The sequence below is a fragment of the Eurosta solidaginis genome, chromosome 5, assembly GCF_040869045.1.
Source record: "Eurosta solidaginis isolate ZX-2024a chromosome 5, ASM4086904v1, whole genome shotgun sequence".
Lineage (NCBI taxonomy): Eukaryota > Metazoa > Arthropoda > Insecta > Diptera > Tephritidae > Eurosta > Eurosta solidaginis.
The window spans coordinates 79405999-79523561 of record NC_090323.1 but is presented as its reverse complement, the minus strand read 5'-3'; the positions used below and the strand labels follow the sequence as shown (position 1 = coordinate 79523561).

The window sequence follows — 117563 nt, the reverse complement described above, 5'->3', positions numbered from 1 at the left end:
AGGCATTTATCACCAATCAGTTTATCACGACAGTCATCGCCACTGTCGAGATAACCATCTATGACATCAACTGTATTGTTGTATGTCAAGTCCTTTTTGATGGTTACTTCATCCCACATGATTTGACATATGCGATGGGTGCTTGGCATTGAGGTAATCATGGCCTTCAAATTTTCGATTACCTTTTCGTCAATGCCTGCACGAACATATCTGATTGGCCGATCTCTTAAAGGGGTACTTTGACTAGGTAAGTGGAAGCCGAGATCATTCTTCATAAATTTATATGCTCTAGTCGACATATGTAGTGGCGCTTGTAGCCAAATGATCATTCCTAGCTCATAAGGAACAGTTTAGTTTCATTGCTAATTTATTTCTACAAAACCTAAGCCACACAAGCTTGCTATTAATACATTTTTTTGGACGTTTAGTATACCTTTATCTACACATTTTTCTATCTACTATTGCTATGTTATTTTACCAATTATTACTATATTACTTATATATATTTACTACAAATAGGTTATTCTATCATATTAATAATTGTTTACTTATACATATATGCTAATATATATAAAATTAATGTATCTAATTATTACGAAATTCTAATAAGAAGTACCGAATTTGGATTTCATTTATATCGAAAAGTTCGAACTTCTGGTTTTTTTCTCGGCTAAGTCAGTACATTTTTATTTTATTTATCCAATATTATTGTTTGCACAATACTATTGCTTATCCTGACATTTATCTTTACGTGTTTTTGAATTTCCATGAAAATCACGCCACTCGCGATGATTAATCATAAGAATTAAGACATTGGAAAATTTCCGCAAATAGCGGCTTAGCTGAGGCTATCATGGCGGCAGTTCGATCTCTTTGGTTTTGGACAAGCAGACAGTGAACATCATTTTTCTAACATTTCGAAAAGTTATAGAGTCTAAAGTGCGACTCACGTGTTCAATATTTTATTAAAAATTTAAAGTCGTTTGAATTCGCTGAAAATGTATGCGATAATCGCGATTCAAAAATTTAGTGAACGCGCATATTTAATAAAATAAACCTACGAAATCCATTTTACATCTCTAATGGGAAAAGTTTCCCGAAACCAGGATGCAATCATCATCACTATCATCACTTCAGAGGACGAGCTTTGTCAGCGTTTTCTACCTACCGTGAAGCATTTGGATGCCGGAAATTTTTTTGTTGTGCATAAGACTGTGAAGTTAAATGTCAGAATTTCATATAGTGTTGGACTTTTTCTTAAATTTTTCTAAGATACAAGTTATCTAAAATTTACTTCAGTTTTCTGAAATTCCTTTGTTTCTGATAAAATTGAGAAATTTGCATAAAATAAATTCTTCTTAAAAATTTGTATAAAGAAGAAAATGTTAAAAATATCATAAAACGTGTACATATATTTAATCATATTCATGTATATGTACATGCAGAGTGAGTGCCTATAGCTTTTCTAGCTTGAAGAAGAAGAAGCAGAAGTAGTAGATGTATACCTACTTAAAATATGTATACCTAACTTGTAAATTAGTATACGCATACCTGCATATACATATTTTAGTGTTTTTGTTTTGCTCTAATAGAGAAAGAATTAAAATAATTTTTGAAGCTTTGCTAAAAAGACGTAAAATAGCAGTTTAAAAATTAGTGGTTTTCCTTTTAATTAGTGTGGAAGTTGAAAATTTAAATATTTAATGTGTTAGTGTACCAAACTGGAAGCTTTGCATTATTATAAATGCGATAGAGTTCAAATTGCGAAATTTATCGCATGCGATTTTTCGGATGCTATAAAAATTGCATGTGTCTGTTAAAATCTCACTTCAATGTTGAGTAACATATAACATTTTGAACCTGCGAAAGGAAAGGGAAATAAATAAGTGCTAATGAAGAAATTTTTTTAATCGAAAACAACAACAATAACCATGTATTTCGATTTCAGTCGTCATTTTAGTTCCAGGTTCTCTGCTGAAAGATCTTTCAACGTTGGAGCGTAAGCGGTGAGTTTGTATTGTTTTTGTTATTTCTCCCAATTTTTTTGTTGGTGAGCGACTGGATATTAAAATATTCATTTCTCTTTCGGTGAGGTTTCTAACTATGATAAAAGTGGTGTTGCCACATTCGTGCATTAAAATTAGCACCAAAATTTATTTAACTTTTATTCGGGATTTTTAATGATGCAAAGTAAGACCTAATTAAAGCGTTAGAAAAAAAAATCAAAACTCTTTATTTTCTTCAATTTAAAATTTAATGTTAAAATAACCTAAAACATTTAAAAATTATTGTTGATTGTCCATATCATAAATATTTACCTTTTCATGTACTCGAAATTATAAAATTACCTAAATGAAATCTTTTGGAAAAACAAACCGAAATGTATAAATTTAAGCAAATCAAGCTTCGTTCTGTTTAAATGTTAAATGCTAATGTAGCAACGGAATATATTTAATATTACGACTAGTGGTTAGTTAAATACTTTTCTTAAACGGAAAATTCTGATTTTTATAACACGCCCTTAAATATTTGTAAATTAAAATTTTTTGAGATAACATTAATTATTCTGACTATTTGCAAAAGCATGTTGGATAATTTTCGTATTAAGAAAAGTCAGTTTCGGTGAAGGGTTTGGTTCATGAATAAGTTTAAGCTTATGGTTTATCTAATAAATTTTGTAACATTTAACATGATTATTTAAACTTTTTATTTTTGATTCCCTAGCCTGACAGCGGTCGAGTGTGGTAAGTTTTAGGGATTTCCAGGTTAGTTTTGTTTTAGTTGGAGACTACGGAAATCATGGTAGGGAGGGCGATTGTTGCAACAACACCATGCAACAGGCCCCGTACTGAAACCAGTGCGACATCAAGACTTGTAAGCCACTTTAGGTATCCGCTTTCCTTTAGGTATCTCTTTTTCTTGGCACGTTAAATAAAATAATTGTGCTGTAGTGTGAGCTGACAGCGAAAGGTAGGAGCAAGAACTCCACCCCGTTAGCCGACGAGCAAGAGCCGGATTTAAGGACGTGCACCCGCTCCTTACTTTTTGCATAAACTATGCTTACTACAAAACGTTGCATGCTACAGATAATAAATTATTTTTGGCGCCCAACGTGGGGCCTGAGATGTACAGATCCCACATATGTTTTGTTTTGATTTCGATTTTATTTTATCTCTTACCGAAGTGAATCTATCATACTTTCCGGTTATAAACTTTCCTATCATTCATTTTTTGAATTATACCAAGATGACGTTGTGATGTTCGCTGGAATCGTAACAGCTTCGACATTCGCTCAGCTGTTAACCAGAACAGAACTAGTGATTTAGGTAGTTATTTTTTTTTGGTTTATTTGTGTGTTAATTGGAATTGCAATTTTTGGAAAATTTTCAATATCAGACCATAGCAGACATATAAGACTTGAAATAATTTAAAGATTAAATTTTAACTTTCATTTGATTTTGGTATGTGCTTTTTTCAATTTTTGGGATTCATTTGGAAATGTAGATTATTATATTGATGTAATATCTAATCAATGCATACCAAAAGAGTGAATATAATCACACTATCTTTCACATGTTCGGAATAGTAGATTTTAGTTTTGGAAATCTAACCGACGGAATTACCATTGGGGTTGGATGGATTTTCACTTAATTTTTTTTTGATTGATCGCAGAGGTGAATGGATGGGTTTACCACTACTTACTTCTATCAGGCAAATTAAGGAGGAATCAGCAGTTTATCTATATTTTTTTTGTATATATCCTGTATATCTTATGTATCTTTCGTACTACTTGGTTTTCGCATTTTAAATTTTTTTGTTTTGAGAAAACATAACTCTTAACTTTAGTAGAGTTTATACCTTTTAATTTCTTTTTGGCGTTTTCCTTGAGACGTTGCAACATGCCGCTAAAGCATATTAACGAAGACTTAACCATGTCAGAACCACCAGGGTCGCGTTGTGGCATATGCAATAACCTTAGTAGTAGTATCGCAAATTTGGTTAAGACTAGGTGTGAACATGCTTTCCACAAAACTTGTCTAACAAAATATTTAAGGAACAACTCCAACTGTCCAATTTGTGATACGCGGGTAGTGTCAGAATCGAGAACTCCCAAACCTGCCACTCCGAAATCCAACACTCCACTCTTACGAAACTCGGCTCCAAACAGGTTCACTAGAAGAGTCTAAGTCTAATCAGACTGTTACTAAACCTGTACAGAGTGCGCAACAATCTGCCACCACCCCTGTGAAGGCAGATAATGTTCAGACTATAGTTACAGCAGCAGTAGGGGCGCAGCAAGCAGAAATGTTGCAAAGTCTTGACCATTCAATTGATAGTAGAATTGAAACACAAATGGAAGAAAGGTTTAGACGTTTAAGCCTTCAATTTCCACCGATTCAAAACCAAAAACAACCACTCTTATGTAATTTTAATACTTTACCCAATGTACATCAACAAAGCTTAGAGCAGTTACTTGGACTTCCTTCCGCGGGCGTGCCAAATCCCGGGTCGTCAGCTTTTAGCCATGTTCCTAACAGAAGTGCCATAAGACAGGGTTTGAATGAATTAGCGTCTAGGCCTGATAAGGTTGGTCACATTATTGCCAATTGGAAGTTGCGCTTCACCGGTGCGATTGATGGTATGCCAATTGAAAATTTTATATATCGTGTTGAGGCCTTGACTAATCAGACATTAGGCGGGTGCTTTGATATAGTTTGCAGACATGCAAGTTTGCTTTTTGACTCCAAAGCTAGTGACTGGTTCTGGAGATATCACAAATCTGTATCGGAAATTCGCTGGCCTAGTTTATGTGAGGCCTTAAGACGTCAATACAAGGACACCAGAACAGATGTAGATTTTAGAGAGAAAATACGTGATAGAAAGCAAAAAGTAAATGAAAGTTTTGATTCGTTTTACGACTCGATAGTCCAGTTGACTGATCGGCTAAGTCAACCACTTCCGGAAAATACACTTGTAGAGATTATTAGGAGAAATTTCTTACCTGAAATACAGTATGAAATTTTAAATATTGATGTTTTTTCCATTGCTCATTTGCGTGATATTTGTCGGAAACGTGAATTTTTCCTGCAAGACATGCAAACCCGGCAAAACTATAGCAAATTGTTACCAATTCGCAAACGTGTTTCTGAAGTTCAAACCAATTTTGACTTTGCCAGCGACGGAGATGTAAGCGAATATGACGAAATTGAGGAGGTAACCTTGGTTTGCTGGAATTGCAAAAGGAATGGACACAGATATCAAGATTGTGTTAGTGAGCGTAGGGTTTTCTGCTACGGATGCGGAACCGCTGATGTATATAAACCCAATTGTCCGCGTTGCAATGTTTCAAAAAACGGCCAACCGAGTGCGCTGAAAAGTGCACGAAGACAGACACGTTTGAAAAGCCCGAAACATCAAGCAACAAACACAGAATAATTCCTATTGATATCTCGAAACCCACCACAAACAAAATACTTGATTTACCTAACCCAACTAAACCTTTTCATGTTCGTGTGAAGGAATACGACCTTGCACGTGAACGAATTTTTCATGATTTTAATCAAAATAGTATCGATCTTAAATCAAAAAGTAGGTCCAGTAATCGGATAGCCACTTTTTGGAATAATGTTCGCAATAACAGGAAACTACTATTAAGTTCAATTTTTGATAAAACGAATGACATTCGACCATATGCGGAAGTGCAGTTATTCGGCAAAACTGTTTCCGGGTTGCTAGATACTGGTGCTTCTGTCAGTTGTGTTGGAAACAAACTTGCAACACAAATTTTGGAAGAGGATATACCTATTAAAACTTTTACCTCATTTGTTAAAACCGCTGACGGAAAGTCACAAAGAGTTCTAGGGTGTATAAAAACCCAAATTACTTTTCGAAGCGTGTCGAAATTAATAAATATTTTTTTTTATTCCCACCTTAGCACAAAATCTGTACTTGGGAATAGATTTTTGGAAATTATTTGATTTTTACCTATCCATTTAAGTGAAATAAATCAGGCTTCTGACGAAGAGCTATTGTCAAAACATACTTTAACAGAAAATCAAAAACATGATTTAGAAAAAGTAATTCAATCATTTCCTTCTTTCGCTAAAATTGGTCTTGGAAAAACGCATGTGATATCACATGTCATAGACGTTGGTGATGCTAGACCAATTAAACAGCGGCACTTTCCAATCTCACCAGCGATAGAAAAGCTAATTTATGCTGAGTTGGACAGGATGATTGAACTGGACATAATAGAAGAATCTGATAGCGCTTGGTCTTCACCGATTGTACTGGTACGTAAGCCTGGTAAAGTTCGATTGTGTCTGGATAGTAGGAAGGTCAATAGCGTCACAGTAAAGGACGCATATCCGTTGCCAAATATTGAGGGTATTTTAGGCAGGTTACCTAAGGCTGAGTTTATAACGAGCATAGATTTAAAGGATGCCTTTTGGCAGATCCCTTTGGATCCGAAGTCTAGGGATAAAACGGCCTTTACAGTGCCAGGTAGGCCTTTATATCACTATAAAGTAATGCCGTTCGGCCTCTGCAATGCTCCTCAAACAATGTCCCGTTTGATGGACAAGGTTATACCATGCCATCTACGCAGCGAGGTATTCGTATACCTGGATGGCCTCCTAATTGTCTCGGAAAGTTTTGAAAAACATATGGAAGTGCTTCGTATAGTTGCTCGGCATATAAAGGAGGCAGGGCTAACTATCAATATAGAGAAAAGTCATTTTTGTCTTAGTGAAGTGCGATATCTAGGTCACATTTTGGGGAAAGGGATTATAAGAACAGATCCCGAAAAAGTAGCTGCCATCACAGATTTTCCGACTCCAAGATCTGTTAAGCAAGTTAGACGATTCTTGGGTATGTCTGGGTGGTATCGTTAATTCATTAAAAATTACGCAGCGGTCACATCTCCGCTTACCGATTTGCTAAAGAGCAATAGAAAATTTACTTGGTCCGTTGAGGCTCAAAAGTCTTTTGAAGAGTTGAATCCATACTGAGTACAGCTCCCGTTCTGCATAGTCCAGATTTCAATAAACCTTTTTATATTCATTGCGACGCTAGCTTAACAGGAGTAGGAAGCGTGTTAGTCCAAAAAAAGAGGAAAGTGAAGAATACCCTGTTGCGTTCATGTCCAAGAAGTTGAATAACGTTCAAAGAAAATATTCAGTAACAGAGCAGGAATGTCTGGCAGCAATGCTCAGTGTGAAAAAGTTTCGTCCTTATATTGAAGGTCACACATTTACTATTATAACAGACCATGCATCTTTAAAATGGCTAATGTCTCAAGCGGATTTGAGTACGCGACTAGCGCGTTGGGCTCTCAAGCTCCAAGGGTTTTCTTTTAGCATTGAGCACCGACGTGGTAGCCAAAATGTTGTACCGGATGCCCTATCCAGGGTTAATACTGAGGATGTTTCATCTCTGGAGGTTGGTATGTTTGTTGATTTGAATTCATCCCAATTTAAAGCGGACGACTATATCGAGCTGAGAGAAAAGATAATCAAAAACATTGAAAAATTACCTGATTTGAAAGTAATTGACGGCTTTGTGTATAGACGGACTGAACACTCAACCGGAGAGCAATTACACGACGATATGGTATGGAAACTTTGGATACCTAAAGGGTTGGTTCCTGATATTTTGTATAAAGCGCATGATGCCCATTTATCTTCTCATTGTGGTATTAACAAAACTATAGAGAAAATTCGGCGATATTATTATTGGCCTGGTCTTGCTAACGACGTTAAGGCGTACATAAATGCGTGTGAAACATGCAAGTGTACGAAACAGCCAAATTATATACTTAGACCGCCAATGGGAAAACTTGCCGATTCGCAACGAATTTTTCAAAAATTGTATGTCGATTTTTTAGGTCCCTATCCGCGTTCTCGGTCAGGAAATGTTGGAATCTTCGTGGTTTTTGATCATTTTTCCAAATACGTTTTCTTGAAGCCGGTTAAGAAGTTTTCTGCCGACGTTGTTTGTAAATACTTGGAAGAAGAGATATTTCATGCTTTCGGTGTGCCAGAGTCGATTGTGTCAGACAATGGGACACAATTCAAGTCCCATGTTTTTAATTCTTTGCTTCAAAAGTATGGCGTAAATCATGTATATACAGCAGTACACTCGCCACAAGCCAACGCTTCGGAGCGAGTAAACCGTTCCGTAATTTCAGCTATTAAGTCATACATTGAAACCGATCAGAAAAACTGGGACCAGTATCTTAGTAGCATTTGTTGTGCCTTGCGTTCCGCAGTACATTCTGCAATTGGTACTTCTCCTTACTTCATGACTTTTGGTCAGCATATGATAACAAACGGTTCTACATATAGTTTGTTACGCCATTTGAGTATGCTGGAAGATCGCAGTGTAAATTTTAACCAGCAAGACACAATTGACATTATAAGAAAGAAGGCGGTTGAATGTATGAAAAAGCAATTTAACCGAAACGAAAAGTCTTATAACTTACGTTCACGGGTCGTAATGTATGAGGTTGGTCAGGAAATCTATAGAAGAAATTTCAAACAAAGCAATTTTGAACACGGCTATAATGCCAAATTAGCACCTTCATTCGTTAAAGCACGGATACGTAAGAAACTAGGCAAATCTTATTACCAGCTAGAAGATTTACAGGGTCGTTTGCTTGGCACTTACCACGCAAAAGATTTACGGCAATAGATAGGATGCATGCATAGATGCTACAAGCGGCTATGTGCTTAGAGGCCAAAACCTGATTTTGGCGGGGGGAAATGTAGTGGCGCTTGTAGCCAAATAATCATTCCTAGCTCATAAGGAACAGTTTAGTTTCATTGCTAATTTATTTCTACAAAACCTAAGCCACACAAACTTGCTATTAATACATTTTTTTGGACGTTTAGTATACCTTTATCTAGACATTTTTCCATCTACTATTGCTATGCTATTTTTACCAATTATTACTATATTACTTGTATATATTTACTACAAATAGGTTATTCTAGCATATTAATAATTTTTATTAAAATTCAAAAAAAAAACAAAATTTCTATTTATACATATATAATTTATTTACACATACATAAATATGTAAAAAACAAAACCCTACAATACAAGTAGTCGAACGCACAAGCATGCCACAAGCACTATATGCACAGTTTTCGATGCTTCCTCCTCGTAAAACAAAAAAAAAAAAAAAACCATATTAATAATTGTTTACTTATACATATATGCTAATATATATAAAATTAATGTATCTAATTATTACGAAATTCTAATAAGAAGTACCGAATTTGGATTTCATTTATATCGAAAAGTTCGAACTTCTGGTTTTATTCTCGGCTAAGTCAGTACATTTTTATTTTATGTATCCAATATTATTGTTTCCACAATACTATTGCTTACCCTGACATTTATCTTTACGTGTTTTTGAATTCCCATGAAAATCACGCCACTCGCGATGATTAAGCATAAGAATTAAGACATTGGAAAATTTGCGCAAATAGCGGCTTAGCTGAGGCTATCATGGCGGCAGTTCGATCTCTTTGGTTTTGGACAAGCAGACAGTGAACATCATTTTTCTAACGTTTCGAAAAGTTATAGAGTCTAAAGTGCGACTCACGTGTTCAATATTTTATTAAAAATTTAAAGTCGTTTGAATTCGCTGAAAATGTATGCGATAATCGCGATTCAAAAATTTAGTGAACGCGCATATTTAATAAAATAAACCTACGAAGTCCATTTTACATCTCTAATGGGAAAAGTTTCCCGAAACCAGGATGCAATCATCATCACTATCATCACTTCAGAGGACGAACTTTGGCAGCGTTTTCTACCTACCGTGAAGCATTTGGATGCCGGAAATTTTTTTTTTGTTGTGCATAAGACTGAAGTTAAATGTCAGAATTTCATATAGTTTTTGGACTTTTTCTTAAATTTTTCTAAGATACAAGTTATCTAAAATTTACTTCAGTTTTCTGAAATTCCTTTGTTTCTGATAAAATTGAGAAATTTGCATAAAATAAATTCTTCTTAAAAATTTGTATAAAGAAGAAAATGTTAAAAATATCATAAAACGTGTACATATATTTAATCATATTCATGTATATGTACATGCAGAGTGAGTGCCTATAGCTTTTCTAGCTTGAAGAAGAAGAAGCAGAAGTAGTATGCATACCTGCATATACATATTTTTGTGTTTTTGTTTTGCTCTAATAGAGAAAGAATTAAAATAATTTTTGAAGCTTTGCTAAAAAGACGTAAAATAGTAGTTTAAAAATTAGTGGGTTTCCTTTTAATTAGTGTGGAAGTTGAAAATTTAAATATTTAATGTGTTAGTGTACCAAATTAGAAGCTTTACATTATTATAAATGCGATAGAGTTAAAATTGCGAAATTTATCGCATGCGATTTTTCGGATGCTATATAAATTGCATGTGTCTGTTAAAATCTCACTTCAATGTTGAGTAACATATAACATTTTGAACCTGGGAAAGGAAAGGGAAATAAATAAGTGCTATTGAAGAAATTTTTTTAATCGAAAACAACAACAATAACCATGTATTTCGATTTCAGTCATCATTTTAGTTCCAGGTCCTCTGCTGAAAGATCTTTCAACGTTGGAGCGTAAGCGGTGAGTTTGTATTGTTTTTGTTATTTCTCCCATTTTTTTTGTTGGTGAGCGACTGGATATTAAAATATTCATTTCTCTTTCGGTGAGGTTTCTAACTATGATAAAAGTGGTGTTGCCACATTCGTGCATTAAAATTAGAGCCAAAATTTATTTTCTTCAATTTAAAATTTAATGTTAAAATAACCTAAACCATTTAAGAATTATTGTTGATTGTCCATATCATAAATATTTACCTTTTGATGTACTCGAAATTATAAAATTACCTTAATGAAATCTTTTGGAAAAACAAACCGAAATGTATAAATTTAAGCAAATCAAGCTTCGTTCTGTTTAAATGTTAAATGCTAATGTAACAACGAAATATATTTAATATTACGACTAATGGTTAGTTAAATACTTTTCTTAAACGGAAAATTCTGATTTTTATAACACGCCCTTAAATATTTGTAAATTTAAATTTTTTGAGATAACATTAATTATTCTGACTATTTGCAAAAGCATGTTGGATAATTTTCGTATTAAGAAAAGTCAGTTTCGGTGAAGGGTTGGTTCATGAATAAGTTTAAGCTTATGGTTTATCTAATAAATTTTGTAACATTTAACATGACTTTTTATTTTTCCTTAGCCTGACAGCAGTCGAGTCTGGTAAATTTTAGGGATTTCCAGGTTAGTTTTGTTTTAGTTGGAGACTACGGAAATCATGGTAGGGAGGGCGATTGTTGCAACAACACCATGCAACAGGCCCCGTACTGAAACCAATGCGACATCAAGACTTGTAAGCCACTTTAGGTATCCGCTTTCCTTTAGGTATCTCTTTTTCTTGGCACGTTAAATAAAATAATTGTGCTGTAGTGTGAGCTGAGAGCGAAAGGTAGGAGCAAGAACTCCACCCGTTAGCCGACGAGCAAGAGCCGGATTTAAAGACGTGCACCCGCTCCTTACTTTTTGCATAAACTATGCTTACTACAAAACGTTGCATGCTACACATATAACTGATATTTTGGGCTAATTTTTTTTCGTTGGAGGAGTACCAGCTATCTTTTTTGCCAATTATCATCTTAGCAAACAATATAGCATCCTTCGTAGCTCCTGGATGTGGCACTATAGCATTATTCCTACAAATCTTTTTTTCCTCCCGCAGCTGCTGTACTTCCTCTAAGAGGTCTAAATTTCTTCTCTTTAGCTTATTAATGGCACTGTTAAGCTTGTCGATATGTTTTCTCCTTCCTTGGTCTATACGTTGATTGGCCTGATCTTTCTTTGCGAAGAACTGTCGCTCCTTATTGAACGCATCCTCCAAAGTAGTATCTAACCCCTCCTCGCTAAGAGCAACATCTAGATGCTTGCGGTTTTCAACTATATCTCCGGAGATCTGAAACTCTTCGAATGTTAGATCAAGTGTAGGTTCATTTGCGCACTTCGCTTGTGCAGCTTTCGGCATTAACGAAGGAGCACTAAAGGTTTCTATTTCTACTTCTTCTAGACTTAACTACTTTTAAACATATGGCACAACATGAACATACATATTTGAAATTAAAAAATATATCTACATATACATATCGTATGCTTAATTCACAAAGGCCCTAACCAACATATTTAAAATATTGCAGACATATTTTTTCACCTTCACTATATGTGTACTGCGGTTTTAACACTTTCAAATTTTTCCTAGAAGTGGAATTTAGTATATAATTTCAAAATTTTCGAAAAAGCCAGTTTCGAAAATTCGAATGGTTTAGGCCTTTGTGAATTAAGCTAACGATAAATTTATGTATATACAATCAATATAAACTACGCTACACAGAAAGAAACACATATGTTACCGACGAAAAAAATTAATTAATTTGGGCCGCCCTAATTTCAGTTTTTACCATCACCGCAGATTAGAAGATCGCTAGCACTGAGTATGTACAAACAAATATATATACCTACAGACACATGATGTAGATATGCAAACCACCCTCTATTGCACTAATTCAAGGACTTCAATAAACAACATGATAGTTGATATCAAGCTGCATTCGCAGTTTGAGCCAAAAATTAAAAAAAAGAAAAAAAAATGTAATGAGAATTAAAAGTACAACATATACATATCTATAGAGATATGCATATAAAGTCAAAAAACGGAAAAAATATACCTGATAAATATGTAACGTTCATCCACTGCTACTTAGAAATAGCAAAGTTCAGTGAATTGAAGATCCAGCAACTAAAGAAGGAGTTGGAGAGCCGTGGATTGAATACAAGCGGCGTTAAACTCGAACTTCAGGCACGGCTACGAGAGGCAATGGAAACAGAAGGAATTGAAGTGGACGAATATGTCTTTTATCCTGATGGGGACGAGACAACAGCAAAATTTGAAGAGAAAAATGAAACACCGCAGACAATGGCCAACACAGACCTGAACATGATGTTGGCTGCAATATCGGCACAAATGTCCGAAATGTCATCACAAATATCTACCAACATGTCGTCACAATTGGCATCCCAACTGGAATCGCAAAAGACAGAAATAACATTTCAACTGTCATCACAGATGTAATCCCAAGAGACACGTATAACATCAAAAATTGAAGCACAAGAAACGCGTATGTCAGAAATGTTGTCACAAATGTCATCTCAACTGGCTTATCAAGAGACATGCATAACATCCAAGATGGAAAAGCAACTAGAATCACAGGAGAACCGTATAAGAGCGAAGATTGAATCACAGGAGACACGTATCTCAGAAATGTCGTCAGAAATAACATCTAAAATTGAAGCACAAGAGGCACGTATATCAGAAATGTCGACACAAATTTCAGCACAGGTATCATCGCAGATCTCTGCACAACTAGAATCGCGTATGGAAGAGAAACTAACGCAGTTTCAGGAAGGGTTCAGTGGTCGACAAGATAAAATGGAGGCCGAGATAGATGCTTTGAAAGATCGGATTCAGGAGTTACAATTGAACCGTCCAATCACTTCAACGTCTACTCTGAAGGTAAAATCCCCAACGTTTGATGGTTCTGTTCGATTCCAGGTATTTAAGCTCCAATTTGAGAAGACGTCGGCAGCGAACAACTGGAATGCTGAAGATAAAGTTGCAGCTCTGTTCGTGGCATTGAAAGGGCCAGCGACCGAAATCCTACAGACGATTCCCGAAGGAGAGCGGAACAACTATGAAGTATTGATGGCCGCTGTCGAGAGACGGTATGGAAGCGAGCATAGGAAACAGATATTCCAAATTGAGTTGCAAAACCGTCACCAAAGAGCGAATGAGACTTTGCAGGAGTTTGCCTCGGATGTTGAAAGGTTGGCTCATCTCGCAAATGCGGACGCATCCGTGGAATACACCGAGAGGGTAAAAATCCATAGTTTTATAAATGGCATACGGGACGTGGAAACGAAGCGAGCTACATACGCAAACCCAAAGCTGACATTTGCTGAAACGGTATCACATGCATTGACTCAGGAAACGGCCTCACTATTGAGTAAACCAGCATACAAAGCTCATCGTGTGGAAGTGGAAATACCAGATTGGGTAGACACAATTTTGGAAGCACTGAAGGGATCACAACAGAAAAATGTCGGAGTTATTAAATGTTTCAAGTGCGGCAAGCCAGGTCATATTGCACGACATTGCAGCACCGGGGTCAATAGCTCCAACAATGTGGGTGGCCGTAAACGCAGAGCTGAAGGAGATGAGAAAATCTCCAAGTCCACTCAATCGTTAAACTAAAGCGAGTCAGCCGCAAGGGGCGACAGCTGGCTCCCTCAATTGAATGCCCCATAATCTCTATCTCACAAATTGGAAGCAGGTCAAACAATCTTACTGTCGGATGCCATGTGGATGGAAAGGGACGTTTACTGACTGTAGATATGGGTGCATCCCGTTCCATTATTCGAGCGAGTTTAGTCAACAAGAAAATAAGACCATTGCATAGAGCAAGATTGCGTACAGCCACTGGAGAAGACAGCACGGTTCTAGGAGAAGTATCATGTGAAGTCGAAATTGGGAACGTCACGGTAGTACACAATTTTATAGTGACAGAGATTGTTGATGAAATCATAATTGGAGTGGACTTCTTAATCGACCAGGGCATCAAGATCGACATGCAAAGCAAGATGATGCGATATAAGAACATGGATGTACCACTTAATTTCGGCTACAAGAGAGGCTACAGCAGTAAACGAGTGCTGGTGGAAGAGAGTCAGCAAATACCACCAAAATCCGAAGCAGTAATCTGGGCAAAGGTTGACGGAGATTATGTGGCAAACAAATTGTGGGTTGTCGAAGCAGCAAACAAATCAGCACTGGACATACTTGTCACCGTGGTGTGATGGTAGCGTGCTCCGCCTATCACACCGTATGCCCTGGGTTCAACTCCCGGGCAAAGCAACATCAAAATTTTAGAAATAAGATTTTTCAATTAGAAGAAAATTTTTCTAAGCGGGGTCGCCCCTCGGCAGTGTCTGGCAAGCGCTCCGATTGTATTTCTGCCATGAAAAGCTCTCAGTGAAAACTCATCTGCCTTGCAGATGCCGTTCGGAGTCGGCATAAAACATGTAGGTCCCGTCCGGCCAATTTGTAGGGAAAAATCAAGAGGAGCACGACGCAAATTGGAAGAGAAGCTCGGCCTTAGATCTCTTCGGAGGTTATCGCGCCTTACATTTATTTATTTATTTTTATTAAAAAAAAAAAATATAGTTACTTGTTAAATAAAATATAGACATATATAGTCATATATATCTGAACTAAGAGGAAGTCAATTACAGCAAGTAAATCAACACTCAGCAAATCTTGGGGCACTTCATAAGTAAATTTGTAAACAACTTATTGAAGTAGTAAGATTTCCAAACCTGTAATAAACATGTGAACCTACCACCGCAACTAAAAATAATCGATACAAATGAAAATACACAGAGCTTAATAATCATCACTGTGGAGGCTAGTAAACACACGACAGTGGACCCAACTGTCACTGGTTGTCCACGAATTGGAGAGCTGAAATTTAGAATTAAAAGTATCATAACCTGGCGTGTGGAGTAACTTATATACTCCGCCATAATCAGCTGGTTGGGAAACAGCATCAGAGCACAAAAAAAAAAAAAAAATAAACAACATTGAATTTGCATTCTAATATACTTAATAGACATGCATATGAAAATGAATATTGTCTTTATACTAACATGTAGGTACCTACATATGTACATTTGTTAACTTCTTTATTGTTTAGAGTTTTTTATGCTAGAAATAGTAATAACATGGACTAATATACATATACATATAAAGAAATTAGCCGATTTTACGGTAAAATCACGCCAGATTTGGTATTCCTACCTAAGTATAAAGACTAGCAATTTGCATATTTTGAGGACAGTTGTTCAAGTGAAGAAAAATAAATAAAATAGTTTTTAATCGATTCAGTCGGTACGGATTTCTAACAAAAGTTTTGTGTTTTATTTTCTATGACAATTGAGTTGCGCAGACCGCAACCTACAAATAATCACATCAGAAAAAACTGCAAAGAATATTAAAGACTACCCAGGACATTAAACTAATAAGCCACACCTCGTACAGTCACTCATCTTCACATACACATATATACATACAACTACATGGATTGAAAATCACCCCGCCGATACCTACAAATTGGGATGTTATTGGAGCTTCCCATCCCTAATACATACCCTAAAGCAAGCACACGTTTATTAACATTATAAACAGGTGTGGTATACCTTAACTTACAACACAGGTTTCCTAAACAAACACACTGTGCTATGCAAAAGACATATCATACACACACGCGTATACGCAAACATAATGTGTACCTACACACCCCTTTACACCCTTATTTGAATTTTCCTAAAAATTAAACCAAAAATGTTTTGCCGACGGGGTTTATCACATGCACACTAATTCTAAATTCATTTTAAATTTACACAAATTTCACTTAAAAAAATTTATACTTGCCCAATCTCAACGTTGGCACGGCATTGTCCTTCAGGCTATTATATCCCACTGCATTGGGAAGAAAGTGTGCGCACTGTAACTTCCCGACTTTGTGAAGTCCTGAATACTCAGGTTCTCCTTCCATTTAGAAGAGAGCTAAGGATTCGATGGAACGGAGAAAAATTATATATTTGCTTTCGAACGAGAGTTGTTACCGAACCCGATAACCCCACACTTCCGGAAAGCAGGCATTATTTTAATTGATTATTTAATTTTATTTTTATTATTTATTGAATATGGTTTTGAAAAAAACCTGTTTTTTGTTTTTATGCAAACAATTTTGTGAATTAATCGCCGAATTATTTCGCAAAATATCAAAAAGCTTCCTATCACGCCAAAATCTTTTTGATATTGAAGTTTTTGCCCCATTTTGGCGCAATTGCACGAGAAGATTAACTGTAATTTTGTCTCCTTTTGCTGTAACAGTTAAATCCCTTGCCGCCACCTTGCGCAATCTTCTCACTCAAAAACTTTTTTCTTTATGATGTAAACAAAACACATATACATTTATACATAATTGGATTGATTTTATAAACACAAATCCAATATATGTTTAACAAATATATCAGTTTTGTTAAATTCTTTATCACAAATAACACTTTTCCTTATCACAGAACACACACAATTTCTTTAACAACTTTTCCAATTGGAGCAGACAACCACACATACTTTCTTGACAACACAATGGGCAGCGATTTAGTTTAGCACCCCCCGAGTTCGGGGTTAAACTTGGTGTCAAATGAAAGAGGGAGTTCTCCCGATCACAAATATATATAACTTAAAGTGCGCAGACTTATAGTTTACGAGTTATTTGATGTTAAAGTTTGCAAATTTAGCAAATTTCTATAGCACTCTCACAATTTACACATCTTTCAAAACCTTTATGCTCATAAATATCTATATAAATTGGCAACGATACACTTAAATTTCATTTTAGTATATTTCACATATAATTCTTGCATTGTTTTTACTTAATTTAAATGTTTTTATTAAATAAATCGCACTTTTGTAGCAACATTCACATTTATTTATGTATGTATATATTTTATCGATGACATTACAAAGCTGTGCTGCCACATCAACAAAGAAAAAACAAATATAAATATTAACGTGCCACCTTTCAGTTAATAAAGAAAAAGGAAAATATATATTTTTAATACTATGCGGAAGGACATCACCGTGGCGGTAACCACGGTTATACCACACAGCCGGACTTGGCATGGCGTAGCCCAGGGTTATTTTAAATAAGCGCGGCCGAAGGCCGCCTACGCCTAAGGCCGCCTACGCCGAAAGGTGTTCTACGCAGAATTACTGTGCATGGCGCAGCCGGTGTTGGATCGGCTAACATAACAATAAACATAAGAGTTATAAGGTAATATGCGGAAGGACATCACCGTGGCGGTAGCCACGGTTATACCACACACCCGGACTTGGCATGGCGTAGCCCAGGGTTATTTTAAATAAGCACGGCCGAAGGCCGCCTACGCGGAAAGGTGTTCTACGTAGAATTACTGTGCATGGCGCAGCCGGTGTTGGATCGGCTAACATAACAATAAACATAGGAGTTATAAGGTAATATGTGGAAGAACATCACCGTGGCGGTAGCCACGGTTATACCACACACCCGGACTTGGCATGGCGTAGCCCAGGGTTATTTTAAATAAGCGCGGCCGTAGGCCGCCTACGCGGAAATGTGTTCTACGCAGAATTACTGTGCATGGCGCAGCCGGTGTTGGATCGGCTAACATAACAATAAACATAAGTGTTATAAGGTAATATCAGCTCGTTCACGAATGCAAAAGAGAGCTTTTTCAAATTTTTGGTAAATAAAAACTAGAAAAGTTAAAGATGTATATACATCAGATGAAAGATATTTTTATAAGTTATTTTTCGATTCTGCACTTGTTCCGTTTTTTAGATGTGGCAGCACAGCTTTGTAATGTCATCAATAAAATATATATATACATAAATGTGAATGTTGCTACAAAAGCGCGATTGATTTAATAAAAACTTTTATATTAAGTAAAAACAATGCAAGAATTATATGTGAAATATACTAAAATGAAATTTAAGTGTATCGTTGCCATTTATATAGATATTTATGTGCATAAAGGTTTTGAAAGATGTGTAAATTGTAAGTGAAAGTGCTATAGAAATTTGCTAAATTTGCAAACTTTAACATCAAATAACTCGTAAACTATAAGTCTGCGCACTTTAAGTTAACCCCGAACTCGGGGGGTGCTATCTATCCTCTTTGCTTTTACCTTTAAATATAGCAACTAATGCTTTCAAATGAATTCCGATGATGCTTAATACAAAATTAATGCAAATAAAAGGCCCATAACCTGTTGGGAGATATTGAATAAAACACGTGTGTATTCTTCGGCGATTTATTATTAAGGGCAGAGTACAAAATTTATTTTAATGACATTACAAGATAGAGATGAGCATGTGACAGTGTTGTGCAAACCTATCTCTAGCAGATATAGACGAGTGACAGTGTTGCGTAAACTAAACTAACTTCAACAATTACTGATACTTAGCATAGACTTGACTGGACTTCAGAAATGTCACTTACAGTTCTGTTAAATGAGCATTGCATGTTACTGATTACCCAAAACTTAGCAACACTTAACTTGGCTTAGAAGTCTGTTGAATTTTGATTTTCTATGTAAGTTATAAGTGACGCCATTTGTTTGTTTGCATTTCATTTTGATATTTTCTCATACAAATTGACATTTATTGATTATGATGCCACATTGTATGCGCTAATACTAGGTTCAAACACACACCAAATTGGCAATTTATACTCTTTGGGCAATTTATTACGCAATTTGTCATATAATAAATTGTAATAATAAATTGCCAATTTAAAAAAAATTGCGTAATAAATTGTTTCAACCTGCAAATGCAACATTGTAAAGTGTGTTTATTGAGTATATTTAAACGTCACTTACGCATGGCTGAACTATATGGTTGGCTCATTTCATCAGCTGATTTTATGTCTTTCATTTCACTGGAGTAGGGACTGTCAAAAGAAGATGGCAAAATCAAAATGAAAACAAAACACTGAACACATTTTCTTACAACACACAAAAATTTCAAAGTTTTATGTTTTCATTCCATTCTATTCACCTAATACCAAAACGCACATTTTGACAGTCTGAACAAAGATGTGTTGTTACTGTAGAGATGAGCCAACCAGCTATCAAATTACTATTGTGTAAGCTAAATAGAGTTGTATGAACACCACTCAATTTAAATCGAAATAGCCTCAATTTATTTTTCTGTTTGAACATAGTATAATTGGAGTATAATCGTGGCTAAGTTGCCAAGTTTACGCCAAGTCAAGTCAAGTCTATGCTAAGTATCAGTAATGGACCCTTAACGATCAGCGCCTCGTACAAACTTTCTATCACAAACTTAAGGCGGTGACACAATGACATTTTTCATATAGATGCGTTTAACACAAGCTTATGCATTCCAATAAAATCGCCACAATTAACCAAGATGTTGCGTTTGTAAATATGAAGGAACTTCAGACTGGGCAACTGAAGTTTATTACGCCTTGCGCATTCACATACAAAATTTCGCGAAGCACTGTTGTAAACATTCTCCCTAAATAACAAAAAGTACTTTTTTACTTTGCTAACATATTATTGGGGTTCGTATTCGATTGTTATATTGCAGTTTTTAATTGTGAAAAATGTTAGAAAATTTACCAACCAGTGGGAAAAATAATTTCACTTGGAAGGAGTGCCAACACCCTTAAGCCCCCATTACTGATACTTAGCATAGACTTGACTTGACTTGGCGTAAACTTGGCAACTTAGCCACGATTATACTCCACTTGGCGCATAAAATCTGGCATCATAATCAGCGTTGAAATTTATTTTTTAATAAATGTCAATTTGTATGACAAAATGTCAAAATGAAATGGAAACAAACAAATGGCATTTCAAAATGTAAACGTCACTTAGAACTTACATAGAAAATCAAAATTCAACAGACTTCTAAGTCAAGTTAAGTTTTGAGTAATCAGTAACATGCAATGTTCATTTAACAGAACTGTAAGTGACAGTTCGCAAGCCAAGTCAAGTCTATGCTAAGTATCAGTAATGAAGCCTTTAGCCAAAGCAAATGTCAAATTCTTCTTCTTATGGAGCTATTATAGCCCCGACACATAAGCACTTTTCCATATAGATGAGTTTAACACAAGCTTATGCATTATGACCCTACAAGACGGAGGTAACTAGTTCACCCACACATCAAAGCTTTTTTCGCTCTCCCCTAACCCATCGACGTTTCTTGCTGTCATCGAAATGACAGCGTCATCTTAATACCACCATTTATTAATTATTCCGGGAAACATTTTAAAATGATGAAAAACTATAATTGTGGTAAATAAACTAAAAAACTAAAAAAGTGCTTGTGCTACGGGCTTTTAGGTGTGACGTGTGTTAGCTGTTTAGGCACTTCTAAATTAACCTGGCGCATTAACTAGAGGCAGCCAAGTCCTCTTGCCACGAATTGGAATTGGAAGATTCGATTTCCAAAACTAAAAAAGGTAACGTTTTCAAGACAGTGCACAACCTAAATAAAGGTGGTATCAAAAGACGCGTGTCGAGATCCGTTTTTAGAATCTGAAAGTTGTATAGAATCGACGGGATGGCCTAGAAGGTTTCAGGTGGTCATACTAAATCGCTCCTGGGGAGGGTCCTTATCGCTACAACCAAAGCAACATTATTTACTCTCTGCTTTTCATTCATACGTATGTGTATTTTTAAATAATAAAAAAATGTTATATTATTCTAATATGTTCAGCTCAGGATATGCCAAAACAACAAGAAACCTACAATTAAATGCAGATTCACGTGTCATTTGTCAAGGATTTACCGGTAAACAAGGTACTTTCCACAACCAACATGCTTTGGAATACGGTACAAAATTGGTTGGATGTATTTTCCCAAAAAATGGTGGAGCTACGCATCTTGGTTTGCCAGTATTTGCTTCGGTAATTTATATTGATTTGTATTGATTAAAAATTGCAATAGTATATAATGTAATGTGAATTAAAATTGAATAGGTAGCCGAAGCAAAAAATGCAACTGATCCGCATGCAACTGTTGTTTATGTGCCGCCACCGGAAGCTGCTGCTGCTATCATAGCAGTATTACAAGCACGACATTTCTTTGATTGGTTGCATAATCGAAATTGTGCCCTAACATGATATGGTTCGCGTTAAGCACGCTATGTTAAAGCAAAATAAATCTCGTCTAGTCAGGCCCAATTGTCCAGGATCATCGCACCAGAAAGGGTAAGTAAATTGCCTACCATATTAAATATATAAACAACATGTATGAATTTGTTAGTGAAAGGGACGAAACAAATTAAATGCTGACCAAACAGTTTCTGTTGAATACCCAGAAACCGGGGCACCCCAACAGACATCTGATTGACGAACCAGCACCGCCTAGGGGCCTAAGGAGTCATCTCCGTAAGCATTTTGAGGAAATACGGCACCTGAGAACCCAGCCGTATGAAGCGAATAAACACAAGCAGGTCCTTGGTGAACTCCATAGACAGGCGTCGGACCTTTATGTCGGGAATTGCCCGGTGAATCCAGTACTTGAAGAAAAATATCCAGAACTCGCGGAAGAGGAACGCATACTCCCCAGGGAAACGCGTGTCACTCTTGCTCAACTTCGTTCTGGATACTGTAACAGGTTAAACTCTTACCTATCCAGAATCAACCCCGACATACAAAATGTATGCCCCGCTTGCAATGTGTCCCCACATAACACCAACCATCTCTTTAATTGTAATGGGGAACCAACGCCTCTAACACCCCTTTCCTTATGGTCCACCCCTGTTGAAACGGCAAGTTTCCTTGGACTCCCGTTAGAGGATACTGATGACAATTTGTGATCGGTCGCGGCTATTAGGTGGGGCGAGCATTGCTACAACAACAACAACAACATGAATTTGTTAGTGATAATTTGTCATGCTTTTGTTGATAATCAACTGAAGAGGGAAAATACCAAAGAGTTCGAAGTTAATGTAAATACCAATTGATTTCCTTAAATAGCGTTTGGAGAACAAAACCCATATGTATGTATGCATACAACTGCATAGAAAGGGAGGGATTAATTAATTATGATCAGTAGATTTATAGGATTTTTATTATTTTCCCTGCGTCGCCGTTGCCATTACATTGCGTTAAAAGAGGACATCAACACCTTAACCAGTTAAAATTTTAGTAAATTTTGCTCTTTTCATTACTGATTCAAAACGTGGGAAGTTATATATGTAGCATTCCATGGAGAATGGTAAATTTTAGCAGACTTTCGCATTGCGGTCATTATTAACATTCAATCCCTAGAAGGTTCAATGTAGTCATATCAATAGGTCCGGAGATGGTCGGGTTAGTACCTCAATGGTGCTTGTTACCGGAAAGTATATAGATAATTTATTGAGGATTGCACAGTGACTTGCACATCTCCTTCACAGCACCTCATCGTAGCCGACTTCTTTGATGAACCCTAGCAGAGTTCTTGGCTTGAGGGAATTAATGTGGGAATGCACTGGCAATGGTGAGCCCATAAACTTAGCCCTACGTTTTGAGATTGCTTCGTATTCTTGGAGGATATGGTCCGCCGTCTGCTGATCGATCACAAAATCGGCATGTGTTATTAGTATGCCCACTTTCTGCATACAGCTGCTCAGTCTATAATGCCCTGTAAGAAAGCTCTTGGGATTCTTCGGTGATCTTTCGATAGGTCAATTATTGCCCTGTAGCGACTTGTGCTTTAACTTCCTAACAGTAACTTAGATTGTCTCAAACCTGGCGTATTGCTCCAGTGTTCTTCTCTCCCCCCCCCCCCCCCCCCCCCCTTCTCCTAATAAATGCCCCTGTGAGCCAACTGACAGGAACGGCTCGGGATCGACGGGTCATGCAGTTCCTGCCTCTCTTTCCGGGTTGTCCGCCTGCTCTTGTTGTAGCAGTGCTTCGCCCCATCCAATAGGTGCGACAGATCACAAATTGTCATCAATGTCCTCTAACGGGAGTCCAAGGAAACAGAAAGTTTCAACAGGGGTGGACCATAATGAGAGGAGTGTTAGAGGCGTTGATTCCACAATACAGCTAACGAGATGGTTAGTGTCTTGTGGGGACACATTATAAGAAGGACATATGTTTTGTATGTCGGGGTTGATTCTGGATAGGTAAGAGTTTAACCTGTTACAGTATCCAGATCGAAGTTGGGCTAGAGTGACACCCGTTTCCTTAGGGAGGGTGCGTTCCTACTCTGCCAATTTTTTTTCTTTGAGTACAGGATTCACCGGGCAATTCCTGGCATAGAGGTCGGACGCATGTTTGTGGAGTTCACTCAGGACCTGCTTGTGTTTTTCAGCTTCATACGGCTGTGTTCTCAGGTGCCGTATTTTCTCATAATGTAATGAGGCGTGAACAACAAGAAGCCACAAAAGATTTGTAAAAGTTACGAGGACGTCGGGTTTTGGGATCAAGCCCAGAGCAACCTCTCCGATGCAACCATCCCTTGCACGTGACACACTGACAAGGGTATGACCGTCCTAAAAAGATCCTTTTCCGGCAAACGCAGCAAAACCATTTCTCATGACCGGGGTCAGGAGAAGGACACGGATTGGGTTCGATACCTTCCCGGAGGAGGAGAGTATGGCGCAGACCCGCTACATGGATCTGCTGGGAGGAAGATAATTTGTGGGAGGGACGCAACAAATTAAACACTAGAGTCCGCCTGCTCATTACCCTGTACTCCCCTGTGGCCTGGGACCCAGTGCAACAGTACTACGTTGTGCACCCAAGGACCAGAGCTGACTTTGTTTCGAACGCCACAATTGCCTTTAGTGGGGCCTGACTGTCTGACTGAGTATGGCAATTGTTTCATTGGAGTATCAGCGCTGAAGGTTCAGCTTAGCGCACCAACATATGGCGAATACTTCCGCTTGAAAGCTGCTCGTATGTGCTTTTAGAGGTACTGATATTTTGGCTCTGGGTCCGGAGACTCTGGCTTCAATCCCCTCTGGCGTCTTCGAACCAAAGCCGTAGAGAGAAAATCCGGGCCCGGGACTAAAAAAATTTACGGGCCCCCTATAAAAAATCCACTAATACATTTGATTAGCGTGAATTAATGGCGGTTCATTCATAAATCATTATTGATGGATTACATCAAAAAAAATTTCTGCCACATCAACTAAATGGTTTTTGGCTAAGAGCTGACAATAAAATTAACACAGAATATTTACTATTTGTTTTATTTTATTGTAATGTAGAAATAAAATTCTCTTTTAACAGCCACATATTATTTCAAATAATCTTTTCTAGTTATTTGGTAACATTTTCATACATTTCTGATAAATTTAATGATGATTATAAATTTTAATTATTCAATATAGAATGTTCGGATATCAAAGAGTGGCATACTTGCTTTTTTCGCTGCAAATTTTTTTATAATAATGTCAAAATTTAACTGTCCTAAAACTCGCTCTTTATATGAACACGATCTATGAAAGTCTTTCATTCTTGAAAGGACGCTGAAGGAACTTCTGCACTAGATACAGTGACAGGTAAAGTGCAAAAGGTACGTAAACAAATACAAAAGTTGGGGGAAAATTGTATACATATTTTGAAAATAGACGGCATTTAGCAATTCCAATGGTGACAGACCTTTATCAAAATTTGCTTCGTAAATGTGTTTCAAGTGAACTATTTCACATTCTAAGCTTTGAGAAATATCCGACTTGTATTTTTCGACAAATTTTGCTGCGCTCGCCCGAACCGTAGTTTCATCCATGTCTTAAATTGCCACAAAAAGGAAAATTTTCGTTCAAATTTCTCATTGGTTCCATTCGTTCAGTAATGCTAGTGATTACCGAATCAACGATCACCAAGAATGTATTGTTTTTGAAATCAGACTCTGAATCATCCGTAATCATCTCATTTAAATTATCTTCAGAACGCCTTTTGGGTTTTCTCTTTCGAATGTCCGGAAACTTTGGCGAGATGTTCAATTGAATAGCAACTGTTTTGCATTCGTTTAAAATTGTTTCCCATTGGTTCCTGATCAACTTCAAATCAGCTAATAAGGCATCTAGATGTCGGACCTCAACATCTGTGGTGGCGTCTCTCGCTTGGAGGACCACGCTTCTTTCATTAATGGTAGGGTTTTGAACCAAATTGAGGACAGCAAGATACATTCGAACTTGTTGATGTACTTGAGAATGCCGGTAACATCGCCGTATGCTTGCGCAGTCAAATTTGGCTTTTGGCTGAAAGACTATGAAGAGAGCTAGGTACATTTTCTTTGAGGATGTCACATCGTTGTGGAGTGCTGCCGAAGAAAATAATTGCAGCCGTACAACATTGTGCAGCATCAACACCACATAAATTGATAGCGTTTTCTTTTCTGAAATAAATTGTTGCCTAAGTAAATGGTAATACTCTACCCCATCGGGTTAGGGGGTCAGAATATACCCGCGGTAGGTATGCCTGTCGTATGCGTAAGAGGGGACTAAAATATCAGATTCCAGGGGCTGCGCAACCCTGCAGGTTGCCAGCGCAATATATAGCTTCCCCAAACCTAATTGTCAACCTCACCTATCCGCGGCGAATCCTGTTTCACTAACAGACGAGGCTCTGGCGACCCCAAGCTCCTCATGGAACTTGGGATGGGGAGGGAGGGGATGGCCTGAAGGTTTAATGTGGTCACATAAATCGTTCTCGAGATGGTCGGGCTAGCACCTTAATGGTGCTGTGGTACCGGAGTGTACCGGATCTGTATCCGGCAAAGGACCATCACATCGATAATACTCCTCAAAGCCTTCGGCGAGCAACCTTATCGCTACAACAATAACAACAACAATTGAGTTACTCCTACCCCAGAAAATGGTCAACATTTATAGTGCATACAAGGAACATTTGAACTCACCAAATTCACTCATATTAACAGAGTATATGTGGAACTTAAGAGCGAATTGAGAGTTTCACAAAGTTGCACTGCCACACCGCCATTTTATACAGGGTAAAAGTGTAACGCTTTTGCGTTGCGAGGAGGCAAGAATTTTCACAAAAGAACGAAATACCCCGTAAAGGCGTTGCCTGTTTTTTAGAATAGAACAACAACGCTTGCGTAACACTTTATCCAGAAAAGAAAACGCTATCATAGCTGCGGGTTGCACAAGGCGAGTAATCAGCATTCGAGTTTTTGTCGAGAATGTGACGTAGTGCTCCGTTGTAAGCTCCTTTCATATTGGCGCGGTTATCGTACCCTTGTGCACGACAATCTTCAATCATGTATGGCAAATTAGATCATCGATTTTCTGAGCAGTTTTTTGGTTACAATTCACGAAAGCCAAAATCTGTTCTGGAATTGTAAATTGAAATGGAGTGAGCGCAAAATGAACGTTGTCAACGTGACTAGCATCAAGCATAGCATCAACGATAATAGCAAAATACTTAGCTTTCTTGCCTTGATCTAATATAGTTTCCCTCACATGCTTTGCACAAATTTCTATAAACTCGTTCTGAATGTCTGGGGAAAGATAGTGAACTTGTAAACGTTTGTGCTGCTATTGTGAAATCCTAACTTTCTCCAAATGATCTCTAAGTATCGGATCATAATGGCTTATGAGATCTTAGATGCCCAAAAAATGTCCATCCTTTCGCTTTTTGAAAAAAAAAATAGTGTCCAAAATTCTATATAAAATTTCTTTCCACTTTTGAGTTTCAGTGATTAGCTGTTCATTGATAAGTGTATCAATTGTAGCCTCCTTTCGAATTAGGTTTTGTAAAGATCGCCATTGAATATAACATTTAATGTGATCTTCAGTATTTTCGTGTGATGGCAGTTTAGCGTATAGCTCCTTCCATACCTGGAATTTCGAATATTCGCCAGGACAACAAATTTTAGGTCGATTTAAAATATTGGTGCTTAACAGACGACATGGTAGGCAATAAAAAGCATTGCTACTGGCACTCCACACCAACCAGTGACGCTCCACTTTCTCTCCATTTGGCAAGATTCTGTTTAACAACGAGGTAGGAAATGCCTCGTCATGACAATTACGTGGAAAAATAACAGGGCACTTTTGATGACCTCGACGAATTATTTCGTTGACTTCTTCAGATCGCAAAAACTCATTATTCACGGTACCGATATCGAAGTCGTTTAAATAATCTAGACTTTGATACAGAGTTGGTGGTATTGTTGGAAGGCTTTTTGAAGATGAACCTTCATCAGTATTACCACGAAAACTTTACGATTTCGGATTCATGTAAACATATATTTTTGTTTGATGTTTTTATTGTCTCCTCTCTGTTCGAGGGACCAGGTAAAAAATCATTATCAATATTCGTTGCTTTTGAAATTGGGCTTAAAATTTCCCCATGGAACAACTAAAGACTCTTCTGAATTAAAAAAAATTTCTTAGTACCTCTAAATCGCGGGCCCCCCGAGTAATACCGGGCTCCCTAAGAAATATCGTGCCCTGCGCTTGCCAGGCTAAGGCTCCAGCTATTAGGAGTGATAAAGCTGTCCGATCTAGAAGCAGCAAGTGGCTTAAGTCCTAGGAAGCTTCTAGTATTTGTCAAGAGGACGGAGTTTTTTTATAACCTAGGTCCTGGTTCTTGATACGGTTTTCAGCTTGGTCGTTAAAACAAACTTCTGGTAACACTACGGACTCATTCAGTCTATGTGAGATCCTCATGAACCGGCCACTTCAACCTAACCTATATTTTGTGTTTTGGTTTTTACTTTAGAATCTACCGGTTAAGTAAGCGATGTCAGCTAACTAAGCGCCTTCAAATGTAGATCCATAAGGAACATGAGGTCGCCAGAGCCTCGGCTGTTAAAGAAACAGGATTCGCCACGGGTAGGTGACGTTGATAATTGGGTTGGAGAGGCTATATATTACGCTGGCAACCCATTGCGCTACAAAACCTCTTGAATCAATTTGGTATTTTAGCGTCCTCTTACGACAGGCATAGCTACCACGGGTATACTCTAAGCCCACTAACTCGCTGGAGCCATGAGAAGCGTGAGTGCACTTTGGGTGTCGCAAGCCAAGTTCCGTCGTGCCTGGTGTTGTTGGGTGAGCGGCCAGCAAGGCAGCAGGGTACACATGCACCATTCAGGAGGATACCCTGGGATTCAAGGGGTTGTGTAGCGCAATATATAGCTTCTCCAACCCAATTGTCAACCTCACCTTCGAGCGGCGAATCCCGTTTCACTAACAGACGAGGCTCTGGCGACCCCAAGCTCCTCATGGAACTTGCGGGTGGGGAGGGAGGGATGGCCTGAAGGTTTAATATGGCCATATAAATCGTTCCCGAGATGGTCGGGCCAGCAGCTTAATGGTGCTGTGTTACCGGAGCGTATCGGATCTGTATCCGACAAAGGACCATCACATCGATAACACTCCCCAAAGCCTTCGGGGAGTAACTAATCGCTACAACAACAACAACAGGAGGATACCCTCGCTGAGCCCAGAAAATCTGGGAAAATTAGATGTACTACTCAGATCCAGCAAACGAGTATGTTCTGTACTGGCATATGATAAACTTGCAGACAACCAAACGTTTACTTTCCTGTCCAAAAGGGAATTGGTGCTCGGCACTGCTGCTGAAGAAGAATAGACGTAGTCATATCAATTCGTTCCCGGGTTACTCGGGGAAAGCAGTTTTAGCAGTACTTTGCCGTTTCAATTTGCACATCCATTCAAAGAACTTCGCATAATGGATTAAACAGTCATCTGCATTTATTCGTTTTTTGTTTTTGTAGCACGCCTAATTTACTATCTATTACCCCAACATCTGTTCAATTATCCCTTGTTATAATCTTCGGGTACCCCCGCTACCGGAAGATGCCTTGGCATGGTGGAGGTTCACTTGAATTTACTTTACAGGTCCTGATTCTTGTTATCTGAAATCCCCTTGAGTACCTTGTATTTATTAAGCACTTCCGGTTATATTAAAAACTTATTATATATCCTTACTGATATTCGTTTCTTTTTCACTCTAGGTAATTCGATTTGACGATGTGGGCATAGCAATATTCCAGCTGTGGCTCTAAGAAGAACGTACATGTGCTCAAACTACAAGAAAACTGCGACAACTGTCCCTCGGCCTTTTTAGTATCACATATAGAGCCCTACCACGCATATGATGGGAAAGGGTCAAGTTCAAAGTGCTCAACATCACCTGCAAATCGACTTTGATAGCACGAAATGGGGCTGCATATATTCCGGTATTATATCTACAACACTCATATCTATGCAAACTGATACTAACAACACCACCCTCGCAGGAAAAATTGAGCACCATCAGTGTGAGCTTCGAAACTCAAAATGATTTCAGAAAGGGCACGACTATGAATGACTTTATAGTCTTTACATATGTAGTTTGTACATATATATATTGCACATATGTAAGGTTTACTAGAAAATTAAGGAAATTATTTGTAAAAAAACCATTGTATACATAATTTATTCATAATTAAATATTATTTAAACAAAAGGGACGCGTTTCATTCATATAAAAAGCGAATTGACAGAAGGTAACCGGTACGGGTAACCGATAGGCCAGCTACCCGTGTTGTTGTTGCATATGTTTTGGTTAGCGATAACGAAAACATACCTAATGAAGTAACTTAAAAATGTAAATAACATCGAGCGAGAAGGAATGTCGAAAACACAATAGGTAAGAGCGAGAAAGCGAGTCACACGTACACTATTTTTGAGAGAGCGCATGCGTTACCTTTTTCACGACAGCAATGTAAAAGTCATTAAGACGATAATTGGTGACCAAGTTATTGGTAACGATTAAGTAATCGATTAGGTAACGGGTACCTGTCTAGATTGCACGCTTTTTTATGGAGAACGGTAGAATGAGCGACACTGGCGCTATCCTGAGTACTCTCCCAAATTTTGTTACAAGCAAAGCATAGAAGAAGAGAATGTGACATGTGTTTTTGGTTTAAGGGTGTTGACACACTTTGCAAGTGAAATTATTTTTCCTACTGGTTGGTAAATTTTCTAACATTTTTTCGCAAATAAAAACTGTAATATAACAAATGAAATACGACACAAAATATGGTTAGCAAGTATCCTTGTTGTATAGAGGATAATGTTTATACCAGTTGCTTTGCGAAATTTTTTATGTGAATGGGCAAGGCGAAATAAAATTCAATTGCCAAGTCTGAAGATCTTTCACATTTACAAATGCAACATCTTGGTTGATTGTGGCGATATTATTGGAATGCATAAGCTTGTGTTAAGCGCATCAAAAATGTCATTGTGTCACGGCCGTAAGGCTCCATTACTGATACTTAGCATAGACTTGACTTGGCGTAAACTTGGCAACTTAGCCACGATTATACTCCCACTTAGCGCATACAATCTGGCATCATAATCAGGTTTGAAATTTACTTTTAAATAAATGTCAATTTGTATGACAGAATGTCAAAATGACATGGAAACAAGCAAATGGCATCTCAAAATGTAAACGTCACTTAGAACTTACATAGAAAATCAAAATTCAACAGACTTCTAAGTCAAGTGTTGCCAAGTTTTGAGTAATCAGTAACATGCACTGCTCATTTAACAGAACTGTAAGTGACAGCTCTCAAGTCAAGTCAAGTCTATGCTAAGTATCGGTAATGGAGGCTTTAGGGGGACTTGCGCAAATGTGATGTAAACAACTGTGTACGTGTGAGTATTTGTATCCTTCTTTTAACTGCTGGTACCCAATAAACATTTTTGTTGGAAATTGGTTTGAGGTCAAATGGAAATCCAACTCGTTTTCCAAATTCCAATCCAACCCATTCTCAAACAAAACGGCTCATTTTTTATACGTAAATAATCTTAGTTCTCCACTTGAGAAATTCTTTGATATAAATTTGAATTCCAACATCAATCTCCAATTGGATTCAAATGAAAAAGAAGACTTCAGGAATTAAATTTCCCATCCCAATTGAATAACAATAACAGCGTTGTATATAAATCTGGTTTCAGTTTAATAGAATAGACATAAATTAAAATAAATAGTAATTCATTTTACATATTTAATAATAAATTAAAAGTATTTAAAAATTTAAAGTAATTGTAATTCATTAATTAGATTCTTAAAAAATTTTAAAAATTCTTTGCACCAAAGCTGAGATTTTTTTTTTCAAATTTCAATGCACTTTTCACGTGTCAAATATACTGTTTCCACAACTTCGTCAAAGAACATAACTTAAAATAGCCATAACTTTTCGAAAAGATTTAATCAACATCGTAATATCTTGAATTGAAGGGTAACAGTAGTATTAAGGGATATAATGGGAGAAAGAAATCACCAAAAAATTGTGTATCCTGTAAAATACCTAAAAAGTAGGGAAAAACGCCGTTCTTCGCGTACATAACTTCAATTATCTCAGAATTTCTCAAGTTGACCCCCACTTTTTTTTACATTTTTCTATGTTTCTCGGTGCTTTGAGCACGAACAAAAATATCTCAGCTTTGGTGCAAAGAATATTTAAAATTTTGTAAGAATCGACTTCATGAATTACAATTAGTTAAAATTTTTTATGATTATCTTTGAATCATTAAATTAATGCAATAAATCAATATCTTATTTTTATTTAACTTCAGTAGCATTCTTTTTCTTGCTGTATTGAATTTTTACCACCAGTACAACTTTTCTCCAACCTTGAGAAATATGTAGTTCTCAAATGGAAATCCAACTTTTAAAACAATTGGAGATCAAATCGTTTTTCCAAAGTTTGTTTTCAAATTGAGTGCTCTTGGAGGTCAATTTGATATATTATTTAACATTTTCTCAGATGGTATCGCGTTTATTCATTTATGTGTGTGGCAATGCCGGCCAATCATCTGGAAATTTAATTCCTGAAGTCTTCTTTTTCATTTGAATTTAATTGGAGATTGATGTTGGAATTCAAATTTATATCAAAGAATTTCTCAAGTGGAGAACTAAGATTATTTACGTATAAAAAATGAGCCGTTTTGTTTGAGAATGGGTTGGTTCTCCAATGGAGGTACAATGGATATTAAACATTGGAATTTGGAAAATGAGTTGGATTTCCATTTGACCTCAAACCAATTTCCAACAAAAATGTTTATTGGGGCGTTTCTTGTAAGGTAGCTACGATTCACTCATGGCGGAACCATAAAAGGTGGCAGCATGGCGACATACCTACAATGAAACAGCGATAGTCAATTACAAATCAGGCGATCCAATCACTTTGGAATTTTGACGTCTATGCAGAAGATAGCAGACTTATTTTGATTCACAATGTTGAATTCACTCAACAGTTTGGATTTTATTTCAAACTACGGAGTAGAAATATTTTCCGGTACATTTGGTGTTTATTCGTCTACCTGTCAGTACTCTGACATTTTTAAGTATTGGTTAAGAACAAAATGTTTCCTCTTAATATTGGTGTCAAATCTAAAAAATAATTTAAGAAGTCCCTTTCCTTAAAATGTATGGGTAGTTATTTCATTTGACAGTTGGTTCAACTCATTCTGAATGAAAATAAGTGTGATATCTTATCTGTCAACTGCCTAACAGGATGTTCAATATGGCTACTTTTTAGCGTTTTGACAGGGTGTTCAATATGGCGGCGCATAGGGCCGGCTATCTTCAGCGGGTGATAGAAAGAGATACAGAATCAGACAGCGATAGTCAATTACAAATCAGGTGATCCAATCACTTTGGAATTTTGATGTCTATGCAGAAGATATCACACTTACACCCCTATTATGAATTTTCATAAGATAAACGATAAACGCTTGCTAGCGTATCGTAAAAAATCAGCTTTCATATAGCGATTTCCACACGCCCGATAGATGTACTATTGTGAATGACAGCGGAGTTTTGTTTCCAAATTATTGAGAATCTATACGAAAAAGATAGCAAAACAACACGCAAATACTAAAAATTCAATTGTCTTGTACGTAAAAGTGGCAAAAGTTTTTAAAATCTGTAATAATAACATGTTTTCTGCAACCTCCGCCTTTTATATAAACTCAAATGAACAAATTGACGAAACTTGCGTAAAGGCCATAGAGAGAAAAAAATTTAGAGATGCTTCCAATCTTCTTAAAATGAACTCTAAACTGGAACTACTTGACATACTAGATGTAAAAAAAATAGATTTCAGAGTATGTCTTACCAGAAGTCGAAAGCAGTTTGCGCGCCCGTAAAAATAAGTCATCCATCCCAAATATTTCGACGGTTTGTCCCACTTTAAGGTTTCATGCCCAGGGTGTTGCAACAGAGTGTTGGGAATGAGGCTTTAGTTAGGTTCTTTTGGATTTTTAATTTTATATTTACTTTTATTTAAACGCATCGTGCAAAAATTTATCAACGATAGCTAGCGTGGAAAATTGAACAGCTGATGCGATAGTTAGCGTATGGCAATACCACGATAAACGATAAACGCTAATAAACGCGATAAACGATCGGGTTCACGCGCTAGAATTTATTTCATAATACGGTATAACAGATTACAAGCGTTTATCGTGTATCGTATGAGTTCATAATAGGGGTGTTAGTTTCATTCACAATGGTTCAACTCACTTAAGACCGCGGCATAATGAAATTTGTCACATAGTTGCGTTTAACACAAACATGGCGGAACTATAAAATGTCGTAGCACGGGACAACTGATTTGTACTTTTTTTATTTGATTTGATACACCAACTTCCGGCGCAGTACGATTTTGACTTCGAATTTACAAAAAAAAAAGTACATGGTACTTTTATTTATGTTTGTAGGTATATCACCATGCTGCCACCTTGTATGGTTCCGCCGTGGAAAAAACAAAAATTCCCAAGCCTGAAGTTCCTTCATATTTATAAACGCAACATCTTGGTTGGATGTGGCGATGTTACTGGAATGCATAATCTTCAGTTAAACGCATATATATGAAAAATTTCATTGTGCCGCGGTCCCTATGGCTGGATTCTCTAACTGTGAGTTTTAAAGTGTACACTGGAAATTGTGTACACTTTAAAATTTTTAATCTGCACTACAAACCTGTTACCAAGGAAATTCCCATTATTGTGACATTCAAAAGTCATAAGCACTGCTGCGGATTGTGTTTTTTTATTTTCCTGGCGTTTTATATATAGATATTTTTCACTGGCATGACATTTTACATTCAGCGCTCAAAAACAATGTGCACATCACCTTACAGAATCGCATGAAGATTTAAAGTGTAAATCTTCTGTGCAAATGAGTTTTCAATCAGTGTACATATTTCAGTTTTTCATAGTTAGAGAGTTATACCCAGGGCCGTAGAGAGAAAATCAGGGCCCGGGACTAAACAGTTGGCGGGCCCTCCATAAAAAATCCACTAATACATTTCATTAATTTGAATTAATTACGTCTCATTAATGAATCATTATTGATGGATTACATCAAACAAAATTTTTGCCACATCAACTAAATGATTTTTGGACTAAGATCTGAAAATAAAATTAACACAGAATATTTACTATTCATCATATATGTAATACTCCTATATTGCTACAACATGCTAGGTACACACACAAACATTAGAGTGCCGATATATTGCTTCCCCGTATAAATTCAGAAAAACAAAATTCAAAAAACATTAGTCTGAACTCTTTTTTCATAAAGCCAAAATTCAGAAGTCGCAACCCCGAAACAAAAATTCAGAAATCAAAATTCAGAAGCCAAATATCAGAAGTCAAAATTCAGATTTCAAATTTCAGAAGTCGAAATTCAGAAGTCAAAATTCGGAAAGTAATCAGAGAGCAAAAAAAAAAACATAAAATTTTGTGCAAACTTTAATGTTTTTTTGCTGTCTGATTATTTTCTGAATTTTGACTTCTGAAATTTGACTTCCGAATATTAATTTCTAAATTTTTGTTTCTGAATTTGGCCTCAACAACTATGGTGGCGTCTCTTGCTTGGCGTACGACGTTTCTTTCATTAATGGTGGTCAGTATTTTGAACCAAACTGAGGACAGCAAGATACATTCGAACTTGTTCATGTACTTGAGAATGCCGGGAATATCTCCGTATGCTTGTGCAGTCAAATTTAGCTTAAGTAATGCGTTTAGTGCATGTGTTAATCCTGGAAAATGGTTTGCGAATGGTCTGGCTGCCTTTATTCTAGCCGACCACCTAGTGTCTGAAAAACTGTGAAGAGAGCTCGGAACATTTTTTGAGGAAGTCCCCTCGTTGTGCACTGCTGCCGAAAATAGTAAGACATTTTTGTACAACTCAGAAGAAAGTAATTGCAGCCGTACAATATTCTGCAGCATTAACACCACATAAATTCAGACTGTGGGTTGCACAAGGCGAGTAATCAGCATTCGAGTTTTTGTCGAGAATGTGACGTTGTGCTCCGTTTTAAGCTCCTTTCATATTGGCGCCGTTACCTTACCCTTGTGCACGACAATCTTTTAATGGGATTTCATGTTGACCTAGAGAATGGAAAATTAAATCAGCGATTTCCTGAACAGTTTTGCAATAAAAAGCATTGCTACTGGCACTCCACACAAACCAGTCACGCTAAACTTTCTATCCATTTGGCAAGATTCTGTTAAACAACGAGGTAGGAAATGCCTTGTCATAACGATCACGTGGAAAAATCACAGGACACCTTTGATGACCTCGACGGATTATTTCGTTGACTTCTTCAGATCGCAAAAACTTATTATTCACGGTACCGATGTCGAAGTCGCTTAAATAATCTGGAATTTGATACAAAGTTGGTGGTATTGTTGGAAGACTTTTTGAGGCTGAACCTTCATCAGTGGCACCACGCAACTTTACGATTTCGGATTCATGTAAAGATATATTTCTGGTTGATATTGTAATGTATTTATATTTAATCTGTCATGTACCCCATTTTATTATACCATGCATTTCTGACAGATGTAAATGTCACCTGCTGGCGGAAATGCAGCCAACATCGCTTTTGCTCTTGGGCTTTCTTCTTCGGACAGCGAAACGCAGAGATTGTTCAAATAAAAATATAGCAAAAGAAATAAATCAAATCGTTTTAAATTAAAAGAAGCAAATTGCATCCTCAGGTGTGGGGTGCTACCCTCTAGTCGCATAAATAAATATTAGAAGAAAAACTCGAACCATAAAAGAAAAAAGTTAAAATGCCGCTCACACGTTTTAATACATCAAGCGCATCGACAGTGGAGCAGAAATCTACAGATACACAAAGAAAACCTAAGGCTTCTGAAAATAGCACCATCGTTGTACCTCCGCCTGCTCCTGGTGCTCCTGCTGCCTCCGCCATTTCATCAACCGCTGTAACTAGTACTTTTGCCAATACATTGCCTGCTGCCACTACCTCTGCCACTATGGCGCCTGTTGTCACCGCTGCCAAATTGCCTGTCGCTGCCGCTGTTACTATAGCGCCTGTTGTCACCGCTGCTAAATTGCCTGTTGCTACCGCTGCCACCACATTTCCTCTTGTTACCGCTGCCACTACATTTCTTGCCGTTACCGCTGCCTCTGCTACTACATCACCTGCTGCCTTCGCCACTACATTGCCTGTTTTTAACGCTTTTGCTGCCATTACATTGCCTGCTCTTACTGCTACTGCTGTACATCATAATCCACCCGCTGTTATGCTGTCCGATGCCTCTGGTGGGACCGTCGTAATGTCTAGTGAGAATACTAACAACGTTGCCTGGTATGGTTCCAACTATTGCTTATGACGTATCTGTTGGCCTTGAAGCCACACCATCAAGTGGAGAAATAAACCACCTTGAAGAGCAGTTAAGATTATTGAAGTTACGTAAAGAAGTAATGGAGCTCCAGCAATTGGAGTCTGGCCCGGTCATGCGCATAGGAAAGTACATCCATTTCGACGAACTTGATGCAGCAGTCCCGAAGTTTAGTGGCGACAATCACTACGATATAAATCGGTGGTTTTTACAGTTTGAAGACTATGCTGATGTTAACAACTACAATTAAAGATATAAATGCCTAGCATTGCGCCGATGCATGACTGCGACAGCGAAAGAATTCGTTCTAAACCAAGACCTAACGGATTACTCCACATTGAAGCTTTTATTATACGCAATGTTCCGCTGTAATTGCTCTCGACAGGAGGTCTATCGCCAGCTACGGTTACGCAAACTAAAACCGTCAGAATCGTGTGTCAGTTATGTGGTGGCAATGCAATCAATCGCTGCCCAATCGGAGATAATGGAGCATGAGTTGGTAGACATTATAGTGGACGGAATCCCAGACAGCAGCAACAATATAAGCATCTTGTATGGCGCTAATACCATAAGTGAACTCATACGCCGAATGGAACGTTACGAGCAACGTCGTCACAGCGTTGGTGTGCGCAAATCATTGAGCACAGAGGTATCAAATACCGCAGTAAAGGCAAACACTACTGAAGATCTTTCCACTGTACGTTGTTTTAACCGCTCGCGATTCGGGCATTATCAGAGCCGCAACGCCCAGCCGGGTCATGATTTATTTGCCACCAACTACGACATATGCATCACAATTGCCCAAAGAAGAAAACCCAAACATCTCAAGTTGCATCCGTATCCATGGATTACTATGTTCCTTTAGAATCTCAGCAAGAGGTAAGTGTGGCCTTTTACGATAAAAATCGAAACAGATGTACAGGTTTTACAAATATCATCTCTCTTTTCGATTCCGGTAGTTCTATTAGCCTTATGCAAAGATCAATTGCTGAAAAATTTGTTAAGCTTTCATTTCGGGCAAAGCCTACACAATTCGTTGACGTTGGTAAAAGAAGGATATATTCTTTTGGCACAGAATTGTGTGCAATTTATTTTCGTAAATTAATTTGAAATATTAATGTAATAATAGTTCCAGATGAAACTTTAACTCTTCCATTAATTCTTGGTCGCGATTTTTTGCAAAAATTTAACATTCACTTAATACAATTAAATGAAATATAAAATGAATTTAATAAAAACGTAAAACAAAAGGTACCTTCTAGAAATACTGAATTAAATAAAGAAGATCCGAAAAAATATATATCTGATTCGATTATTAATAAATTTGTTGATGGTGACTTAAGTGTTAAATGAGATGGTAATAAGCCTACATTAAGCAAAGTATATGACAGATGTGATCATAATAAGCAGGACTCAAAGGAAATGGGCAATTACCCCTATGATATGACGAATCTGTTTGATTCTGCTGTGAAAGAGATAGGAGCAATAGATCAGTGTTTTTCAGTCGGAAATAGATATAGGGCCCAGTTGGGCTAAACGAGAAAGAGGGGTAGTAATGGAAGTGTTGTCTAGTGAATATTTATCTCCTACATCAATTGAAAAAAAACCGTATGACTATAAAATGACAATCCGAACAACGGATGATATACCTTTCTATTCTTTGCCAAGACTATTATCATTTAAGGATAGGAAAGAGGTACAAAAGATCACTGATGATTTAATGAAACGCTAAATTATACGACCTAGTAACTCCCCTTATGCTTCTGCGATTGTCCTGGTAAAAAAAGAGTGGTGAAACTCGTATGTGCATCGAAATCAGAGCTTTGAATAAGAAAACAGTACGCAACAATTTTCCATTGCCCCTAATAGACGATTGTATAGATTATATGTCGGGGAAAAAGTGGTTGACTCTCTTGGACTTGAAAGATGGGTTCAATCAGTTAGCAATGGATGAGGGATCTATTCCATTAACATCTTTTGTCACACCACATGGGCAATTCGAGTACCTTAGAATGACATTTGGGTTAAAGAATGCACCGGCTAATTTTCAGAGATTTGTCTATAACATCTTCCGAGACCGAATTGATGCAAAAGAAATCATTGTGTATATTTATGACATATTAATAGCGTCAAGTGATCTTGAAAGTCATATTAAGATCCTACGTAAAGTGCTTAGGAGGACTTATGAAAAAAATTTGGAACTTAAGCTTAGGAAGTGCAAGTTTTGTGACAACGTCATTGAATATTTGGGTTATCAAGTTACTCCTTCAGGAATACAGCCTTCGAGGATCCATATTAAGGCAATTGCGAATTACCCAGTCCCAAAGAATCATAAAGAGCTCCGCTCTTGTATTGGTTTTTTTTTTTCTTATTTTCGAAAATTTGTCCCTTCTTTTTCTAAAATCGCTAAGCCACTCTTAGATTTACTACGCAAGGATGCTGAATTTAGGTTTTCAAAAGAATGTTTCAAGGCATTTGAGGAATTACGTAATATTTTTATAAGTTCACCGCTGTTAGCAATATATGATCGCCAACGTGAAACACAACTTCATTGCAATGCAAGCAGTCAGGGCTTTGGTTCTGTGCTTCTACAAAAGCAGGACGATGGGAAATTGCATCCAATAGCGTATTTTTCCAAAACACCGACACCAGCTGAGTCTAGATATCATAGCTTTGAGCTAGAAACCCTATCGATCATATATGCTCTCCGCAGATTTAGAATATATTTAGAAGGTGTGCCATTTAAAATCATAACAGATTGCAACTCACTCACTATGGCCCTAAATAAGAAATAGATCAATCCAAGAATAGCTAGGTGGGAATTGGAGCTGGAAAGGTTTGATTATTCTATTCAGCATCGGGTTGGAGCTAATCTGGGCCATGTAGACGCATTAAGCCGGAGTCCGTTGTTGGAAAGAGAATACGATTCCATAAATTCCACTTCAAAATCCGATGAAAGCAGTATTAGCAATCGTCAGTATTCTCAACTTGTAGATTCGCAATCCTGGTCTGACGAAGTTGAAAGTGATTTCGTGGCCGCTGTAGCCTTAGATGATCTGAATGTTCAGATCCAAATTGTTCAGAACCGAGACGAGAAGCTTAGGAAGCTCATGACCAAACTGGAGAAAGGGGAAGTCATAGGGTATGAACAATTTGGATCTGAACATTCAGATCATCTAAGGCTACAGCGGCCACGAAATCACTTTCAACTTCGTCAGACCAGGATTGCGAATCTACAAGTTGAGAATACTGACGATTGCTAATACTGCTTTCATCGGATTTTGAACAATATGCAGCATACTGTATTTTCCATATTGGAATGGTTGATGATGGGCAACCATATTTTTGTCACGATATTTACCTGTTTATATTAAATCTTCTTTTATAGGTATCAAGAGCACACAATTTCTTGTAAGTGGATATGAAAAAACTTTTAAATAAATATTATATAGGCAACATTTGGATTTTGGTTCAACAAAAATTTATTTTTTCAAAAATATAGTTACTAGAAAGAAAGTTTTAACATATGTAAATACTTTTTGATCCACTAAATATATATAATTAAAGCAAGCAAAACAAGCCATGGGTCAACATTTGCAAAAGGCAAAACATATGTCTATTAATATAAGATAGCTGTTGTAAAGGTTTAGGAACTCTAACGCTTGCTCTTGTGGCCCAGAAATATGTAACATAAAGGCATTTCAAGCATATATGAGCGTGTGTCAATCAGTGCAAAGTACGTTGGAAAGGAAATTTTTGAAAGACATGAGGTGTATATAATTTCGTGTTCTTGCCGTTAACTATTGGGACAAATGCTTACCATAGTAAAAAGACTTATCACCATAGAAAATTGCTACCCATTCACATACTCTCTATGTATGAGATTTGAGCCTTTTAAGAATGTATTTTTATTTTACCAAATCATTCCATACACCCCTCAGGACGATGGGAAATTGCATCCAATAGCGTATTTTTCCAAAACACCGACACCAGCTGAGTCTAGATATCATAGCTTTGAGCTAGAAACCCTATCGATCATATATGCTCTCCGCAGATTTAGAATATATTTAGAAGGTGTGCCATTTAAAATCATAACAGATTGCAACTCACTCACTATGGCCCTAAATAAGAAATAGATCAATCCAAGAATAGCTAGGTGGGAATTGGAGCTGGAAAGGTTTGATTATTCTATTCAGCATCGGGTTGGAGCTAATCTGGGCCATGTAGACGCATTAAGCCGGAGTCCGTTGTTGGAAAGAGAATACGATTCCATAAATTCCACTTCAAAATCCGATGAAAGCAGTATTAGCAATCGTCAGTATTCTCAACTTGTAGATTCGCAATCCTGGTCTGACGAAGTTGAAAGTGATTTCGTGGCCGCTGTAGCCTTAGATGATCTGAATGTTCAGATCCAAATTGTTCAGAACCGAGAAGAGAAGCTTAGGAAGCTCATGACCAAACTGGAGAAAGGGGAAGTCATAGGGTATGAACTAGTGGACGGTTTAGTGTGTAGGAGAATTGGCGAGAAGATTATGCTTTGTATCCCTTCAGAGATGGAGGAAAATGTAATCCGCACAACTCACGAGAAATTTGGCCATTTAGGAACAGAGAAATGGTATAATAAAATACGCAAGACTTATTGGTTTGAAAGTATGAGGGATAAAGTTGACCGGTTCATTAAGAATTGTTTTAAGTGTATTGTGTACTCTGCCCCAGCTCGTTCCAATGAGCATAACATGTTTAGTATTCCTAAAAAACCAATACCATTTGACACCATTCACTTAGAGCACTTCGGTCCCTTGCCAGCGATTAAATCAAAACGCAAACATATTTGAATCGTGATTGACGCATTCACAAAATATGTAAAATTATATCCGGTTAATTCCACAAATACAAAAGAAGTGTGCTGCTCACTAGATAAATATTTTTCTTACTATAGCCGCCCAGACGTATCATAACTGACCGCGGAACTTGCTTTACGTCCCTCGACTTTAGTGACTACTTATCGAAAACAAATATAAGCCATGTCAAGTTCGCAGTAGCATCACCGGAGGCAAACGAACAGGTCGAGAGAGTAAATCGTGTCCTCAAGAAGATGTTGAGTAAACTTATTGAGTCCGTGGAACACTCCGACTGGACCGCCAAGTTGCCTCAAATAGAATATGCCCTAAACAGCAGTATTCATAGTACTACGAAAAACTCGCCTAGCGTTTTACTCTTTGTGGTAAATCAAAGAGGTAGTATCGTGGATGAATTTGCCGAATTTGTGGAAGACAAACTAGTGGATGAAATCACTAGAGACCATGAGGAAAATAGGCAAAAGACACTTAGGAATATAGAACGTTCCCGAGATTATAATTACCAATATTTTTCGAAATACAGTGTTCCGGCAAAAACCTATTCAGTAGGAGATAAGAAAACCGTTCAAAAATATAGGGGCCCGTATATTATACACAAAGTACTACCGAATGATCGTTATGTCATAAGGGATATAGATAACTGCCAACCAACCAATATTGATTTTCTTGCACTTCAACACGTCTTCATAGTATTTGTGCTCAATCTCAATGACTGCATTGATATATGAGGCTTTGTTTTCCTTCCTTGATTTAATAACTCTTACACATTTCATTTTAGCATCTCACAAAAACTCATTTTGGTTGGTGATCTTCCCAACTATTTGCTCTTTAGGATGCTCAGTACTAATGTTAGTCACCATGATTTTAGGAAAATATATTTTCGGTTCAGCTATGTTGTATTTACTTTTATCTAGCCTTTCTGTTAGAGTGTCCCTAATTTTATCCTTATCACTAGTTGACTTCGCACTAATAATTATTTTACCTTCGTTTCTATTTTTTACCCTACCTATATTCAAATTGGATGGATCTATTTTATTCAAGTCCGTTTTTGTTTTCTCTAATGCTTGTTTAACCTTGGGTTTAATTACTAATAGAGGAATTCCCTTAGTAATATTGGCATATGAAGTGACTTCCATAGCAGTAACAGCTTTATTTTGGTTTGCAACCTTTTTAACCTCTCTTATAATTTCCTCCTTTTGCTTATTAAACGCTTCATTTGGGGTATTGATCTTATTAAGCATTTCTTTGTTTGCCTTGCAAAGACTCTCTACATTTTTAATCAACTCAAATTTTTCCGAATAGTCCGAAAGCTGAAAAAACATATTTCAACTCGTTCAAAACATATTAACTCCTCACTACGGTATGCACCTTGTCGTTGGTGTGGGAGCTTAGCCGAACTCCGTAGCGCCCGAATAAAAGACTGGGCGGTTTAGCGCTGGCATCTACGTCATTTCGCCTCATTAGGGGACTGCGGGATGTCGGTGACCAAGAACTTCCAAACCCCTAATCCGGGATTCTATGCGGACCGTGCCTATCGGACGATTTGCAGCCAGCGGATGTACTCGGCTTTATTCCAATGGAGCCTTCCCGATACCGGGCCACCTCGGGAAGTATTGATGGCCTTACCACGGTAAGAAGCGCTGCTGTGGCGGACTGTTCTTTCCCCGTATTTAATACTGGACCGCTGAGCCTACTTTGTGGGGCTGATGGTCGTACGCCCAAAATGAATGACTCAATATCTAATTTTAATAAGAACGATGATAAGGGACTCTGCTGATTCGCAAGCCAAGGTAAACATAAACGCATCAAGCGGTGCGTCGGACTCGGGGCGCGAGATTAGTGAAGAGTCAATGAACTCCGTGTTGGAAAAGCATACAATGCAAACGGAGAAGTAGAGTGGAGAAGGGTACGGAGCAGAGGAAGTGAGAGAGCTCTGTCGTAATGACGTGCAGCACAAAGAACTGTCCAATGCTTGGGAGCAGTGGTCGACCCAACAGGAATTAGACTTAGGTTGAAAGTTTTATTCGACCCGTACGACGAGGAAGAAGCGTCGAAGCAAGCCAACTTTCAAGAGGCAGAAAGGACCCAGTTACAGGGCAGCCGCGTATACAAGACAAATAAGCCTTAATCTGTAGGACAGATGGGCCTCAATAGCGAGGTAGCAACTACCTCGAAACAACAACCTCGAAAACTGCAAGTCAGAGGGAGGACGTTAAAAGTGGTGATATGCCAACCACGGAAGTTGGAGATAAGCCAAAGGGAGGTAACGATAAGACTCCGGCTTTGTTAGAGGTGGCAAAGGGAGGTAACAATAAGAACTTAGTTGTTCCCGAGAAGATGAGTGATGCAGTCACTGACCATGGTGCTGTTTTATCCTAGCAAACTTTCGAACATATGGCTTCTGAAAAGTGGAGATTTGTAGAAAGGGAGCTTATTAGCTTAATGCTCAAGATGATGCGGGACCAACAAAGTAAGCCCCTTCCAACCTTTGATTCTGACTAGGGGTGGGGGTTATACAATGGTGTGAAGATGATAGCATGCGAAAACATCGCGAGCTTGCGGTGGCCGGAGGAAGTTGTACCAAACTTCCAAGGCACGAACGCACGGGTTGAGGTGGTGAATAAATCGCAGATACCCACGGTACCAAAAGTTAAAAGTATGGATACCATTCGTGATGAAGTCGCAGGATACGCTGCAACTCCTGCAGAGTCAGAGTTCGAATATACCAACACAGGATTGGAAGGTACTTACTAAACAAGCATAAGGAGGATTTATTGTACACGCAGCTTGACGAATTTTCCGGGGGTACTGGCTAAATTTACATGTGATTCAGGAAAAAAAGTCCCGAGAATAACAATCCTAAAACACTAGAAGCGGGCGAAGTCGAAAAGGTCCTCAATATCCTTAGAGCAAATGAGGACAAACATCCAAATGGTGCTGCGAGTCGCACAGAGGAACACACAATACAGCATTTTCGCCTCGGGAAAAGAAGAAGCAAGAGGAGGAAGACGTCACGACGAAGGTGCTGGAGGAGGACCAACAGCCCAATAGTGCTGCGAGTATTACAGAAGAGCCTCCAGCTCAGTAGAGTGGCATCTAAGGAACACCTTCTAACCCTTGAGAAGGATTCGCTTGACGTGGTGCTGATCCAGGAGTAGCGGCTCTCATCGGGACGAAGAGTTTCTGAACTCAGCGCGCGGATTCGGCGTTTACTACGCGCAAACGGAAGGAAGGGTGCCAGCTGCAATTAGTTAAAAACAGCTGCACTCATATATGTTGGCTAATAACACTATTAAGGCGCTCGAATTGGTGGCCGTCGAGCATAAGAATAAGCACGCATTTATCGTGGCATCCTGCTATATGGTTCTTACTGCGGAGGTTCCACCGGTGGAGTGAAAGGGCGCACCACAGTGCATGGGGAGGAGGAGTTACGAATCAGAGAGGCGAACGTCTATTTTGTTACATCCTGCATCCCTATATGTGTTGGTATTACACTGAACTCTGAACGTGATATATCAAGGTATGATTGGACAGTTCTTGCTAGACCATCCTTCTCCGACCATGCGTACATTAGCTTCAGCATCCCCTAAAGAGGAAATAGAAGGGGGGAACTTTTACATACCCTAGGTCAACGAACTGGACCAATTTAAAGAAACATGTAGAAACAAAACTGGGACAACCCAAAGAGGTTGGAGCGACTAGAAGAGTCCACTGATTTCCTAAGACTGCGTATAAGAGAGCTAGGCCTCTAAGAAGATTCAGAGGAAAAGCAAAGCCGCCAAGGTGGAGAAATGAGCTGAACTTTCTTAGAAGACGGGTAAAAGAATTTTTAAGCTGGAAAAGGCCGCGGAAAGCGAAGGGTTCTTGGACGGGTATACGGATCTATTGAGGTTCAACGTAGAGTGCTCCAGCGAAACAGCACGGTTGAGAAAAGTCATAGCAAGGTAAAACATAGTCCAGGGACTAATAACGAAAGAGAACGGGGAATGTTCACGTAATAGTGAGTGGTTCATTGAGGTGCTTTTCGATACACATTTCCCATCGGGAAATGATTCAGAAGAGCCAGTGGATAGCACTCACACTTTGATCAGTGAGCGCATAGTGCCGAGCTTGGTGACCGATACCGACATCGAATGGGCGGTGAAGACGTTATCTAAGTTTAATTCGCCGGGCACAGGTGGTATATTCCCATTTCAAGTAGAGCGGTTGTGGAATGGCTTAAAATAATATTCGATGGGTAAATAAGCCTGAATCATGCATCGCACTCTGGAAGACTGCTCTTGTAGCTTTCCTTCCAAAGGCGGGGATGATCATTGATATGTATCCCAAAGACTACAGGTTTCGCGCCTCAACCTAAGAACCTAAGAAATTTGCTGAATCGACCTGTTGGTTTGAGTAGGGATATCACAATGGGACCGTTTGGGCCTAAGTTCACTGGTGCTCGCACCGCTGGCCACTCTAACCTAAACTAACTAACATCACCGCAGGGAACGTCGAAACTGCATTTGGTCACATGGGGTGGCACGTCTCGGGACGTACTCAGGGTACACAATTCGAGCCAGCTGCTTTCAAGGAGCTAGCCAAACTGATGGGATGTAAACATATTCGCACCACTTCCTTTAATCCGCAGTCTAATGGGATGATCGAACGTTGGCATAGAACGTTCAAGACAGCTGTTGCGCGTAGTTTTAAGCGCGACAGTCGAACTATTTTATAAGAAAAGAAAAACACAATTTTTTTTTTAGCAGCGTGAGCGCTTTAAAACTTTTTTATTCTTTCGCTATATTTTTGCAACTGTAACTAACTGCACAAAGTGAAATGATTTTTCATGCCGGTCAGAGTGGCCTGACATTACGGTTAGTTTTTAGTAAATATTTTGTAAATAATAACATAGTAAATGAACGTTCAAATTTACATATCGCTTCCTCAGTTCAATAATGACGCCAATGTCAATTTTAAAGTTTCGAGCTAACGCGCACAAAAGCTTTAAAGAGTACTAATCTTTGCTGTGTATAAATTTTGTAATTGTATTGCAAATAGTTCCCGCGCTAGACCACTTGCGTCGTTATTGCATTCGCACATTTTTCTAGTTGATGCAGATATTGAAACTTGCTTCACCAAAACTTAATATTTTACAGTTGCGTCATTATTGAACCGGGGAAGCGATATATGCAAATGAGAAGAGAAACTACAAAATAGTAAAGACATATGTATATGTGAACTCCATACCAAGCGTAGGCATTGCTTACTGCTCGGTCGTAATTTTTGGTCGGTAACACTCCTGCACCCGTAAACGAGTTTTCTAGAATTTGTTTACTCTGCTCAGTACCGACATACAATATTGCTATTTTCACGATCGGTCGATGAAGTATGCCTGATTTGGTCGCTACCATAGCAGTTCTGACTTGACCGTCGTTTGCTCTTACAAAATCCACGATTCTTCCCATTGGCCAACTATTTCTAGGTAGGTCTTAGTCTGCAATTACTACAATATCACCAACACATGCCGGGCGTTGTTTCACAAACCATTTGGTACGTCGAGAGATGACTGGTAGATATTCCCGCACCCATCGGTGCCAAAAACGGTCGGCAAACTGCTGAGTCAATTGCCAACATTGCCGCCGACTAAGGGTGTTGCTACCTATTAGCTTGTAGCCATCCGATGACCCAATCAGCAAATGATTCGGAGTGAGAGCCTCATCGTCACTATTTTCCAAGCAAACAAATGTAAGTGGTCGTGCATTTAGTATGAATTCGCCCTCGCTCAGGGCACTCCGTAGACTTTCGTCGGTTAAACTTGTTGATGGTGGTATCTCAAATAGCACATTCTTGACTGATCGCACGAGCTTTTGCCATGCGCCTCCCATATGAGGGTACCTGGTTGATTAAATCTCCACTTTACTTCATCGAAAGGAGATACTACAGCAGCCCAATCCGTGTCTTTGAGATTTTCGCAGATGATCTTCTCTGACGCTTTAAAATTGGTGCCATTGTCCGAGAATATCTCCCTTGGATACCCGCGCCGAGATACAAAATTACGTATTGCCATGATACAAGAACTGGTATCTAAACTATGAGCGACTCGAATATGTACAGCTCTTAACGTTAAACACATGAATATAACGCCCACCTTTTTCTCGCCTTCTACCGACGGCGACGAATATGGGACCAAAATAATCAATACAAACATATGTGAAGGGCCTCTCAAATGCAGCGATCCTTGCAGCTGGCAGTGTTGCCATTTGTGGCGGTTGTGGCATGGTATTAGGTTTTTACATTTTTGACATTCCCAACGTACTTTCTTATACAACACTCTCAGTCGGTTTATAAAGTACATACCACGAATCTTGTTAATTACTGTCTCATGCATCTGGTGATGACATTTTTCGTGGGCCCACCGAACGATTAAGAAAGTTATATGATAAGAGTTCGGCAGCACTGCTACGTCTTCGTGGTTATTTAAGTGTTCTGTTCGGCTCTTGCATCGTATTATGCTGTCCGTGTCTAGATAAACATTCAGGGTAAAGAGTTTGCTTGATTTTTCAATTGTCTTACCGCTATGATAATCTATGGACTAGGTTAAAAGCAGGTGTCTGCTTTATATGCAATATGTAGTGTTTTTCTTCCGAGTCGTCACCCTCCTCGTGGGTTAATTCTTCGCACTGCGACCAAGCTTCCGCATTCGACATTAAAAATGCCGGTCCGGTATACCATAAGTGGTAGTTATGAAGTCCAGTTATTTTCGTAGCTAAATCAGCTGGATTATACTTCGAAGGAACCCATAACCATCGACTTACATTTGATGCCTCTTGAATTTCGCCTATTCTGTGCATGACGAATTGATGGAAGTTTTTAGGATCAATTCGCATCCATCTTAGCACTGTCTTCGAATCAGTCTACCAATATTTATATATTATGCCAATACGTTGTGCCTTGCTTACCATGTTCCCAAGTGTAATGCCCGCTACCGCTGCCTGTAACTCCAACCTGGGTATCGATAATGGTTTTAGTGCCGCGACTTTAGACTTGCCGGCCACGAGAGTAACCTCAACGCCGTTTCCCTTGGATACACGTAAGTAGCAAACTGCAGCGTACGAATTTTTGCCAGCATCGACAAACGTGTGAAGCTGAACGTCTTCAGCGTCTTTCAGCAATAACGAATAACATCGAGGTATTTCGGCAGCTGTTATTAATGGCATAAGGGACTTCCATTGGTTCCATTTGTTGATTTGATTACCACGCAGCGGGTCGTCCCACGCGATTCCAGAACGCCATACATCTTGCATCAAGATTTTCAACCCCACGGTGTAGCAACAAACAAATCCGAGAGGGTCGAATATCGACATTAGAACTTGGAGCGCCTCTATTTTCGTAGGTATGATCCGTTCGTTAACCACGTCTCGTCGAAGTCTTGCAAATCTGCAAATATATTTAAAATTATCGCATATGGGATCCCAAAACATACCGAGAATTTTCGTAGTTGATCAGACATTCCTTAACGGACTGAATTGAGCTCGGATCATTTTCGAGCTGCTCTACGACGAATTTTGAATTCGAAGACCAGCCACGTAAATTAAAGCCAGCGGCCTTGTCAGTACAGTCGAACTATTTTATAAGAAAAGAAGAACACAATTTTTTTAGCAGCGTGAGCGCTTTAAAACTTTTTTATTCTTTCGCTATATTTTTGCAACTGTAACTAACTGCACAAAGTGAAATGATTTTTCATGCCGGTCAGAGTGGCCTGATATTATGGTTAGTTTTTAGCAAATATTTAGTAAATAATAACATAGTAAATGAACGTTCAAGTTTACATATCGCTTCCCCAGTTCAATAATGACGCCAATGTCAATTTTAAAGTTTCGAGGTAACGCGCACAAAAGCTTTAAAGAGTACTAATCTTTGCTGTGTATAAATTTTATAATTGTATTACAAATAGTTTCCGCGCTAGACCACTTGCGTCGTTATTGCATTCGCACATTTTTCTAGTTGATGCAGATATTGAAACTTGCTTCACCAAAACTTAATATTTTACAATTGCGTCATTATTTAACCGGGGAAGCGATATAAGCAAATGAGAAGGAAACTACAAAATAGTAAAACATATGTATATGTGAACTCCATACCAAGCGTAGGCATTGCTTACTGCTCGGTCGTAATTTTTTGTCGGTAACACTCCTGCACCCGTAAACGAGTTTTCTAGAATTTGTTTACTCTGCTCAGTACCGACATCCAATATTGCTATTTTCACGATCGGTCGATGAAGTATGCCTGATTTGGTCACTACCATAGCACTTCTGACTTGACCGTCGTTTGCTCTTACAAAATCCACGATTCTTCCCATTGGCCAACTATTTCTCGGTAGGTCTTAGTCTGCAATTACTACAATATCACCAACACATGCCGGGCGTTGTTTCACAAACCATTTGGTACGTCGAGAGATGACTGGTAGATATTCCCGCACCCATCGGTGCCAAAAACGGTCGGCAAACTGCTGAGTCAATTGCCAACATTGCCGCCGACTAAGGGTGTTGCTACCTATTAGCTTGTAGCCATCCGATGACCCAATCAGCAAATGATTCGGAGTGAGAGCCTCATCGTCACTATTTTCCAAGCAAACAAATGTAAGTGGTCGTGCATTTAGTATGAATTCGCCCTCGCTCAGGGCACTCCGTAGACTTTCGTCGGTTAAACTTGTTGATGGTGGTATCTCAAATAGCACATTCTTGACTGATCGCACGAGCTTTTGCCATGCGCCTCCCATATGAGGGTACCTGGTTGATTAAATCTCCACTTTACTTCATCGAAAGGAGATACTACAGCAGCCCAATCCGTGTCTTTGAGATTTTCGCAGATGATCTTCTCTGACGCTTTAAAATTGGTGCCATTGTCCGAGAATATCTCCCTTGGATACCCGCGCCGAGATACAAAATTACGTATTGCCATGATACAAGAACTGGTATCTAAACTATGAGCGACTCGAATATGTACAGCTCTTAACGTTAAACACATGAATATAACGCCCACCTTTTTCTCGCCTTCTACCGACGGCGACGAATATGGGACCAAAATAATCAATACAAACATATGTGAAGGGCCTCTCAAATGCAGCGATCCTTGCAGCTGGCAGTGTTGCCATTTGTGGCGGTTGTGGCATGGTATTAGGTTTTTACATTTTTGACATTCCCAACGTACTTTCTTATACAACACTCTCAGTCGGTTTATAAAGTACATACCACGAATCTTGTTAATTACTGTCTCATGCATCTGGTGATGACATTTTTCGTGGGCCCACCGAACGATTAAGAAAGTTATATGATAAGAGTTCGGCAGCACTGCTACGTCTTCGTGGTTATTTAAGTGTTCTGTTCGGCTCTTGCATCGTATTATGCTGTCCGTGTCTAGATAAACATTCAGGGTAAAGAGTTTGCTTGATTTTTCAATTGTCTTACCGCTATGATAATCTATGGACTAGGTTAAAAGCAGGTGTCTGCTTTATATGCAATATGTAGTGTTTTTCTTCCGAGTCGTCACCCTCCTCGTGGGTTAATTCTTCGCACTGCGACCAAGCTTCCGCATTCGACATTAAAAATGCCGGTCCGGTATACCATAAGTGGTAGTTATGAAGTCCAGTTATTTTCGTAGCTAAATCAGCTGGATTATACTTCGAAGGAACCCATAACCATCGACTTACATTTGATGCCTCTTGAATTTCGCCTATTCTGTGCATGACGAATTGATGGAAGTTTTTAGGATCAATTCGCATCCATCTTAGCACTGTCTTCGAATCAGTCTACCAATATTTATATATTATGCCAATACGTTGTGCCTTGCTTACCATGTTCCCAAGTGTAATGCCCGCTACCGCTGCCTGTAACTCCAACCTGGGTATCGATAATGGTTTTAGTGCCGCGACTTTAGACTTGCCGGCCACGAGAGTAACCTCAACGCCGTTTCCCTTGGATACACGTAAGTAGCAAACTGCAGCGTACGAATTTTTGCCAGCATCGACAAACGTGTGAAGCTGAACGTCTTCAGCGTCTTTCAGCAATAACGAATAACATCGAGGTATTTCGGCAGCTGTTATTAATGGCATAAGGGACTTCCATTGGTTCCATTTGTTGATTTGATTACCACGCAGCGGGTCGTCCCACGCGATTCCAGAACGCCATACATCTTGCATCAAGATTTTCAACCCCACGGTGTAGCAACAAACAAATCCGAGAGGGTCGAATATCGACATTAGAACTTGGAGCGCCTCTATTTTCGTAGGTATGATCCGTTCGTTAACCACGTCTCGTCGAAGTCTTGCAAATCTGCAAATATATTTAAAATTATCGCATATGGGATCCCAAAACATACCGAGAATTTTCGTAGTTGATCAGACATTCCTTAACGGACTGAATTGAGCTCGGATCATTTTCGAGCTGCTCTACGACGAATTTTGAATTCGAAGACCAGCCACGTAAATTAAAGCCAGCGGCCTTGTCAGTACAGTCGAACTATTTTATAAGAAAAGAAGAACACAATTTTTTTAGCAGCGTGAGCGCTTTAAAACTTTTTTATTCTTTCGCTATATTTTTGCAACTGTAACTAACTGCACAAAGTGAAATGATTTTTCATGCCGGTCAGAGTGGCCTGATATTATGGTTAGTTTTTAGCAAATATTTAGTAAATAATAACATAGTAAATGAACGTTCAAGTTTACATATCGCTTCCCCAGTTCAATAATGACGCCAATGTCAATTTTAAAGTTTCGAGGTAACGCGCACAAAAGCTTTAAAGAGTACTAATCTTTGCTGTGTATAAATTTTATAATTGTATTACAAATAGTTTCCGCGCTAGACCACTTGCGTCGTTATTGCATTCGCACATTTTTCTAGTTGATGCAGATATTGAAACTTGCTTCACCAAAACTTAATATTTTACAATTGCGTCATTATTTAACCGGGGAAGCGATATAAGCAAATGAGAAGGAAACTACAAAATAGTAAAACATATGTATATGTGAACTCCATACCAAGCGTAGGCATTGCTTACTGCTCGGTCGTAATTTTTTGTCGGTAACACTCCTGCACCCGTAAACGAGTTTTCTAGAATTTGTTTACTCTGCTCAGTACCGACATCCAATATTGCTATTTTCACGATCGGTCGATGAAGTATGCCTGATTTGGTCACTACCATAGCACTTCTGACTTGACCGTCGTTTGCTCTTACAAAATCCACGATTCTTCCCATTGGCCAACTATTTCTCGGTAGGTCTTAGTCTGCAATTACTACAATATCACCAACACATGCCGGGCGTTGTTTCACAAACCATTTGGTACGTCGAGAGATGACTGGTAGATATTCCCGCACCCATCGGTGCCAAAAACGGTCGACAAACTGCTGAGTCAATTGCCAACATTGCCGCCGACTAAGGGTGTTGCTACCTATTAGCTTGTAGCCATCCGATGACCCAATCAGCAAATGATTCGGAGTGAGAGCCTCATCGTCACTATTTTCCAAGCAAACAAATGTAAGCGGTCGTGCTTTTACTATGAATTCGCCCTCGCTCAGGCCACTCCGTAGACTTTCGTCGGTTAAACTTGTTGACGGTGGTATCTCAAATAGCACATTCTTGACTGATCGCACGAGCTTTAGCCATGCGCCTCCCATATGAGGGGTACCTGGTTGATTAAATCTCCACTTTACTTCATCGAAAGGAGATACAACAGCAGCCCAATCCGTGTCTTTGAGATTTTCGCAGATGATCTTCTCTGACGCTTTAAAATTGGTGCCATTGTCCGAGAATATCTCCCTTGGATACCCGCGCCGAGATACAAAATTACGTATTGCCATGATACAAGAACTGGTATCTAAACTATGAGCGACTTGAATGTGTACAGCTCGTAACGTTAAACACGTGAATATAACGCCCACTTTTTTCTCGCCTTCTACCGACAGCGACGAATAAGGGACCAAAATAATCAATACAAACATATGTGAAGGGCCTCTCAAATGCAGCGATCCTTGCAGCTGGCAGTGTTGCCATTTGTGGCGGTTGTGGCATGGTATTCGGTTTTTACATTTTTGACATTCCCAACGTACCTTCTTATACAACACTCTCAGTCGGTTTATAAAGTACATACCACGAATCTTGATAATTACTGTCTCATGCATCTGGTGATGACATTTTTCGTGGGCCCAACGAACGATTAAGAAAGTTATATGATAAGAGTTCGGCAGCACTGCTACGTCTTCGTGGTTATTTAAGTGTTCTGTTCGGCTCTTGCATCTTTTTTGTGCTGTCCGTGTCTAGATAAACATTCAGGGTAAAGAGTTTGCTAGATTTTTCAATTATCTTACCGCTTTTGAGACAGCATATCTCTTCACGATAATCTATGGACTGAGCATACCTGATTAGGATACCTTGGGCTCGCTTAATCATATCAAAATCGATTGCTGTTTTTCGCTGTTTTGCTTGCACAACTGAGTATAAGCGGTCGATGTATAATAAGAACGTAGCCACAGCTCGATATAAACGTTTCCAGCTTGAGAAATGCTCCACGTTGAGCAGTAAGTTAAAAGCAGGTGTCTGCTTCATATGCAATATGTAGTGTTTTTCTTCCGAGTCGTCACCCTCCTGGGGGGTTAATTCTTCGCACTGCGACCAAGCTTCCGCATTCGACATTAAAAATGCCGGTCCGGTATACCATAAGTGGTAGTCATGAAGTCCAGTTATTTTCGTAGCTAAATCGGCTGGATTATACTTCGAAGGAACCCATAACCATCGACTTACGTTTGATGCCTCTTGAATGTCGCCTATTTTGTGCATGACGAATTGACGGAAGTTTTTAGGATCAATTCGCATCCATCTTAGCACCGTCTTCGAATCAGTCTACCAATATTTAGATCTTATGCCAATACGTTGTGCCTTGCTTACCATGTTCCCAAGTGTAATGCCCGCTACCGCTGCCTGTAACTCCAACCTGGGTATCGATAATGGTTTTAGTGGCGAGACTTTAGACTTGCCGGCCACGAGAGTAACCTCAACGCCGTTTCCCTTGGATACGCGTAAGTAGCAAACTGCAGCGTACGAATTTTCGCCAGCATCGACAAACGTGTGAAGCTGAACGTCTTCAGCGTCTTTCAGCAATAACGAATAACATCGAGGTATTTCGGCAGCTGTTATTAATGGCATAAGGGACTTCCATTGGTTCCATTTGTTGATTTGATTACCACGCAGCGGGTCGTCCCACGCGATTCCATAACCCCACACATCTTGCATCAAAATTTTCAACCCCACGGTGTAGTAACAAACAAATCCGAGAGGGTCGACATTAGAACTTGGAGCGCCTCTCTTTTCGTAGGTATGATCCGTTCGCTAACGACGTCTCGTCGAAGTCTTGCAAATCTGAAAATATATTTAAAATTATCGCATATGGGATCCCAAAACATACCGAGAATTTTCGTAGTTGATCCCCATTCCTTAACGGACTGAATTGAGCTCGGATCATTTTCGAGCTGCTCTACGACGAATTTAGAATTCGAAGACCAGCCACGTAAATTAAAGCCAGCGGCCTTGTAAATTCGTTTTACTTGTTGAGCTAACTCTAGCGCGGAGCGATCATCGTCTCCTAGTCGATATAATAATCTACGTAATGATTTCTCTTAACGGCTTCTGCGGCACGAGGAAGTTCGTGCTTAAAATCATCAGCGTTCCTGTCGCGTATGTAGTGAGCAATAATTGGCGCGCAATTTAGGCCGAAAGTCAGCGCCTTCATGACGTAAATGCTTGGCTGCTGAGGATCATCGCCGTCGTCGCACCACAAAAATCGCTGAGCGTGCATGTCACTGTCCTGAACGTTGATGCGGGGAAACATCTGCCCAATATCGCCACATATAGCAACTCTACCCACTCTGAAAGACAATAACATAGTAACAAGTGGGTTAAGTACGTCTGGGCCACTCAGAAGGAAATCGTTGAGTGAAGCTCCGTTCACCCTCGCTGCAGCATCCCACACCATTCGAAGCTTACCAGGCTTATTTGGATTTTTTACAACGAAGATAGGCAGGTACCATATTTTATCTTTTGCAACAGTAGTATCTGTCTGGGAAAGCTTTATTGCGTAACCGTTTGAAAGTAAGTTATTGATTTCAGCTTGGATATTTGATTTTAGCACGGAATCTTTAACGAATTTTCTTTGCAAACATAGTAATCGCTTCAAGGCATAAGCATAGATATCTGGTAGCGATACTTCTGAGTTTCGCCATGGCAACCCAACTTCGAAGTGATTGTCGACCCTTCGACAAGTATTGCTCACAATACTTACGGCTTTAGTATCCTCCTCCGATAGCAGTTGAGTAGGTTTCAATGACTCTAATGAGAAGTATTCTTTCACACTCTCGTGTAACTCGTCGTATTTTTTTTGAAAATCGCACGTGCGCAGGCTTAGTCGATATTCGCCAGTTTGTCTTGAATTACACCCTTGAAATGTCCATCCCAAACGCGTCTTTGACGCCATGGGTTGGAACTATGTTCCTTCCGTGGTTTTGAGAGGAATTGCCAATTTCCAGTTGTCGACCCCATTAAAAATGAGGGCTTCACATTCATGCATGATACAATTGGCAATCCTGCTAAATGTGGATATTGGCGCACCATCGCGGATGCATCGATTGACTGAGCTGGAAGATCCAGATCGTCGACAGTGTGTATATTTTTCAAAGTATACTTTCTTTCATTATTCACACTGGAAATTTCTACAGCAGTCCTTACAGAATTTTCTTCAACACGAATTGCGCTGCCTGTCCACCTCAGACAAATACGGTCTCGTTCACCTTCCAGACCAAGTTCATTTAAGATTCTCTTTTCCATTAGCCTCACGGATGAACCTTCGTCTAAGAATGTGAATGTTTCCACTACTTTATTTTTTTTGAATAAATTTGAACTATAATGATTCTGAAGAGTGGTTGCATTCGTTCGCGATCACTGCTGTGTGCATTTACCTGTCCGTCAGACGGTTTATTCACGTTTGTACTCACGGCACTGGGTCTATCGTGACTACATTTATGTAGTAACTGATGGTCTTTTATAGTGCAGCCACTTACTCCACAAACCTTACTTAAAGTACATTTGCGTCTATGGGGACTCAAGCATTGGCGGCATAGACTCTTTGCTTTCACTTCCTCCCACTTACGCTGAAGTGGTAGACTTCTAACAACGTCGCATTGAGTCACTTTGTGGGCAGAGCTTTTGCATATTATACATTGTTTACCCTTTGGTACATTAAGAGTTGTTATAGGATGCGACGGGTTTGCGTCAATTGTGTGCGTGTTGACCTTAGCATTGGTTTTGGTTGGTGCAAGAGAGACGACAGTACTGGCTGCTTTGGCCAGATTGTATAGCCAGTCGCTGAACTGTTGCACGGCGGGAATTGAGTCGTCTTTTGGTTGGACTGCCTAACTCAACTTTTGGCAATTGGGGAGCTTGTCAACTAACTCCTTTACTAGCAGCGGGTTATGCATATGCGCATGCATTTGGCAACCTTCCATTGTGGCGCAAATGTTTCTGACACAAAGTGCAAATTCAATAAGGCCTTCCAGCTTATCTTTGAGTGCTGGCAAAGCTCGAGCTTTACTAATTGCGCGCTCAAGGATATGCTCAGGTCTACCAAAACTCAATCTAAGGGTGTTTATGATCTCGGGAACCATGGCTGGTAAAAATAATTTACTTTTCACCATCTCTCGCGCCTTACCTTTTAGACTCGCTTGCAATGTAATTGAATTTTCAGCATCGTTGTATCCTGCAACATTGGTGCTGTTTTCGAAGCTGCTAATAAACAGCGGCCATTTTCGGGGTCGCCGTTGAAGACCGGAAGCTGTTTGGGGATAGCCTGCCTTGCTGCTAGCTGTCCAGGTGTAGGCCCGTTGATGGGCAGTAAACTCTAAGCTTTTGGAGAAGGCGACTCAGCACATTGCGAAAGAATTTTATATTTGTTATCTAAGTATAACTGCTGAATTTTCATTTCTTCTTCCAGTCCTTCAAGCTCCAGATTGCTACACATTTCGGTGTATAACGGCACCAGCAGGCATTAAGACGTTCGCATATCTACCTGCCGCTTGGATGGAAATGCTTGCTGGTTGTACGGTATACCAGTTGCAAAGATGGCGGCGCTGGTCGATGCGGATTGTAGCGCCTGCGTTAACAGCACTGCTTGATTATGCTGTGACGACAGCATCGAACTAGATGGCCAAAATTCCAGTTTGTATGACCCAAGGTGGAGAACGTCGTAGACACTGATGTTCGAGTGTAACCAGCGGTGATGGTAGAAATTACTGGGGTAGATGTTGACATTAGTGGCGGATTAGCCCTTGATTCCGGTGTACTTGCTGTTGTTGGCAACTGTGAAAAATGCACTTGCGGGTTACCTTGCTCGGTAGTTGGCGATGATGAGGAAACGGGTGGCGCGTTGGTGGCTGGTGAATGGGTCTGGCAGTTTTCACAACTCCAGCTTACGTTAACCACATTGCTATCACTCCGACACAGTGAAAATTGTACCAGGCGTCGCAGGAGTCAAACTTGGCCATACTCTCTGTTTTTTATTGCCTGTTGCTTGTTTTCCTTCATTTACCATGATAGAATTTAATAAAGAGTCGGTTCACGAATTTTATAAACGTAAAAGAAAAAAGTTTTAAAGTTAAATATTTAGTAAATAATAACATAGTAAATGAATGTTCAAGTTTACATATATGCAAATGAGAAGAGAAACTACAAAATAGTAAAGATATACTTATGTATATGTGAAACATATATACACAAGCCAGAACTCCATACCAAGCGACTTAGGCATTGCTTACTGCTCGGCCGTAGTTTTTTGTCGGTAAGAGCAGCGATTAATATAGGTGTACAACGACCGGGTGAGAATTTTAAATATTATGTTTTTGCACTACAGGGATGCATCTTCAAGAACTTACGTAGAGAATACCAGCTGTACATAAAACGAAGCGAAGATATCAGCCTTGAGGAGATAGTAAGTTTAGTCGAAAATTTGGAAAATATTTTTTTATTTAATAACAAGAAGTCCAGAAGAACGATACAGCGCCTACAGGTGGAAGAGAAAATAAAGCAGAATGGAAGAGAAGTACCACCAGCACAGAGATCAGCGTCCAACAAAGTAACATCGACCCATTGACAGCGTGTAGGCGATGTGGAAGAGGAGGGCATGTTGCATACGGTTTCCGTGGAGCCAGAGTCGAATTCCTTTGAACATGTGGTAAGTTAGTTAGGTACTTACACGTGATTGTTGTCGCAAATCACAGGAAAACGATCAGAGACCACATTGGCACGTGGGATATGGTGTTCCGGAAAGTAACTTGGACGGCGGCTCGAGGGATTGTTTGACACCATCAGATCGTATGAAAACGTGTGAACATTGCTTAAACGAAACAGGTTTTCTTTAGCTTAGTGCAATGTCGGAGTTGGTCGTATCTGTTGTATGTGTAATCGAAGAAAATTGGGAAACGTTTCGGATCCTATATCTGGTTCAACATTGTCAAAAATTCGTTGGGCAATCTTAGTGGAGCTCCATACAACATCTCGGCGGTTGATGCTTGCAGGAAATCCTTACACTTCACGCGGCAGCCGGTTCTATGTTTTCCCAACCAAGGGCTGTCATATCAGTGTAACTCCATTGAATTTGTTGCGTCCCTCCAACAAATTGTCATTCCCAGAGCAGCTCCTTGCAGCTGGACTTCTCCATACTCTCCTGCTCCCGGAAGGTATTGAACCTAACCCCGGTCCTAGGTTGTAGTTCTACCTCATATATCGTAAAAGGATTTACCTCACACGGTCATAATTCTGCCAGTGTTCACGTGTGAAAGATGGCTGCACCGTTTGGATTATTCTGGGTTAGAACCCAACTTTCGTTGTCCACTAAATTTCTACAAAACTTGTGTGGCTCCCTGCTGTTCACTTCCAAGGACGTCCCGCAGTTCATGCTCAAGCGTACACCGTCCACCTTCTAGCAGCAACGCTGCCCAATAGGCCACATCAACTGTCCGATGCTGTTCGCGCCAAACGGTGCCTCCAGCTAACGTGGCCAACGCATCGTTACAATCTACGTAGCATGTAACGGGTTAATCCATAGGGAAGATCGTACAAGGGGAAATGGTGGTGGCCTTGCCTTTAACACTCATCACACCGTGCAATATAGTTTATTTCACAACATCAAAGTCCCGTCACATAAAAAGTTTTGTATATAGATGCGTTTAACTCAATCTCATGCATTATGAATAAATTCAGCGTATTTTTATGGAGACGGGCAGCTTGAGTGACATTGGCGCCATCTGACATGAAAATGTAGCCAACTTCCAAAGAAGAATTTGAAATTTGCTTTGCCTAAGGGTACTTTCCCACTCGTTGGTAACTTTTCTAACATTTTCTACAGTTAAAAACTGCAATATAACAAATCAATAGGACACGAAATATGTTGGCAAGTAAGTTTCTTGTACAGTGAGAATGTTTAAATGAATTGGCAAGGCGAAATAAACTTCAGTTGCTAAGTCTGAAATTTCTTCATATTTCCAAACGTAACATCTTGCGTGATTATGGCGATGTTACTGGCATGCATAGGATTGCATTGATCGCATTTATATTTAATGGCAGTCGATGGCTACTTTAGCATCTGACCACTTAATCCTTTCAATACAGCGACCTTCTAGTTTTATCTGAAAAGCGGAGTAATTTCATAAAATATAGCTGGGAAGGCTACACAACCTTCACAAACCAATTGTTTGCTGCTCTCCCCGTTCCGACTGATGTCCGACAAGGCGAGCGTGCGTTCCGCGAGGTCATCGCATCAGCATTTGCAGGCTCTACTCCGGCCGGTAGAATAGCTCCAAACTTAGCAAGAGAACGTGACCTGCGATTGTATTCAGTATGTGTGAGATTTGAAATGTACTTTTTTTCATACAAATTATATGAATGGCGGGCAGCGTGATGTGATCGTCGTGCTTCGCTTGCCACACCGTATGCCCTGGGTTCGCACCCCGGGCAAAGCAACATCAAAATTTTAGAAATACTGTTTAGGCCACAGGCATAAATATAAACACTGTGAATTCCTTTTTTTTATTAATATGAAACCTTTTTGGTGTTTTTATTTTCTTCCCCTTTTTTCGCCTTAACTAATCTTTAACAAATACGTGGGTGCGCGCCGTTGCCACCACGCATTTGTCCATGGTCCTTCGAGCCGGATTCTCATTTCGTACATAATTACAGCCATGAGTTTCAAGATCACGGGAAATATCGAAATCCCTTTGTGTAGCAGATTTGTGTCACGCCGGTAAGAAGAGCCAATCACCTATAACTACAGTCCACTCCACTCCCTAGGCAACTAATAAGAAGCAGTTTCCACATAACGACCTTTTTGGCAACACCAACATCAACAACACCGACAATCCACAAAAAGTCAATCTACTAATCCGGATCAACAATTTATTGAAAGGTGCGTGGTTTAAAAATATTCCGTGCTAGGTAGGGTTTTCTTTTAATTTCATATTTAATAAAATTTCAAAATAAAAATAACAAATTACAAAGTGATTCTTTATATTAAACAGTGCGAGTGATTTTTTTTTTCTTCGAGAAGTGAGAAATCTTATTTTGTGCAAAAATAGGAAAAGGTGCTTAACGCAGTTATTTAAAGTTTGTGCAACACGCCTTGTGACTATCCGGAACAATCCCCCACCAGCGGTAAGATTTTCCGGACACAGCTCAAGGTAGCACAACACTGCTCTAAAAGGTTAACATAACCTCAAACACCGCTTTGCGCCACTTTTCTATTTTCACCTTTGCAGGATTTATCTGAAAAAATTCATTTAATCCACAGCACAAAAATTCCATTTGTTAAGGTTACTTATTCAGAAACCTGTAAATTTAATTTAGGCGCACATTTAATTAAATAAAATTTTTTCTCACTAACAAATCACTTGCACTTATTTACACGGGCAATACGTTTGCAATTTAGTTTGGTGCTATAGTACAAAGTGCACTTAGTTACGTACACATATATTGTTGTTGTTGTTTGGGTTGCCAAAAATCTTATTTCTTGTTCAATTTGTTTAAAATTGAATTATTTTTATTTTTCACTTGCGGCAATACACAAATCAGTTTTTACTGATCTATTTTTGGTGATATAAAGACACTAATCACTTTAAAGTCTCAATACAGTCTTGGTTAGGCTCTCTAAAAGTCCATAACGAGCGTTTATATATATTGTTTCACTAACACCACTTTTTCACTAGCCATTACTTATTGGCTTACACAATTCGTTAACACAGCTGCATTAGCACATTATTTAACAAATACGTGGTTGTGCACCGTTGCCACCACGCATTTGGACATTCCCTCAAACTACTAGATTTCTTGCAAGCTTCGAGGCCACTTCACCGAGAAATCTCTCTCGAATACATTCCTTCATTCCAGTTCGTTTTCAATCAGTACTCTCTGCAAAGGCAATTAATTAATTAATATTTCAATAAATTTTCATTTAATATAATGGATACCTATATACGCCAAGCAGAGGCAGTGACTGAGTTTGAAAATGACTATCATGATATGACCCCTTCAGACCATACAAAACACGCCCTCTTAGTCCAAAAAGAGGAGTTGAAATCACTATGGGAGAAGGCGAAGCAGACATATGAAGAACTCTTGAGCTCCTCAGAACTGGAGGCAAAAGAGCTGTCGGCCATCAAAAAGAAGCACAAAATTGCATACTTCAGCTTTCTCAAGTGCCAGGCAGCGATGGCTGAACTTTCGGAAAAACTTGAGAAAGCTGAAAAGAAAGAAGAAAGCTCAGGAGACAGGGAATATCGCGTGCGCCTGCCACCGTGTGATACGGACGTTTTCAAAGGAGATTATCTTTCTTGGCCTTCATTTAGAGACATGTTCACTGCTATATATACGTAACAAAAACCTCGAAGCAGTAGAAAAATTATATTATTTAAACCAAAAGACTCAAGGTGAGGCCAAAGAGATAGTTGGGCGATGTCCTTTAACGAAAGACGGTTTCGAAACAGCGTGGAAAAATCTTTGTGATAGATACGAAAATAAACGTATCTTAGTAAACGCCCAATTAAAAATTCTTTTTAGTTTTAAAGCAGTTGAGAGTGAATGCGGTAGCTCTATAAAGAAACTGCAACGTGAAATAAATAATTGCATCTCGGCGCTCCAATTTCATCATATAGACATATCAAAATGGGATGCAATTGTAACATATCTATGTTCCACAAAACTGCCAGAAACCACACTGGCACTCTGGGAACAAACAATTGAAAACAAAACGGAAATTTCAAAATGGGCTGATATGGATAGATTCTTATCCAATCGTTTCCAAACCCTAGAAACCGTGACTGATCTGAGAGGGGATACAGTTTCAAAACCTCAAAGCCACAAGTATCTCGTTCGACAACAGATAAATCTGCTAAAAAATTAGGGTCCTATCAGGCAAGTGCAAGTGTAGCCAAACCTACGTGTAAGATGTGCAAAAGTCCTGCAAATCGAATTTCAAAGTGCGAAAAGTTCTTACGTTTAACAGTCAATAAACGCTTTGAACAAATTAAGAGCGCCGTGGATGTATAAACTGCCTTTCTGCTGGCCATTCGGTAACAAAGTGCACCAGTCAAATGAACTGTGCCACATGTCATTTAAGACATCATACGCTGCTTCATATTTCAAATCAGCCAAAACCAACCAATACTTTAGACACTATCGGAGCATCTACCTCACCGGAAGCTCAAATACGACGCAATGCTGAAAGGGAAAATGCTCCGATTAATAATGTGAACTCATGTTTCGCAAATACAAATAAAGGGGTATTACTAGGGACAGCTCAGTTTAATATTCATTTTAATGGTGTTGACTATTCGGCGAGAGCCCTAATAGACTCGGGATCTGAATGTTCATTCATTACCGAGAAACTAAAGCGCAGAATTAATCTGCCATCCAAAGTCCTGCATGCCCAAGTTTCGGGCATCAACAATACAATGCCTGCACAAGTAAAAGGAGCGTGCAACATACAACTGCGGTCACCAACCGACCCATTAATCGAGATAAATTGACAGGGAATCTTCCAACTTGCCAAATAAACGCAATGACTAGGCAAGCATTCCCTGACTTAGTACTGGCTGACAAACGATTCTTTGTCAATGAGCCAGTCGATCTAATTCTGGGCGGAGACATATACCCCCAAATTATGTTAGGCGGCATTAAGAAAGATGTGCTAAACACATTAATAGCACAGGAAACGGTGTTCGGCTGGATTTTGACAGGCCGGACAGATGCGGTTGATACAAATAAGACTCTAGTTTCATATTTCAACGAGGTCACTTTAGACAAACAACTGGCGGCTTTCTGGGAGATAGAGGAAATTCCAAAGAAGAGGAGCATCAATAACGATGAAACTTACTGTGAGGAGCTATACAAATCCACAACAGTTCGGAACAATGATGGAAAATACGTAGTCTCCTTACCCTTTAGAAAAGAGTTTAACTTAGGCCCCTCATTAAGAAGTGCGTGTTCTCAATTTTATCGCAACGAGACACGACTTGCGAAAAACCCAGCCCTTCAAACGGAATACAAGAGAGTTGTATCCGAATATGAAACCTTAGGACACATGAAACAAATAGGCAATATTTCGCCAGACTCAAATGACTGGTATTTCCTACCTCACCAAGCTGTTATAAAGGAGGGAAGTACAACGACAAAAGTCAGAGGTGTATTTAATGCATCTTGTCCTACCACTAATGGCAAAAGTCTAAATGATGCCTTATATCCAGGTCCGACCTGACAATCCTTATACTACGTTGGCGGCTGTTCAAATACGTATTTAACAGCGACATAGTAAAAATGTACCGCCAAATATGGGTCAATGAAGACCAAACAAAATACCAGCGAATCATATTTCGCAAATGCCCCAAAAACCCAATTAACATTTACGAATTGAAAACGGTAAACTTTGGTGTTAATTGTCCTCCGTATCTTGCGATTCGGACGCTGCACCAACTAGCTGATGACGTGGAGACATCGCATCCAATGGCAGCAGATATCCTGCGAAATTGCATGTACGTTGATGACGTACTCGCCGGTGGACACAGCATCGAAATTGCAATAAAGGCAAGGGACGAAATATCATCGGCATTGCAATCGGCAGGTTTCCCATTGCGAAAATGGACGTCCAACTGCAAGAAAATTCTACAGGGTATACCGAAGCAACACCTATTAAGCGAGGATTTTCTTGAGTTTGAAGACACCAGCATGGTAAAAGCACTCGGTATCAGATGGAACGCTCATTTCGACTACTTCTACTTTGCAGCGAAACCCTTTGATAATAACCCTACTGTAACAAAAAGGTCAATACTGTCTGCGATAGCAAAACTTTTCGACCCTCTTGGCTGGCTGGCACCAGTCGTAATTGTAGCCAAAATTATAATGCAAAATATTTGGTTGGAAGGCACGGGTTGGGACGAAGAGGTATCACCAACTACTCTAGATCGTTGGACCGCATTTATGCAAAAATACGGAAAAATCAACGATATCCGCATACCGCGATGGGTTCATTTTACCCCAAAGGGCAGCGTCGAAATACACGGATTCAGCGATGCATCGGAAAAAGCATATTCCGCCACTGTTTTCCTGAAGGTACAAACGAAGGATCAAGTCTTCACCAACTTGCTGATGGCCAAGACGAGAGTAGCCCCGGTCAAAACTATATCATTGCCACGATTGGAACTCTGCGGCGCAGTCCTACTTGCAGAAATCATAGAGTCGGCCATAGAAAATATGCAACTTTCCAATATTAAAGGGTTACTTTCGGACAGATTCGACGATAGTACTGGCATGGATCCGAAAGCCACCATATTCGTGGTCAACGTTTGTGGCACATCGAATAACGAAAATCATCGACAAAGTTGGAGACAAAGTATGGCGGCATGTAGACTCCGCGTCAAACCCTGCAGATTTGGTGAGCAGAGGCCTCCTCGCTTCGGATCTAATCGGCAATTCTTTGTGGTGGCAGGGACCTTCTTGGTTACAAGAAGACAACGAAAATTGGCCTACACAAGAAGAAGATTACAATACGAATATCGAAGAAAAGAGGGTGAAAGTTCATGCAACATCGGTCGAAAATAACTTTGATATTCTGGATAGGTTTTCCGATCTACCAAGGGCTTTGCGGGTTATATCCTATGTTCTTCGGTTTTTCCAGAATACGCACCCATTAACTAAAGCCTCCTTTAAAAGGGATTCTCATTCGATAGCCTCTGTCGAAATAGAAGAAACCACACGAATCTTGATAACAATATGCCAAAGGCAGCACTATCAAGAAGAATACGCAAATTTGAAGCAGGAAAACCAATAAATGGCAAGAGTGAGATTTTACCCCTGAATCCATACATAGACGAAGAAGGCATCATTCGACTGGGGGCGGACTGGGGCATGCAAAGATATGTCTCATAACGAAAGTCATCCCATTATCCTTCCTTACACTTGCAGGTTATCCAGGCTTATAGTTCAATCCTCTCATGAGACCACCCTGCATGGAGGGAACCAGCTGATGCTACGTCATATCCGCTCTCAGTACTGGATCCCACGCTTTAAAGTCATGATAAGGTCGGTTATCCACAACTGTAAGGTCTGTACTATTTACAGGAAGCGGACGCAAACGCAACTTATGGGGTTCCTTCCGAAAGAGCGCACCACCTTTACTAGGGCCTTCACCAACACTGGGGTAGATTTCGCGGGACCATTCGATATAAAATAATAATGATAGCTGATCTTCTAACCATTGTACAACCGCAAAAATTGAGCTTAATTATCACTTTTGTTGAAGACTATGCCGACGAAGAGACGGAGCCACAACCCTAATGGAAGGCTATATTCTATTCAGTACTATTATTTGTTACGGCAGCTGCACAAACTGTCATTTTGGGACAACACTTTCATCGAATGTTTGTTGTTGGTTTACGTTACGTACAGCGTTAATTAATGCTATTTATCGTAAGGCTTTAGTTATTTCAAATGCTACACGTAAGGAATCAACGGTGGGTGAAATTGTCAATTTGATGGCAGTGGATGACGGTGTGCATTTATGGATTTCACAACATATTCCAATATGATTTAGTCAGCACCTTTACAAATTACATTAGCTATGTATTTCTTATGGTTACAATTGGGACCATCTGTATTAGCGGGGCTTGCTGTTATGATAATTTTAATTCCAATTAATGGTGTTATAGCCAATCGTACTAAAGTCATATCAATATTTGTTTACTTCATTTGTCGTATTTGATATGACTGTAAAAAGAATACCTTATGCGCTGCTGTTGGTACGGTTGGCTCTGGTAAATCGTCGCTGATACAAGCGCAGCTGGGTGAAATGGATAAATTATCTGGACGCGTAAATACGGTTGGTTCTATTGCCTACGTTATTTTAAGACGAAAACCTCCGTTAGCTGTACCTAGCAATAAAAAAATATATAGAGCAATTAATTAATAAAAGATAAATTACGATTTCCTAACCATACTCACCGCCGCGTGTTACAATGAATGACATTTTTTTTTTTTCATTCAGGAAATGGAAAAGCGTAGCAGATGTCAAAATCTCTACATTTAATGCTTGGCTGTCAATCATTATTGCAATACAAACGTTAGGCCTCATGCGCAAGCATCTCGCGCACTACACGTCACGTACTACATGCCGCACTACACGTCATGCACTACACGTCACGCATTACATGCCGCACGACATATCGAGCACAACACGCCACACATATCGCGTATTACATATCTCGACCAATCATTCATTTGGTCGAGATTTAAAATACTTAATTCCACGAATCTCAACATTATCGACAATACACGTCAAAAATAATGTTGAATGGTGGAAGTGCAACTCTGTAATACCTTTTTCAGCCAGGTTTCGAACCGTTCCGTGTGGTGGCAGGCCACTTGTTGTGAAAACAAAGCTCACCACAAATCAAAATAAATCTTTAGGACTACTTCGGCGACATCTACCGACATAAAATAAATTATAAAATGTACTAAAGGCGCTAAAGCACCAGCCACATCACATGGATGCGTGCTAAATCCGTTTTTTCTTCGTTTCTTTGCTCGCATAAGTATTTACTTATGGCCTTTAATTTTTTATTTCAATAAAATGTTTTTTTTTCTCTTGCGAAAATATATGAGAGATAATATTTTTTTTTGGCTTACGCCACCCAAACAACATTCCGCCAACCTCAATTTGGGCATGATCAATGATACCAATATTCTTTCTGATCATGAAGCGTTTCGAAACTCTATTGGCCAAGGCAGAGGGGAGCGCCAAGCGCTTCGACGTCGCCTGCAAGCTCTGCTGTAGAAATCATAGTATGAGGCTCTGCGCTGAGTACAGAAGCAAGTCGCCCGAAGTAAGGTTACGGGCTGTCCTACTACATAAATACTGCCCGAATTGTTTGTCGCCGTTTCATCGCGTTGAGAACTGCAAAAGTAAATATCGCTGCAAACGGTGCCAGCAAAAGCACCACACCACGCTCCATCTAGATGAGCGTCTTTCTGAACCCGATGATGCAACAACCATTGGCGACGACAACCCGTCCGATGACACGTTGTCAATCCACCTAATGGGGCCGACAAAGTCCTGGGCTCATCAGGTGGTGGAGAAAGAAATGGAGGAGGAGAGAGCAAAGGCGGAGGAAGAAAGAGGTAAAACGGAGACAACAAGACCATCAACGGCCAACCATGGGATGCGCAGTTTCCGGCCGCTGTTACAGCATGAAAGAAGCGCGGCTAAAGCAAATAAACGTCGAAACGAACGAGACAACTGGCGGAATCGCGACATCGGACTCCAAGGAGGCCCGACCAAGTCATCCAAACGCGGAAGACAGCAGCGGCGAAAGAAATCAACGCCATACACTTCTGACGCCCTAGATACAAAGGCACTATCGCGTGGTACACCGGAAGGCTTCCGAACCGGCCGGCTGCTCCCAGCCACTCCATCGCCCATCATGCGGTCTTTCGTGCCCATTGCGCCGACGGCCATCATACGCGTCGAATCGCGTGGGCACCTACATCTGGTTCGTGCCATCATTTATCCCTGCGCCGCCAGCACCATCGTCGACGCAAAGCTGGTACGCGATTTGCAGTTGGAGCGCCAAGGACCAGGGCAATGCACCCTCATTCTGCGCGGCAAGTTTGGGTCAACGACTCATGTCACTACCCAAGCCGCCGTGGTCAACGGCCACTATCGGTTGAGTCCGCCATCCAATGTGGATCCAAAGATTGCCGTTCCATTTGAATTCATGCGGCTTGCAGATCCTCAGTTCTACCGCTCATCGCCAGTTCGGCTGACACTCGGCGCTGATCTATACGCCGAACTGATGGTGAGCGGAACGCCAGCAACAACAGTTGGCGGTCTCCTGACCCAACCGACCGTATTCGGACTGGTAGTCTCAGGAGCCTGCCAAAAATAGGAGCGATCCATAAAAACTAAGTAATTACTGCACGGAATTCAAAACCAGGTACGTATATTTAATAACCTCTTTTCTTTTTCTTCACAGGACAACGAGACACGAAGTCCATCGTGCGACGTGCAGTTCTTGCAGTCCGCATCTGCACATCGACATAACGCCTTACTGGACGTGCGATCACGTGTAATTCTTCTTTTTCTTTTCATTTTTTTTCCTTTGTTGGTTACGGCAAGGGGGCCGGTATGTTTAGGCCACAGACCTAAATATATCTCCCCCCCCCCCCCCCCCTCGTAACATAACTTTCTTTGGTTATTCTCCTTCGTTACTACCACCCACATATTCTTGTGATCACTATACACACAGGCATGTGTGAGTGGTAGTACGTATGTATCTTAAATTTTTACCGCTGTGAGCCCGCGTACAGCAACTTTCTTGCCGGGAAACCCAACGAAGGGGCTGTATCGTGGGTTTATCGGCTCATGTGGCAAAGAGTCTCTTTCTCTTTAAATCCAGCAGCCAGCAAAGGTACACGCAATCGCCCGTTCACGTAAGTTATAATTTCCTAAAATATATTTAATATTTTAAACTTTCACAACATTTGTTAACATCCTCCTTAACACTTGTTGTATTTATACACATTGAATAAAAAAACACTGTGAACTACTTTTTTTATTAATACGAAACCTTTTTGGTGTTTTTATTTTCTTCCCCTTTTTTCGCCTTAACTAATCTTTAACAAATACGTGGGTGCGCGCCGTTGCCACCACGCATTTGTCCAGTCTTTTTAGTGAACTCAGTTCTTACCCTAGGCAGTCTTATATTTTTACTACTTCTAGTTTCGTAATTGTGAATCTCACGATTAAAATGTATTTTGTTGCCCTGATACCTCGGAAGTATTCCTAATTTCGCATGATGAATAAATGTCAATTTAAAGTAACTTATGGACTATTTTATACTAAGCGAATTTAACATATTTAACATTGCACTTTTAGGTGTTCTATTCGAACATTTTTAAATTAATTGCATTGCCTAGTTTTGCTGTATTTGAAGTTTTTTATCATTTGCTAATAGTAGAATTGTAGGACAGTAGATAAAATGTGGTTCAATGATGGATCTGTATACTAATATTTTATGACGTTGGTTAATATATTTAAATATTCGGTACATGAAGCCTATTTTCTTTGCAATTTTAGCTTCTAAATTACTTGTATGTTCTCCGAAGTTCAAGTACATATCAATAAAGACTCATAAATACTTCATTTTGTCAACTCTTTGAATTTCACTGTTCCTTTTCAAGACAACATTGCTTGGATAATTGATAACAGTGGTTTCTCGAAAATACCATAAACTTGGTTTTATCCACATTTACTTTCAACTTTCTTAGGCACAGCCATATGTACACGGTTTCCAAATCCTCTTGCATCTTTGACATAGCACAATCCGCATTTCTTTCACTGATGGTAATCAATGCATCATCCGCAAATAAACGAATTTTGCAATGTTTTACAAGCCAACCTAATAAAACCGCAAGCCGTTTTTTTAGCGCACGCAAACAACCGGCGTTTGTTGCCCTAACCAAAATAAGCATGCGTTGTGACAATGTAAAGCATGTGTGCAAACGTCAAATCTAAATGTCACGCAGGACAAAAATTGGAAATTGAGTTAGGTTTTCACGCAGCAAATTCAATTTGGGTTGCTCTCATACAAGATGAATGTGCATGAGACATTTTTGACAGAAAATGACTTGCGTGCATTCATATTAGGTTGGCCTGTTAAGCATGATTTATTATCGTTAGTGTATATTGTAAACAATATTTGTGCCAGTACTGACCCTTCGGTTGGCCAATGTTTACATCAACAACCGATGAAATTGAATTTCCCATTATGGTTCTAACTTCGGAACCCTTCCAACTTTTTCCCCTTATACCGATTTTAAAGTGACATCCAACAGAATATCTCTATCAAATATTTCGAAAGCTCGTTTTAAGTCTAGGAAGACCGATAACACAACTTGTTTGTCACTGATATCCTCTTTCCATTCTGCAATTACCATATTCAGTGCTGTTTCACAAGAATGACTTTTCCTAAACCCAGATTGCTCAGGTATAATTACATCGTGTTTTTCTAAGTATGCTATTAGTTGATTTTTAACCACTGTTTCCATTAATTTTTCATCTGCAGGTAACGTGTTGATTGGACGTAGTTCCTCCGGCTTTACTGCATTTTTAACTTTTTCCACAGGTATTATTGTAGATATTTTCCAAAAATTAGGAACAATGCTGTTATTTAATGAACCGTTTATGAATTCTTTGTAAAAGTGAGCAGTGTATTTCATGGCATCTTTAAATACACCTTCCGACAAAAGCTTTTTCCCGCCATATTTGTTTTTAAATTTCTTAGTGATATTTATTATATCATATAATACTATGTCTGTGAATTCAAACGAATCAATTTGGTTATTTACGCTTATTTCGGCAGCATAAGGAATTATTTCAATACTTTCATTAATTTCGACTATGCCTTAACAAATTGTTCAGGGCATTGGCTATATCACATTCCTTCTCAATGCATTCATCATTAATTATTATTTTGGTTATGTCTTTTTTGTTGTCAGTCATCTCTGCGAGATCCTTCAAACATTTCCACATCCGTTTTGCAATAAGCAAACAGAAAAAGATACAATCAAAGCGAAACAAACGTAAGCACGCACCAATTAAAAAATGCAACCGGTCGCTTTTAGCAGTTTCCAACGAATGAATCGTCTTTATTATCTCAAAATGGTGTCGTCGTGAAAAACAAACAGTTCTTAATGTTATACTTGACATATCATTTTGTACTTTTGGCAATGCCAACGTTAATCTATTACATCTTGATATTACATTAACCCTATTCGTACTACTACAACTCGGCCATCCTGCAAAATAGAATTCTCTGATTCTAGACCGAGTAAACAAAGTATTAAGTACATATGTATTTAGAACATGAAACATGAGGGGGACTCATGAAAGCATATAAACTTATAAGGTGTAAAATTATACCCATTTACACACGCTGTTATATGAACGCACCTAGTAATAGGGGGACTCATGTAACCGTATAAATGCCTTATAAAGTGTGTAAACGTATAAATTTATCTAGTGCGTAAACGAACTGTCAAATTTTGTATGAAAACTTATTTACACAATTTGTATAAATTTACGCGCACATTTCACTGTGTAAACGCGGTAAACTCAAAGGAATGCAACCTTGCAGACATTACAGCAGGCATTTTCATCAGAAATCTCCAACATCAGAAAGTCATTTATAAGAATATCTTAGTAAAGGCGTTTTAGTTTTGATTTTTCACTTAATCTTGGCATTTTTTAATTTGTATAACAATCAAAAAATTTTCGTTTGGTAATAATACAGCTGATAAAAAATCAAGTTTATCAAGAGTATTTCTAGGTGCGTTCATATAACAGCGTGTGTAAATGGATATAATTTTACACCTTATAAGTTTATATGCTTTCATGAGTCCCCCTAATATTCTTGATATACTTGATTATTTATCAGCTGTATTATTGCCAAACAAAATTTTTTTGATTGTTATACAAATTAAAAAATGCCAAGATTAAGTGAAAAATCAAAACTAAAACATCTTTACTTGCCGATGTTGGAGATTTCTGATGAAAATGCCTGCTTTGATGTCTGCAAGGTTGCATTCCTTAGAGTTTACCGCGTTTATAAAATGAAATACGAGCGTAAATTTATACAAATTGTGTAAATGATTTTCCATACAAAATTTGACAGCTCGTTTACGCACTAGATAAATTTATACGTTTACACGCTTTATAAGGCATTTATAAGGTTACATGAGTCCCCATATTGAAAACTTATGAATATAAAGAAATGCGTGCGTTTCTTGTCTCTTTTTTTTTTTAAATACATGGAATACATGTACATACATATACAACATAATGGTACATTAAAATTTTATAGACAAACATAAGCATGCGTTTATGTTATTTACAGGTTTTTTTTTTTTAATTTTTTTATTTTTTTTCTTTACAATTAAGCCATGGTTTTATATTCGATACAGCCCACACTCCTTTATAGGGAATTTGGATTTATTGAAAGCCCGCTACATCTTCTACTTCATAGCGGTCGTTCTCCAACACCCTAGTTATTTTATATGGTCCCTTGAACTTTGGTATAAGTTTGCTTGATGCTCCTACTTGTAAACTAACGTTACAAATCATTACGTAGTCTCCTGGGTCGAATTTTCGTGGCCTCTGCCGAATAGCATCTGCATACTCCTTATTGTAGGATTGGGCTTTGTTCTGACCTATTTCTGCTCTATTTCTAATATTTTCTATGTCCCTATATTCTGACGGTAGGGGGGTTTCTAACACATTTTCTCTAACCGTATCTATAACTTTACCTCTTTGCATTATCCCGAACAATAGCGCACTAGGGCATTCTTTAGTTGCCTTATGTATTGTATTATTCATTGATTGTTCCACTGACTCCAAGACCTTCTCCCAACTAAAAGTCGCAGGGGCGTTTCTTAACCCAAAGGGCATCCTTAGGAATTCGAAATGGCCCAATGGTGTTGTGAATGCCGTATATTTCACAGAGTTTCCCTCAACGAAAAACATGGAAAAACCCGTCCTTAAAATCTAGTTTCGTGAACAACTTTTTATTTACTAGCCTATCTAGTAGTAGATCGTCTATCTGCGGAATGGGGTAGCTATCCTTTCCAGTAACCTTGTTCAATTTCCTATAGTCAACGCACATTCGAAGTTCTCCCGTCTTCTTCTTGACTAGTACTATTGGTGAAACAAACTCCGATTCGCTGGGGCGAATATAACCTTTTTTTAAATATTCATCTATAATTTTTTGTAATTCTGCCTTTCCGTTATAAGAAAGTCTTCTAGGCAAACAACTAAACGGCTTATTGTCTTCTAGTACTAACCTAATTTCTTTTCTAAATTTTGGTTCGACTGGCCTACTTGTATGTAAGAATTCACTACAGAACAACGCTTGAAGGGATTTATTATCTCTGTGGCTGACGTCTTCACCTACTTTTAATTCAGTCTCATTCACTTCGTGCATATCTATGGCTAAAATTTCCTTATCTTTATTATTCGCATGACCATTGTTTTCGTCGCTAACCGTTGATGTATGGCTTTCAACACCCTCGACTTCGCTTAACTTAGAATATTCTACACCTTTTATGATAAATTTAGCTTTACTATCATTCAAAAAATGTCTGCCTAATATGGCTGAATAACAATCATTTCCGTAAATATACTTTTATTTGCAAACTTAACATGACAATTCACTTTTCCAAAAGTTTTTAGTATAGACTTATTACATCCAAAATATGTTTCTTTCACAACACTTGACGGGACGATACTCTTTTTTATTAAACTGACTGGGCTTCCCGAATCTAACAGGCACTCTATATTTAAGTTAACGTTAGGTTTTTCTACAATATCTATATTAAGTACACTTACATAGTTATTTTTCGACTGCTTTTTGTTGCAGGCCGAAGCAAATTTACCACTTTCACCGCATACGAAGCACGTTCCCGTTTCCCGCCTAGGTTTTGGGCAATCTTTTGACAAATGTCCGAAACCGTTGCAATTATAGCATTTCGTTCTTTCCTGATTTGTTGGTTTGCGCTGACGTAGTTCGACTGTGCGGAAAGATACTAGTTCATTTGCTGTTTTGCAATTTAAAATTTTTGCATGTACTTGAAGCTGCCAATCTGGTATACCATCAATTAGGTGTTCGACAAATTCTTTATCGCTAAGGCTAAATGAACTGCTCAGCAGGCGTTTTTCGTTTACGTAGCATAAAAATGTTTCACCGACTTTCCAGTGGCGTTTTTCGAACTTACGGCGTGCGTCAAGCGTACTTACTTTATTGGCGAAAACTGCTGACATCTCGTCAAGTGTCTCGTGCGTAGTTTTGGTAAACAATTTGTTGGAGTTATACCATGTTACTGCTGCGCCTTTTAATTGTAGCCGCAGGACGACACCCAACGCTTCGTTATTTACCTTCAACGCGTCTTGGGTATGTCGCAGCTGAGATAGCCACACGTCGAAACCTTCTCCGCCATCGTAGTCTGTAATCAGCTCTTTTAATGTTTGTAATGGTATTACCGGTGCCGCGCTGTACGTAGAAGTAGTTGTCATACTAGCCTTTTGTTTCTCGAAGCTCAATTGCAATTTTAGGAGTTCGATTTCTTTTTCCTATATTTTTAATTTAATTGTTTCGAATTGATTTATGTCGGACGCGCTGTCTTCAATTGTAGAGTGCTTTACTTCGGCTTCATTGGCTACCGGTATACCCAATGTCCCGTTAGGAACGCACAAGATATTTTCGCTGGGCCGATCACAGTTGCCATTTGCGGTGCATTGTATGCCGTTGTCATTGCCTGCGCCGTCTGCGCCGTTGTCAGTATGTGCGCCGTCTGCGCCGTTTTCGTTACTTGCGTTGTCGTTATTATTATCGCTGCTGCTGTTTGCGACCTCGTCGCCGTTTGTTTGATTTCTGTAAATTCCGCCGCTTGCTCCGGTCTCTACGCCATCATTTCTTTTTTCCGAAGTTCTTGGGCACAATCCTCTGGCTTCAGCCGATAAATCTCTGAGTCTGCGGCGAGTGATGCCTTTGCGCCTCTGGCGTTTATTTCTACCGCTGTGCACCACGCTTTCAGCTGCATCAGCGAGTATTTTTCCGCACTTTATTCATATTTTCCGTTTTAAATTATGTTTAAATGTGGGATGGTGGTCTCGAAGACCACTTCTGATGCAATAAGCAAGCAGAAAAAGATACAATCAAAGCGAAACAAACGTAAGCACGCACCAAGTAAAAAATGCAACCGGTCGCTTTTAGCAGTTTCCAACGAATCGTCTTTATTATCTCAAAATGGTGTCGTCGTGAAAAACAAACAGTGCTTAATGTTATACTTGACATATCATTTTGTACTGTTGGCAATGCCAACGTTAATCTATTACATCTTTATATTACATTAACCCTATTCGTAGTACTACAGTTTCATGTCTCCGTGATTATCGCGCACCCTATCTTCCATATATTTCTTCTTTTTATATTTGATGGTTTTTTTATATGTTCTTTTAGCTGTATTATAATCATCCCAGTATCCTGTGTTTTTAGCAAAATTATAGGAGTCGAGTTTTATCTTGTGCAATATTAGCAGCTCGCGGTCATACCACTTATTTCTTAGCTGTATTTTTAATCTCTTCTCATACGTCAATGCTTGCATGGCTTCAGCTAGGATACCGTTTAGTTGTATAACTCTATACTCTACTCCAGTATTATACAAAGAGCTTAAATCGCTTGCTCGCAGCAGACTTATCAGATTTTCCGCACTATAGAACTCCCAGCTAGTTACGGTGTCGAATTTCCTCATTTTGACAAATTTTGTTGTTGGTATCTTGAAATGTATTGTCTCGTGATCTGAAATTCTATGATCACTCAAATTTTCAGTTAGTATTTGGTCGTTATTACTAAACAATAAATCAATTTTTGTAGCTGAGTAGTCAGTTATTCTCGTATTGGTTGATGTGATGCATGATGTTGTACATGTTTCCGCGCACAGCACTATGCTTGGTTTATTTATTTCAATAAGATATTCTAATTCTTGTTTATTTGCTGTAATACTATTAATATTAAGATATATACATTTCAAGTTGTGTACTTTGTTATCGAAATTTGTGTGAGTTTTTGACTTAGTGTTTAAAATTGCCTTCGTTGGTTGCTAATATCCAATTTTCCTCTTCTTTGCCGTTAGCTTTTGTTGATAAACAGGACACATTCTATCCAGAGAGTCATGATTTTCATCTAGTCCCAAATTTAATTCTTTATTTGCTCTGATACAATTAATACATTTATTTATTGCTTCTTTAATGCATAAAGCATATTTGTGTTCGCCCAAGCATTTTGTGCATACTTCCTTTTCTTTGCACTCGCTTGCTTTATGATTAAAGCCTTTGCATTTGAAGCATCACAGAACTTGCACTGAATCATAGATTTTACAACGTTCTCATCCTACATTGAGCCCTTTTCCGGCCAGTAAGACATCAGGCTCGACTTCCATTACTGCGTTATAGTAAGTTTTATCTTTTTTCTTTACTTCGAATTGCTTCACGATTTTAAAATTTGCTACGGGAAGACAATTATTTTGTTGTTTGAGTCTCTGGGTAAGTTCTTCATCATCATATTTGAAGTTTATGCCAGTCACCATAATTGTTGGCTTCAATTTTGTAGGAATTCTCACCTCGTAATTATTTCCGATATTGTTTTCGATAGCATTTTTTTTTTTCTCCCTTTCTTGAATATTTGCACCCTCAACAATTACAACTCCGCTTTGTCTTGCTATTATATTTTTAATTTGTAGCTCCTAAGGGTCAACTTTCGAATTGAGATCACTTTTAGTTATTTTAACATCTTGCTTAGTATTTGGCCTAACTATTAAGGGGACTTCCTTTCGGATTTCTGGCAACGCTTCTTTTCTTGGAATTCCACCTTTTATTGCTGCTGCATATGATTACTTCGCTTCAACACTGACGTTTCTCTTTAGTTCGGTACACATTTTTTTATTCTCCTTACTAATTGTTTCTATCATTTTTTTATTGTCATCTTTACTGTTGTTCAACTCATCGCATACCTGATCGCTGCTGCCTGAACCCTTTCTCCCACGCTTAGTTGACGCACGCCTGGAATAGGGTTAGTTGATTTGTTTTCCGTGTTTGGTTTTAACGCATCCAACCGGATTCGAATTCGTCGATTGAGATAAAATTCTGCTGGACTTTTTCCGCAATTAAGTGGTGTTGCGCGGTATCTTTGCATAATTTCGTAAATTTTGTGGTGTACAGAGCCTGGCTCTGCTGACATCGCCTTCAATTTTCGTTTGAGGGTTTGGACATTGCGTTCCGCTAATCCATTTGTGCTAGGATACCCTGGTGCTATAAGTTTTTGAAAAATTCCGTTGGTACTGCAATATGTTTTGAATTGATCGCTTGTGAAGATGGTTGCATTGTCGGATACCATTATCGAAGGAAAGCTGTGAGACGCAAATATATTTGAAAGTAGATTTGTTATTGTTGTGGTCGTAGGAGCATCGCGTAACACTCGTACTTCTGCCCATCTGGATTTCGCATCCATGACAAGTAGGAAAAAGTTATCTTGAAATGGGCCTACATATTGTATGTGTATTCGGTCCCAGTTTGAATTTGGCTCCTCCCATGATGGAGTGGTGCCTTTGCGGGTTTAGACTGGACTTTCATGCAAGCTTCGCAAGCCTTGACTGTTGTATCAATGTCACGATCGATGCCTTTCCAAAGGCTATATCTTCTAACAAGCTGTATCATCCTAGTTATTCCCGGATGGGTATGGTGAAGTTCTTGTAGTATTTGCGGTTGTAGCTTTTTTGGAATCAACACTCTTTAACCTTTAAAGATAATTCCATTATTAAGTGTGTATACATCTTCATTTTCATAATTGTTAAGTAAACTTGACTTAAGTTTAGATAGGTCTCGATCTCTATCAGCTTCTGACGCTAGAATTTCCGCATTTATGAACTCACTTGAAATTTCAAAAATTGATACTGAACATAATTCATTTACTTCTTCATTGATAATTTTGTCTGTAGATGGCTTTGTTAGAGTTGGCGCTGCGCGGAATAAAAAATCGGCATTAGTGTGTTCTGAACCCTTTTTGTACATTATTTCATAGTTGAAACTTGATAGAAATTCAGCATAACATAAGCTATCATCCGGTGGCAAAATCCTGAGCCAGATAAATAATTTTGCATGTAAATGCAACAACAACGATTTGAGCCAGATAAATCCAGATAGAAGTCTGGTTCAATTTGTGAGCCAGATAATTTGTTAATTACTTATTTTTAGGTTGGCAACGCGGCCTGTAATATACCTACTTTTTCAAAAATAGATGTCGCTGTTTAGCCTTTCGCCGAATGAGTTAAATTAAAAACAGCGGCGACATCTGCCTATCACATTTCACGTGAGCGAAAATTTCACGACATCTGCTTCTCAAGTCTCTCAAATTCAGAGCATTCCCGTGAGAATTGAGCGTGAACCGGAGCTGTAAAACTAACTGAAAGACGGCAATAGTAATCGTGATGCTGTTATTGCGGGCATTTTACTGTGCTGATGTAAAATTCGCGTAAGTGGTCGATTATAGGTAATGAGTTTAAACTTCCTACCGTATAGGTACATAAAAAAGTGATTGATGGTAAATACAATGGATAAAGCTTCTCGATATAACTGGCTGTAATTCCTTTCAGCGGCAGTCAATGATCTGGATGCAAAAGCGACGGGATGCTCTAGGCCATCCTTCATGTGCGAAAGTACACCTGCGATTCCCGTAGGACTTGCGTCGCATGCTAATATTACTGGCAGTTCGGGATTGAAAGGCATTAGCACTGTTTCAGTGGCGATAATTTCTTTAAGTTTTAAAAACGCTGCCTCGCAAACGGAAGACCAAAAAAACTTTGTGTGGGTTTGTAGTAGTTGTCGTAGTGGAAACCAGTGTTGCCAGGTTAGCCTTTTCGAGGCTAGATTTAGCCTTTTTTTTTTGCCTTTAGCCTCGAAATTTTGTGTTTAGCTTCGTGACTTTTTTCTAGCCTTTTTTACTCCGAATATATTTTTAAAAATTTCTAAAATAAAATAATTTCAATAGTTCCTGTGAACACCTAATACCTAATAATATGAGTTCTCTACAAAAGATTAATTCTTTTTCTGCTGAAAATTCGTTGAAAAGTTCAAAGCCAGAGATATTTTCTTACTTTGAAAAAGAGAAGTATAGTTATTCTTCAAGTCAAATAGCATTAATAGAGCTGCAGTGGCGAAAACTTATAACTATACAATGGAAAAATGTAGACTCCACCATGGAAATTTGGTCGGAAGTCCGAGAACATAAAAATGCATTAAACGAACCTCTTTTTTTAGAACTTGCGAATTCATATTTAGTTTTTTAGTATTACCACTCAGTAACGCGGAGGTTGAAAGAGTTTTAGTGGCATGAAAATTCTGAAAACTAAATTAAGGAACAAACTAAAAATTAAAATGCTTAATGCGCTGCTTAATATTAGATGCTCGTTAAAACGCTTATCTAAATGTTGTAATGACTTTGAAATTACCTATGATCTCATATCTATGGTAAATAGCCAAACTTTATACCCAGACATAAGCTCTTCTGATTCTTCAGACGGGGATATTTTATATAAATAATTAGTTTGTAATATTCTTTTTATGTATATACACATATGCAATCATTTAAAGTAATTCCATGTGCTAGTCAAAGAAAATGTGCCTGATATGTTTTGAAACAGGAAGTTATGCTTAAGTTATGTTTATAAGTTATAAAAAAAAAATTAATGAATTAACCAAAAAATGTCTGGCCTTTTTTAGCTTCTTTTTTTCTAAATTTAGCCTTTTCTAACCTTTTTTTCTTGCCAATCTAGCTTCTCTTTTTTGCATCACCTGGCAACACTGGTGGAAACGTGATTGTAGATAAGTTTCGAATAAATCTGGAGTAGTACGTAACCATTCCTAAAAATCGTCTAACATCGTCTTGCTTAGCGTGTCGTGGCATATTTATTATCGCTTGAATTTTTGATGGTGATTTCTATTCTATTGAACAACATTATATTGAACAACATGACCCAAATATTCGCTCTTAAAAAAATATATAAATGTAAGACGCGATAGCCTCCGAAGAGATCTAAGACCGAGCTTCTCTTCCAATTTGCGTCGTGCTCCTCTTGATTTTCCCTACAAATTGGCCGGACGGGACCTACATGTTTTATGCCGACTCCGAACGGCATCTGCAAGGCAGTTTTCACTGAGAGCTTTTCATGGCAGAAATACGCCCGGAGCACTTGCCAAACACTGCCGAGGGGCGACCCCGCTTAGAAAAATTTTCTTCTAATTTAAAAACCTTATTTCTAAAATTTTGATGTTGCTTTGCCCGGAGTGAGAACCCAGGGCATACGGTGTGGTAGGCGGAGCACGCTACCATCATACCACGGTGGCCGCCTGATCGATCTTAGTTTGAAAAAACGAGCATTTATTTTTATTTAAATGTAAATAATGTTCCTTAAGGCGTTGAAGGCATTCGATTAGATTGGTTGCGCACTCTTTTTTTGTGGCTCCATGTACGATGATATCGTCGAAATACGACATTGTGTTTTTAAGTCCAGCTAATATTTGCTCAAAAATGAGATTAAATTCAGCTGGTGCCGTTTTGATACCAAATGAAAGCCTATTTACCTTATACGTGCCTCTATGCGTATATATTGTTTGGGTAATGCTAGATTCTTCACTTACTCGAAGATGTAAATACGCCTTGTATAAATCAAGCCTACAAAAATAGTTGGAACCTTTGAGATTGTTCAAAATTTCGTCAATGCGACGTGTGGGGTAGTTTGCAAACGCGATCTGTGTGTTAACTCCGACTTTTTAGTCGACGCAGAGTCGCACTCCGCCGTCTGCTTTAGGGATAATTACCAAAGGTGACCCCCAGTCACTTCTTTCAACTTTTGATATGATCCCCGATTTTTCTAAATCATTTAGCTCCGTCTCAACATGGTCGCGTAGTGTATATGGAACTTCTCGCTCCTTGATAAAACTCGGTTTAGCGTCTTTTCGAAGTTGAAGTGTGACTTCAAGGTTTGGCACACACCCTACTTTTTGTATAAAAACTCGTTGAAATTTGTGAATGATGTCTTCTATTGAACAAATATTACGCATTTGGTAGTTGGATAACTTATTTGCACATTGATTGTCTACTTGCTGTAAGTTGATTTTTAGATGTCTAATCCAAATTCGACACAAAAGAGCATCATACCCATTTGGTACTACGTACATTTCTTCTACTGATCGGTGGTTATTGTATTCTACCTCTATATTTACTTTGCCATCTGGGACTACTACGTTTTTTGTGTATGAACGAAATGCTATTGAGGATGGTTGAAATTTTTTTTTGATATTGAGCTGTTCGAACTCATTTCGAGGAAATAATGTAAAGCCTACCCCCGAAACTACTTCAAATTTTTGTGGTTGACTATTAATTTTAACAGTAATGTATTATTTACCCACGTCTTCCTTCAATTCGCCATGATGACCTTTGTAAAGATCAACTATTCCGTATACCTGGTGAATTGCCTAATCGCTATCAACTGATTTGTGACTCGACTTTTCGCTTGAATTACTCATTAACGTTTTTATACATACTTGTTGAACGTGGCCTCTTTTGCCACATGAGTTGCATTTGAGGTTATGTCGATTTGTTCGACACTCTTTCGTTTTGTGATTGTCCTTACCGCAGCAAATACACAAGTTGTCGATGCCTAATTGCTTGTAATTTAATTTTGAATTTGCGCACTTCGACTGTCTTGATGATGAACGATTTATTGACGTCTGCCTACTGCGACTTGCACCTGCGAGCCTACCGTGCACCTTGTTTACTTCCTTCACGACAGTTTGTGGTTTTGAATTTAGCTCGCGGCTATCTTTTTTGACGCTTCTAAAGCAAGTGCCCTTTGTACAAGTTTCTCGAAATCTGACTCTTCTGATTGAAGAAGCTGCTCACGAATTATGTTAGCTCTCTCTGTGAATGCGCACGAAGAAAACTGTTAGAAATGGCAGCATGGCATTGACATGCCGATATGAACGCACAATCATTTATGTCCCGCCGGAGTAATGCTACAAAATCTGCCACGGATTGTTCTTCGTTTTGATATGTTGAAAGGAAACGGTGCTGTATGTTTTTCTTGGGACACAAATGTGTTTCTAGCTTCGCCACCACCTCCTCATACTTTAGATCTGTTATGCTTTTAGGCGCGATCAACGATACTAATAACCTAAAGTATGTAGAGCCAATGGAATTGACCAGCATTTGATGATATAAGGTTTTATTTGTAAATACTCCTTTCATTTGGAGGTAATTTTCGAATCTTTGTAAATAAAGTTTGAAGTTTTCTTTCTTTTCATCGAAAGTCTCGAATGGCGGCAGCATAATGTGCGACGTTGGCTGCGGTTAAGTTTGTTGCTGTTGAAGGTTAGTATCATAGTGTACAAGTACAAGTGTGTTGACTTATCTGTCAAGCATTCTGACAGGCACTCGCTGGATTCGGAATGACAGCGAATTCAAAATGGATACCATTACCGAATGCGTCGAATGATTGAAAAATTGAAAAAGTCGAGACGATTGGTAGTCAAAAATGTTGTCGTTGAGACCAAAAATGCGACTCTAGACCTGAGATTTCCATCAGGTGAGCGAGGCTGTTTGTAGTTTTGACGTTTATCGCTTAGTGAACACACTTGTATAGGTACACTATGGTTAGTATTTGCCTTTACTTGTCGAAGTAACTCACGTTGAGTTTTGGTAAATACTTGTAATAATTGCTCAAATTGGTCCTTGTCCATGATTAAGGATTGTATTGCAACTTGTATTTTCGAATTGTATTTGCTGTATTACTTATTTTCACTCGTCGCCACTTGTTGTGATGTAATATCACTTGAAATAAATTTGCACGCGTTATTCTTCAATCTTCTTTATTATACTATATAATTAACTCTAAGGAAGGTAAAGTACCGGATGTGAAGCAATATGCAAAAATCGCTAGTACTCTGGTGTTGTTGCCAGACTGTTTGAATAATAATTAAAGTGAGACATAACAACATGTGACGGAAATTAAAAATTTTGTTGCAGAGAACACCTTTTTGCGTTGGCGGCCTTCGCCCAAAATTACATTAAGGGTAACGTTTTACAAGACGGTGCACCGCCTAATTTAAAAATTATCAAAATTATGTTTTGACAGAAATAAAAATTTATATTTTCGGATAATTCGGATTCTAAAAACGGAGCTCGAGGCGCGTCTTTTGATTCCACAACCAACGTTTGATAATTTTTGATGAAAATTAGGTGGTGCACCGTCTTTTAAATCGTTACCATATTAAGTTGTATAGAATCGACGGGATGGCCTGGAAGGTTTCATATCATACTAAATCGCTCCCGAGATGGTCGGGCTAGTACCTTAATTGTTCCCGGAACGTACCCGATCTGCATCCTGCAAAGGACCAACAAAGCCGATAACGGGGAGTGACCTTATCGCTACAACAACAACAACAACATTATTTACTTTCTGATTTTCATCCATACGTATGTGCATTTGAAAATAATAAAAAAAATGTTATATTATTCTAATAGATAGCATCTCCGCCGGGGTGCGATTCAGCTCAGAATATGCCAAAACCAGAGGAAACCTACAATTAAATGCAGATTCAAGGTTCATTTGTCAATGACTTACCGCTAAACAAGGTACTTTGCACAACCAACATGCTTTGGAATACGGTACCAAACTGGTTGGATGTATTTCCCTAAAAAAGGGTGGATCTGCGCATCTTGGTTTTCCAGTATTTGCTTCGGTAATTTATATTGATTTGTATTGATTAAAAATTCCAATAGTAGATAATGTAATGTGAATTAAAATTGAGTAGGTAGCCGGAGTAAAAAAGGCAACTGATCCGCATGCAACGGTTATTTATGTGGCGACCGGGAGCTGCTGCTGCTATCCTAGAAGCATTAGAAGCAAACATTTCTTTGATTGTTTGCATCACCAAAGGTGTGCCATAACATGATATGGTTCGCGTTAAGCACGCTCTCTTAAGGCAAAAAAATCGTATCTAGTCAGGCCCGATTGTTCAGGAATCATCGCACCAGAAAGGGTAAGTAAATTGTCTACCATATTAAATAATATAAACATCATGTATGAATTTGTTAGTGATAATTTGTCATGCTTTTGTTGATAATCAACTGAAGAATGCAAATACGAAAGAGTTCCAAGTTCATGTAAATACCAATTTATTTTTTAATTAGCGTTTGAAGAGCAAAATACATATCGCTTCCCCGGTTCAATAATTACGCAATTGTAAAATATTAAGCTTTGGTGAAGCAAGTTTCAATATTTGCATCAACTAGAAAAATGTGCGAATGCAATAACGACGCAAGTGGTTTAGCGCGGAAACTATTTGTAATACAATTATAAAATTTATACACAGCAAAAATTAGTACTTTTAAAGCTTTTGTGTGCGTTATCTCGAAACTTTAAAATTGACATCTGCGTCATTATTGAGCCGGGGAAGCGATATGTATGTATGCATAGAACTGCATAGACGGGGAGGAATTAATTAATTATTATCAGTAGGTTTACAAGATTTTTGTTATTTTGCCTGCGTCGCAGTTGTCATTACATTGCGTTAATAGAGGACATCAACACCTTATTACCCACAGCCAGTTAAAATTTTAGTAAATTTTGCTCTTTTCATCACTGTTTCAAAACGTGGAAAGTTATATATCGAGCATTCCAAGGAGAATGCTACATTTTAGCAGACTTTCGCATTGCGTTCATTATTAATTTTCAATCCCTAGAAGGTTTAATGCAGTCATATCAATAGTTCCCGAGATGGTGGGGCTAGTACCTCAATGGTGCTTGTTTCCGGAACGTATATAGATAGATAATTTATTGAGGATTGCACAGTGACTTATACATCTCCTTCACAGCACCTCATCCTAGCCGACTTCCTTGATGAACCCTAGCAGTGTTCTTGGCTTGAGCGATAAAATGTGGGAATGCTATGGCCATGATGAGCCCATAAACTTAGCCCTACGTATTGAAATTGTGTCGCATTCTAGAAGGATATGGTCCGCCGTCTGCTGATCCATCACAAAATCGGCATGTGTTGTTCGATATTATACCCAGATTTTGCATGTGACTGTTCAGTCTACAGTGCCCTGTAAGAATAGCCGTTAGAATTCTTAGGTTATATTTCGAGAGGCCTATTAATGCCCTATATCGAGTTGTGCTGTGACCCCCTAACAGTAACTTAGATTGACTCAGGCCTGGCATATTGCGCCAGTGTTCTTCTCTCTTTTCCCTCCCTTCTACTAATAAATGCCCCTGTGAGTCAACTGGTAGGAACGGCTCGGGCCCGATGGGTCATGCAGTTGCTGCCTCTCTTTCCCGGTTGTCCGCCTGCTGTTGTTGTTGTAGCAGTGCTTCGCCCCATCCAATAGGTGCGACCGATCACAAATTGTCATCAATTTCCTCTAACGGGAGTCCTAGGAAACTTTCTGTTTCAACAGGTGTGGACCATAATGAAAGGAGTGTTAGAGGCGTTGGTTCCACAATACAGTTAAAGAGATGGTTGGTGTCATGTGGGGACACATTACAAGCAAGACAATGTTTTGTATGTCGGAGTTGATTCTGGATAGGTAAGAGTTTAACCTGTTACGGTATCCAGATCGAAGTTGAGCTAGAGTGACTACTCGCGTTTCCCTAGGGAGAGAGCGTTCCTCCTCTGCTAGTCTTGTTCTTTGAGTACAGGAATCACCGGCATAAAGGTCCGACGCCTGTTTGTGGAGTTCACTGAAGTAATGTGTGTGTTTTTAGCTTCATACGGCTTGTTCTCAGGTGCCGTATTTCCACATATTGTAATGAGGGCGTGAACAAAAAGAGCCGCAAAAGATTTATAAAAGTTACGAGGACGCTGGATTTTGGGATCTAGCCCAGAGCAACCTGTCCGATGCAACCATCCCTTGCACGTGAAACACTGACAAGAGTATTTATTTTTTTAATTTAATTTAAAACTTAAACTACTAAGTACAATTCATTGTTATAATCCCTTATTTCTGTTGAATATGCTATTGGAATGCCATGTGATTCCGATCAGCATAATTTACTAGCGTGACAAACGGACTAGTCTTAGAGGCACTCATTTAAGGAAGGTTGGAAAGGACGCGTTTCCAATCCTCCAGTGCTCCCAGCTTAAGGCTACAAAATTTGGATCTTATATTTTTCAATTATATTTGTATTTTAAGCTGTCGGAATGTACTAGTCTGCGATAAACACAGCTAAACATGTCTTTGGATGTTGGAAATTGAAAATAACGTGTATCCAATCTCCTCTCAATTTTTTTAGTAAAGACGCTGTCGGAATGAATGAAGATTCCGATCAGCACAGCTCAACATATAATGGGAGGTTGAAAAGGACGTGTTTCCAATCCCCCCTGCTCCAACTTTTGTTTGGCCTTATTTTCGTTACACACTATATAATTTTATTGTTATATTACTGCTGTCGGAATGCGAGTGATTCCGATCAGCAACACTGAAAATATCGAATTCCAGCGAAGTTAGTTGTTGGAACAGTCTGGAGTTACAGGTGGCGACCGATTTTCTTTTCCTTAGGGCCGGATGCATTGTAATTTGCTGCTTCCAATATTATCATTCCCTTTTCGCGCTCCAGTATCGGATATATCATGTAAAAAATAAGAGAAAAACCTTATCTTATTGGAAGGGTTTTACAATGCTCCAATAAACTTTTTTTAAAAGTATTGAAGTTATTACTACTTTTTATGTGATTAGGAAGTTCATTGAAATATTTCAGGCCCTTGTATTGACCGTCCTAAAAAGATTCTTTTCCGGCAAACGCAGCAAACCCATTTCTCAGGACCGGGTTCAGGAGAAGGACCCGGATTGGGGTCGATACCTTCCTGAAAGAGGAGAGTCTGGCGCAGACCCACTGCAAGGATCTGCTGGGAGGATGACAATCTGTGGGAAGGACGCAACAAATTAAACACTGAGTCCGCCTGCTCATTACCCTCTACTCCCCTGTGGCCTAGGTCCCTGGGCAACAGTACTACGTTGTGTGGTCCTAATTGATTCAGCTTTTCTACGCACTGAAGGACCAGTGCTGACTTTATTTCGAACGCCGCAAATGCTTTTAGTGGGGCCTGACTGTCTGACTGAGTATGGCAATTGTTTTATAGGGGTATCAGCGCTGAAGGTTCAGCTTAGCGCACTAACTTATGGCGAATACTTCCGCTGAAAAATGCTCGGATGTGCTTTTAGAGGTACTGATATCTTGACTCTGGGTCCGAAAACTCTGGCTCCAATCCCCTCTGGCGTCTTCGAGCCATCTATGTACCATACGATCTTGAGCAGACTAGTAATACATTGCACCCGCCCATACCTATACAGCCGTACCAAGAGACGGAGCAGCCCATTACATATTGGCACAACCGGAGCACTGCTGGACATCCAATCTATATGAAACCTATGCATTCAAAAGTGTTGTACCAGTGGCTGGTGCACACCGAACTGGACCAATGTATGCTATATTGATGCCTGCACAAATACCAAGCTATGTTTATGTAAATAATGTTACTGCTAATATCAATTTGCACGGTTGAGCACATACAGTACCACACTACCTACATGGCGATGTAGCCACCGAACAGGTTGTTGTAAGAGATTAATTAAAATAGGTTATTCATAAACACTGATTCTTATATTTTCATTATCATTAAACTGTAGACTCATGACGGGTATTCTTACTGGACACTGCCTTCTGGCGTCACATGCCTTTAAATTAGGCTTGGTCAGTGATAGCAGATGTAGGAATTGCGGGTTGGAGGAGGAAACGATCGATTACGTTCTGTGCTCGTGCCCTGCGCTTTCCAGGCTAAGACTCCAGCTGACGGCTGTCGGATCTAGAAGCAGCAAGTGGCTTAAGTTCTAGGAAGCTTCTAGTATTTGTCAAGAGGACGGAGGCCGCGAGCTTAGCGAGGGAACGCGACCTTGTAAGACAGCTTGATCCAGGCGACCCCCAAATAAGGGATATAAACCAACGCATCAGATTGCTTGTGGACGAACACAAGCGGGCGAAATGGGAAGAGCACCTAAGAGGTTGTAACCTCTCTACCGGTTTAGGTAAACTTTGGTCCACCGTAAAGTCCCTATCGAATCCGACTAAGCACAAAGACAAAGTGCTGTCGGATGCGGAAAAATGCGCGAGCGCTTTCTGCCGACAATATATAATGCATCCTACGGTCGACAAAGATAGACGGAGAGCCAATAGACACGCACATAAACACAAATTCAGCGCGTCACCAATTACCATCAGCGCCAGAACATGCCATTGGTCACGCTAAACCATCCAAGCCAGTGGGCCCAGACGGCATAGCCATGCCGATGCTTAAAAGCCTAGGGAAAGAGGGTTTCAAATATTTAGCGCATGTCTTCAACCTGTCTCTCTCCACCTTTGCCATACCCGAGAAATGGAAAATGGCCAAGGTGGTCCCGCTACTAAAGCCAGGGAAACCAGCTAACGTAGGTGAGTCATATCGTCCGATATCTCTCCTATCGCCAGTGGCAAAGACGCTTGAAGCCATTTTGCTCCCTTATTTCCAAGCACATTTGCAGCTAGCCCCTCATCAGCATGGCTTCAGAAAACTCTATAGCACTACCTCCGCGCTAAATGTCATTAGCACCCAGATAAATTGCGGTTTGAATCAATACCCCCACCATAGAACAGTACTCGTAGCGCTAGACCTATCAAAAGCCTTTGATACGGTCAACCATGGCTCATTACTGCAAGACCTGGAAGGGTCTACCCTTCCCCCATGTCTTAAAAGGTGGACCGCAAATTATCTGGGTGGTCGGCAGGCATCGGTGCAATTCAGAAACGAAACATCAAAACCAAGGAGAATTAAACAAGGGGCCACAGGGTGGTGTCCTATCCCCACTTTTGTTTAATTTCTACATATCTAAGCTACCTTCACCACCGGAAGGAGTCACAATCGTTTCCTACGCCGATGACTGCACAATAATGGTCACAGGCCCAGGCCCAGAGATCGATGAGCTATGCAATAAAATAAACGGCTATCTCCCTGATCTCTCCAGTTTTTTCGCCTCGCGAAACCTGGCATTGTCACCGACTAAATCTTCCGGGACCTTATTTACAACATGGACGCCCCAAATGTCGACCATATTGAACATCCACGTCGATGGCACTACGCTACCGACTGTCCTTTGGTGCGCACGCAACCGCAATTGTTCCGAGAATTCAGAGCCGTAATAAAATCCTCAAATCCCTTGCTGGCAGTACCTGGGGAAAAGATAAAGAAACGCTCATGACCACATACAAAGCAATTAGCCAGCCGATTACGTGCTACGCGTCACCCATATGGTCGCCAAGCCTAAAAACTACCCACTGGAAGAAACTACAGGCCTGCCAAAATACTGCTCTCAGAATCGCCATGGGCTGTCTTCTTATGTCCCCAGAACACCATCTGCATAATGAGGCGAGAATACTCCCCATCAGGAAGAGAAATGAGATGCTGACCAAACAGTTTCTGTTGAATACCCAGAAACCTGGGCATCCCAACAGACATCTGATTGACGAACCAGCACCGCCTAGGGGCCTAAGGAGTCATATCCGTAAGCATTTTGAGGAAATACGGCACCTGAGAACCCAGCCGTATGAAGCGAAAAAACACAAGCAGGTCCTTGGTGAACTCCATAGACAGGCGTCGGACCTTTATGTCGGGAATTGCCCGGTGAATCCAGTACTTGAAGGAAAATATCCAGGACTCGCGGAAGAGGAACGCATACTCCCCAGGGAAACGCGTGTCACTCTTGCTCAACTTCGTTCTGGATACTGTAACAGGTTAAACTCTTACCTTTCCAGAATCAACCCCGACATACAAAATGTATGCCCCGCTTGCAAGGTGTCCCCACATGACACCAACCATCTCTTTAATTGTAATGTGGAACCAACGCCTCTAACACCCCTTTCCTTATGGTCCACCCCTGTTGAAACGGCAAGTTTCCTTGGACTCCCGTTAGAGGATATTGATGACAATTTGTGATCGGTCGCGGCTATTAGGTGGGGCGAGCATTGCTACAACAACAACAACGGAGTTATTTTATAAAATAGGTCCTCGTTGTTGATAGGGTTTTCAGCTTGGTCGTTAAAACAAGCTTCTGGTAACACTACGGACTCATTCAGTCTATATGAGGTACTCATGAACCCGCCCGTTCAACCTGACCTATATTTCTTTTGGTTTTTACTTTAGAACCAACCGTTTAAGTAAGCGATGTCAGCTAACTAAGCTCCTTCAAATGTAGATCCATAAGGAACATGGGGTCACCAGAGCCTCAGCTGTTAAAGAAACAGGATTCGCCACGGGTTGGTGAGGTTGACAATTGGGTTCGAGAAGCTATATGTGACCCGGCCTATGAAAAGCTGGCTTATGACTCAAAAAAGAAACAGCTGCTAAAGATTAACAATGCTTTTTTCAGTTTCTTAATAGTTTTTCTTTTGCATTATTTTTTTGAGTCATAAGCCACCTTTTCATAGGCCGGGTCACATATATTGCTGGCAACCCATTGGAAGGGTTGCGCTACACAACCCCTTGAACTAATTTGGTATTTTAGTCGCCTCTTACTACAGGCATACCTACCGCGGGTATACTCTAAGCCCCCTAACCCGCTGGAGCCATGACGGGCATGAGTGCACTTTGGGTGTCCCAAGACAAGTTCCGTACCTGCTCCGAATAATTGGTAGCTATCTAAGCGACAGAGTACTTCTTTTTGATACGGATCTGTTCTAGGTCCAACTCCTTGGAATGCGATGTTTGACGGGATGCTACAAATCGACCTTCCCGGAGGCACGGAAATTGTCGGCTATGCAGATGATATTGTCGTAGTAGCAGTGGCCAAGAAACTTGGTCTGCTCCAAGCATTATCTAGTGACGCCGTGGGAAGAATAAAGGAATGCTTGACGAACATGGGGTCGAGATGGCTAGCAATAAGACAGAAGTGGTTCTGATGAGCTCAAAGCGGACTGTGGTTGAGTTGGTCCTAACCATAGGAGATTATCAAATAAATTCAAAGCCCTCCTTGAAATATCTAGGAGTAATCATTGACTCAAAAATAACTTTTAGGGAGCACTTCAGAGCGGTGGGGGAGAAAGTTTCTATATTTAGTGGAGCCCTAAGGCGAATAATGCCCAACATCGGCGGCCCAAGCGAAGCTACCCGTCAGCTATTATCCAACGTAACCAGGTCTATAATATTATATGCAGCAGCAGTATGGCACGGATCTAAAATGGTCCACCAAAAAGATATACTAGCAGCCTACCGCATTACTTCTATACGAATAGCATGTACTTATTGGACGATGTCCGACGACGCGATCCATGTTTTATCCAGGAAAATCCCAGTAGATCTACACTCAGGTGAAATGGCAGATCTATATGGCATTGGAATCAGCCGACCATCTGAAGATGCTAAGAAAAGGGCAAGGTCACGAACAAGAGTTAGGTGGCAAGAACGGTGGGAAGATTCGAGAAAAGGACGCTGGACCTTCATGCTAGTCCGGAATATAGCGGAATGGTACGAACAAAAACATGGCGAACTGAAGCACCACCTCACACAGATATTGAGCGGGCACGGTGGCTTCAAGGAATATCTACATAAGCGTGGGATAGAGGAGGATCCTTTCTGTCCAAGCTGTCCGTCCGAATTGGAAAGCGCAGAACATGTAATGTTTCACTGCCCTCGTTTTCAGGGTGAAAGACTGTCTGTAAACAGAGTTTTTGGAGAGGAGCCTTCCATTACGAATTTAGTTCCACGAATGTGCGGACAAATAGATTATTGGATTGCTGTGAGCAAGATGGCCTTTATAGTAATGACGAAATTGATGCATGCCGAAAGGGAGCGCAGAGAAATGCGCATACGAAGTAATGGCGACTAAATCGCCTTTCCCCCCGTGACGTTATGCCTAACGGCGGTCCCACTGGGTGCGGACACATGAAGAGGATTAGCCTGGTTTCATTGAGGGTAGTGCGCTACCACAACGTCCAATAAAAAAAGACAAGTTCCGTCGTGCCTGGTGTTGTTGGGTGAGCGGCCATACAGCAGGGTGCAACAAATGCACCTTTCAGTAGGATACCCTTGCTGAGCCGAGAAAATCGGGGAAAATTAGATGTAGCAAACGAGTATATTCTGTATCATATGATCAACTTGGAGACAACCAAACGTTTATTTTCTTGTCCAACACAGAACTGGTGCACGGCACTGCTACTAAAGAAGGATAGGCGTAGTCATATCATTTCGTTCCCGGGCTACTCGGGGAAAGCAATTTTAGCAGTACTTTGGCCTTTTCAATTTGCACATCAATTCAAGAACTTCGCATAATGGATTAAACAGTCATCTGCATTTATTTGTTTTTGTTTTTGTAGCGAGCCTAATTTATTTCGTATCATCAATTAACCCTTGTTATAACTTTATGCTTTCTAAAAATGCAACAGCGAAGTATCTTCGGATACCCCTGCCATCGGAAGATACCTTGGTACGGTTAAGGTTCACTTGAAGTTACTTTGCAAGGGCCTGATTCTGGTTATCTGAAATCTCATTGAGTCCCCTAAGCCTTTGCCCTCTCCGAAAAGAGCTAATCGTGGTGTCCTATTTATAGAGCACTTTTCCGGTTATATTAAAAACTTTTAATCTATCCTTACTGATATTAGTTTCTTTTTCATTCTAGGTAATTTAATTTTGACGATGTGCGCATAGCAATATTCCCAATATTTCAGCTGTGGCTGTAAGAAGAATAGACATTTGCTCAAATAACAGGAAAACTGCGACAAGTATCCCTCCGCCTTTTTATTACCACATATATGGCCCTGCCAAGCATATTATGGGAACGGGTCAAGGCCAAATGCTCAACATCACCTGTGAATCAACTTTGAAAGCACGAATTGGGTCTGCTTATATTCCGGTAATTTACCTACAAAACTCATACGGCTCTGCAAGCTGATGTTGAACAACACCAGCCGGGAAAAATTGGGCAGCATCACTCTGAGCTTCGAAACAAGGTTCAGAATGGGCACGACTATGAATGGACGTTAAAGTATTTATGTAGCTTGTACATATCAATATTTTATTTATTTATTTATATGTTAAGTTTATTAGGGTCATAAGGAAATTACTTAAATTGTAAAACCATTATAAATATGAATTATTTGTTAATTAAATATTATTTAAACAAAAAGGACACGTCTCATTCATGGAAAAAGCAAATTGACAGAAGGTAACCGATACGTGTAACCGGCAAGGCAGTTACCCGTGTTGTTGTTGTTGCATATGTTTTGGTTAGCGATAACGAAAACATACCTAAAGCTGCAGACATTGGTGCTTTATCGGTAACCGTATCGGTAACCTTATAACAGCTGTTTCGACCAACATTATGAGAATCAATGCAATCGATTATTGGTGCCGCTGAGGTAATAACCGTATCGTAGCCAATCAATTGATTTTTGGTTACCGTCGTAACGATAAACAGCTGATTACGTTAGGGATACGACTACAGCGATACGACATACGGCACCAATGACTCCGGCTTAAAGCCATTGGTGCCGTATGTCGTATCGCTGTAGTCGTATCCCTAACGTAATCAGCTGTTTATTGTTACGACGGTAACCAAAAATCAATTGATTGGCTACGATACGGTTATTACCTCAGCGGCACCAATAATCGATTGCATTGATTCTCATAATGTTGGTTGAATCAGCTGTTATAAGGTTACCGATACGGTTACCGATAAAGCACCAATGTCTCCAGCTTAAGGAATTAACTTCTAAATGTAAATAACATCGAGCGAGAAGGAAAGTCGAAAACACAATAGGTTAGAGCGAGAAAGCGAGTCACACGTACACTATTTTGAGAGAGCGCGTGCGTTACTTTTTTCACGACAGCAATGTAAAAGTCATTGAGACGATAATTAGTGACCAAGTTATCGGTGACAATTAAGTAATCGATTAGGTAACGACTACGTCTTGTAGGCACAATTCGCACACATAATTTTGAGCATTCACGAGTTCAAAATTGCTTCGTTCTGGGTATCTACGTCACTCTTGACTTCTTCAGCGAATGAAAGAGAGAGAGAAACCTAGAGCTAAAGGAACATGCCGTAAAAATTGCCTTTAAAATAATGCTTACATGCGCATTGCGCCACCTTCTATATTTCCATCATGGTCTTGTAGGGATGTACTCTTATGCAGCCATGCACATCTAGCGAAAGTTGTACGACACGACATGACCAAGTTGACCAATTAGGCAAAAATGACGCGAATATTTTGGCGGAACGTATCGCGTCGTATAATGTGCATGAACCTTAATTCAGATGACGTAAAAAATATCCAGGCAGAGTTAGATTCTATTGTGGCGTAAATCCAGCGTCAATCAGATTAGTTAGGTGCGGCCACTCGTAATGAAATAAGCTTTGAGGTTTTGAAAACGCGTCAAGACATCCTAAATAGGGCTTGGGATATTTTTAGGATAAATGTCGTAAATTGAAGCATACAACTTGGGAATAATCGAGCAGATGATAAGCCAGCAGTTTGTTGAGGATGTCTAGATCAGGTCGATTTTTGACATATCGTAACTACCATGGGCAAATCGGCTTCCAACATTTAACGGATATTATCGTGAGTGGGTGCAATTCCGCGACATGTTTACGGTGGAAGTTTTCCAAAGCCCACACCTCACAGATCTACAGAGGCTTCATCGGCTCCAAAGCTTTGTTAAGGGATGTCTCCACACATTAGGGTATTGGCCTGGCGAAACCACAGATTTTCTGATGCGTGGCGAACGTTTTGTTTGACATATGATAACGAATACTTATTGTATTGTATTGTATTGCATTTATTTCAATATATATCAGTACAATAAGATTCTTAAATATTTTATAGCACAACAGCATTCATAAACAAATTCACATTAAAATAAAGCTTCCGATTTATAAAAATTAAAAAGTAAGAGTTAGATCTAAAATAATGAATAGTAATAAGATAAAATTTTAAACTACAAGTGACGGTTTCGACAAAAAGAGATAGCTGGCCATTCTTCTATGTTCCTGGAGTAAGGCTACTGAAATATGCATAAAGCGTTTGTTTAAAGTTGCTTTTGTTTAACTTATTCCTTATACTTGGCGGAATGGAGTTCCAAAGACGAATAGTGTTGACGAAAAAAAGTCTTGCTGATGGTACCAAGTTAAATTGTGGTACAATTAGGTCACTTAGACGAGCTGACCTAGTAAAAACTAATTTTGTATGCAAATAGTTCGGCGTGGCCGACATCATGAGTTTCAATAAAAATATGCAATTCCTTGCCTTCAAATAATTTAAGATGCCACAACCAAGGAGACGGTATCTCCAGGGGGAAATATGATCGAACCTGGGCACACCATATACATAACGCGTGATGTTATTAAACAGGACTTCAACCTTATGCGCGAAGTGAGAATCCAGCTTACTATATATCAGCTCAGAAGACGTTATTATAGGCAAAAGGAGTTGCAAAGCAAGTTGACGCCTTGTGCTAGTAGGCGTATATAGACTAGACTGCGGCAGATTGCGGAAGGTTAGATACACCTTGCTTACAACCGAATTTATATGGTATTTGCACGAAAGCTTAGAATTTATTATAAATCCTAGGTTTTTGATTTTATCAACAACTTGGAGGTTCACATTATTTATATGTACTCGTATATCAAGTAACCCAAGATTTTTGCTGATAGGTAGCACAAAGGACTTATCACAATTTAGTAACAAACCATTTATAATATAATTAATTTTGAAAAACCAATTTCTATAAATAAATTACAAAAATTTTTAGGTATGATAAATTACTATCACAGATATATTAAAATGTTAGAAACAGAACTTAGTCCTCTGCATGAAATGTTAACACATGCAGTTAAAAACAAACTCAAACAATTAAATTGGACAAATGAAACCACAATAGCTTTCGAAAATGTTAAAAAACTTTTTGCTAAAAATACTTTACTTACACATTTCGACAAAAATGGTACTTTATCATTAGCAGTAGATGCATCAAATGTTGCTATTGGAGCAGTTCTTCAACAAACTAGCAATAATATACTAGAACCCTTAGCTTAGTTTTCAAGAAAATTAACTACAACAGAAACTAAATATTCAACATTTGATCGTGAACTTTTGGCAATTTATAATTCAATTAAACATTTTAAACATTTTGTTGAAGGTAGAACTTTTACAATTTATACTGATCATAAACCTTTAATTCATGTTCTAAATTCTAAAGTAGATAGATCTCCTCGTCAACTACGTCATCTTGAATATATTGCTCAATTTACAAATGATATTCAATATATACGTGGAAAAGACAACATAGTTGCTGACACACTTTCCCGTATTCCAGAAATAAAAGCAATTTCAACTCAAGCCATAAATTTAGAAACATTATATAAAGAACAACAAACTGATACACTTTTACAAAAAACCATTTCTGATCAAATTTCTAAAAATAATTTAAAAGAAATTCATATTCCAGTTATTAATTTAAACGTATGGTGTGATTTTTCTCTACAACCTTTTAGACCTTATGTTCCACATTCTATGAGAAGAATTATTTTTCACAAAATTCACTCATTATCTCATCCAAGTATAAGAACAACTAGAAAATTAATTCAAAATAAATATTATTGGCCTAACATGCGTAAAGAAATTAACGATTGGACTTCATCTTGCATCAATTGCCAAAAATCTAAAATTTTAAGAGATACTAAATCTCCTATTCAAAAAATTCAAATACGATCATGTCGTTTTGAACATATTCATATGGATATTGTTGGACCTCTTCCAGTTCCAAATGAAAATTGTTATATTTTAACAATTATTGATAGATTTTCACGTTGGCCTGAAGCTTATCCACTTAAAGACATTTCAACAAATACTATAATAAAAACTTTTATTCAAAATTATATACCACGATTTGGTATACCATTAAATATTACAGTAGATCAAGGTTCACAATCCACATCAAAATTTTTTTACGGAATTAACTAAACTTTTAGGTTCTCATAAAATTCATACATCTCCTTACCATCCCCAAGCAAATGGCATGATTTCATCGAACTTTAAAAGCAGCAATTATAGCATCAAACGACTCGGTTCATTAGTCTGATATTTTACCATTCATTCTACGTGGTTTACGAACTTCTATTAAAGAAGATTTAAAATGTTCATCTGCTGAACTTGTTTATGGCCAAACACTTAGCATACCTGGTGAATTAGTTATTTCAAATAGCAATAAAGAACATGATTTTTCTAATGACGCTCTTCAAAAAATAAGAGAATATTTTTCACTTTTTCGTTCTAAAGTTTTTCATCATAACAAAGAAAACTTTTTCGTTCCCAAAAAAATTAGAAAATTGTGAGTATGTTTTTGTTAAAGTTCTTCATAAATCTAATTTAGAATCACCTTATGAAGGACATTTTAAAGTTATTTTTATGAAACATAAAACATTTACAATTCAATACAAAAATACTATTAAAAATATTTCAATCGATTTACTTAAACCAGCAAAAATAATTATTAAAACTAATTTGGATGCAAATACAAATACATTAAACAAAAAAAAAGGTTACATTTAATATTATTTAATAATTTGTTTGTTTTAAATTTTCTTGGAGGGGGAGTAAATATAGTGTTAACTACTTTGTACTCTTTACTTTAATTTTTAAAATAATTTTTAATTGAGTTTTCGTGTTAACTTAAATTTTGAATAACTTCAAAAAAAGAAAATTCTAATTAGTGGGAAAATATCTAAACTCAAAAATAAGCAAAAATAAATTTTTATACTTAAAATCAAAATAAAAGATTTCTAAAATATCAACCTGAATGTTGATATAGGTGGTTCATATTTTACTACTCTATTTTCCGTTGATTCCGAGTTTTCCTTCCCTAATTCATAACCGGCTATCGCTATCATGATGCCTTGAGCTATCTTAGTCCACCAAGCCATTTTGAACCTTCTGTGGTTACCTTCCTGTTCCAGTGAAAATAGGGGGTAAATTGCAATTTTAATAAAATTTCTTTGATTTTATTCTTTATCTTAAATATTCCAGTTTATTTATAAACTTCGTATTATAGAATTGTAAGTCTAAAATTTTTAAATTAAAAATATTTCTATTTGGGTTAAAAGGATTTTAACATTTCAAACAAATTTTATAAGCTACAAGCTTAGTATAGTTTATTTTCTTTCATAGTCAAAAAAGTTTCAACGCTATTACAATTTAACTTTAAGCTCTCTCGGGGAATACCATTCGAATCATTCTCACGGTTTCTTCTTCCCTGGTTGTGGGATTTTTTACATCCTCAATTGTGGGTTCCCTATTCATGCCTATCTTTTTCCAAAATGGTTTTAAGCATTTTAATTCCTTTTCGTAATATACTGTTCCTGCGTCTAAAATTACTTTGTCTTCCCACTCAATGGGGTGTTTAAAATATTTTTCCGACATTCCAATTTACTTATTTAATTCAACAATCACTCTATAATTTAAATTTTGGATTTTAATTTATTTTTCTTTTACATTTAATTAATTCTGTTCATTCTAAAATCTCCTACTATTTAAAAAAAATCCTAAGCAAAAATGGAATTTTTGCTAATGGTTAAGCGTCGCAAGGCCGCTCAATTTATTCTAGAAATTTTAAAATATACTTATAAAAGATTAGTTGTTTCCGGTTGCTGCTGGTCCTTGTGCCATATAAAATGTTTCTTTATTTGTTGTTCCTCTACTGATGATCTTTATTTGCTAGCGTATCTCATTTTTATTCCACTTGAATTATGCCCGCTCGTTGCCAGTGGGTAATGTTGATCTTCTTCACCTTGAGATGTGTTAAAAATTCGCACGAAAAGGCTCCATTTTTTGAAATTACAATTTCTGCTGTTGCCAAATATTAGTACCATTTATATTGTTTAAATATCCTGGATTGTTGCGAAGGCTGACTTTGCACACCAGTATGAATACTCGCTCAAATTTGAGCGTTTATGTCAATAGAATTTTTCCTTTTTGCCTGGTAAGGAATCCTGGTAAGGAATCCTGAATTTTACTTTTTCACTTTTAGGCTTGGCGGAATTTCTAGTCAGTTAGATTATTTTGGCAGTTTTGCCGATATTAATCTAAACTGGCAGGATCGCCATGTAGAATAAAGTTGAACAAAAATGATTAAGAGCCGAACACGGATGAGTAGCGTTGGATCGCAATTGTTGCAATTGTTCTTTATTGACGAAATTCAGTACTATTTATACAGAAGTTATTAACCTATGCATATATACATATTTACATTAATATTTACATACTAAAGTTGCCTGACTCAATAGTGAGGAATGCTTGTCAGCTAATTATTGACCTACATATTGTCAATATGATTCCCGCTTGAACAGTTTGGTATGACGCATTAATGCATTAGGTGACTTAGTGAAAGCGAATGAACTTATGGTAGTTACCTGGGTCAATGAACGAGCGTTTGTAATGTTAAGCGTGTTTGAAATGGGGTGAATTCCACGCGATATTACAACATGTTTAGCTGTGTTGATCGGAGACTAATACATTCCGAAAACTTAAAATACAAATATAATTGAAAAATATAAGTTCCAAATTTTATTGCCTTAAGCTGGGAGCACTCGAGGATTGGAAACGCTTTCTTTTCAACCTTCCTTAAATGAGTGGCTCCCAGACTCGTCCCTTTTTCACGCTAGTAAATATGCTGATCGGAATCACATGGCATTTCAACAGCATATTCAATAGAAATAAGTGACTATAACAATGAATTGTACTTAGTAGTTTAAGTTTTAGGCCTAAACAGCCATAATAATAAATAAATTAAATTAAAAAAATAAAAACTCTTGTCAGTGTTTCACGCGCAAGGGATGATTGCATCGGATGGGTTGCTCTGGGCTAGATCCCAAAATCCAGCGTCCTCGTAACTTTTATAAATCTTTTGTGGCTCTTATTGTTCACGCCCTCATTACATTATGAGGAAATACGGCACCTGAAAACACAGCCGTATGAAGCTAAAAAACAGAAGCATGTCGTCAGTGAACTCCACAAACAGGCGTCGGACCTCTATGCCGATGATTCCTGTACTCAAAGAACAAAACTAGCAGAGGAGGAACGCAATCTGCCTAGGGAAACGCGAGTAGTGACTCTAGCTCAACTTCGATCTGGATACCGTAACAGGTTAAACTCTTACCCATCCAGATTCAACTCCGACATACAAAACATTGTCCTGCTTGTAATGTGTCCCCACATGACACCAACCATCTCTTTAACTGTATTGTGGAACCAAAGCCTCTAACACTCCTCTCATTATGGTCCACCCCTGTTGAAACAGAAAGTTTCCTTGGACTCCCGTTAGAGGATATTGATGACAATTTTGTGAAGGATCAGCTTTCGGCTGACCATATCCTTCTAGACTGCGACGCAATTTCAAGACGTAGGGCTAAAATTATGGGCTGACAATGGCCAGAGCATTCCCACATTTAATCCCTCAAGCCAAGAACACTACTAGGGTTCATCAAGGAAGAGATGTGCCAGTCACTGTACAATCCTCAATAAATTATCTATCTATCTACGTTCCGGTAACAAGCACCATTGAGGTACTAGCCCCACCATCTCGGGAACTATTTATATGACTACATTAAACCTTCTAGGGATTGAATATTAATAATGACCGCATTGCGAAAGTCTGCTAAAATGTACCATTCTCCATGGAATGCTCGATATATAAGTTTCCACATTTTGAAACAGTGATGAAAAGAGCAAAATTTACTAAAATTTTAACTGGCTGTGGGTAATAAGGTGTTGATGTCCTCTCTTAACGCAATGTAATGACAACTGCGACGCAGGGAAAATTACAAATATCTTTTAAATCTATTGATAATAATTAATTAATTCCTCCGCGTCTATGCAGTTCTATGCATACATACATATGTATTTTGCTCTCCAAACGCTAATTAAAGAAATCAATTGGTATTTACATGAACTTCGAACTCTGTCGTATTTGCATTCTTCGGTTGATTACCAACAAAAGCATGACAAATTATCATTAACAAATTCATACATGTTGTTAATATATTTAATATGGTAGACAATTTACTTACCCTTTCTGGTGCGATGATTCCTGGACAATCGGGCCTGACTAGACGCGATTTTTTTACCTTAAGAAAGCGTGCTTAACGCGAACCATTTCATGTTATGGCACACCTTTGGTGATGCAAACAATCAAAGAAATTTCTGCTTCTAATGCTTCTAGGACAGCAGCAGCAGCTCCCGGTGGCGCCACATAAATAATAGTTGCATGCGGATCAGTTGCCTTTTTTGCTCCGGCTACCTATTCAATTTTAATTCATATTACATTATCTACTATTGCAATTTTTAATCAATACAAATCAATATAAATTACCGAAGCAAATACTGGCAAACCAAGATGCGTAGTTCCACCATTTTTTAGGGAAATACATGCAACCAGTTTGGTACCGTATTCCAAAGCATGTTGGTTGTGTAAAGTACCTTGTCTAGCGGCAAATCCTTGGCAAATGACACGTGAATCTGCATTTAATTGTAGGTTTCCTCTGGTTTTGGCATATTCTGAGCTGAATCGCACCCCGGCGGAGATGCTATCTATTAGAATAATATAACATTTTTTTTATTATTTAAAAATGCACATACGTATGAATGAAAAACAGAAAGTAAATAATGTTTTTGTTGTTGTTGTAGCTATAAGGACACTCCCCGTTATCGACTTTGTCTTTTGTTTTGATAATTTTTAAATTAGGTGGTGCACCGTCTTGTAAAACCTTACCCTTAATATTATTTTGGGCGAACGCCGCCAACGCAAAAAGGTGTTCTCTGCAAAAAAAAATTTTAATTTCCGTCACAACAAACTAAAAGCACAAGAATTTTCACTTTTTGCACACCAGGTTAAGCGAGAGCTTGTAAGAGGGTGCAGTGTTATAAAGCCATAGGCAATAAAGCCGTATGGCCTTATCTCTCAATAGAGTGTAAAATAAGGCCATATGGTTTTATTTCCATGTAAGGAGTGAAATAAAGCCATTATGGTGTTAGGATAGGATAGGATAGGTTAGGTGGTAGCTGCCCTGATAAGGATAGCTCACTTGGACAACACGAAGGTCCGTTGTGATACCACATACACCAAAAATAACGGTGACTTAGATCTAGCTACTTAGGGAATCGTTGGTAAAGCTCCGAGTGATACCGATCTCAACTTTGGATATATCCTCGGGAGATCCAAGTGAGTCGCGACGAAGTACTTTCGCCTAATTCTGACAAAAGCTGGACAATCAAGCATAAAGTGATTTGGTGATTCCACCTCATCATCCTCCATACAGCTGCAGCAGGATGGAGTTTCCAGTATATTGAGACGTACCGCATGGATACCCATGGGACAGTGCCCTGTCAAAACCCCAATGACCATTGATAGGTGAGCCTTAGTGAACCCAATTATTTCAGCAGATCTCCTGCCATCCACTTTTGGCCAGACAGATCTTGCTACCCTGCAAGACGTGGTATCCGCCCAACGTTTGCTGAGCTGATTCGCGGCCCAGCTATGGAGGAGCAATCCACAGGTGGCCAGCGGGATCCCGAAATCCCTACAGCCATCTTCATCCGGTTCAGTTGTACCGATGCGGGCTAAGAGATCCGCTTGACAGTTACCCGGGATATCACTATGGCCCGGGACCCAGATAATCTTAATTGTAAAATAATTCGATGCAATCGCAAGCGAGGTCAGGCACTCCCAGACCACCCTCGATCGCACTGTAGTTGAGCTCAAGGCCTTGATAGCCGCTTGGCTATCAGAGTAGATGTTAAATTCCCTAACCGTGGTAGCACTGGATAACATTCCATCCACCGCATCCTTAATCGCAGCAATGTCCGCTTAGAATACGCTGCAGTGATCAGCCAACTTAAACTTTCGGCTTAAATTTAGCTCTTGACAAAAGACCCCCCCACCAACCTTTCCATCCAGCTTTGACCCATCCGGTCCCATGCCCCAGATAATTCCTCCACCCCAATCCTCTCTCTCTGGAATAACTGGGGTGAAGGTTGTATAGGGAGCAGTTATCGGCATACAGTAGTCCGTTCTGTTCGGGATGAAGTCGAAACTGGTAAGAAGGCTAGAGTGTCCGCGGTCAGAAAGTCTATATCCCATATCACGAAGCCTTACCAGCGACCTTGCCGCGGCCGCCTTTCCCGCAATATCTACTGGGTATATGTTCAGCATGACGTTCAGTGCCAAGGTGTTGTTCTGAGAGCGCCACTGATACCGAACAGCGCCGTGCGTTGCACTGACACTAACATTTTGGAGGTGCTCGCCGTGTCCAGTGCTTTCCACCAGACCAGCACCCCATATAGCAGAATCGGTTTGACCACCATCTCATAAAGCCAGTGTACTATTCTTGGCGAGAGTCCCCATCTCTTTCCGATAGCTCCTCTGCAGCAGTACAAGGCAATGGCGGCCTTCCTGGCCCGATCTTCCACATTGGGTCTCCAGGACAGTTTCTTGTCCAAAACAATCCCCAAATATTTAACCCTATCAGAAAGTACCAACGGTAACCCTCCAATCGAGGGAGTTCTGAAATCGGGCATCTTATATCTTCTTGTGAAAAGGACCAATTCCGTTTTTCCCGGGTTGACCGCCAATCCACATGATTCAGCCCACCTAGCCACAGTATCCAGGTAGCCCTGAAGAACATCGGGCAGGGCGCCCAGAAATTTGCCTCTGACTAGGATAGCGAGGTCATCTGCATAGGCAACCACGCGACAACCATTGGCTTCCAGCTCCACAAGAAGCTCGTTGACTACCACAACCCAGAGGAGAGGAGATAGAACACCACCCTGTGGCGTGCCCCTGCACACCTTCCTCTTAATTATGGCCCCTCCCCACTCCGCTGCGACAATTCTGCCGCATAGAAGTTTGCTAATAAATTCAACCAGAGCCGCCTCGACTCCTAAACCGACCAGAGCTCTTTCGATTGCCCCCGGTAAGACATTGTTAAAAGCTTCCTCGATGTCTAGAAAGGCACCCAGAGCATACTCTTTGTGTTCTAGGGACCCCTCTATTTGCTTTACAATCGAATGGAGAGCCGTTTCCGTCGATCTGCCCTTACAGTACGCATGCTGTGAAGCCGACAGTAACCCCCGAGGTATCCTTTCCCGTAGGTACAGGTCAATCAACCGCTCAAACGTCTTAAGAAGAAACGACGAGAGACTGATTGGCCTGAAATCCTTAGGTGATACATGAGAGCTTCTGCCGGCCTTCGGAATGAAAATAACCCTAACCGTGTGCCAAGACTTCGGGATATAGTTAAGCCTGAGGCAGTTAGTATATATGATGGTCAACCAGCGGCAAGAAATCCCCAAAGACCTTTGAAGCTGCGCAGGAATGATTCCATCCGGGCCCGGAGACTTATAGGGCTTGAACGACCCTATAGCCCAGGTTATTTGACTTTCCCGTATTGGAATGGCAGGCACTTCTGCATGGCCAACGACCGCCGACCATGCAGGCGAAGATCCCTGCGCAACTGGGACATCGGGAAAATGATTGTCCAGTAAAAGCCTTAGCGACTCCTCGATACTCATCGACCAGTCCCCACCATCATCTCTCAGATACCACAGAGGAGCGGGGTTCCTAGAGAGTATTTTTCTAAATCTCGCGAATTCATTGCAGCCTTCTACGTTTTCGCAGAAGCTTCGCCATGCATCTCGCTTGGATATCCTTATTTCATATTTATAAATCCCCAGACTCACCTTATAGAGCTCCCAGTCCGAGGGTAATTTACTCCTCCTGGCTCTGTTGAAGAGCCGCCGACTGGACGCTCTTAGGTCGTCAAGAGAATCCGACCACCAGGGCGGCTTGCCCTTCCCCCTGTAAGTTTTCAATGGGCAGGACAGCTGAAAGGCGCTATTGCTTGCCGAGGTGAAGTTTTCCACCAGAACGTCTATCTCAGATTCGGACAGGCCCGAACTAATGATAGGCTCTGCAGGCAGTAGCTCTCCCAGCTTCCTACAATACAAGTCCCAGTTAATACTTTTAGGGTTCCTAAAAGATATTTTACCGGGACGTTCTTCGTTCACTGAGAACTGAATATATCGGTGATCAGAGAAGGAGTGCTCGTTGAGAACCCTCCATCCAGATATCCGACCTTCCAGTTCTCTACTAACCAGGGTGAGGTCCAGGACCTCTTCCCTTACCGCAGTAATAAAAGTCGGGTCATTCCCCCTATTACATATACAAAGTCCCTCATCTACAATAAAAGTAAATAAAGACTCACCTCTAGTGTTGGTATCCGAGCTTCCCCAAATGCTATGATGGGCATTAGCATCGGCACCGATGATCACGCCAACACCTCTCCGCCTTGCTTCAGCGGTGATTTCACCCAGTATCGCAGGTGGTGGTCCCACTACGTCCCTGTGGGGCATGTATGCTGAGACCACCCACATTTCATTACTTCCTCGCTCGAGGCAGACCGTGGTTACGTCAGCATTGCTGAAATTAGAGAGAATAAAAGCTTTAATCTCTTTTTTAACAAGCACACAGGATCTAGGCCAACTTGCCTCCCCATGCACTAAGGTGTTGAATTTTCCAGTCCTTAATCCAGAAATCTTACTGCCGTTACTACTCAGCCACGGCTCCTGGACAAGGACTATATCCACTCCGCCTTTTTCAAGGCAGAGCAACAAATTTGCGGAAGCCGCCTTAGAGTGCTGAAGATTGATTTGACGGATTTCCATCAAAAGCGCTCTTCTTCCGCTTCTCTAGATCCGCCATTATCAGTAGAAGCAGGGGCACCTCGTGCAGGACGTGATACCTAATCACGCGTGACATTCGTCACTATGGCCGGTCTAAGACTGATATCAGTCCCTGATCCAGAGCCTGAAACCACTTATGATATCCAAGCCAAGTATCTTAGCCCCCAAACATTATGGTGTTATTTCACATAAAAATTTTTTTGATTTCTTTTATTTGCAATTTATAAAGTTTAGTTCAGTTTTAATAATTAACAATATATAAATGTGGCATTCTTGATAATGGCACGACAAATTGGGCACAAGGTGTTGTGTCATAAAGCCATAAGCCATTAAGCGATAATGGCTTTATGTCTCAATCCAAACGGACATAAAGCCATAATTTAAATATGGCCTTAAGTCTCATATCAATTTAAGTCCAACGGGACATAAATCCATTAAGGTTTTATGTCCCATTTGAGGTTTTGTGTATATATAGCTTTAACTTTTCTAGTCTTTATTTACCAAAAATTTGAAAAAGCTCATTACCATTACACCTTTCTGCATAGGTGGCCTTCGGCCGCGCTTATAAAAAATAACCCTGGGCTACGCCATGCCAAGTCCGGGTGTTGGTATAACCGTGGCGGTAGCCGAAGGCCGCCTATGCAGAAAGGTGTAATGGTAATGAGCTTTTTCAAATTTTTTGACCTGCATTGTCGGAATTTGATTGATTGTCAACAACATCTTGACAAAAAAATGCATTTTTGACATGAAACAGGGCGGCATGAAACAACAATGCTTCTTTGATATAAAACAGGGCGACACGAAATAACAATGCATTTTTTACATGAAATAGAGTGACATGCAATCATTAAAAAAAAACATGGCTTTATGTCTCATTTCGGGAAAAAAAACGTATGGCGTTAAGTCCCATTTTATTGAGACTTTATAGCATATGCTCATTTTTCTCAATGAGATGGGACTTGACGCCATATGACTTTACACCCCACCATATGCGCCACGTCGCGCTTCTTTTTTATATGTGTATATGTAATGTGTAAAGGAGTTATTTCATTTTTTGTGACTTATTTCACGTGGGAGTTATTTAATTTTTTTTGGGAGTTATTGTTTAATTGTGAAATAAGTCCCAAATATTGGGACTTGTATCATTTTCTTCTTTTGGCAGTTTGTAACCGTAACAATTACACTGTTATGGTGTTATTTCCACTTTGGTCCCTCAACGATTATGGTGATATTGCACTTGGGTGTATGCAACAAAGCCATATGGTTTAATTTCTCGTTTCATTGATCTATAAGGCCATATGGCTTTATTGCCTATGGCTTTATAACACTGCACCTTGTAAGAGTTTTATTCATAATGTAATAATAATAATAATTCCATCATAGTTTTATTAATCTCTCAACAATTATATTTTTTCTTCGTTTCAATGTTTTCCGGAATAATTAATGAACTGTCATTCGATGAGAGCATAAAACGTCGATGTTTTAGTGGAGAGCGAAAAAAGCTTTGAATGTGTGGGTGAACTAGTTACCTCCGTTTTGTAGGGCGGCGCTTGGTGAGAGAGTCGAATGACGAAGAGAATTCTGATTGGCTGAATCTCCCGTTATTCGACTCCATCACGCAGTTTTACCGGTATGCACAAGTGCATACCGACAAGGTTGCTGTGATAATTTTTCAGTTTGATTTGAGAGTTTAAATCGGCAGTTACTCACGAACGTACGTACAAAAAACGTGTCAGCTGATAGGACCTATCTTATGAGAGTGCAATGTAAACGAAAACTCACAGACGTTCAACGTATGTACGTACGTAGCCCGGAACGTAGAAATCAAACCAATTTTGATTTTTTCCGTAAGAACGTGTCAGCTGATCGCTCTCTCACAAGACAGAGTTGCCTATTAAATGTTTTGTGTGCTATGTTTGGACCAATTGCAGTTATTATACAAAAAGGCCTAATGATTGTTAAAAATTTTGTTGAAATATCCTAAAATTATTATATAAAATTGGAGGTTACAAATAAATGAACTAGAATTTCTTATTCAATATTTGTTTCTGCCATTTGCACCATGAAAAATTGTAATTCCAAAAGTTGATGTTTGCATAAGCATGCATGCAAACTGATCAATGGCCACAGTCCTTTGCTGTAAACAATACACACATAAATATGTTATGTACATATACACAGACGCACACATTGATTCCTACGGGCTTGAGGGTTCGGTCAAACGTGTTTGATACGACAAACGTCCGTACGTACGGCACACGTCGGTGGGTAACTTCCGCTTAAGTGTGCCGGCCGCAAAATTAAAATTGGTGACAAAGAAAAAACTAAGACTAAAAACCGAGCGGTGACTAAAAGTGTAAAGTAAAGTTAAGTAAAAATAAAAGACTAAAAGCTACGAATTTAAGATTACATTTTATCATGAAACTAAGTGAACGCAAACAAACTTAAATAAAGATAAACTTAAATTAAAAATAGTCCTTTCACTTGTGTGTGTGTGTGTGGGCGGGCTAAATGCCCAAAATATGTGGCTCTAAAATGCCAACTTCATAATATTGGGCACAGTGGAACAATTTAGAAGTGATATCCGGTTGTTTGCATCGAATATGGGAGAGTGAGGATGGTCAATGCAAGAAGAAACTGATAGTTGTTCCCTATAAAAGGACTCCTTACGTTCCCAGCGAGCTACATAAAGGTTCAAGTGGAGGTCATCTTGGAATCACGAAGACGCTCGATAAAATTAAGCAGATATTCTATTGGCTTGGTTGCCGTCAGTCGGTCACTGAGTGGACTGCCAATTGCGAGGTTTGCAGCAGAGCGAAAGGGCCAAAAACCGAAGTCATGGCCAGATGAAGCAATATAACTCAGGTGCGTCATTTGAATGGATCGCTATGGATGTCGCAGGTCCATTTCCTACTAGCAACCGCGGAAAGAAATATGTACTGGTGGTTATGGACTATTTCAGCAAATGGCCAATACCCAATCCCAAATCAAGAAGTGGAAACAGTAGCAGAAGTGTTTATAAACAATTGTGTTGCAAGGTATGGTGTACCAATGGACTTACATTCTGACCAAGGCAGGAATTTTGAATCAGCGGTGTTTCAAGACATTAGGCATTCGAAAAACCCGAACAACTGAATTGCATCCTCAGTCCTATGGTATGGTGGAACGATTCAATATAACCTTTGAGGAGCACTTAAGGAAGTTAGTAGATAAGTTCCATAAAGAGTGGAATACACACATATCATTATTCTTGATGACATACCGATCGGCAGTGCATTAGAAAACGGGCCAAACTCCCGCAAAGGTAATTTTTGGCAATGACCTTCGACTGCTAGCTGATTTGAAGTTTGGGATAAATGCCGATGCGGAAAGAAAAATGCCTAGAAATTCACTGGATTTTGAGTGACAAGTTGAAAGCCAGATACGATAAAGCAAAGTAATTCGGAAAGTTTTCGGGAAGATTTGGTGCTGTTATACAACCCACCACGAAAGAAAGGTTTGTCCCCGGAGTTTCAGTGTAACTGGAAAGGCCCATACAAATTTGTAAAACGGATCAACGATGTAGTTTTCTTTTAATTTTTTAAATCTACCCCAAATTCATTCAATGTTCTTAAAATTGAATCTACAAAAAACTCTTTATATAGACTTTATAAAATTTTGAAAAAAGCTAAAAAGAGCTAAAAAATTCTAAAAAAAGCTTAAAGCTAAATCGCAACTTTTCAAGCTAAACGGAGAAAAAAAGCTAAGTCTAGCTTGAAAAAGCTAAAATGGTAACACTGGTGCCCGTCTATTGGCACGACTTCTGGCCTTGCCTACTAAAGAATGCATTGTAAATTTTGGCAAAAGGTGCTCGTGCATTTCCTCGAATCCGATAAAGTTTTTGTTTTACCACCGAAGACTGTGAATACTTTATCATTCTGTTTTGTTTGATTGGACAAAGATTTGACGGTTGACCACAATTTAACTACACCAGCAGAGAGGTTGCAGTTCTTTAGAAGATCCACCCGTTTTTGTTCATTTACCAGCGGCTTAGTATGCAAGTTGAGACTTCTAGTACGGAGGTATCCAGGGTCGAGTTGTATCGCCAGGGGGAAGATTCAGGAACTGTGAGTTTTAAAATGTACACTTTTTATTCATATAAATTAAATAAATAAATGTAAGGCGCGATAACCTCCGAAGAGATCTAAGGCCGAGCTTCTCTTCCAATTTGCGTCGTGCTCCACTTGATTTTCCCTACAAATTGGCTGAACGGGACCTAAATGTTTTATGCCGACTCCGAGCGATGAGTTTCCACTGAGATCTTTTCATGGCAGAAATACACTCGGAGCGCTTTACATATCGAACTTGATACCTCGGTCGATTAAGAAGTCCACTCCAATTATGATTTCATCAGCAATCTACCATTATAAAATTGTGTTGTTCTCCACCTCCGCTTTCTTTACGAATAGATTGAGATGGTAAACAAGTAACAATACGAGGATAATCACGGGAGGAGTACAATCAACAAGAGGATAACAGGTGGTTAAATCACACAGGGGAATTCAGCGTAGACGCGCACGATGGGAAAGGTAACCTGGGTATATTACCTCAACCGCGACAAGCTGGTAAAATATACCACGGAGTTTAAAGTGGAGAGCACAGGGACGGTAGAAGAGCTACGGAAACGCTCGGCGAACTTTATCCAGGCACAGGGCAACGACTCAGCGTTTGAGACACGTTTTGAAGATCTAGCTCTTCAGCATACCCGGCCGGTCAGGTCACCAACACCAACGCCAAAGAACAACGAATTAATAGTGCCCGGCGGCAGCGGCCCAGCACCAAAAGTGATAAATCAGACGGCGGATCCAAGAGGAAGTTTGCAAACGCCGATATACGCCACGCACCAGCTGGTGTTGCACGCCAACGTAATGGACCGAGTACGTAAGTGGGGGTTGAAGTACGACGGCGGTAAGGAGCCACTTAGTTTCATTGAGCGAAGTTGGTCGCGATTCCATCCCACGAGCGTTACCTGAGTTGCTGAAGGACAAGGCCTTGGTGTGGTACCGGAACAACAACAGGCAGTGGCAAGAGTGGGAAGCCTTCAAGAAGGACTTTCCAAAATTTTTCCTGAGCTCGAGGTATTTCGAGCAGCTATAAGATGAGATCCGGCAGCGTATGCAACGAGCAGGTGAGCAGTTTAAAGATTACGTTTTATCGTTACAGGCACTCATACGTCACGCTGACTACAACGGCGAGCAGAAGTTGAACCGGATTTACAGAAATTGTCGAGGAGAGTACCAGATTTACATCAAACGGAGCGAGTAACCAGCCTAAGGGAACTGGTAAGCATGGGCGAGGACTACGAGAACACCATACCGGAGAAAGAACCGCTGAGGCCAGCGGCGAAACCTTTTGTGCCGCGACGGCCAGACGAGCATTTTCACTATATACACGAAGATGAGAGACAAGGAGATCGGAGACCGGAGGCGCAACGACAAGCGACCACGTCAGAGCATGCGACGATACCACACCAAAGGCCCATCGATCCACGGAACGCATGCAGGCAATGCGGGGAAAGCGGACACTACACACATGGGTGTCGCAACGAACGAAGAGATTTCTGCAGGCAGTGTGGTCGAGTAGGCTGCATTGTGGAAAACAGGGAAACGGGCAGAGACCCCATTGGTATCGGGGGGTGGCGTCTCAACAAACCCAACCTCGTACTCAGTAAGCACATTTAGGCAGACCCAAGGCGAATCTTGGCTGCAGTAACCCTGGATGGAGAAGAAGTCATGGCGTCAGTAGATACGGGGCTATACGTTTCATCAGCTTCTCGAAAATAGACGCACGGAGGTTCAAGAAGATAAAGACACGAGTGGTAATGGGCGATGGCAGCGCAACATAGATAGCTGAGGCAGTGGACGCAGAGGTAAAACTGGGGGATCAAGTGCATCAGAGTGAGTGGTTAGTTCTGCCTGGGTTAGTCGAAAGCGTGGTGATCGGGACAGACTATCTGGTAAAGGCAAAATTTGAGCTGAGGTGTGGCAACGAAACAATAACGCTACGAGCAGAAGAGAGAGCGCAGGAGATAGTAACGTGTACAACCATGATGGAGGACGAAGGTAGCGCAAGTATCGAGAAAGACGTGTGGAGTGACATAGTGGTGAGTACCTTTCTAAAGTGTGAATTACAGATTTTCGAAGAGATGACAGGAGTACCCAACGTTGCCATGCATAAGATAGTGATGCAAGATGACCGTCCAATCAAACAGCGGTATTTCCATAAGAACCCAAAGATGCAGGAGATCATAAACAAGGAGATAGGCGAGCTGATAGAGAAAGGTTGAATCGAACCATCTCACAGCCCGCACAGTGCACCAATAGTTCTAGCCCGGAAGAAGAACGGCAAATGGAGACTCTGCGTTGACTATCGGCAGCTCAACGCCCTCTCAGTGCCAGATGCGTACCCACTCCCAAGAATACAACAAATCTTGGATAGACTACGTAGCGCGCGTTTTATCAGCAGTCTGGAACTCAAAAATGGTTATTGGCAAAGCCCGATGGAAGAAGATAGCAATGAGTATACAGCATTCACCGTGCCCGGCCGAGGGTTGTATCAATGGAAAGTGATGCCGTTCGGTCTACATTCCGCTCCGTCTACGTTTCAGCGAGCACTCGACCGTGTTATTGGCCCAGAGTTGGAACCAAATGCGTATGCCTACCTGGATGATATCATCATCACCAGCACAACCTTGGAAGAGCACATAAAGCACCTAGGAGAAATATTTCGGCGGCTACAGAGGGCGAATCTGAAAATCAACCCAGGGAAATGTGAGTTTTTTAAGAAAAGTTTGAAATATCTAGGACACGTCGTTAGCGAGGAAGGAATACACACGGATCCCGACAAAGTTGCGGCTATCAAGGAGCTGACGCCACCACCCAACATACGAGAATTAAGGCGATTTCTGGGGATAGTTTCATGGTACCGGAAGTTCGTACCCGACTTTTCACAAGTTGCGCACAAGCTGACGTCATTGTTGAAGAAGGGAAGTAGGAGGAAATGGTCCGAAAAACAACAGGCGGCATTCGAAGCGTTGAGGAATGCACTAATAAAAGCACCGGCACTAGCTTGCACAGATTTTACTAAAAGATTTCGATTACAGACGGACGCGAGCGATTATGGTCTCGGAGCAGTTCTCACACAGGGGTTGGATCACGAGGAGCGAGTGATAGCAAATGCTAGCCGCCGGTTGAATAAAGCCGAGATGAACTAGTCACCAACTGAAAAGGAATGTTTAGCAGACGTGTGGGCAATAAGGAAAATGAGATCGTATTTAGAAGGGTAAAATTTCACGGTAATCACCGATCACCTGGCTTTGAAATGGTTGAACGCGATCGAAAGTCCGTCAGGCCGGATCGCTAGATGGGCGCTGGAGTCACAGCAGTATTCGTTCGACGTACAGTATAGGAAGAGTAAGATGAACGTGGTTCAGATGCACTTTCGAGGCAGCCACTGCAGGAACAGATGGGTAGCCTTACGACACGTGAAGACAGTCTGAGTTGCAAGTGGTACACGTCGAAGATGGCTGAGATAGCGAGGACACGAGAGAAGTTTCCCGAATACGTCACAGAAGAAGGAAGACTGCACGGACGAATTGCAAGTGAAATGGATGGTGAGGATGCGGTACCATGGAAGTTATGCGTGCCGACATTGGAGAGGCGAAGAGTGCTTAACGATATTCACGACACACCAAGCGCAGGACACATGGGATACGGAAATCCATCGCGCGTGCAGTGATAAGGTATTACTGGCCTGCGATGCTCAGGGACGTACGGAAGTACGTGCAACAGTGCCACGCATGCCAAGTCTACAAACCCAGCCAGCAACAAGCTGCAGGTAAGATGCTCACGCAGATTTCAAATGAACCTTTTGCTACCGTTTGTGCAGATTTCGTTGGACCACTCCCTCGTTCGAAGCATGGTAATACAATGGAATTGGTTTTCGTGGATCGATTCTCGAAATGGTTGGAGATCATAACAATACGGAACGCAACGACGGAGAATCTGATCAGGGGGATGAGAGAGAGGATTTTGGCACGATTTGGCGCACCAAAAGTTCTAATAACAGACAGTGGAGCACAGTTCACGAGAAGGCACTTTAAGAAATTTGTACAAGAGGCTGGCATAAACCACCAGCTAACGGCACCGTACACACCGTAAGAGAACCCGGCGGAGAGAGCGAATCGTAACATCAAGAGGATGATAGCGCAGTTCACTGGGAAGGAGCATAAGGCATGGGATGAGTTGTTGCCAGAGATGACACTTGCACTGAATACGAGCGTAGGCGAGTCAACAGGCTACAGTCCAGCATTCGTGGTACAGGGTAGGAAACCGAGGATCCCCAAAGCCCTCTACGATGAGCAAACATTGTTGCCCGGTGAATCCGGTACTTAAAGAAAATTATCCAAAACTCTTGGAAGAGAAACGCATACTCCCCAGGGAAACGCGTGTCACTCTTGCTCAACTTAGTTCTGGATACTGTAACAGGTTAAACTCTTACCTATCCAGAATCAACCCCGACATACAAAATGTATGCCCCGCTTGCAATGTGTCCCCACATGACACCAACCATCTCTTTAATTGTAATGTGGAACCAACGCCTCTAACACCCCTTTCCTTATGGTCCACCCCTGTTGAAACAGCAAATTTCCTTGGACTCCCGTTAGAGGATATTGATGACAATTTGTGATCGGTCGCGGCTATTAGGTGGGGCGAAGCATTGCTACAACAACAACAACAACATGAGCAAACATTTGGCACAGGCGAGGAGAAGGTGGCTCTCAGTGAAAGGATGGCGAAAATGAAAGAGGTATATCAGATGGCACGTCTTAGACAACAGCAAGCAGCAGCGGAGCAGGCAAGGCATTATAATTTACGTAGGAGACAGTGGCAACCGGCGGTGGGCGACTTGGTACTAGTAAAAGAGAATCAGCTGTCCAAGGCAGTGGACAACTTCGCAGCAAAGTTAGCACCAAGATACAGTGGGCCTCATCATGTAACGAACTTCGTATCGCCCGTAATCCGCGAGCTAGGCAAGGTACATAACGGCAAAAGGAGAACGGCACATAAAAGTGAGCTAAAAGCATACCATCAGGCGACAGTCGAAGAAGAAGCAAGTCCGGAAACAGAAAGAAGAATACGTTCACCCCGCGAGCGTGGAAAGTCAAAAGCGCCCCGCCAAGCCCCGAATGGGGGCTTCACCGAAGTTCCCATCGGGGTACAAACGAGACGGCCGACGACGATAGCAACAACACAACACGCACCATCATCGGCATCGTGTAGTAGAACCCCGAACCAACATTTCACCGAGATATCCACCGAGGAACACACAGAGCAACTGGCCGTAGTAAGAGCAAAGCCAGGCACGTCAACATCGCAAGCAGTCCAGGTCATGGAAGAGGATCAGACGGATTACAGCACGGCAGCGATATGTGGTTCACCAGCACTCGCCAATTCAGGTGCAAATGGTTCTAGAATCGAACGCGCAGACATAAGCAACAATCAACAGTTGGTAGATGGAGACCGGAGTGGGTGGCACACAGCACAAGCGCAAGCCCCAACCCTGGACAACGGGATCCAGACGGCGATGAACTACGCCAACAACATAGCTAGCCAATGCTATAACCTGATGACCGAATTCTGCATAACATTTCATTTTAGAACAAGGTCCACATCGCGAGAGATTACCCCATAAAGAACTCAAGCATTTACCGCTGCGAGAAATTTAATTTTACAATGGTGACAGTAAGTCACATTGCGGCAGGTGAGGGGAGAGTGTGAGGACCCAAATCCACCGGCTTTGGGGCCAACACATTCGAACCTAGATAATCTACAATTACAACTTATATATCTTTTTTCGAAACACCCCAATGTATATGACAATGAATTTATATCAGCGCATATAGGATGTAAAACATATAAACATGAATTATATAAATTGAATTTACACACATAAAATAATAAATTTTCTGAAACATCCTAATATACACTTATATATTTATTATTTCGCAAAAATATAATTTTCTCTGCCTGCATACAGCAAATATATTGGGTGGATATTATATTTTGCAAAGAGATCAAACGGTAAAAAACTTTGGCTTTCCACTGAAACCAACGAACCTGCCTCAATTCTAAACAACGATGGGAATACAGCAACACACATAAGCTCCCATTGCAAGAGCACCGAAAACGTACAAACATACGTATACAAAGAAATTGCAACAAAGCAAAAGAGGCATTGAAGCGATCCGTCAAGGCGG

General features: G+C 39.7%; 2 protein-coding genes and 1 long non-coding RNA gene across 11 annotated transcripts; all 3 read left to right on the top strand.

Annotated features, from left to right (window-relative positions):
- Window positions 1–18575: 18575 nt before the first annotated feature.
- Window positions 18576–71936, top strand: LOC137254122 (succinate--CoA ligase [ADP/GDP-forming] subunit alpha, mitochondrial-like). Of its 9 annotated transcripts, none has more exons than XM_067791859.1 (5): window positions 20823–20863; window positions 21440–21629; window positions 21702–21932; window positions 25052–25236; window positions 29674–30100. In XM_067791859.1, the coding sequence occupies exons 1-3, from the start codon at window positions 20838–20840 to the stop codon at window positions 21843–21845; spliced, it is 360 nt and encodes a 119-aa protein (XP_067647960.1). In that variant the 5' UTR covers window positions 20823–20837; the 3' UTR covers window positions 21846–21932; window positions 25052–25236; window positions 29674–30100. The 9 variants fall into 9 exon arrangements, 6 of the variants coding, with proteins under 6 accessions (XP_067647964.1, XP_067647960.1, XP_067647961.1 ...); XM_067791860.1 differs by lacking the exon at window positions 25052–25236 and having other exon boundaries at window positions 29674–29898; window positions 29959–30056; XM_067791863.1 differs by lacking the exons at window positions 20823–20863; window positions 25052–25236 and adding an exon at window positions 18576–18749.
- Window positions 36410–38641, top strand: LOC137253831 (spore coat protein SP96-like). Its single transcript, XM_067791353.1, has 2 exons — window positions 36410–36478; window positions 36567–38641. The coding sequence occupies exon 2, from the start codon at window positions 36800–36802 to the stop codon at window positions 37364–37366; it is 567 nt and encodes a 188-aa protein (XP_067647454.1). The 5' UTR covers window positions 36410–36478; window positions 36567–36799; the 3' UTR covers window positions 37367–38641.
- Window positions 71937–84470: 12534 nt separating the features above from the next.
- On the top strand, window positions 84471–94576 carry LOC137254124 (uncharacterized). Its single transcript, XR_010953984.1, has 3 exons — window positions 84471–85196; window positions 85269–85496; window positions 94156–94576. It is a non-coding gene; the product is annotated as an uncharacterized lncRNA (long non-coding RNA).
- The last annotated feature ends 22987 nt before the right edge of the window (window positions 94577–117563 follow it).

What these genes read in the sequence shown, in the direction of transcription:
- LOC137253831 (XM_067791353.1), top strand. Translation starts at nt 36,800, where the DNA reads ATGCCGCTCACACGTTTTAATACATCAAGCGCATCGACAGTGGAGCAG.
- LOC137254122 (XM_067791862.1), top strand. Translation starts at nt 20,838, where the DNA reads ATGCATTATGACCCTACAAGACGGAG. An exon ending in TATGACCCTACAAGACGGAG is followed by an intron (nt 20,864 to 21,439) that starts GTAACTAGTTCA and finishes TAATATGTTCAG; the next exon opens with CTCAGGATATGCCAAAACAA. An exon ending in GTTTGCCAGTATTTGCTTCG is followed by an intron (nt 21,630 to 21,701) that starts GTAATTTATATT and finishes AAAATTGAATAG; the next exon opens with GTAGCCGAAGCAAAAAATGC.